At 38.1% G+C, this 144,179-nt stretch overlaps 1 protein-coding gene and 1 long non-coding RNA gene across 3 annotated transcripts in view; both read right to left on the reverse strand.

Annotated features, from left to right (window-relative positions):
• Positions 1–30,186: 30,186 nt before the first annotated feature.
• On the reverse strand, positions 30,187–86,910 carry emc2 (ER membrane protein complex subunit 2). Of its 2 annotated transcripts, none has more exons than XM_003219443.3 (11): positions 86,774–86,904; positions 74,227–74,340; positions 69,370–69,434; positions 66,162–66,247; positions 64,789–64,846; positions 55,458–55,543; positions 55,232–55,291; positions 44,958–45,039; positions 43,637–43,747; positions 40,379–40,483; positions 30,187–33,133 (listed from the first exon to the last, which is right to left on the reverse strand). In XM_003219443.3, the coding sequence occupies exons 1-11, from the start codon at positions 86,811–86,813 to the stop codon at positions 33,047–33,049; spliced, it is 894 nt and encodes a 297-aa protein (XP_003219491.1). In that variant the 5' UTR covers positions 86,814–86,904; the 3' UTR covers positions 30,187–33,046. The 2 variants fall into 2 exon arrangements, with proteins under 2 accessions (XP_003219491.1, XP_062836159.1); XM_062980089.1 differs by having other exon boundaries at positions 33,051–35,115; positions 86,774–86,910.
• Positions 86,911–126,705: 39,795 nt separating this feature from the next.
• Positions 126,706–144,179, reverse strand: part of LOC103278473 (uncharacterized) — a 39,950-nt gene continuing 22,476 nt past the window's right edge. Inside the window, exon 3 of the long non-coding RNA XR_010005895.1 lies at positions 126,706–140,144. This is a non-coding gene — a long non-coding RNA (uncharacterized LOC103278473). The remainder of the gene's footprint in view (positions 140,145–144,179) is intronic.

A 144,179-nucleotide genomic window follows, 5' to 3' on the forward strand; every position in this document is an offset into this window, starting at 1 on the left:
CAGAAATGAAGCGACTGCGTGTTTAATACATTCTGATTTTGTTTTTCTGTTGTGAGATCAGTTTGGATTCACTGAGCTCAGGAATTAGAAACTGTCAGAGAGAAAGTGCAGCCAGCCCAGAAACTGAAATTAGCTGAGCCAATGGCAACAGTGGCACCTTTCCTGGTCTCTTTATTAAAACTTGTTTCTCCTTCACTGAATCCAACAATTCTCTGATTTCTTAAAATAGTGACTTGTCAATACAACACAGAAGAGGGCAGCAACGAGTCATATTTGCATCCTGGGAGAGGGAATTAGTTTTTTCCTTTAACATTTGGTGTAATCTTGCAGAGCCAGAATGGTGTAGTGATTTGAGCACTGGAATCCACATGGTACAATGACACCACATTAATTACTATGACTCAATAGTATGGGATTATTGGAGCTGTAGTTTTACAAGGTCTTTAGCTTTCTCTGCCAAAGAATGCTGGTGCCTCACCAAAGTACTATCCAGTAGGTTGTTGTGCATTTTCTGGGCTGTATGGCTATGTTCCAGAAGCATTCTGGCACCATGTTCCAGATGCATGTTCCAGAAAATGCCAACAACCCAGTGATTCCAGCCATTAAAGCCGTCGACAATGCTATCCAGTATTCCTTCATGCAAGAATCTTCTCTTCAAGCATTGACTACCTGTCAACCACTACATATCACCCACAGCTAATTAGTGGCCATGACAGGATTGAAGACATACAATAAATGTCTGACTGTTCTTCTAGAGGTGGGAGCACAATATACAGTAGACTCTCAGTTTACTCAAACTCAAGAAACTAGCAAAAATAAAAAATAATGCTTTAAATTAAAATTAAATCTGTGTTTTTACAGACATGTTACATTAAGTTAAGATTGTCTTTATGTGTTCAAATTTGCTGTTGTTTCAATATTAATATCTAGTCAGTATGGAGCTTATGGTATGGTGTATAGGGTATAGTATAGGTTAAGCCTTTTAATAGTAATGCTCAAGCACTGCAAGCTACATTTATCTGACATCTAATAATCCCTATGGATGTCATTTAATTGAGAGTCTCCTGTAAAAGGCATCAAATGGCAATAAGATCTGAATAGGTAGGCTCTATACAGCTGTATGAAAGAGACACTTGCTATTCGCTTGTTACCAAGTCCAATACTAAGCATAGGTAAGGGTAAAGGTTTTCCCCTGACATTAAGTCTAGTACAGTCCTACTCTGGGGGGGGGGGGGGTGCTTATCTCCATTTCTAAACCAAAGAGCTGGTGTTGTCTCTAAATGCTTTCAAGGTTATGTGGCCGGCATGACTGTATGGAGCACTGTTACTTTCCCGTCGGAGCGGTACCTATTGATCTACTCACATTTACATGTTTTCAAACTGCTAGGTTAGCAGGAGCTGGGGCTAACAGCAGGAGCTCACCGCACTTCCCGGATTCAAACTGCTAACCTTTTGGTCAGTAAGTTCAACAACTCAGCAGTTTAACCCTCAGCACCACCAGGGGCTCCTACTAAACATAGGTGGCAAATATATTCCTTTCCAGCACCAGAACATCCAGCATCTAGGCTCAGTGTTAAATCCAGGAGGACAGCCAAATTGTAAACTTGAGTCTTCAAGGATAGTATGACTCCAACCCATCCAAAATTAGGGCTTTTCCACTAGCTTGCCTTGCAACTGACCAAGATAACTTATCTCTTATGAGTTTCAGCTTTGTTTCTTCTCCAAATTGATTGCCAGCATTAAATTCATACAACCCATTCATTGAACCCTCCATCACTATTTCAAGATCCTTTTTTAATTCATTGTAAGACATCTATGTGGAGTGAGGTACTAAGTGGGAAATACTTCACCTAGACATGCTGGACATGCAACATGGATAGACAATGAGTAGACATGCAACGTGGGTTGAGTGAACAAACAGAGTGACTTGATATAGACAATGTTCTATATACTGTATGTACTCAAATCTAATGCACCATCAAATCTAAGGCACACATCAATTTTCAAAACCCTGAAACAAAAAAAGTATTTGATGGCAAATGTAATGTGCAGTGGCAAAAAGTGCACTTCAAAAAAAAGGTATATTTTGGAATGTGTCCAAAAAAGGTGTGCATTACAGTTGCTGACAGCTTAGAATTCATTCTTTAAAAACAAAAGTGCACCAAAGCTGTCAGCAATGAAAAAGAAAACCTTGGGATGCATCTATGTTACAGAATGAATCCATTTTAATTGCCTTGGTTTAATGCTATGGAATCTGGGGGCTGTAGTCTGACAAGTGCTTGAGTTTTCTCTGCCAAAAAAAAAAAATGCTGATTGTTCTGCCTCCATGGTTAACTAAATGAATTGGAAGGACCCATAGCACAAAGGACAGATTGGACACTGTGTTATGTAAAACAAAATATTTTATGAATAGACAAAATTGATCTCTTTTCCTCTTGTTGCCACTATGAAGTCTCTTGTGAGGAAAGAAATCTTTGAGTCTATGCAGTTCTGGATAGATATTGCCACAGAGTATAAAGTCTTGTTATGACTGGATTCTTTGTATCTTTGAGATGACTTCAATGCAGTGTTGTTGACATGGCTTTCTCTATTGCTGTAGTCTGTGGCTTTTTAATCTAATTTTAATACAGTTCCAACGTGACGTGAATTTCTGTGATCCCTTTTGCTTCCTATACTTTCTTCCAGAGCCTCACCAACTGACAAATTCTAACTGACAAAGAATAACTGCCATTTCAGGCTGGCAGGAGCCAAGGCTAAGCTCCGCCCCTTTGGAACCTTAAAGAGACAGGGCAGCAGGTAATGTTTTGCCTCCTCGTGGCAGGACACTGATGCTACACCAAACCACAAATCCCAAGATCACATGGTATTGAGCCAAGTCAATTAAATCTGAGGTGACATTCCTCAAATAGGAACTTGAGATTAGACTTGTGTATGGATCAGTTTTAGCCCTTTTACTTCAGCCAAAACGGGAGTTGGGAATATGTGGGACAGGTGGGTGGGATGCACACATGCGTTTAGGGGTTGAAGAGTCACCCTTTTAGCTTCCTTTTCTCCTCCTCTCCTTCAGAAAATACTTCTAAAAAATTAATAATAATAATAATAATAATAATAATAATAATAATCCCAGTAAACAAAAAGAAAAACCTCCTCCTCAGAAAACTCTTATTATTGTACCTAGTTACCTCTCTTCTAGAGTAGAAAGCAGAACCAGCTTTAAGGAAGCATTAAACCCAAAACAGAAAGACGTGAAGGGGAAAAAATCAGGCACCACTCCAGGTACAGCCTGCAGTGCAATCAAGAGAAAAGAGATGGTATTTTAAAGGAAGCCCAGGTCAAGATAGCTCCAGGTCAATGCTCTTCCTTCCCTGGGAAGTGGGAAGCCTCCTTAAAATGCCTTGGAAAGCTGTGTACAGGGAGAGAGTGTGCGTGCCTGCAGCATCTATAGCGCCTGTCTCCTCTAGAGTAGAAACAGCTTTAAGGAATCATTAAACCCAGGTCTCCTCTACAGACCAAAGGGAAAGGATTGCAGAAAGAGTGGTATCTGATGCTTTTTAATCCAGGTCTTAATGAAGAATATAATGTTAAACTGCTGAGCTGCTGAACTTGCTGACCAAAAGGTCAGTGGTTCAAATCCAGGGAGCAGGGTGAGCTCCCACTGATATCCCCAACTTCTGCCAACCTAGCAGTTCAAAAACATGCAAATGTGAGTAGATCAATAGGTACCACTTCGGTGGGAGGGTAACAGCACTCCATACAGTCATACTGTTCACATGACCTTGGAGGCATCTACGGACAACACCGTCTCTTCAGCTTAGAAATGGAGATGAGCACAAAGCCCTAGAGTCGGTCACAACTAGACCTAACATCGGGAAAACGTTTAGCTTTACCTTATAAGGACAAATGATACAATTGCCTGAAATAACGGGAAGAGGAGCTTGGGGAGCTCCCCCCCCCCATTACCACTAATGAGCCAGATCTGGCTGTATTTTTCAGCTGCACACCCGTTTTAAGGAGGCATGCAAAAATGGATATAGGGGGTCTACCAGTATCCAGCCAGCAGAAACGGACTGAGGTTCAGATGAAATGCACAAGCCTACTTGAAATGCTCCTGAAGCAGCTTCCTTTTTTGCTTTGGCTTAGCACTAAGATTGCCATATTATGTGAATCTATTTCACACCCTAATTTTGGTGATGTAATTTAGCCAAAAAAGGTGAGCATTAGATTTGAGTAAATGTGGTACTTCTCTAAGAGAGCCTAGAAAAATTTCTTTTTTCTAACATCCAGAATTCATGCAGCTAAGAGGTTCTGGGAGTTGTAATCCAAAGTAAAAACTTTTATAAGCTTTTCTTCCTAGCAATTTTCGTATTAACTAAAAACATTACCTACATCTCCTGCAATGCTTTCCTGTCCACCACCTCTCAAAGCAGTCTAGACAACAATGATTTGCTCAATGATGGATCTATCTGTTAGGATGGTAATGGCTCCTGGTAAGAACAGGATTGATATCATCCATGTTCTGCAGTGGAGACAACTTGAAGCTGGATGTCAAATTGATCTTTAGTTGGTTTCTCTAAGTAAATCAGTGTTCACAGATCAGAGAAACACAGGAGAGCTGACAAAGTAACTAACAAGAAAAGTGGCTTAGAAATATGTGTGAAAATTATGTTCAGCTATACTCAAGTATGGCAGGTTGTATGCTTCTAGCTGTTATATATTTGAATATTTTAGATGTTAGTGTCTTATTTATACAGCTCTGGTTTTAAGCTGCCAGCCATTATATACTCAAATATTTTGAATGCATTTTGTTTGTAAAATACTGCCAGGTTGTAACAAACTGACTCTATATATCAACCATATTGTATATGGTATCATATTAACTATTTCACAAACCTGATCAGAAGGGCATTCAATGTGTGGAAGGGAGAAAATAATCTTATGGGAAGGAATTCATCAAATGCTGGAGATAGCATTCCAAATGTTACAGAGAGAACTGGACTAATAGTATGAGAAGCCAATAGTAAGATGATTAAAAAATCTTAAATATGCCACTGGAGGAATTACTCATGGTCTTAGATGTAACACACAGCTCATGGTAAATAAACAAGATGAACTTGAACTCTTAGCAGAACTAAACAAATATGATATTACAGGTATAATTGAAACCTGGTAGAATGTAGCAATTAAAAGCTATAACTTATTTCAGAAAAATAAGCTAAATACAAAACAAAGAGGACTAGCATTATATGTCAAGGATGTTTACACCTGCAAGGTGTGTGTGCATGTGTGTGGAGATACTACAGACCCCCAATTCAGAATGAGGATTTGCATGAGGCCTTTCTGGATCAAATGACCAAGTCTTCAGAAAGGAGATATTCAGTAATAATAGGAGATTTGATGAAACTAATAAAAGCTCCAACAAATTTTTCACTTGCTTTGCAGACATTTTTGTTGTCCAGAAGGCAGAAGAAGCAACAATAGGATCAGCTATATTATATTCCACTCTAACCAACAATGATAACTGAGAATATGATGGTTAATAGAAACAATAAGATCAGCTATAGTATATACTAACCAACCGCGATGAGTGGTTAATGGTGTAGAGGTAGGAATATCCTTAGGTGGGAATGACCATGTTATCCTTCAGTTTTTTATACAGCAGAAAGGAGAAGACAAGCATATTTAGACATGCATTATAGACTTTAAGACAGTGTATTTCAGTAAACTTAGGAAAATACTGGGTGAGATATATGACTAGAAATACTAAAAGAGAAGGAGTCCATGAAACGTAGAGGTTTCTTAAAAGTGGGATATTGAAAGGGCAATTTTAAACAATTCCAGCAAAGGTGGAGAAAATGGGAGGCTTCAAGAAGAGACTAATTTTATCCCACTCATACTCTTTTTTAAAAAATGATAAGAATTAGCTTTGAAGATGAAGGGCATACTGTAGAGGAAGCATACTTTGATTTTAGTAAGGCTTTGACAAGGTAAACAAGAAATGTGAGCTGGAGCATTCTGGTGAATTTGTAATTGGTTGACTGACTGAAGCCAAAGGGTGCTCATCAGTGGCTCCTCTTCATCCTGGAGAGAAGTGACTGATTTGTGAGGCCCTTCAGAGTTCTGCTCTGTGCCTAGTGCCATTCAACATCTTTATAAATTATGTGGAATAAGAGGGCAGGCTTATCAAATTTGCAGATGACACCAATTTGCTGGGGGAAGAGGTAGCTAATACTCCAAAGGACAGGGTCAGAATTCAAAATAACCTTAACAGATTAGAGAGCTGTGTTGAAACTTTAAAAAATGGAATTTAAACAGAAATAAATGTATATTTCTATATTTAGACAAAATATTTAGACTATATTTATACAAAAAAATGAAGGTTTTTTATCATGTCAGAAGCGACTTGAGAACATACTGCAAGAATGAAATGGACAAATATAGAATGGGTGACACCTGGTGTAACAACACTACATGTGATGTTGCAGCTAAGAAAAGATGGACATGTTTATCCTGGAGAAGAGAAGATTAAGAGGATAATGGACATGGAGAATTAATGACAATTTACTCACAAAAGAGGAAATTTTTAAAAAGTGTAAAAAAAGATCTTTTTAGAATTTTTAGAATAAAGACAAAAAAATTACAAGATGCTAAACAGAGAAAGAATCGCTCTCTCAAACATGAAACCATACCGAGAAGCAGTTAAAAGAATGGATTCATTTTAATAATCAAAGCCTCAAAGTTCTTGAAGGAGCAGATTTAAAATGTGGCTTGCATGCATACCTAATTTATGGAAAAATGGCAGAAGACCCAAACTTTAATAAACACCCAGTAAGGAAAATTCTGATGAGAACTTGGAATAAGCACAAAATAATGTTTTATACAAAAATACCACAATGGATTCAGGAAGCCTTTATCAAAGTCGAAATCCCAAGGGCAATAGAGGATGGTTAACCTATGGATATTTACTCAAGAAGACACAAGGCAATCTTCAACTAAAAACATGGATGGAAATAAACCAACAAGGCTACAACTTGATTTGAATTTACACAAATCCACCATCAATATCCAAAGGACATACACATAGGATTTGAGGAAGAAAACACTGATTTTGACAAAAAAATTACAAGTATCCAAAATCTATACCCTGTCGCTGAAACTACACACACACATTGAGGCTGAATTTATCAAAGAATATATGCTAAAATGGTCAAAAAATATTGGCTGTGCAATTAGTTTTGATGAATAGGAAAGCCTCTGGAAAGTAAAAATAAAAATATTCAAAACTTAGTCACTGTTAGAAAACCTTTACAAAATGTTCTATCAATATTACATGACCCCTGTAAAATAGCCGAAATCCAGCCACAATTGAAAAAATATCTGTTGGAAATGTGAACAAGCAACAGAATCATCTTTAATATGTGGTGGTCCTGCAAGAAGGTAAAACATTGAATGAAATCCATAAGACTATAGAAAAAGTATTAAAACTAAAAATACCCCTGCATCCAGAGACATTCTTACTAAGCACAACAGATAGATCACCTTTGAAGACATATAACAGACTTTTCATTCTGATGACAACTGCAGCAAGTATTGTGTATGCACGGACATGAAAATGAGAAGAAATAGAAAAATGGATAGTAAAAGTAGCTGACGCAACGGAAATGGACATTTTGACAAGGTATCATCAGATAAAACACGCTTCAATATTCAAGAAAGACTGGGAGCCCTTCAAAGGTTTCCCGGAAGGAAAAAAAAAATCCAAGATGGGGATTTCATGTTTAAAATGTTTATCTATTATTTATTTATTTATTTATTTATTTATTTACAGTATTTATATTCCGCCCTTCTCACCCCGAAGGGGACTCAGGGCGGATCACATTATATACATATAGGGCAAACATTCAATGCTCATATACACATAGAACCGAGACAGAGACAGACACAGAGGCAATTTAACCTTCTCCTGAGGGGATGTTCGATTCTGGCCACAGGGGGGAGCAGCTGCTTCATCATCCACTGTGACGGCACTTCCTCATTCCAACGTCATAAATTAATTAAATTTGCCTCCCCACTTTATAAGTGGTACCTTATTTCCTACTTGATAGATGCAACTATCTTTCAGGTTGCTAGGTCAGCAACGAGCAGGGGCTATTTTTTATTTTTTAATTGATGGGTGCTCACCCTGCCATGGGCTGGCCTCGAACTCATGACCTCATGGTCAGAGTGATTTATTGCAGCAGGCTGCTCACCAGCCTGCGCCACAGCATATAATATATACTTTATATTCTACACAAATAAATACAATTTAAAAAGATAAAAAGTAAACATCAAAAGTGGTTTAGGGAGCTGGATATGTTTAGCCTGGAGAAGAGAAGATTGAGAGGTGACATGATGGCTCTGTTTAAATTTGTGGTCACATTGAAGATAGAACAAATTTGTTTTCTGATATTCCAAAAGCTAGAAACAGAGCAATGGATTCAAACTAGAGAAAAATGCCTAAACATTAGGAAAAACATCTCATGATAGTAAGAGCTGTTTGACAGCAAAATGCATTGCCTGAAAGTGTGATGGAGTGATTTTATTTGGACATCTTTAAACAGAGGCCATCTGTTGGAAATGAATTGATTCTGTATTTCTGTATGACAGAGAACTAGACTGGATGACTCTTCTGGTCTATTCCAACTCTATGGTTGTATGCGTTTATAATTCATATCAACTATAACATTATAGCCAAATGTTAAATATTCTTGCAAGCCAACAGTCTACATGTAATCTATTAAATGCTGAAACCCAATATTACTGGGTGTGAAACAGAGATGCTGGATATTTGACAAATGCTGTCAACATGTGTAAACATTTAGAAAATAGTAAGAGTTGAGAGAAGAAAATTCCTTCCCTCTGCCTTCCAAAAGCAGTTACCAGACACTGTATGCCCAAAGTGGATGACTTCCATGGAAGAGGGACTAAACTGATCTCCTACCAAACCACCAGGAAGCATAACCTGCCACTGCAGCCAAATTCACAGCCATGCTATTGAACTTTGTGATATGCATTTGAAAGACCGCATCTCTGTATACAAACAACACATACACTGCGGTCTTCTGGGGAGGCCTTCCTCTCAGTCCCACCCGTTTCAAGTGCAGCTGGTGGGAACGAAGGAAGTCCTTCTGCATGATCGCTCCCCACCTCTGGAACTCCCTACCTAAAGAATTAAACATGGCCTCCTCTCTCCTCTCTTTCAAAAAGCTATTGAAAACATATCTATGCAATTAAGCTTATGAAGAGGAGGAGGATTAAATGCATCTACATGCACCCTTGCCTAGCTGCTAACACCTGTCAATTCACTGTTCACCATCTCCCTCCTAATCATTTTAGCTGAATCTTAAGGATTTAATATCTTTATAATTATGTGGCTTGTGCTATGTATTGCCTGGCTTATTTAAGTTGTTTTTATAATTTATTGAGGTTTTTTTGGACTTGTTTTATGTACTGCTGTCGGCACTGAATATTTGCCATTGTTAATTTTGTTGTAAGCTGCACTGAGTCCCTTCGGGGAGATAGGGCAGGCTGTAAATAAAGTTTCATTTCATTTCATTTCACTAGCAACCCCCCCCCCCCAAAAAAAAAAAAAAACCCTAATATTTGTAAAACCAAAGTATGCTGAGAAATGCTACTTCCAGCAGGCATCTGAGAATATTATTCTTGCTTTCATAGAAATGCTGCTACACCAATGTTTTTAATGAACATGGTGTGCCGCTGAGTGATCCTTGTTTGGTCTTTCTGATTTACTAAGGGAATACCTTTCTAGCCCAAGTTACCATAGACTTAGACACCATACACTAATGGCACCCAAATGTAGGACTCATTTTGCATTCTTTTGTTGGTAGATGTTACTAAGCAGCTCCCATCACTAGTCAGAATGGCTAATAGTGAGAGATGCTAGGAGTTTGGTGCTATGGCAACCATTGCTAATATATAGGCTTGGGAACACCTGAAAACAGATTTAGATATGAATATGAAGGGCTGGTTGAATAAGAAACTTTTCATTAAGATGCCTTGGGTGATTCATCAGTGACCAGTGCTTAACCCTTCAGGGAAACTCATCTTGACAATCCATCAACCAAACCAACCAAATTACTATGGCATCCTGAATATGGTCACACTGGTTGAAATATCTGTACCACAAGAATTCATTGAAATTTTTTGGAAAACTACTTAGTCTCAATCAATTCCAGGCTGATGCTTCCAAATGACTGGGGATCAAGGAAAACAGCTCCCCTGAAGAATGGGCTATAGCCTATTTTCAAATCTCCTTGCACGCCCACACACACCGATTGATGCATCCAACCAAGTGAAGCTGTTCCAGCATCTTGCTTTTAATCCCTGCAGTGAGGGTACAAAGACAAAATCACATCCATATACAAATATGGACAGGCAGAACATCAGTGTTCCTCCATTTTGGGTCTGCATTTAATACCTTTCCATTTGTTCCAAAGGGCTATCAACATTTTAGATGTTCTTCATTGTGCCAACACCTTATCATATCTCTTCCATTTGATAGCAACCTCTTAAAGAAGAGATTTAATAGAGAGTAATCAGGGTCGAAATCTGTACTGCAAAACAAGATTACTTTGTCAATAATACGTGAGATACCAGGTAACCTGATCAGATATTCTCTGCTCTCATCAGATGACCCAGAATGACTAAAAACTGGATGATGGCCATATGTGTTGGTCATCCAAATGGACATTGATTTTTCAATAAGTTGATCTCAAAGACAACAGCACACCCACAAGAGATTCCCTGAAGGAGAATGCTTTCTCGCTCAGGCCTGGCAATGGTGCTCCAAATTTCTTTTACAAGAACAAAATGGCAGTGAATCACTCTGGAAAATATTTGCTCATTTAGGCTGGAGCTATGCATCCATTTATCCCTGTCAACCATGGATTTCAGCAGTCCCAGATCTGAGTATGGTGACATGCATTTCCCTGGAAATTATCATACTATCTTTTAGATGCACACTGCCAGCTTTCACAGAACAAGTGCTTGTCATTTCAAATACTAGCATAATGTATATGGTTATAACCTATGAAGCCCTATATAGACAAGGTCAGGACTATCTGGCAGATCATATCTCCCTATGTGAGCCTTCCTGGGCCCAAAATTGTCAGGAGAGTCATGGTCGGTGGGGATATGAGAGAGAGCCTTCTTGGTGACTCACCCTAGACTCAGGAACTTTCTTTGGGTGTTCAAAATGACCCTCTCCTTACTTGAACAGGCTAAGGTGATTATGGTCTGTTGGGCTTGTAAAACAGACAATTCTTAACGAATGGGCTCTTACGAGAGGACTATATTTTTTAAATTAAGCATTTTAAATACTGTGAATAGTTTAGTTCTATTTTAATGCTCACTTTTTGTATGTTTTCAATTGCATTGTTATTGTTTTACATTATAAGTTGCCTTGAGTCTCAATTTTGGGTAAAAGATGAGAAATTATCATCATCATCAATCTTCATCCCCAAATGCAGCTCAAACCTAAGCATATTTCATCAGCAGTGTTCCTTACATTTGTAGTGTTCAGTGGAACCAGTTGTGTTCATTGTGTCCCAATAATTGTGTACATAATTGCAGCTTTGCAGGATGATTGATCTGGTCTCTATTATTTTTCCTTCTTCTGCCATATCTAAGAATGCCCAGCCATCCTCACTAACCTCACAGATGTTCCTTGTTCTAATACATAATAAGCCACCTTGGTCCATGAAGGAGAGAAAGGATAAAAATAAAATAAAATTATAAATTAAAATAAGTGCAGTCCTCAGTGCCCCTTCTAACCTCAGAGTCAGAATGATCAACTTCTACTGGAGAGATGTTCTCTTTAGGAATATCTAAGTCTTCCAGTACATGTCTATGATTAACTTCTAGTGGACATTAACTATAGAGTCACATTAGAGGACCTAGAGATTTCTAGAGAGACCATACTACTCAAAACCATGACAGCCAAACCAATGAATGTGGAAGGCTGTGCGTACCTCTCTTTTATTGCCCTTTGTCCCTGGTATTCACATGGCCAAGAAAAAATGGCCTCTACCTGCACCAAAATCTCTCAATGCCATTTTAATGGACAACAGCATCTGAGCCAGAATACAGAACTGTGATTCTAACATCATTACCATTTTCTTTGCCTAACATTATTAGGCAATTTTTGTAACATCTTTGCCTAATGAAGAAGCCAGTAAAGTTTCAAAAGCTCGCATTATGCATTTTCTGTATTTTGGTTGGTCAATAAAGGTATTTTGTGGATTTGGTTATATTTTGCATTAAAGTGATAGCTCTAAAGCAATGCTTTCCAAATTGGAGAGAATTGAGGGATATATTTTAGTTTGCAGGATTGATTAAAACACTTCATACTTATCCTGAAAAAAAGTGGGGGAGACTAGAGTTTGAGAAATTAGTTTTTGGATTATAATTCTCAAAATTCCACTGGCTATGCTAGGAGTTGTGGCCCAAAAGTAATTTTCCCCTAATCATGATGCTAAAAATTCACAACCAACTTTGCGATTCTCTCATTTTCCAGAATTTAGCAAGTTTACCTTATGGATTACAACTTTCAAAATCCCCTGGTCACAGTCCAAAAAATTAACCTCTCCAGGTGCTGCATTTCGTTGGCTTTCTGTGTTATCATTTTTGATTGCATGTGTTAACTCTATTGATTTGTTGTTGTTTAAAATACTATAAATGCACAAAAGAGGGAGGAAAGTATAGGCATCCACATCTAAAAGTTAAAACCTTGGGAGGCGAAATCATTAACTGCGCCAAGACAGCTCAATGTTGATTAGCCATGACCATTAAGCAATCATTTATGGATTTGCTGAGAGTGTTCATAGATACTAATGGATTTTAGAATTCCTCAGGAATCCTCAAAGGTCAAAGGAAGAAAATGAAGTACGAAGTGATAAAAAATGGATTAGGTGACTAATGGACAGGTTGTGTATAGAACCGTTCCAGAGCAAAACATTACATTTCTGCTGTTCAGGTTAGAGCAGAAAAGGAAAGGGTAAAGAAAACGAAACCTTAGAAATCCTGGTCCAGTCCTTTTGCCTTGGGGAAAAACAGCATTAGTATTTGCAAAGGTGCTATTTAGAAATGCAGCTCTATCGTATCACATCTGTACAATCTATATCACACTGAACTTAAGACTTGTTAAAAACATGAACTAACCATGAACCAGAGCTTGACAGTCTCCAGTTGAACTCATGGCAAGTTAGACATGCCCCAGTCACATTAATGTTAAGATAGCATTCATGCTCACAAATCTTTGGGGCCAACTTAACCCTAAGTCCTTACCTAGGACAAGGGATTGAATCCCCAAAACCACATTTTAGCCTAACAACCAAATTATTTCCCAGGGGCCAAATTTCAGTGGAAAGCAGGGCCAAGGGTATATCAATAAAAAAATCCAGCATATTTTAGTTTAAACTATTTGCTGGCAATAACTATGCCTTAAGAAAAACATTTCAGACTTTTCAAATGTGAAAGAGTTTATTCAAAAGTTGGGAAGCCATAAAATTATGATGCTGTAAGAAAGATTGTGTGGGTTGTCTATAAAATGACAGATTGAAACCCCAGCAAGGGTGGATTTGACCCCCAAGAATATAGTTATTCATCTTCTCCTGAGGGATAGCCCAAAACGTTTAGTAAGTGGCAATTATAATTCTCAGAAAATCTTAGTGGCCAAACTATAAATCCCAGGAGTCAATAGGATGTTGCTGTAGCATATAAAGTGAACTCAAATGACTATATAGACATGATTTAGATAACAAATCTTCTGATAGAGAAGCTCAATGTTCACAAAGTTCACACTAGCTCACCTTTCTGTAGCATTTGAAGCTTGCTTACAACTGGCAAGGTAAACAGCAGCTGCCTCTAAAATTCCTTACTAAGCTTGTGTGAATAGCAAACAAACCAACCAACAAAAAAGCAAGGAGAGATCAGCCTTCCTCACCAGCTGCTGTTTTTGGCCCACCTGGACACTAATGTTATTCATCCTTTCTCTGTGCCCATCAGTATAGGAAAGGGGATGGATCATTCCCATATGTTGGCCACTGCTCCTTGACAACCATGAAATGTGGTGCCTCCACAGTCAGCTCTGCCCCTTCTTTGCTGATCATGTGGACACCCCATTACAAATATATGAAAATAGAAAGGAAGAAAGAAACAGAGGATAGGGAGAAATACATTGTTCTCCCACTTTTTAATGTATACCTAAAATTATAAATAAAATAACAATGGTTAGGTACTCACAAGTAGCTCTGTGTCCAACAGGCACAAAGAGACAGGTCAGCAAGAGGACATACTGGACCGCTGAGACACGATTCAGTAGGTATTCAGGGCAGGATACCCCAGATTTACTGGTTATTTCAGTTCAGTTGTGCATATTGGTAGTTTGGAATCCAAAGTCTGAGAAACCATGTTGAATAGCTCTTATTTTTTGTGGTGTAAAAACTATTCCCATTCTTTCCATGTTATTTCTGCCTCTGATACCAAATTTTATGTTATAGGAATAATGCCCAGGAACACATACATTGGTATTCTGGACAGGGCAAGGGGGTGGCTTGTTTTAAAGTGCATTTTAATATTTTTAATGACAGAAAAGGTTTAATTGTTTTTATACTAATGTTTTAATTCATTTGTGGTGTTTTATTAGTATTGCGTCATATTTGTTGTTAGTCACCTTGAGTCCTTACATTGCAGGAAAGGTAGGATTAAAAAGTCAATGCACAAATATATTTCATTAAATGAATTATATCTGTAATTGTATAGTGTGAAAGGACCTATTATCTTAAGCTAGTCTACCCTGTGGATTCATGGAGGGCTGGAGATATGGTCAGGGGAGGGAGAAAGTTGGATCGGAATTTTAATAAGAAAATATGAGATTTACAGCATCAGTGCTGCACAATCCAGACATATTTTTGGTGAAAGGGCAGCATAAATGATGTTGGCATTCTTGCATTTGCGTGACTGTGTGTCTCTGTTGTGTGGTGTTGTTTCGTTTCTAAATCGTCAGATCTGAAACTGGTAAAAGTTGAAAGGATTCTATCTATAATGATAATCTTTAACATGCCTGCCCTGTTTTCGCAGCTTTCCAGATCAAAGCCCTTTCCTGAAATATTGAATTATCGGGTGCATAAATCAGGATCACTCCATTTTTATGAACATTGCTGCTGCCATCAATTTGGGTCTTTTGGTGCTAATGGTTTTACAAGAATGTTAATAGTTCCTCATAAGACCCAAAGAAGAAATGCCAGAGTCTTTTAAAAGGCTGTCAAAGCAATCTTGGACATGTCTTCTCGGAAGTTAGTGGAATGGGTTTTACTCCCAGGTAAGTGTGCCTAAAATTGCTGGTTGTTTACCATTTTATAAACAATTTACTGTTAGTAAGTTTGCACACAGTCAAATTTATTTTCAAAGCACAACTCTTTATATAAAAATGCAACATATAGTACAATCACTATTTATTTGGGAACTATTCACGTGTTTGTAGATGAAAACAACAGAATATTTTGTGCCATCTTATAAACCAACACATTTTTTGCCATAAGCTTTCATGGGTTATAAGTCAAATCATATAAAGCATGGGTGATGATCCACAAAAAATATTTGGCCATATAAAAATATGTTGGTCCTCATTATATTACAAGGCTTTTTGTGGGTTTTATCATAACAAGCTACCCTTAGTTTTGCCTCATATGGTAATCTGTTATAATCTTTTGATCTCTCTCATAATTTGTTGTTGTTACTTGCCATCAAGCTGGATTTGATATACAATGATGCTGTGGAGGAGAGAAATCCAAGATGACTTCTTCTTTGTTCTGGGAAGAAGGTAGGAGCTGTGTTGCAGATGGGAACTGTCACAACACGGGTTGGAGGGGGGAGTCAGGGGACTGCCTCCCCAAGCTTCCCAATTTGCTGAATATTCAAAACTACTGTTTAAGGGTTCTAAGCCCCCCCCCCCCGAAAGGGTTCAACACCCCCCCAGGTTTACTCATGAATTTTAACTGGTTAACCAAATCATAAGTAAACCAGGTTTTTTTTAACCTGACACATTTTAGTTTTTTTTTTTTAAAAAAAAAACACAACTTTTACCCCCCCCCCCCCCCAGCTTCAACCCTGGTAAGCCTGAACAACTTTATTTTGACAACAGTTGAAGTGCCTATATTGTCTGCTGACCTTTATAATTTCCTGTTATGCAATATTATTTCTGTAAGTGCAATATGGAGCTCCTGGTAGCGCCGTGGGTTAAAGCCCTGAGCTTGCTGACTGAAAGGTTGGTGGTTCAAATCCAAGGAGCAGAATGAGCTCTCGCTATTAGCCCCAGCTTCTGCCAACCTACCAGTTCAAAAACATGCAAATGTGAGTAGGTACTGCTTCTGCGGGAAGGTGATGGCGCTCCATATAGTCATGCTGACCACATAACCTTGGAGGTGTCTATGGACAACGTCGGCTCTTCATCTTAGAAATGGAGATGAGCACCAACCCCCAGAGTGGGTCACGACTGGACTTAATGCCAGGGGAGATTTTTACCTTTACCTTTAACTGCAATATGTGGCCAGGAGCAACTACCAGATGTAATGGCTACATACAGTGCCAGATCCTGAGAACTTCCTCTTAAACAACAAACAACTGCTAGGTACATTCCGTGCTGGTCACATAGACCTCAGATAAGGCTTAACATGTATGCATTAGATATTCCTCATGTGCATTTTGTCTTTCTCTATGTTCTATAAAATATTGATGCTTGAAATGTTTATCCGTCTGAACCATGTGTGAGTAGGTTTGACTGAAAGTAATGCTAGGGCTTGGTAGATCCTTTGAACAAAGTTATTGTTTGTTGTTTGTTTGTTTGCCTTCCTGCTCAGTTTCAGAGCTTATTCCAGCTCCACATTTCACTTAGAAAATCCAGTAGTGCTGATATTTCTGTCTTTGCCTCCAACTTGATCTTCAAATATTTTTGCCTGGGATGCCCCTGACTTACTCACCCTCATAAGGGCATCAGTTTATTTTGAGTTACTACTCCACTTGTAATCACTGACTTCTTTGCTCAGCTGCTCTTTGGGAAAGAAAATTGTGTGTGTGTTTCTGCTCTTTCCAATCTAGCATGAAGTGCCAGGTTTCTAAGTTAAAGACTCTAAGCGCCTTATTCAGAAACATTAGGAACTATGATTTCTCTATAACAGAGATTGGCAGCCTTTTCAGCTGCTCTTCTTACTAAGACATACTTTCTGGCAATAAAAAGGTGATAGAAACTAATACAATTAAGCCTGAAAAACAATCTCTAAGTAGAAATTTGTCTCCCAATAGGACAAGAATAAAATTGTTCATTATAGTATTCTCCAGGAATAATAGCAAGGGTTTCCAAAAATGCATTATAAATGCATATTCCCAGAATTAATCATAAACCATACCAGATGTTCCTCAACGGTTGCTTGGAGCATAGGAAACCAATGTACCAAACTGTAGGAACTGTCACTAGAAGCCTTTAAAGTTATATATGAAGTTGCTCTGATTTTCTGGATTTAAACGCCCAGAATACTCCAAGGGGTAATGCAAGCAAGGGGATGGTGGAAATTAGAGTACAAAAAACTAACGTATTAAAACTCTGCTAAGGCCTTAACAATAGGTTGGCGATACCACAAAGTTCCCTAGTAAGATACTATGGCAACTTCCTTCAGAACTTGTTCATTTCAATAGGATTTGCTATTATGTGTCTTTACTAAATAAGTTCAGGAACATATCCACTGTAGAAGATAACACGGGAAGCTGAAAGAAAGAAAGGAGGCGGGGAAAAATCCTTGCTCGCTTCCATTTCTTCAAACCTTGTTGGATCTAGATATTTTCCATGAAGAATTCCTTCCATGATGAGAAGTGCTGTTGTGATTCAACTTCTTATCATTCAAAGCATTGAACAAAAAGTTCAGAGTGATGCTCAGAAGAATGGGCCAGACCATACTGTGCCATTATAGCTCAACATGAGCCAAGATCTGACATATGGAATGATGAAAACCCACAGTGTGACCTTTGAACAGACCTTTGGTGAAGGATCATCAATCTGACTGGAGGTTACACATAAAGAGGAAATCTAAAGTGAGTTCTTACTTTATTAATTTTGCATGTTCCAAGATGTGTGTCAGAACCATTTATGATGCTGAATGGCAGCCCAGAAAGGAATGGCATTTAACTGGTTTCTGTGTCATACAAGGATTCTTCTATATAACATGAGTCAAAAGGAGTAATTGCAGTAAACTAAACACATTGCAGGAATGAAAACTTCTGAATAACTGAGGAAGTACAGTAGGGACTTCCCATCTAAAAATCATCTTTCATGAATGAAAATGGATTTATGACTAGTTCAGAACCCTATTCAGAATGTTTCTACCAGAAAGATACCACCCTGAAATAGACAATTCAGTATGCCTGTGTTTTGAGCTTTGGTCTGTCAAATCCGTGGTAAGGTAATTGTTGACCTATGAGGAGACGCAGGTAAGAGACTGTTATTATTCTTATTCTTATTATATCAAAATACTACATTAATGAGGAACTACAAGTATATTCTATAAAGATTTTTTTTAAAAAAATATGCACCTTTGTATTGTTTTCATTTGTGGTGGTTTAACAGGATTGCTTATTTAATTGGTTGTTAATATACATTGCCCCCGGTGGTGTAGTGGATTAAATCGCTGAGTTGCTGAACTTGCTGACTATAAGGTTGGTAGTTCGAATCTGGTTAGCAGGGTGAGCTCCCACTGTTAGCTCCAGCTTCTGCCAACCTATCAGTTCAAAAACATGCAAATGTGAGCAGATCAATAGGTACTGCTCTGGTGGAAAGGTAACAGTGCTCCATGCAGTCATGCCAGCCACATGGCCTAGGAGGCGTCTACAGACAATGCCGGCTCTTCGGCTTAGAAATTGAGATGAGCACCAACCTCCAGAGTCGGACACAACTAGACTTAATGTCAAGGGGAAACCTTTACCTTTACTAATATACATTGTAAAACACATTGGATACTATGTTATGAAATAAGTAGGATATGCATTAATAAATATAGCAACAACATTTAACAACATTGTTGTTTTTAAAGCAATATATATACATAAGAATAAAAAGCTCCTCCAAATTAGAAATGTTGAGTTCTCAAGAAAAAAACAACTTTTCATTAAAGAAAAAAGGCACAGAAAGAGTCCATGCTGAATCAAGGAGAGCAGATTTTGTCTAGCAGTAGACGTAAACATTCTGGTATGGTACTGGATGTGAATACCGTGTCTCTCCAAATATGGTTGGCATAGATAATGATAAGGAATACTGGAAATGGTAGTCCAACCTTGCCCTGCAAAATAGCATCCAGTACTGGCAAGATTTCTTTGTGCAGAAAATAATATTTCTGTGCCGAATCAGGTGTTTTTCTGTGAAAAGCAACCATGTCTGAAATTTGCACAGAATATTACTCAATTGCGAATACATTTTGTTTTGAAGACTTTCTTGTGGGAAGAAAATTGCTTAGATTACACATTGCTTCCTTAGTGAAGAATTACATCCCTATACCTGACTTGCAATCTCTATCGCTCTCTTTCACACACATACCAGGACTGATGAAAAGTATGCTCCCACTCTATTCAGCTTCTGTATAAGGCACTGATGATGTAGAGGCATTATCTTGTACTTTGTTACAGACAGGCAGCAAAAATTGTCTTGGATCATCCTTGCCTGCTAAAGAGTGTGTTTTGATTTCTCCTACCAACCCCTTTGGGAGCTTTGTCCCCGGCGTGAGTAGTCCCACATAAGAATAGCCCCCTACTGAACTTGAGTGCTGAAAGCAAGAAGCATTTTGGCCTGTATCAGATTGAAATAATAGCAATAACTGAGGTTCAGAAGGTATCGTTTATCACCAGGCCTGAGCCCAAAAGGGAGGTACAATTATGCCAATGTCTTACAGGCTAAAGCAATGTTGGGCCTCTTCCAACCGGTGCATATCGCTGTCAGCCTCTTCGACATTTCGCCTTTTCCCAAGGAGGTTTTCCTCCCCTTATCAGCTTGGCAGATCTAACAACCAAGTGCTCCAATTACTGCACTTAAGTACAAGCCACATTACATATACTTTACACCTCATCTCTATCTCTGCCATATTGGTGAAGTGATATTATGCAAACTTGTCCTGAATCTTTTTTTTTTTAAAGCAGCATTAAAACAGCAGAGTTAGAAACTGACTGCCTATGAGCAATTCAATTTCCAAATAGCTTTGGGTCAGATCATAACCTCACAAGTCCTGACCAGTGCTTACAAACATTACTATGCTAGCTTAGTGGTTCTGGGAATTGTAATTCAAGGAAGTAACTTTTGTAAACTCTCCTTCTGACTCAGCCAGCCCATGTTTACAAACAGTAAAACACATACGCAAATCCAGAAACTGAGTAATACTAGTGTGTCTTATAGAGGCAGAAGTAGCTGACAGGTAGTAGGCACAAATCTCCAATCAGGTAGAAAGTCAGTATCTGCCTTACAAGGTTGTTGTAATAATAGCTTTGAATAATAGACCCTATGGAAACAAACTTAAACTTTTTGGAAAGGGAATGGAACACAGGAATGATAAGGATTGAAGACGTATTTTGATTACATGCATGAAAGGGTAAAAATGGAAGACTCCAGTAATGTAACATCACATGTAAATACAGGAATACTTCAGAAAATAAAGTCTCTGACAGTGAATCTCTTTGTTCTGAAGAGTTTTTATACCCACATGGAATCTTTCCTCTTCATCCTGTGTCTAGCTGGAAGGTTTGTTTTAGCAGCATTTGTACTGGAAGGATGGTAATGGAGGGCTGGAGAAAGACTGAGCTTTGAAATTTTATTGCACAAAGTCAGTATTTCACAGTAGTTATGTGTTCACTGATACCGGATACATACCACCATGAGCACATCTTTCATCATTTGTGCAATTCTGATGATCCATCTACCCATGATTCTGCACTCATACTTCTGTATACTCCTGTAACCCCACTTTTCCATATTTTTGCTACTCCAAAATGAATGGTTGGTTGGTTGGTTGGTTGGTTGGTTGTTGTTGTTGTTCTTGTTATTGTGCAATTTTACAGTTCCAGCAGTGCTTATTTTAAAGGCAAATATTATTGTACAAAATAAAATGAACATCTCAGGAATAGCGAGAGAAAACAAATTCCATCCCTGACATACCTTCAGTGTTGATGTGTTGGCACAGAAGCAGAATGGACCCATTGAATATGTTAGGTGACAGGAACGTTGCAGAATTGGCAGTATTGATAGGTTTTTCCCTTCAATAGTAGAAGATAGGTTAATCGCACGGGAAAGACGTTATGTGTATGGATTCATGTGATAGGTTTTCCTCTACTGGTCCTACTGTCCATGTTGCCTGAGAGACTCTGGGGAATTATATTCCTACAGAGTAACCTTTAGAAGCTCTAGTTTTCTCTGTGTAAGCCATACTGGGACACAACACACAACTAACTCTTGGGCCAGGACACTTTGGTCAAACTGTGCTCATGGCAAGTGCTCTGCTTGCCGCTGAATTCCAGCATGAATATTTTAATCCAGTTTGGAAATGTGAGTGAAATAATTTAATAAACTGGCTAAAATTTCCTAGGAAGTACACACATATTTAAATTGCTACCTAAAAGTGATATTTAAGGTAAATTTGGAAATTCTACTGGGAGCACCATCTGAAGAGTTTCTCTTTCAATTATTTCAATAAGTCTTGAGATGTTTCCCAAGAGGGTTTTTACATCCTTCTCAAGCATGGAATCTCAAAGGTGGTCGTGCGGTTAGACGCCAGGCAGCTTCAATTTGATATCAATCCCTCCCCAAACTGACTGACTGTATCAGGCAATTCCCTTCAGTTCAAATTATTTTCAATCACTCTCATCAACACACAGCTACCCTTTTCATGTGACTTGCATTGAGCGCTTCCTGGCAATCATGGGCTCAATTATATTTTTAAATAGCATTTGATAGCACTGGCTTAACTTGCTGTCCTCCAGCTCCATGCCATCAAACAACAGTTCAATTTTGGAGGAAATTCATAGTGGAGTCTTGCTGGCAAGGTTAGTGAGATCATGACCTTTCCTGGGAAACCTGCCCAAAGGTTACGGTTTGCATCGCAAAAGTCACGAACATGACAGACATCACCGTTGTTCAATGTTCGTTGAGGTGTTTGTAAAGAGCAGCCTGTAGCTGGCAGCATTAATCACTGATTGGAAGTTTACATAAAGATAGAGGCAGTAATCGATATCCTGTTCCAAATTAGAAAAGTGTGATGGGGAAGTAGTTAATATGTAACCCCCCCATTTGCACTATTTATGAGGTAACATTTCAAATAATTAAACTAAATTATGAGGAAAAATGAATGAGGATGGTTATGAGCTGGTTTTCAACCTCTGAGCTTCTGCAACACCATTGTGGCTTCCTGTATCATATATTCAAATGGATTAAATATGAATTTGAAGACAATGAGCCACATCAGGTCAAAGAGACATCTTACACCAACACAGAGCTTTGTAAATGAGTCTTGATAATTTCAAAAAGTCCACATTCCAATGATTTCATTTTGCTGTTGCAGGTCATGTTGTGCCAGAGGTTGCACATCATATTTTTAGATTTAGAGGAGTAGTGGTATCCAAGATCATTTTGGAGTGCATGAGCAGTTGTGCAAAGTACTTGAAATAAATAGTTTCTTAACCTCTTGCACTACTACTTTGCATAGCTGCCTTCACCAAGTTGAAATCTGGTGGGATTGACAAGGTGGATATTTTCATAAATATGAGGAGTGGTTCTCAACCTGGGGTCCCCAGATGTTTTTGGACTACAATTCCCAGAAATCCCAGCCAGTTTACCAGCTGTTAGGATTTCTGGGAGTTGAAGGCCAAAAACATCTGGGGACCCCAGGTTGAGAACCACTGCTCCAGAGGATTGCTGAGAAGTCTGAAACAGCCTTTCAGGAGCTACATTCCCCCATGTCCTTCTTCCGGAGCCAGTGTTCCACTCTTCCACAGTTTTCCCACTTTTGTAGAGGCCCTGTTGATTTCTTAATTAAAGATTATTTAAAAAACAAGAAAAAAGAAATGGAAATTTGTGGGGATAATTTTTTCTCCAACATCCTTCCACAACAGGAGTCTCAAGGTGGAAGTACAAGTTCACAAAGCACCCTTGACGGCACACTAAACAACACCTACAAAGAAGTGGGCATTTCAAGTGGAAACAACACATCCTTCACAAGGGGAGCATGACAGACAGTTAACGTATTTATTTCTATTTAACACACTGCAGGCTTTCTGATTTTACGGCATTACATGTTTTGAACCTTTTAGTGAAGTGGAGGTTTCTCATTTCAGTCTAACTGCTGTTAATTTGTTCCAAATGTTAACATTGCAAATAAGGTCTGGTTACCATCTCGACATCAAGTCGATAATAGGAACAGAACTGATCAGCATCTGGTTTAGTTCAGAATACAACACACGGCCTAATACTGCAAAATTTGGATTGAAAGATCCTGGTCATTTCATGACCGCTAAAGAAAGGAGAGGGGAGAGAGGCAGAAAAAAGAAACCTCTGAATAGCACTTACATAGTCATGTGTCATTATTTATTGCTTGATAGGTTTGCTAAATATGGAATATCACATTACTAATTTTGCCAAATTCCACAATACATAAACAGGCCAAAACCTCTTAACATGAATTACGGCAAAGCTGCCTTAATGATAATTTTAAAAATCCATGGTGTTTGCTTCCCAGAGGTGAAAAACCATTAAACACATACACACACAGAGAGAGAGAATTTTTAGTTTCTAATTCCATCCTTTTTCTACTGTAGACAACTGCCATCACAAATGCATGAAAATTTGCTAGGAATTGCCATAGTGTCAATAAACGTGAAAATGGTTTTAAAGAAGGAATCCAAAAATAATCTGGAAATCAGATTTTTCCTACCACAGAGTGAAATCTACCATAAGCTGTTGAGCCTTATATAATCTTCACTTTTAAAAGGTTTCTTCCTTACTGCCTATTTGTTAATTTTATTTCGATTCTTAAGGTTCCAGTGATTAGACCAAATGAAATGGAGGTGTTAAGCATCCTAAACTGTAAAATAACAAGACACAAAAAGTTTAACCAATTTGGTATCCAGCAATCAAAGTTAAACGATAAGACCTTACATTTGGCTACTTTTCATATCCATTTTAGTCACATGGTACATACTTTAGTTTTAAAATTGACTACTTCAATTTTGAATTAAGGAGCTAATGGAACACTGTCTCAAAATCCTTACAAAGAATTTTTTACAGAGTTCCAATTTTAAGACCAGAGGTGCATTTACACTGGATAATTAAAATGAGAGTTTGATACCATTTTAATTGCCATACCTCAATGCCATGGAAACCTAGAAGTTTGGTGATATGTCACCACTCTTTAGCAGAAAAGGCTAAGGACCTTGTAAAACTATAACTCCCAGGATTACATAATATTGAGCTATGGCAGCTATAGTTGTCTCAAACTATATTATTTCTACAATGTAAACACAATCAATGTGGCAAAACTCTCAAATTCACACCACAGATGAGACTTACAATAAAATGGTATCGTAGATGCTTCCTCTTACAAGGAGAGCTCAAAATTTGGAGATCCAGCCGCCTGGGTCCTCCGTACTTCACCTAAATGCCATTGTTCCATCAACATGGAGTATGCTGATACCTCCGCTCTTGTTTGCTGGGCTTGTTTTAGAACAGGAGTGTAGAAGTGTTGTCCTGATGCTGCAAGAAGTAATTGAATGCTGTCTTTGTAGTCCCAAACTTATCCAGATTTCCCAAACACCCCTTTTGCTGGACAACCACTGAGGGTGAATTGTTTCTCTTGGAATCCTCCTGCCCTGTGTAGCTTTTTAGACTGTTTTTTTTTTTTCAAATCCAGAAATAAACATTTGGCTACTTCTGGGTTTAGAGAGACATTCCAGCAGTATGTGGCCTTTTCTGTCCTGTGGCAGAAAATGGACCATCATAATTGCTAATCTCCATTTCAGAGCTTCCAAATTTCATGTGCCTGTTCCCTGTCCTCCAGTTCTCATGGGAAGGTGAAGAAATATCAATGTGAGAACATAGCCTTGAACTTTGTGTGTGTGTGTGTGTGTGTGTGTGTGTGTTTATCATTTGTTAGATGGTAAGAACTAATTGATATTGGAATATATTGCATTAGAGAAGGAGGGCCTCTGCTTTTAAACAGATGTTGATTGACCAGTTCTAAGGCGTGCTTTATTTGTGTGCTAGGGGTGGACTAGATGGCCCTTATGGCCCCTTGCAGGTCTGTGTGGCTATTCTTTGACAAAAGGGAACATTTCCTGAGTGCTAATGGGAACTCCAATCAGCTTGCATGCATGCTGAAAGAAAAAGAAAAATCAGAAATAGCTCTTGTCAGATCAAATTAAGCAAGCAATCCTGAGTCCTGATTGCTGCAGCTTGCTTTCAGAGTACATTCTGGTGTTAACGTTTTAGTGTCTGTTCCTAACAGAGTTGCATCAGCCTTGCTTCAGCTGTAATGTCCAAGCACTAAAGCTCTTTACTGAAAAATCCAATCTCTTTCGTGGATAATCCTTCGTTCCTTTGGTAAATCTTAGCCTGAATACCAGTGGCAAATCTTCCTTTGTGTATACAGATTGCAGAAAGCTCTCCAAGTGGCTCCGAGATATACGCTGAAGTATTTTTTTTAAAAAATAAAAAAATAAAAAACCAAGGATGTAAGATTTAGCTCTTGTCCAGAAAAAGTGAAGCAATAAGGGTGTCAAACAGTGTGGTGGTTGTCTAGAACTGTTCTTCAGCCACTGTTGTTGTAACATATGCCAATACTATGTTATAAGTATTTGAGCTTTGACTGTGTGTGTTCATGCAGGTACTGTATATATCTTGCACAAAAGTGAAAGCACAGAGTTGCGCTGTGAATGGTATCATGCCAGATGTGGGTTTGGAGTCCTCATCATAACTCTGAAGTCTTCCCTCACAATATGATCTGTTTTATGGCAAACTTTACTATTTGTGTTTGGTGTTCTTGGATGCGGGAAACAAGCAACTGCATTATTGCCAGGGAGTCAAATTTAATTAGCTTTCATGTGCCCCTCCCTTTTAAAGCATCCGAAGACCATGTTTCATTGAAATACACCATGAATGCAATCACAACTCAAAGTCAATGCCACTTGCATTGATGTTTGTGGCAAATGCAAGATAAAATGCTGAAAAATGATTTAGGCGGATGAAAGTATCTGGAAAGAAATTAAGACACTTGGGAAAAGTTAAGTGCATCCCTTTGGGAGAGAATTGTAGTAATAAAAATATATATTTTGCCAAGACTTTTATTCTACTTACAAATGATCCCTGTTATAGGAAGTGGAATATTCTTTGTGCAATTGCAGAAAGAAATTCCAGATTTGCCTTGGCAGACAAGGAAACCCAGAATAAAACCTAAAATGCAGTATGACGTCAAAGCATAGGGTGGTCTGGGGATTCCTGATATTAAATCGTATTATGAGTTCTGTTTTGTATCATTGAAGGAATGGATATTGCTTAGAGATGAAAGATTCTTGGAACTTGAAGGTCATAATTTGAGCTTCGGGTGGCATGGTTATATTTGGTATGATAAAGTAAAGACACGTACTTAATTTTAAAAAATGTACAGTGGGTTCTTGGTATCTGCTGGGATTTGGTTCCAGAACCCTCTGTGGGACAATGAATAAACATTCATAGGATTAGAATAATAAAACTGGAAATATCATCTTTTTTCAAACTGTTGCCATCCAAAAATACACAAGCAAAAGGCTCCTGAGAAACATCATCCAACCTTGTTCAAAAGTCTCCAAAGAAGAACACTCCACTACCATCGGAAACAGATCTTAAAGTCCTGAAGTTAATGTTTAAGTCGTTCATTCAAATCCATTGGTTTGTTTTTTTGAACTTGGAGGAGCAAAAAACAAGCTCACTCAGTTTTCTACAGGTCACTCCTTTATATATTTCAAGATAGCTATCATATCCAGGTTTTTCTTCTTCTTCAGATTAATCACACCCAATTCTCTCTAAGTCAGTGGTTCTCAACCTGTGGGTCCCCAGATGTTTTGGCCTTCAACTCCCAGAAATCCTAACATCTGGTAAACTGACTGGGATTTCTGGGAGTTGTAGGCCTAAACACCCGGGGATCCACAAGTTGAAAACCACTGCCCTAAGTTCTTCCTAGGCATACTTAAAAAAAATACAAATACAAGCTCAACTGGAAAGGAGTTTTGTTATGTTTTGTTTTGACCAGCGAGCTGCGACAGACAACGGGGTTTTCCCCTATTAGCTGTGCAAATTTGTAGTTCGAAGCTTATACACATTTAGATATGAAGTCTGGGTGTTCATCCAACTCCGAGGAGATAACTAAGTCTGGGAAAGTTGCCAAGAATAGGATGTTCCGGCATGATCCAGAAAATTTGAAAAGAGAAGTTACAGGTAGAGACAAGCCATGAAGGGGATTTATGAGGAATGAAGCAAAAATAAAATAACAGAAGCCATGCACAGGTGCTGGACAACTGATAAGTATTTAGACTTCCTGATATACCTAATGTGAACTTCTCGGGGAAACATGACTGTATGGTTTGGGCCAAGGTACAACATTGTGTTTATGCAGTATAAATATACAATCATGGAATTACATGGTAGTTGGACACACTACCTTTCTGCTGAATACCAACAAGTTGTGTATTAGTCAGTGGTCCTATTATACAACAGGAACACAAAGAAGCTGCTTCTGTAATCTCAGTGAATAATATGGTACACTGAAAACACTGATTAACAGTTATGCACTATACAAGAATGTGAACTAGATACTTTTAATTATGGTAGATCCATGGAATCAGTAATTGAGTGATGAGTGAACAATTACTGGTGAATCTATTTGGCACTATTGTGGTCAGGACTAAGAATTTAGACTCATGTGAAAGTGTTACACTTCTTGAACTCCACTTAAGTAACTACAAACTGCTTACATCACAAAGTGGGAGACAGGAGAGTCTGGCTTAAGCATGGATTTAAACAGAGCATATATACAGCCAATCATAATAGCAAAAAGCAAGGACACAAACTAAAAAGTTAAAACAGCAGTGCATTGAATTAACCTGATTGGCCCCAAGGTGATGCAGCAAGTATCACGGCACACTGGAACTAGAACCTCGACCACTTGAATTTAACAAGGTAGCTCCCCACATTACACTGGTTCTTTTCCATATTGACTGCACAGAAAGCAGGCAAGTTAAGATACTGTGAATTCTGAAAGCTCCTGTCCATGCAAAAAGGATCACCTGGTTAAGCAGAAATAGACATGATCACTGGAAGCCTTTACACTTCCATCATCTCCTGTTGTAGGGTCAATCCTTGCCTAGGTTCAGAGGGAAAAATCCTGGGCTGGGGATTGGAGAATGGTGTTTTGATTTGAGCATTGGATGACTATAGGGACCAGGGTTCAATTCTCTGCTCATTGTGTCACCCATTGTGTGACCTCGGGCAACCCACCCTTTCAGCCTCAATTGTGCTAAGAAAACCTTGTAATAGGGTTGCCATAGGTTGGAAATGACATGAAGGCTCACAACAAATAATTTTCTTCTTGAATTTTGTAAATTTCATGGAAACTCAAGACACACATTTTCTCTCTGGGTGAAATGAGATTTTGGGGTGAAAGTTGCTTCCAGTTCAAAATGTCCAGCTTCCTCTTGTGATTTAAAATTTGAAGTTCCTGCTAGTTTGAAAACACTGTGCATCGAGAACAATGTAAGACAATAAACGTCCTGCAAGTTCACTGGGAGGTAAACCACCAGCCTCTCAGTTACATTATTAAAACTATTATCTCAGAGCACACATTTTTGTACAATGAATACCCCTTGCTCTCATTTTATTTATTTAGCTTTGTTTTCACTCTGGATGGCTTAAAATATTTATATATATATATTAAAAAGGCTCTGAAAGGAAGTTAGCATTTCATACTTCCAAAGCAAGTTGAAATATGGCAGGATTTCAGGTGTTAGTTATGAGTAATTATGTATATTTTATTCAGAGGGAGTATGGAGAAGAAAGCCAGTATGATGTAGTACAAAGCTTTCCAAACGTTTCACGTCAGGGACATACTCTTTAGACATGCATCATTTTGCAACATAGTTATGCTGTTTTACTAGTTAAACTGATCCCTTATAAGAGGAATGGGTACATGAATAAATTTTAACAACAAAATGTATGGGAACACAACATATCTCATGAAAGTCTTTCATTTATGTATTTTCAAAATATATGGTTTATCGTTTATTTCACATAGACTCAGAGGTTTCTTGTTACATTTGTGTGACACACCTATACATTGCAACTGTCACAATACACTGCAGTGGACACCGTTTGGAAAGCTCTGGTGTAGTTGAGTATTGGATTGGAAGACCAGGGAAATTCACTGCATGACCTCAGGTAAGGCAGTTTTTCAGCCTCAAAAAGAAGGCAATGGCAAAACATCTTTGAAGAAATCTTGACAAGGAAACCCCATGATTCACCTTAAGAGTCACCAGAAGTCAGAAATGACTTGAAGGCACACAACAACAAAAGAACTCAACTCTGAAGCATTTCTTTTTCCTGATGCTGCTGAGAATGAAATAGTCTTTTTTTGCCCCCTCATGGCTGCAGACACACATGCGTCAATTTATGAAGGGTTCTATCCCAGATTGATCCACACAGACATCCAACTTTTTAAAAAAGGTAACGGCTAAAAACTACAGGTTGAACACCCCCCATCTGGAATTCTGAAATAATCCAAAATCCAAAACCATCCATGTGGGTGATTGTGATATTCTATTATGGTGATGTTTCATGCACAAAATTCCTAAAAAATATTGCATAAAATTACATATAGGCTAAATGTAAGTGAAATTTAAATGGATTTCATATGTAGATTTGAATTCCACTTATGTATCTGCCTATATAGTAATTCCAAAATCTAAAGAAACCCAAAGTACTTGTGATCCAATGTTGGACAAGGGATACTTAACCTGTGTGTGAGATGCTGCACGCCAGCTCAGTAATCTGATACATTTAGAACACCGTTGAAAAATAAATATCCACTAATATCACTTCTTTGAGCTTTTTATTTAGTGATCTTTTAAAATGGTATTTGTTTTACGAAACAGAAACCAGCATCAGGTGAAGAAACAGTACTGGTGCACTTTTCTCCTCTAGATGGCATGCTCTGCCAATATGTTTACAGATACAGGAGCAAATTCTATATTGATTTTCAAAATATAAAAACAGTGCTTAAATACATATGACATTAGCAAAGAGACATAAACAGAAATCTCGTAATTAAACCTGAAAACAGCTTTATATTCCAAAGCGGTATTTAAGATCACCATAATAAGTGTCTGCTTTTAAGACCAGCCTAAAGACATGTTTAAAAAAAGGGGAAAAAACTCCAATCATAAAGGTGGGAGGAAGGTTCCAGTTTGACCCAAGGGCATCTACACTGTAGAATGGATGCAGTTTGACACCACTTTAGCTGCCATAGCTGAATGCTATGGAATCCTGGGATTTGTAGTTTGGTAATATCAGGTGTGCAAAAGGCATTTGAGGCAGGAATATAGAAGTGACTTGAACACTTTTAGCAGTTTATTGTTGTTCTTATTGAAACGAGACCTTACATACACACCTATACACTCATTTGAGGATATTTAGAGCAGCCTTGGGCACATAAAATTGTCATCTCACCTTTAACCCTTAATTCTTATGTGGTAATGTTGGAAGATTACATTAGTAACATGTATGGACATTCTGTAACTTCAAGGACTCTTAAAACACAATTGTTTTGTTTCCCCCTATATTAAAGTGGGTAAAGATTTAAAACAAATCTTCATGGCAAGTCCACTTGTCGTAAGTCTATGCATGGATTCTATCAATAAGTGGAATCATAGGTCAGAGGATGATACATACACATTGTATAGGTCAATATATTTGTGTTCTTTCAAGTAATGAACAGTTCCAGACAGTGTTTCTGCGTAATCTTCAAAATTGTTGCATATCTCATGTGTTGAGTTTTTAAATGTTTGACAGGAGTTAAAAATTTGATTTTTGAAAAAAGAATTTACTACTGTAATATTTATGTCTGACACATTTTTTTTTACTATCTCTTCTCAGGCCATAAAAGCAATGAACTCATTTTTTTGCAATCGTCCTGTATGTCTTGAGTACTTCAAGCTCAGTAGCTAAAGTACTGTCTAAACAATGAAGCAGAATCGTGATATTCATTTGTTTATGTGCCTTACTCCTTCCAAGTTTCATCTAAGACTGTAGCTGTCTCATTAAAGCACACACACAGCCTCCATCCCATCTCCTCCACCTTTCTGTCTCCTGGGGAAAACATTAACCCCCTTGCCCATACCACAGAGGAAAAATGTGATGAATTTCTGCTCATTTATGCCACAGCTCTGATGAAAACAACAAGCTGTGCTGTCTTGCTGGCATGAGCCTGGGATTTTGTATACAAAGGTTGTGTTCATACTGAATTCCAACAGTTTGCTCTGGTGCTGTATTTAGACCTGGAAATGCTCCTGGTCCTGGAGAACTTGTATGAATCCTGTTCTAAATGAACATCTAATACTAGAAGATAAAGCTTTACTTATTCACCGTGATGGGCTTCTATGCTAGAAACCCAGTAAACAAGATCATAACTAGAGTGTGTGTGTGTGTCTCTCTCTCTTCACGTTGCTTGTTGGCTCATGGCAACCCCATGAATTTCATAGGGTTTTCTTAGGCAAGAAATATGCTGAGATGTACTATACTAATACAGCAGGAAAGAATAACAAATGCATAACTAGTCTAGAAATTGATTTTCCCAGATGCTTTGAGATGCTTTTATTCAAATTAAAATAATAAAATCTAGAACACATTACTTCAGAGCAGAATGAAACCAGATTCAGAACAAAAACCAAATCTGGATTGCTTACAACAAAGCTACTACAGATGTAGAATTAGTACAGCCCCATATTAAAGGAACTCATATTAAAATATGTTTTTGTTCTAACTTATGGTGACCTAAGAATAATCTATCATGGGGGTTTTCTGCCATTGCCTTCCTCTGAGGCTGAGAGGGTGTGACTTGCTCAAAGTCACCCAATGGGTTTCAATTACCAAGGGAAGATTCAAATCCTGCTTTAGTTCAATACACCATCCTAGCTCACCATCATGTCAAAACAAACTGGGGACATTTGGGTGTATTCGTTTTGGAAATCATCCTCAAATTAATCAGCCACTGCAGGAAAGAGCATTGATAATGTGAAAAGGAACAACAGAAGTAGAATTATTTAATATGTGACTTTAATAACAGCATTGAAGTAACCATAGCAGCAGTTCCTTCCACATTTCGGGGGCATCACTTAAAGTTAGTACTTATGTCCTGTTCGATCAAACTTATAGACACACTTATTTTCATACTGCACAGGAGAAGAACAGAACTTAGCACTGACAATTCACATGTTTTGCAATAAAGAATGAACAGAAATGGTAATAAGTTAATGGCTCAATTTAGTACTGCTGCATCAACTTTACTGTTCAAAAAATGTTGTCCACCCATATGGTATTCATTTTCATACACAGGTTTCCAGCACACCTACTTATGTGCAATAAATCATCCTGTTTTATCATCACTTAAGTTTATTTCCATATCAGGTTATAGGCTTAAGCATTCACTGCACATAGAAGATCTGAAGAGACCGATGTTCAATAAAATCTGCTTCTTTTATTTATTTCAGTGGCTTTTCATCACAGCAGCAATAAATAGGAATCATATCTTTATAAAACATATTATTTAAGATAGTCACTTTCACAAACCACTATTAACACAGTTAGCAATTTAAAATTAACATAAGTTTTAGATGACTGGAGGTAAGATGCAGAGTTAGAAAAAGGAATCTGCTTCCTGGACAGGTTTATTATGGCTTAAGACTGGGTGATTTGCAGGGCTTCCAACATGTCTTCTACAGCTTTCAAAGAGTACTTGTTTTCTTTCTTACTGCGACCAGCATACTATGAAGAAAAGAAGATATACTCTTTTTTATTTGTTAAAAATGCAATGAAACTTATGACTCTACCACCTCAATAGCCATGAAACAAACAGAGGTTTTCATATTTAAAGAACATTGGTTTACCATTTTGTGAGCCCATTTTTGTAATACCTGAAATCCCTGCTGGAAATAACCACATGACTACAAGCAGGAACATCTGAGAACTTTGGGAGGGGCCACAAAACTTGCCCTTATATAAGGATGCAGGAGCTATTCTGGATTAGCTCCATTATATAGTAAAAATTAAGTCTACCCACTTTCCACCATTTTAGGACTAAAGAAAAATAATATTCTTCCCAACTATTACAAACAGGCACATTTGGTTTTTAAAAACCAGCTAATGGAAAACTGTACCTGAACATGATGAGTCCAAACACTTACAGAAACCACCTCAAGGCTAAACATTGTACCTATCTTAATCTAGTCCAGTGGTTCTCAACATTCCTAATGCCATGACTCCTTAATACAGTTCCTCATGTTGTGGTGACCCCCCAACCATGACATTATTTTCGTTGCAACTTCATAACTGTAATTTTGCTATTCTTACGAATCATACTGTAAATATCTGAAATGTAGGATGTATTTTCATTCACTGGACCAAATTTGGCACAAATACCCGATATGCCCAAATTTGAATACTGATGGGGTTGGGAGGGGGATTGATTTTGTCATCTGGGAGTTGTAGTTACTGGGATTTATAGTTCACCTATAATCAAAGAACATTCTGAACTGCACCAAAGATGGAACTGAACCAAGCTTGGCACATAGAACTCCCATGACCAACAGAAAATACTGGAAGGATTTGGTGGGCAGTGACCTTGAGTTTTGGAGTTGTAGTTCGCCTACATCAAGAGAGCACTGTGGATTCCAAACAATGATGGATCTGGACCAAACTTGGAACGAGTACTTCATATGCCCAAATGTGTTGTGGAATTTGGGGAAAACAGTTTTTGACATTTGAGAGTTGTAGTTGCTAGGATTTAAGAGTTTGCCTACAATCAAAGAGCCCCTTGAACCCCATCAACAATCAAATTGGGCTTTTGGTGGGAGGATTTGTCATCTGTTTTCTATAAGAAAGAGAAGGACGGGCAAAGAGATCTTCAGCCTTCTCTGCCAAAGGAGTTCCTAAAACCATCGGAAATATGTTTTTTCTGATGGTCTTTGGCAACCCCTCTGACACCCCCTTGCACCCCCCAGGGATCCTAACCCCCAGACTGAGAAACACAGATCTAGTCTGATCCTATACAGGGTGGCTGTCATAACATCATTGCCAAAGAGAATTGACCATTCAAAAAGCAGGCACTGTACTGGGCCCAGTTACACACAATATCTATTTTATAGAAAGGGAGACTGGGATGGCAAAAAACAAGTCACTCGTCCCAAAATCTGCCTACAAAGCAATATATAAATCACACCTTCAAACCCATACTGTTCATATTGTTTTCTCACTATACTCAAGACCAGGTATGGGCAAACTTTGGCTCTACCAGCTGTTAGGAACTGTGGGAGTTGAAGTCTAAAACACCTCTTCCTTCAAAATCACCTCTCTCCACAAAAGGCTCCCTGCCTGCCATAACCGCTTCAACACACACATATGCAGCCTTGTCCATTCAGAGATACTATATATCCCATTAATCCATTATATAATATACACAATATATAGAACTTATACATCCATTCCCAAAGTCACTTGCCTCTATCCTTCCTTGCTGCTTTTCTAATCAGTATCCTACAGCTTCTAACCCTTGGCTTGCTATGGTCCATTTATTTTCTTTCCATTTTCAGTTGCAGCCACCCCCTCCCCTCTAAACAAATCTTGCCAAGAAAACTCCACAGGTTTACCTTAATGTTGCTGTAAATCAAAAACAACAAAACTGGCTGTGATGCAGAGAGAAGCATCTTTATTCCCTTAAGAAATAAGGAAGTCTCTCTGCTCACACAGACCTAAGGACAATATGAGAAAACAAAGATGGTGGTGGAAGTTTGCATTTTTTTGTAGTCTGGAGTAGGATACATCCAAACTTATGGATACAGTTTGGACCCAGCCTATAAGTATTTATTCAGGATCAAGCCTCAGTGAAATTCAGAATTTATTTCTGTATGTACCTCTATAGAATGAAATTGTGAGTTAGTTGAACCTAAGTCTCAATAATTGATAGGAACTAATCAAGGCTTCATTAATTTATCCTATTGATCTGGAAACAATCTGGAGTGAATTTTTTTTGTGTGAAATTATTTAAAATAGGGGTGGAAATTGTTCCTGTGGGGAAATTTGAGAACTGCAATTCAAACATTCCCCACTTCAACTTAAAACATCTTAAAAACTGTCAACAACATCTCCATCATAATGTTCTTTAGCACCATGTCAACTGCTACTCTAGATGAAGGAAAGAACCAAAGAACTACATCTGAATACATAATGTAGGTTGAAAACTTTAAAGTATAAATGAATGCTAAAAGCAAAGCAAACCCATTAAGTTTTAAGACAATGATACTATGCTAACTGTCAAAGGGAAACATTTTCAATATTTGAAATAACAACATTGAACAACTGAATACAACCACATAATAAAATTTCTCAAGATGTAATATCTAATATTACATAATTCAACAGCATACTCAAGAAGCATGACATGAATTTTCATGGAATATTACCCATTTCATCAGATACATGAAAAAATGTTATCCAGTTTCAAGTAAATAGTCAACTCATCTTACCTACATCCATAATATCTATAATAAAAGTGAAAACCCATATATATGTATGTATGTATGTATGTATGTATGCGGCACAGGTGTCTGTTCACAGAGACAGCCTCCGGCCTCCACAAACAGGCTACAGCTCCCAGTGCTGAAGAGCCAGCAAGTCACTCTTTTCCACAGACATTGTGGTTACAGCGAGCTCCATAAACCCCTGCCAATGTCCTCTCCAAACGCTACGGCCCACCACCCGAGGAATGCTTTCATTTGGGGACCATTTCATCCTAGATTTTGCATTTTCCTCCACCACAGATAGGCATCCCAGGGTTCTCCATTGGTGTGAAATTTGCATGACCCCGCCCACTGCCCTTCCCTTTCAAATCTGTCTGCAGAACAAACACAGCACAACTACACTTCTTGGAGGAGTTTGGGGGATTGCCTCCACATGGTGGAAGTTGTAGTTCACCCTGCATCAAATCAGAGCACTGTGATTCCTACTGGGGAATGTAGAGGAGTTGTAGTTCACCTACACCCAGAATGCTATGAACCCAAACAATGATGGCTCTGGGCCAAACTTGCCATGCATACCTGATATGCCCAGATTTGAATACTGGTGGGTTTTGAGGGGAATTGGCCTGGACATTTGGGAGTAGTATGTACTGGGATTTATAATTCACCTGCAATGAATGAGCACTCCAAACCCCTCTGATGATGGACCAGGACCAAACTTGGCACACAGAGCCCCCATAACCAAAAGAGCATATTGGACAAGTTTGGGGAAAAGGAAGTTATAGTTCACCTGCATCCAGAGAAACAGTGACCCGGCAATGGACCAGCACCAAACTTTGCACAGAGAAATCTCATGACCAACTAAACATACTGCAGGGGTTTTTGGGAATGGGCCTTGATTTTAAGAGCTGTAGTTCACCTGTATCCAAAGAGCATGGAACCCAGCCAACAACGGATCTGGATCAAACTTGGCACACATACCCTGTTTCCCTGAAAATAAGACATCCCCGAAAAATAAGACCTAGTAGAAGTTTTGCTGAATTGCTAAATATAAGGCCTCCCCCGAAAGTAAGACCTAGCAAAGTTTTTGTTTAGAAGCATGCCCTGCGTCTGCCAGACAGAACACCAGAGCATACAGGATTGGTAAATGTACGTACCAGTTGTACATGGAAATAATGGTAGTAACAAGAAATTCTTGATAGGATTCACAGTTTGTCTGGTTATGCTGGTTTGTGATGACAACTACTGTACAGTATATAATAAATGTTCATTTTTTTGTTCAACAATAAATGTGAATTCTTCTTCATGGAAAAATAAGACATCCCCTGAAAATAAAACCTAGCACATCTTTGGGAGCAAAAATTAATATAAGACACTGTCTTATTTTCGGGGAAACACGGTACTCAACATAGCCTGCTGTGGATACTGACAGATGTTTTGGGACAATTGCCCCTGGAATCTGGGAGTTGTTGCAGTTCACCCCCATCCAGAGAGCACTGCAGCCAGGCGATGACCAGCCAACGACAGATCTGGACCACACTTGGTACACAGACCCAAAACGGCCAACTTTGAATACTGTCAGGATTTGGGGAGGATTGGTCCACGATTCTGGGAATTGTAGTTCACCCACTCCAAACTGAGAATACCTAACAAACAAAGACAAATAATGCCTTTATCAAATAACCTGGGCATCGCTGGGTTCCCAAGCTAGTAATAAATGTAATAGTATTTGAAGTACCAACAAATTTGCCATTTTTCAAATGCAAGGTCCACCAGTTGCTGGCCAACAATGCCATTTCATGTAGCCCGCAAGGCTTTCAGTGCCAGAACAACCTAGCAATGGCCCTTTGAAGGTAACTATAAGGTTGGTATGGCCCTCGGTGAAAATGAGTTGACATTCCTGGACTAACATTTCTTCCAAAAAGCATGTATTAAATAAATTCAGCAACTTTAAAACTAATCATTAATTAAATATAAGCTTCCTTGCTATCACATTATTATATTGCACAAAAATTTCTACCAGATTCCCCTAAACAATTTTCCAACTTTAGCAATAGAATCCTACATTTTGTGTCCATACTAAGGATAATAAAAGGGTTGTCAATTTTTATATTATTTATAACAAGTTCATTTAAAAAGAAAATAACCTGCATATACTTCTAAAGGATCTGAACACTTTCACTTTGTCTCCCTTATCTTTCATGGATATTTACGTACACTGCCATTCAAGGACAAGCAGAGATTTTGGAAGGGAGGCATCATGTAATGGCATATTTAGATCTTATCTAGAAGTATCATATTGCTATGAAGATAATTCAAGAAACTAAAATTGACATATCAAACCCAAAATAAGTCTGAGGAGGACAGGCCATTATAAGCAATAACCCTATTCGCAATAACATGCTATGCTAGTTTTGTATCTGGAGCAGAATGAAGAAGGCGGGGCCGGGAAGACATCTTTCCACCATGTCTCCTGTATCAATTTAATGATATAATGATATATAATAATATTATACTATACTAATATTATAATACATTGTATATACATGTAATATTAATAATAATATTATGATGTAATACAATGTAATAATTATTATAATTCACTATTATAATTGTATATTTATATTACATGCAATATTACTAATAATATTGTGATATAGTTGTATAATATAATATATTGTATTTATATATACTTGTAAACCGCCCTGAGTCCCCTTCGGAGTGAGAAGGGCGGTATATAAATGTCACAAATAAATAAATAAATAAATAATAAGCAGAAATGTCTTCATAAACACACAAGGAAATCTGCTGGGTCAGACCAAAGGCCTATCCAGTACACCATTGTGTTTCCATCAATGGCTGCTTATCTAGAAGGTTATGTGCCACTGTCATTCTTGCAAGCAGCATGCTGTTGTGTATCAGGTGCTGAAGGGTGTGAAGGGTAGTGTCTACTTGCACTCATATTCTGTAGACTCCCCAGAAACAACTGACTGGTTACTTTGTGAACAGAATCTTGGACGAGGTACATCAACAGTGACTTTTCTTGTTTAGCTTCAGGAGCTTTTGTTCCATGTCATAAGCTTTCTCTTAAAAGAAAGGATCATTTGTCACATCAACACTTCACAGTTTTTCTCACAAGATGGCAACCTTTAGCAACACAGAATATTCATGTTTAACATGTTCACTTGTCAGTTTCCAAGTTCTCAACCTAGACTTTAGTTTCTCCAATGATTTTAAATGTGGATACATAAATTCAATTGAAGCCATTCAAGTATACATAGGTCAAGAAAGGTTTCATCTTTAGCCAGGAAAGATTCTTATGGAGCTTTTTGCTATAATAAGGTGTAAACATGAGATTCTGGCCAGCTTCTAATTTTTCTAATGTAATTTTATACTCCATAGTTAAATTCCCCTTGCAGTTTTGAGCTAGATATGGTATTTGTCACTTTTCCGCTAAAATACAGCTGAAGTATGCAATGCATAACAAACATATGAAGTCACAAAGACATTCTGACATTTGTTTCAAATATATTTTAGTTGCGTCAAAATGTGAACTGTTCTGGTAAGTATCAACTCAGAGACGGGCCAATTTACAATTGTTTTGATCCAATTCCAACATAACTTTACAATAGCTATGGAACCTGATCATAAACTTACAAAAATACAAATGGAATTTTCTAATTCATTCCGCTTCTTTAAGAGATTAAGCATATATGACTTTCTGAGTGCTTGAATTCATACACAATTGAGATTTTACGGCTGTAAGTACAGAAATTAGTATCAGTCATTCTTTTAAAATTTTATGCATCTGAAAGATGCATGCATTTTATACACAATCTTCCTTAGGCCAAATTATTACACTGATTATTAAATTGCTTTATACAAATTTTTCATCAAAATGAAAAGATCTTTTTTAAATTTTAAGTCCTACATTTTAGACAAAATGTAGCAGTGACTTTCGACAAAAGAGACCAAGGAATTCAATATTCAAAGTCATTTTTATGATGGTAGGTGTATGATGCAGCTCTTGGTTTCCTCTTTAAGTCTCTAGCTATTGATCAGCTAATTTGTTCTGCAGGGGCGTTTTCATAAGCTGAAGAGATGGTTTAAAACTGTAAAGCATGAACAGATTAAAGATCAAACCAATTATAACATAAGTAATGGTTTCATTTATTTAAAAAGCATATAACCTTTCAGGTCAAACTGTCAAGATGGAACATGGTAACAAGAATAGCAAATGATGATATTCATAGTTGAAAAAGCACCACATATATTAATGCACACAGATTGATAGTTATTCAATAGTCAAAAGAGGAAATTTTCAAAATTAAATACTGCTCCCCAGCCTTCTGTAATAATCCATGCATTACTCAATTTGTGTAGGCAGTGTGTCTTTCTGACCTTGCTCAAACACATTTCTGCAACTCATATACACATTTAAAAGAGAAAGACACACAAGTTAAGAGTAATGCACTGCAGAATTTAGTTCCATACTCACCTGGTAAGCTCTATTGATTTGGTTTGCAGCCCAACTAGCATACTTCATATTGTCCTTTTTCATTTTTGCACTTGCCTTGGAATTTGAAGCAATGTGGCTGGCAGACTAGAATAGGGAGAAAAATATAGTAACTGAATCCTGAACAAAAAAAATGTTGCATTAAAAACATAACTGAGTAAAAGGATTTTCAAAAGGCATCACTTTTCTCCACTGAAATTAAATAAGAATTCACCAACATTTAAAAAATAGAAATAAAGGATTTTATTCTGATACATAACAGCACTTAGTACATATGTGGTGAACCAGGATCCACTGGACATCAGCAACTAAGTTCTGCACCTCTCTGTATTTATGCTTCACAGCTAAGATTTTCTAACGCCACATGGCAAACCATTTGTAAAACTCTAGGGAATTCCTAAGTCACTTTGCAATAAAGGAGAGGGATCTGCTGTAAACCTCAAGGAATATCACAAACCACTACTTTGGATAGCAGCCATTGCTACAGTAACAATTCAGGAACCCTGGAGGCAATATATTTAAAAATGAAGGCCTGGCTGTGCATAAAAATCACGTTATTTCACTTACAAATCCACAAATATAGGATGTTAGGACAACTTCAAAGTAAGAATTGCTGTTAACATACCCAGAGCAAGAATGATCACATTTCTAGAACATGTTAACATTTAGACAGTACATTCTGACTGCTGATTCTATGGGAATTTTTATTTGATTTGGCAGCATGAAAGAATCTCAAGCCTTGTCAACAGATAGTAAAGCATGGATCACAAACAACCTTGAGAGGAAAAAGGTTTGTCTGTAATTTCATAAAACTACAGGTCAGTATTTGATCCTCTTCCATGCCATTCAATAAAAAATAGACTGTGCTTTAATCACACACATTTTTATAAATTCCAGAACACTGGTGTTTAAGAAGTGTTAGCAAAAATTTGTAGCACTATTTTAAAAAGCTGCAAATCAGGAATCAAAATCCCCCAAAACATCTTATTTAAAAGCTTTCTAAAATATGTAAGTTTTAAAGACAATTGTTAAACTCAACTAAAATTGACTGAATTAATGCATCTCACAAAATAGCTGAACCAATGTGTACATTCTACTTAGGAATAACAACTGGATTCATCTTAAAGTGTTTTAATGTGATCTTTGCAATTTACCAGCTGTATGAATGTGTTTTAGCAGTGGAGAACAAGTGCAACACTGAGAAAACAAGATAGCTACACCAGATCTACCTCTGCAGTAGTAATAAACTAAAGAACTTCTTTAAAAGCTCAATCTAGAAAATACTGTGTGTCCCAAAATTCCCTTGGTGTTTCTCCAATAACCGCAAAAATGTACACTTTTATCTTCAAAATACACAAACCGGGACCTAGCTGAATACATCCACAGGGAACCTGCATGTTCAAAGAGATATGGGATGAGTATTCTTAATCCCAAATGCTTCTGGACAGGGTTACACTCCCCCTGAAAGACTGTGTTCCCAGCAAGGGAGTGCTCCTGGATCCATCTCCTCAAATGTCAGCCCAGATAGATGTGATCGTCAAGAGCAGGGATCCCCAAACTTTTTAAACAGGGGACCAGTTCACAATTCCTTGGACTGTTGGGAGGTCCGGACTATAGTTTTTAAAAAAACTATGAACAAATTCCTATGCACACTGCACATACCTTAGTTTGAAGTAAAAAAAACAAAAGGGAACAAATACAGCCTCAATGTTAATAATAATCATAATCATAATAAAAATAATAAAGAAGGTTGGAAGAGACCCCTTGGGCCATTTAGTCCAACTTCTTTCTGCCTTTGTGCATCAAAAGCACAAGCAAAGCACCCCTGACAGATGGCCACCTGGCCTCAATGTTGTTAATAATAATAATAATAATAATAATAATAATAATAATAATAATAATAATAATACATCACACAGTCCTGAACACTTGGGAAGTGTTTGACTTGTGATTTTGTGATACGAAATTCAGCATATATATCTCATTTGCTATGTTATACTGTGTCTTTGTGTCAATAATAATAATAATAATAATAATAATAATAATAATAAAGAAGTTTGGAAGAGTCCCCTTGGGCCATTTGGTCCAACCCCCTTCTGCCTTTGTGCACCAAAAGCACTAGCAAAGCACCCCTTAATAATTAATTATTAATTAAATAATAATTAAAATATCATTATAAACAAGCAAAGCTTTGGAAGGTGCTCACCAGGTGAGGGAGAAGTGGAAAGGTGTGTGCCTTTCACTCCTCCCCCCTTGCACCGCACGTGCCTTAACGGAAGAGGGAGCCGCTGCCGCAGGGGCCAAATAAATGGCTTCGATGGGCCGCATGTGGCCCCCAGGCCTTAGTTTGGGGACCCCTGGTCAAGAGTGTTTGCTACCAGGTTTGGCTGATACACCAGCTATGCCCCTTGCTATAATCCGAGGACCTATAGACAGCAGTGCACACGCTGGTAGCCTCAAGATCAGACTTCTGCAATACGCTTTACATTGGGCTACCTCTGTACCAAATTTGGAAACTCCACAATTAGTTCAAAACACTGCAGCCAGATTGGTCACAAGAACATTAAGGAATGAGCAAATCACACGCATAGTAACGTCACTAATAAAAATTATATATTTCTACTTTTAGTAACACTCTTCTAAATCAGAAAACTAATAGTAGAATTTTATCTGTCTTTGCAGTAAAAAGGTAATGATTTTCTATAAAAATTCAGTGTAAGAATACTGTATTTAAACCATAAAAACACATCTATTTTGCTCTATTGAAACAAGGATGGTGCACACATATTACAACATTTTTTTCTCTACAACAGCCACCATATAAGTAAAGATAGTTGTTTCTTTACTATGTTGGCAAATACTGGAAATCAGAAGAAGTCAGTTTTTTTCTAATATATCATTTTTAGATATAATCACACTGAAAATCTGCAAAATATCTACAGTTCATTAATAGGTATCAATCAATCAATCACATATATGCCAATCAAGACTAAAAAGTTGTCAGCAAGACATAATTAATTATAAAAACAGAGACAGGAAATAGGAATTTATTAGCATTAAATAAATCTAGCACAAAGCTAGGGAGAACTGGCCCAAACTAGATTCATGAAATAGATTTATTCATCTTCCCCATGAGCTTAGCACAATTCTCCTTTTCAAAACACCCTCTATTTTTTTGCCCAAAGTTTAGCATGAAATTGAATTATTTTAGGATAAAAATTAAAACACCTTCATACTCACCATGTAAAGTCCAAACAACGCTCTCATATTTCGGTTGTTCAGCTTCAATGCTTGTGAAAAGTATTTTCTTGACAATTCAAGGTTTTCAAGACCTCCTTGTGTATATTTAACCTGTTGTAAATGTATGATTGGCAAGCAAGTTTTACTTTTAACATACTTTTTATCATAACATTTTGAAAAGTTCTGAGACATTCATCATAAATCTCAAAAATGGAAACAAGTTGAGTATTTTCCCTCCCTCAATAAAAATGGTACCAGTCTAATACAGCTTGAATTGTTCCTTTAAAATATGTGAGATATTTGATATGCAATTCAAGCATTCCTTCCAGCCCCAAAAGAACCCCCTTGAGATACACATATTGAAAGACAAGTTCTGACTGGGAAAAGAAAACTCAGCCAGATGTAATAGGAGGAAGAAGGCTGATTCAAGTGTGGCAAAGGAACATGAGTGGCAGCTGTAGGACCATCCTTAAGAAGCCAGCAATCGTATCTTGAGAAGCTAGACTTGGCCATGGTGGTCCGTTCCTTGGTTACATCTCACCTATACTACTGTAATGGCCTCTACGTGGGGCTGCCCCTGAAGAGTACCTGGAAACTACAACTAGTCCAAAGATCTGCAGCCAGGTTTCTCACAGGTGCTGGACCCAGGGAGCGTGCATACATACCACCCCCCTGCTACAGCACCTACACTGGCTGCCAATATGTTTCCAGTCCCGATTCAAGGCAATGGTTTTGACCTTTAAAACCCTGAAGGGTTCAGGTTCAACTTACCTATATGACCGCATATCTTCATATTAAGATCTTTCGGAGGCCCTTCTCTCACTACTGCCATCATCGCAAATGTAGTTGGTGGCGGCAAGAGAGGGCTTTCAGTGGCTACCCTGACTCTCTGGAACTCCCTCCCCAAGGAAATTAAAACAGCCCTTCCCTGACATCTTTTAAAAAACAGCTGAAGACCTTCCTGTTCAAGCAAACATTTAATAAAGAAATCTAGTCTGAAATTATAGAAAGGCTAATTTGCAGTGAGTTATGTGAAGTGTGTGTTATTTTAATTGACAAGTCCCTGCAATAACACTAATTGTTAAACGATTTTAAAATGTTTATTTATGCTATTCGTATAGATGGTTTTGTTATATGTGTTTGTTATTTGTACTGTTTTTAAAATGTTGTGAGCCACTTTGAGTCCCATTCAGGGATATAAATAAAGATTTATCATCATCATCATCATCATCATCCTGTGGGCAGATGGTGTGAACATAGTTTGCCAACTTGTAAGTCATGCAGGCCAACGTAGCTGCCCAAAATGTTCTGAAGCACTCACCTCTGCAAACTGCTGGCAATATAAGTGGTTATGAGGGTTAGTCATCATGAGCTCCTCCAAGCAAAAGGCTGCTTTTGCATAGCTGAAGAAGGAATCAAGAAAGCAGAACTTAAAATAAAGGAAAAGAGCAAGAGCATCAGTTCTCTCTGATCTGATTAAATGATGTTATTTTTTTTGAGCCTACAAGTAAGTTCTGAATTATGGTGAGCCTAAGCTGAAGCTATCATGAATTGCTTCAGAGGCAAGCTGCCTTCGTATTTCTCAGAGGCTGAGAAAGTGTGACTTGTTCAAGGTCGTCCAGTGGATTTCCATGGCTGAATGGGAATTCAAAGGCCTATCCAGTCCACCATTGAGTTTCCACAAGATGGATGATCGATTCAAACCCTGGAATCCAGTCAATAGTTCAAACTACTAAACCACAGAGATCTGGTTATTTTTAAAAAAAATTCTAACATTTAAGAATTTCTACACTAAAAAAATGTGGGCATGTATGAATGCACAGGTGGACATTTTAGAGAAAGTGAAAAGGCAAAGTTACAAGTAGCCCAGCTGTTGTGTTTCACCTTTTGAGTTTTATTACGTAAAGAGGGACTTGTAAATGCAACCACAAGCAAAATACAAGATTCTGGAAGCCACCTGGGGTTCACAATCTCATGAAGATAAGATTCTCAAGTCCCATTCTGCACATTATAGGAGAAGGGGGAAAAGGACTAATGAAATTTAAACCTGTTCTAACCCTTCTCCCACACACACAGTTAAAACACCCCGTGGAGAAAAATAACAAAACTTTAAGGTATCTTCTGGTACTTTTAAAGACTTAACAGGTTTATTTTAGCATTTAGCATGAGCTCTGGAGGATTACAATCCATGGAACTTTATGCCAAAAGAATCTGTTATTTTTATAAAGGTGTCATCTCTCTCACCTCCCCTCTCTCTGTTACACTGAAAATAGACTAACACGTCTATTCCTTTAGAAATGTGGAGAGTCAGTATGAACTAGTCTAAGCAAAGACAGCGAACACTTATTCCTGTAAATATAGCAGTTGAAAAAGGGATATATTGACTGAAAGACTGCTGACAGACATGTCCATCTGCAGATAATTTCATAATATTTCTCAGTATGATCTCACATCCCTGACTTTCATGGTTTAGTTTACATGGTATGCAAAAAAAGCAACTGACACCTTAAGTGTAATCGTGTGTGTATTTCATGCACATGCACGCGCACACGGACCTACATATATATTTTAACCCATAAAAGTTCATCCAGACACAGGCATCAGTAGATGTGTGACAAATGTAACTCAAAAATTCTTTTTTTTTACAACTTCTTTTTTAATTGTTATTATTATTTGAGAAAAAGTTACAATTATATAAACATATTCTATACATTTCCCCCTCTTTTATTTACATTCACCCCTGTGCTCCCCTTCCCCAGAGCCATCTCTTCTTCTGTAGTCCCACCAAAAGTTCAATTCTTCATTTGGAGGTAAATTCCCATCTTCTTTGTCCAATAATTTTTCTAGAAATTTTCTCCAAATACTTTCAAAATCATTTTTCCCATAATCCCTTCTTTACTTTTAAATTTGATGTTAGCTTGTCATTCGGTGCCATTCGCCAAACTTCTTTATACCATTCATTAATCTGTATTTTCATTTCTCCTTTCCAATATTTTGCAATTAGTAATCTAGCTGCTGTTAATAGCATGTCTATTAAAATTTTTCCCCTCTTATCTTTCTCATCCTCTTTTAAAATCAAAAGTAATATTTCCACTGGATTCCTTCTAATTTTTATATTCATAATATTTTCTATTTCCCTTATGAACAATTCCCAATTCCCTTTTACATGTTTACAATCCCACCACATATGCATGTAGGTTCCAATTTCCTGGCACCCTCGCCAGCATTTTTCATTATTATTCTTATTCATAATATTTAACCTTCTTGGTGTTAAAAACCACTTCCAGATTAGTTTATAATAATTTTCTTTTATTCTAATTGACATGTTTTTTAATTGTCTTGTTTTCCATATCTCCTCCCATTCTTTTTCCGTTATCTTTGTTCCTAATTCCTCCTCCCATGATTCACTTAATGTTAATCTTTTCTTTTTTTCTATGTCTTTAATTAGTATTTTATATATTTTACTTGTTCCTTTTAATGGCTCACTATTTTCTCTTTTTAATGCTTTTATTATTAATTCCTCAAATTGCGTTATTTGTTTTCCAGTTTTATTTCGGGCCCACCAGTTTTCATTCCATTTTTCTAACTGAATCCAATGAATCCAAGAAATATTTATTCCGCTCAATTCTTCTCATTTTTACCTTTTCCATTTTTGTTCTATCCAATTTCCTACCCTTTTTAGTTCCCTTTTTTCTAATTCTTTATCTAGTGTTCCTTTTAGTTCCTTTGGGAAATCTTTTTCCATTATTATTGGTATTAAAACTGAATTCTTATTAATTGTCCTTTATATTTACTCCACATTTCCATTATATTTCTTAATGATATATTTCCAATTTGTTTTATCTCTTTGAGATTTCCTTAAATAATATGTTATCCTTTCTCCACTCAACTGCCTTATTCCCTGATTCCATCCATTCCAAACCTTCTCCATCCATCATCTTCTCTACTACATATCTTAATTGGTTTGCCTCATAATATTTTTTTATATTCGGAAGGCCCAATCCTCCTTCTTTTTGGAGGTTGTACCAAATCTGTTTGTTTAATCTGTTCTTTTTACCATTATTGCAATATTTGTTTATCATTTGTTGCCATTTATTTATTTCCTTTTCTGAAATCATTAATGGTATCATTTTGAACAAGAAGTTTATTTTGGGTAAGACTTTCATTTTTACTAGGGCTATTCTGCCGAACCACGATAATCGCAGATTATTATAATCCTTTAACTTCCCCTCCACGTGTTTTCTTAATTCTTCTAGGTTTTTCCTTTCTATGGATTTTAGATCTTTGGTTATGGTTATTCCATGGTATTTTATATTTTCTTTTATGCATATTCTCATGTCTTTTATATCCATCTGCTTTTTAAACTCCTCTTCCTCCTGCTTGGTATAATTAAATAACATTGCTTCTGATTTATTCCAATTTATCTTCAATCCAGTCGCCCATTCAAATTCTGTTAAATGTTTCTTAATTATTTCCATTTTCTTCATTATCTCCTTAATTGTTATCAATGTGTCGTCTGCAAATAAGCTAATTTTTCCTAACTTTGTTCCTATGCCTTCTAATTCCTTGTCTTTTCTTATTACATTAGCCAGTAATTCCATTACCATTGCAAATAGTATAGGTGACATAGGACATCCTTGCCTTGTACTTCGTGTTACTTTTATCTCTCCTGTGATTCCGTCATTTAGTATTATCTTTGTATAATTATCTGAATACAATTGGCTCATTATATTTTTGAACCGATTTCCTAATCCAAATTTGTTCATTATTGTTTGAATTGTTGGCCATTCCACACTATCAAAGGCTTTAAATATATCCAGTGCTAGAATCCCTGCTTTGTTTTCCCCCCTTCTGTTGTTTATATTTTATTACTCTTCCTATCAGGTTGGAACATTTGTCTCCCTTTAACAAACCCACATTGATCTTGTTTTATATATTTATACATAAAGTTGCTCATTCTGTTGGTAATAATCGCTGTTAAAATTTTGGCATCTTGATTAATTAATGATATTGGTCTGTAAGAACCAGAGTCTGTCAAGTCTTTTTTTGGTTTGGGTAATAGTATTGTTAATGATTGTTTCCATGATCCTGGTATTTGTTCTCCATCCATTATTGCATTAAACAATTCTAATAATTTTGGAGTGATCATTGCCTCAAATGTTTATAATATTCTGAGCCCAGCCCATCAGGTCCAGGTGCTTTCCCAATTTTTAATTTCCTAATTACTTGTTCTATTTCTTATTTCTTAATGGGTGCTTCTAATAACTATCTGTTTCTTCTATTTTTACTGTCCAATTTGCTTCCACATATTTATGAATTTTATTCTTTGAGCATTTCCCAGCATGATAGAGTTCTTTATAAAATTCTTCAAATATCTTTGTCTTTCATTGACCTACAAATGTTTCCAGATTTATCTCTCACTGCGTTTATCTCATTTTTCTTTTTTTTTTCTTTTGTGCAGCTCTGGCTAACATTTTTGAATTTTTATTGCTATATTCTAAGAATTCCCTTTTCAAATATATCAAGTTCTTTTGAACCTCATCTATTTCTATCTTATCTAGTTCTTCTTTCTTTGCTCTCAATTCATTATATATTTGTGTTGTTCTTTCTATTATATATTGTTTTTCTAATTTGTCTATGTCCTTTTCCAATTTGTTTTCCTTTCTTTTTGTCTCTTTTTGAGATTATAGGTTTCTTTTATGCATAATCCTCTTGCCACTGCCTTCATAGTGTCCCATAATATATTTCTTGATACATTATTGTCATTTATATCCCATATTTCTTGCCAATTTAATCCTATTCTTCTAATAATTTCCTCATAATTTAATATATTAGAATTTAATCTCCATCTTCTTGTTTGTTCATAATCTTGTTTATAATTTCTAAATTTACTATTGCATGGTCTGATATTCTTATTATTCCTATTTCAGAACTGAATAATTTATCTACCATATGTACTGCTGAATAGTATGTATATTTTCTTTCATCTCCCTTTAATAGTCTCCATGAATCTTTTAGTTCCCATTTATTCATAATTCTATTTAATTCAGTTATGTTATTATTTTTATCCTTTACTGTTGGGTTTGATTTATCCTTCATCCTATCCATAGCCATATTAAAGTCCCCTCCCACAATCACAAAATGTTGCCCCTCATCTCCCCCTCATTATCCTTTTTTACACTCTTAATTTCAAAATTACATTTGTTTGTTATGATTACTGCTACCCCCCCCCCCCCCTTGACTTGGAACTTCCATATGCTTTTTCATAATCTTTAATCCAATTTGCATTTATTTCATTCAACCCCCCCCCCTTTTTTTCTGGTGAGTTTCTTGTAAAAAAAATAATATGTGCTTGGTCATTTTTCAATAAATGTCCAATTCTTTTAGTTTTACATATTGTTCCCAGACCTCTAACATTCAGTGTCACTATTTTTAGTTTACTAGACATTATATTCAATATTAATTTCTGTTATTGGCTCTCTTATGTGCATTCCACCCTCAAAGTCCCCATCCCATTTCTCCCCTTGTCCCCTTACCCTCCCCCTTTCTTCTTTCTTCCTCTCAACTTCTGAGACACTACACCCCATCCCTGGCCCCATAAGCCAACTTGTTGAGAGTGGTGGAGTGGTAATCCCAGGCCTGCTGTTCTCCCTCCCCCCGAGTGCTCATATAACAAAATGTCAAAATCTTCTTTAAACTTGATCTATAGATTCTTCTATCTGTCTTCTACTTTTCTTCTTCTTCTTTCCCGTCCCTTACCTCATCCTATTCAAATAGTTCTTTCTTTTACTTTCCCTGTACCACTTCTAATTTTTTTTCCTCCTTAAGATGTTTCATTGCTCAGTCTTTTCTATCCTCATGGATCCCTAGTTCCCTTAGTAGTTGAAGGCCATGTTGAACCGAGTCGATCTTGTATCTTCTTCCAGCCCACTGAAATCTCAGACAGACTGGGTATCCCCAGGAATACCTAATTCCTTTCTTCAGAAGAATAGTGCATACTTTCATTGTTTGTCTCCATACCTTTGTTTGTGTGCATAGGTCATTAAATATTTGCAGTTTGACGCCTCTATATTCCAGTTTGTTTGGGTTTTTCCTCAAAAAGTACATCAGTTGCTCCTTCTTGTCATATTGTGTTATCTATATTATTGTATCCCTGGGTATGATTTTCTCTCCTCCATCTGATAATCTGCAAACTCTTTCTAGGTTTTCTTTTATCCATTGTTGTGCTGAAGCAATGTCCTGTAGCCATTTCAGCATTTCTTCCTTTAAATTAACTCCTTGTTCTTTTCTTTCTTTCTCTGGAAAATACTTCACTAATATATTATTGCGTCTTTGTGAGTCCTCTAAATATATCATTTTTTTTTTCAATCTCTGTGAATTTAGCTTTTTGATTTTTGTGTTTTTCTTCCTGTTCCTCTTTATAAGTCCCATGTTCTAGATGTATAGCTTGCACCTCCTTCTGTATTTCCAAGATCTTCCCATTCACCTCCTCCATTTTCTCACTATTGGCTTTATATTTTGCCTCTATCTTCTCTTCCATCTTCTCGGTGATTTTTTTAATTTTTCCTTCCATTTTCTGAATTGCCTCCTCCAACTTATCTTCCATAACCTTGTCAAGACTTTGGGAATGTTTTCCCAATTCATCCCTCCTGATTTGTGTCCATCTCGTCAGAATTTCTTCCATATCTAGGTGTGTTGCCTTTCCCTCCCCCACAGGAGGCTTTAATGGCCACTCGATTCTGCTTCTATTGAAGCTGCTTTGTCCTTCATGTTTTTCCCTCCTTTCTTTGGTGGGGTGGGGGATTCTTTATACTGTACAGAGAGGGATTTCTTGGGTGGGGGGGGGACTTCTCATCATTTTTATCTCCTCCTCCTCCTCTTCATCTATTTGTTTTGAAAATCACAGAATCATAGAATAGTAGAGTTGGAAGAGACCTCATGGGCCATCCAGTCCAACCCCCTGCCAAGAAGCAGGAAATCGAATTCAAATCTTTGAAGCCGGTATGTTTTATCTGAAGGTTTTTCTTTCCTTCTCACCCAAACTTTTTCATTCATTTAACCAGGGAGCTCAACTCAGAGGCTTGCTTTAAGGATCTCAATAGCTCTCTCCCAGCTCTCCGTCCCTTCGGTTTCAAATCAAAATAAGTATTCACTTACAATCTGGCTCCAGTTTTTAAATCTTCTCTATCTTAGTCCTGCTCCAAACTTACTTGATTCATTAGCCGGTGAGAGTTGTCTCACTGATATGTACAGCGTTTAATGTCTGCCTCTTCTCCTTCTCCAGAAGCATTCACGCTGACTTAGCTTGCATTTTGTGGCTTTACTGGCGCTTTAAATCCTTCACACCTCTGGGAGGAATTTTCCTTATCTTTTCTTGGATTGATTGATATTCTTTAGGGGGAGTGCATGGACCTCCAAACTCATTATTTATCCATAAATCTTGCTAAATGCACTCGGCTGGTTGGAACTGCAGCTTACCCGGCCATGGTAGACCACGCCCCTCCGTAACTCAAAAATTCTAACAGAAAAGGCTCAGTCCTGCAAAACACTTATTTTAAGCTTTCATATCGGTACCATTTACTGCATCGTTCATAAAAGATCAAAAGAAAGCCCTATTCATTCACAATACATCTGAACATTACAATATTACAATATATAGATATAGTACAATATGGTAATTTATTGCCAGTATTGTGCTATGCTAATATAATATTGTATGTAAATTTAATTTGTAAGCCGCTCTGAGTCCCCTTCGGGGTGAGAAGGGCGGAATATAAATGTATCAAATAAATAAATAAATAGGTAATCTTTCAAAAAATAAATTATATTTGTGGAAGCTCTCTCAATTACTCTCCATATTGTTCCAGAGGAGGCTCCATTTTTTTAGAGGAGATTTTAATGTCTTGGGGATATAAGTCCTAGCTATGTTGCATCAAGTTTATTTTACTTGATTGTTGTACCATTATTTTTAGTTATTGATATGTGTTTTAAATTGTTATACTTTGTTTCTGTGTTGGGCTCAGCCCCATGTTAGCCGCCTCAAGTCCCTTCGGGGAGATAGTGGCGGGATAGAAAAATAAAGTATTATTATTATTATTATTATTATTATTATTATTAGTGTTTGTATAGAAGAAGCATCTGCAAAGGAAAAATCAATAAATTAGAAAGAGTGAAATCACTTTTCTGCAAGTCACAATGATAGCAACTTGCTTTCATATTATGGTTTTGGGAATTAGATTAGAGTACCCATGTAGTTCTCTTCTGTTGAATCAGCTTTGAGTCTCACTGCAGAGAATGAATCCTTGAATGTGTTTAAAATTATTATATATGTTGTGTATTTAGATGTCATTATTCCCCACCTCAATCCACGAGGTAGGTAAAAAAATACGTTATCGTCATCATCATCATCATCTCATCATCATGATCATCTCAAACAGAAGCTATTTTAAATCTGATATCTCACTGATACGTTACAGCAGAATTAGTCAGTAGGGCCAGCTATATAAGCTGATGGTCACTGCAGTACAAAATATAAAGAGATCACCAGTTCAGGGATGCAAAAATTAGTGGTTCTAATATTAACATTCTTTTTTCAAAATGATAACGGACAACAGAACTATACTAGTTTAATTTACATTTTTAATCATTAATACTGTATTACTGACTGAATCTCTCACATTACAAATCTAACATGGTTCATTCAACTAATCAGTCATCAAAATCTCAGTACAGAATGTATATAGAAACATGGATATTATTCCAAAGCAGTCCAGTATAACTACACAAAAAGTGATTATTCACTATAAAAATAGGATTGGAATTTATCTATGTCTATTATAAAATGCATTTTCTTTTTAAAATATTTTTTAAAGGGTGATTCAGTTAGAATTCAATACATCGAAAAGCTTAGCTACATGTTTCCAGTTGATTATATTCAGCCTTATGTTCAATTATATTTTTGTCTATTTTCTACAAAACTAAAGGAGTGGTTTTTAAAAATGGTTAAACTGTATGTAATCAATGCTAAAGAGTATAGATTTGTAGAAAGAGCTTGTTTGTTTGAACTTTGATAAATGTTTTTTTCATAATCATAAAAGTAATTTTCACCATTAGAAAAAATCCATACAGAAAATATTACTTAAGCACACAAAGTATTTCTGGAAGGTTGGAAAGATTTTCAATGTTCTTAGTATTGAATGAAGATACTATAGTATCTTCCTAGTAAGCGAAGTAAATGCCTCTTCTTTAACTTAGAACAGGACATAAAATTCAGAGAGAGACACAGACTGAGCTAAACCCTATTATAACCCCAACTACAGCAGACATGCCTAAACCAATAGCACTATCCAAAGGATGCTTAACAAATCTTACAACTCTCAGTGGGTCTAATACTAATTTGGACTAAGACTACATTCAGTTCTTGTGGCCTAGAAATAAATGTATAGACACACTTCCACCTCTTTCACTTAATGGTCTTTTGGCAAGATAAACTGATTTTGCCATGATGGAAACCATAGAATTTTAAACCCCTTAACCAAAATCCAAGGCAGGTCTATTTCACTCAAGACAAACATTTTGCACTTAATTCGGTATAACAACTAATGAACATGCTTTGCGGCTAAATAGATCATTTATACTATTAAAATAAAATTCAAAATCTTTTCTCTGAAAATCTGGAAGGTGAAATTATATTTTAAAAATAACTGGTCAATGCAATATTTGATTATTCATTCTCTGTGAAACTTCCCCCTCCTTTCCCACCCCTTTTTTGTGGTACTTAATGGAAATGGGTGCCTTCTCCTAAGAATCTCATTATTTTCTTGTTCTCTGAAAGGACAGGAAGGAAGGATGGGAGAAACCTAATACAATTTAGGCCTGGCTCAAAAAATAAAGGTGGTGGCAGGCTGGGAAAGGAAGCCTACAAAAATTTGCCTTGAAATAAAGATTACAATACCATGATATTAGAAAACTTGAACCAAAGCTTTTGAGCTAATCCACTCACACTGGGATTTCCTCTTGTCACTAAAGCAATAAAAAGCTAACAAAAACATTAAATATACAATAAGAGAATTCTTACAACACCCGTCATTCTTGACTGAATGCAGTCTTTTGCCCTGGAGACCATACAGCCTCATTGCAAAGGCTTTTATTTTTTTTTTCTTTACTATTTTCTTAATTGTGTCTTTAGTATGCCTTCTCACAGAAGAAAACTCCTAAACTTCAAATGCAGTTCACAGATGCCGTTTTTTAAATCTGGACTATTTGTACTTGCAATATAGCAAAATAAACTAGACAATGTTTGTTCAAAATATTTGTTCAAAATATGTCTGGTTAAAGAAACTTTGAAAAACAAAGTGAAATGTGTTCCTACAAGCAATTTAGAAATAAAAGTTGACTCTCTTAGATATATATATATATGTGTGTGTGTGTGTGTGTGTGTGAATGGATTGGCAACTACAACAAAATTGTTATATGCAAATTACTTATCTCGCTAAAATAAAATGGGCTTTCTCCAACAAATACTTTAAGAAAACAGTCCCAAGGGTCGGTTGTAAAAACCAAACAAATCCCCACCATTCTTTGTAAATAACTTACTCATGTTCATTGATGTAAAGTTCTGCAAGTTCATGCCAGGCTTCTTGGTCGCCAACAAATCTTTCCAAAGAAAAAGAGAGGATAAGCCTTTGTTTAATTTTAAAAGAAAGATTCTGTAAAATGAACAGCATGGGGGGAAAGAAATATATACAATGTAAATTCCATTTTAATTAAAAAGATTTATTAAAAGTACAAAACACAATATGTATTCTTATAAAACACTCACTGTTCCAGATACTCGTTCAGCTCTCGGATGGCTTCAGCATTTTTCCCTTGGGCTTTTCGAATGGCAATTTTGCGCTTTCTTGCCGCCTGAGGGTTGAAATTAACAGAGGATTATGTGCACATAATTCCCTGGCTATTTGTGAAAAAGGCATTTTGACTGTGTAAATTATTATCTCAGTGCCAGAACAATTCTACTGCAGAGTAACTACTCAGCTGGAGTTTATAAATATACCCTCTGATATCCTGCTGAGTGATTTTAAAACTCTTCCAAGCTATCACATTACTTTTTACTTTTTATGTGCAAACTGTATGCATCATTTCATCCAAATAAATAGCTGTCCAGATTCTGATAATTACAAAGCAATGGGGATCCCAATCTTCATCTAGTCCAGCATCTACCAGTGTGGCATTCATATGTACTCCCCTCTTTCTCTCTCGCAGTCTACCAGTCACTGGAGTTTAGGAACGTCAGATATATCCCATGTTTTTTGCTTTAAGAAAACTTTTAAAAGCAGTATTACATAACTCTCAAATTAGAAATCTGTTTTTTCAAAGCAGACTTTTCAGAGTGTCGCACCGCCCATACAAAAAAGATGGGCATACGCTGCACAAATGACTCTTGGCAGTTTAACGAGCTTTAGGAAAAATTCAGTTTAAACAGTAAGTTGTCTGGCATCAGGTTCCACTGAATTAACAATGCCATAATAAGAAAATAAATTTAAAGATATACCCTAGGAACTTAAATTTGAGAGTACAAGTACTAACCAAATTTACCAAGCCAAATGATCCTGTTTAAAAAAACGCATACAAACAAACACATTTTATTTTTCTGCCACAGAACAGATCATCACCATGACAGAGACTCTTTCTTTCCACCTCTGAATGCCATTCCTTCAGAAACACACAAGGGGGGCCTCCTCAAATGGTTTGGAATTAGAATTTCCAGCGGCTGCTGCTCTATTTGTAAACCACCGTATTCCCACACAACAGACCCTATTCAGAGCCCTAAGCCTCCAACTAAGGGAAACATTATATCCTTTTCTAGAGCACATGTATCAACTGATTGTTATCTGGCGCTAACCCCTACCCGACATTCGATCGGAAGACTACAAAGCTGGTGGAGAGCGAGCAATACCTAATTCTAAGGTCACCTGTATCAAGCAGTGCGTGGAATTCCTTGTTCTACAAACAACTTTCTTGAATTCTAGAAATCTGAAATGTCCATTAGCTATTCAAAAACATTTTACATATATATTTTTTAATTATGGACCTGAGAAATTTGTGAAAGGATACTACTGCTATCTATAAAAAATGAACACAACTTCGAAGTTTCATGAGATGTATTTTAACTCGCACTATCAGTTCACAAGTATAATACTAAAAGAAAAACCAACAACCAAATTCAATATACATATAACATTCATAATTTGGTAAAACAGTATTGATATAATCAAGAAACCTCACTGGAGTTTCTTAACTGGCTACCATGTTACTCTGTATCCAGCCCAACTCCCCACCCTGTTTCCATCATTAAGATTTTAAAAAGCTAGATTTAGTTACCTACTAAACTTAGGAAAAGCACAAGAATTTGTATCAGAGAACTGAATATATACTGCTCAATGATCACATACCATCTTTCCTCCCAGCACTGAATGGAAATATTCATGCCCCTTACTGGAAGCCAAAGCTGTCTATGAACAACATTGTGCTTCCTTCTCACCTCTCGTTTTTCTTTTATAGTTCTGTTCAGGACAAACTGTTTGCATTTTTTTAAAAACAGTCACCACCAACGACCAATTTGAAGCAATTCATACTGTGATTCTGTTCTGGTCCAATTTGGTTTTGAAATTGGCAGAGACAGCTGCACGATACTTTAAAATACTGATTGACAGATTTAGATAGTCAAAGCCACACGATACTCTGATTTTCTATGGGAAAAGCAAATCATGTTGGAAAAACTCTAAGTGGTATAAACACACAAATTCCACTGAAAGTACATGGTTAAGTAACAGTTGTACTATCCCCATAGTTGCAAGGAAATACATACTACTGTTACTATACTATACTATACACACACTGAGGTTAAACTATCTGAGTGGGAAATAATTTCAGACTCAATCTTCAGCTAGCACTCCAAACTACAAGCTTACTACTCAAACTACAATGTTTTATAGACCATGGCTGCAATCAAATGATGAGTTTCAAAAGAAACTAAAATAGAAAGATTGTAATGTGATACAACACATAAAACAATCTTGCTCCAGCCTCCCATAAGGTACACCCTTTTCAAGCTAAGCTGAAAAACAGAAACCCAAGATTCTCATTCATTTTGCAAATTATGTAAATATTTTGGGACCAAATCTGTCATGAAATCATATCAAGATAAAGTTTTGATTCTTGGATGTAAGAAGTCTGTGGGTGTTTGTGTAGTTAAAATCAGTCATAAACAATTTTCAAGATGAAAGTTTACCTGTTCATAGTATAACTGATTTATGGAACAACAGGTGAGTAGTCTTCTCTTGAATACACAAGAAATATACTAGATACACAGGGTAGTAATAGTGTCTAAGTGTTTGGAATTCTTTTTAAACAAGAGATTCTTGAGAACTAGCTTGACATACAAGAAGGATTTTCCCCTTTTCATTGAAAAAGTATTTTAGGTCCTGGTCAAAATATGTCTGCAATCAGATCCGTTTTGCTTGACCATGCAGAACTGGTGACATGGAATTTTCCCCCTATCAATTTCCCAGCATTCAGAACAAAACTCTATAGAGATTACTAGCTGGCTCTGTAAAGCCATCATTCTTAATGGAAAGATATAGGTCATCTTAAAGAAACACTTATGTTATAATCAGTATCAAATGAGCCAAAGTACTTTAGCATGGACCAATTTCTTTATTAAACAATGAACTGTTCCAAGCTATACCTTTTAAAAATGGGCTAGTAATCCTCAATTTGGCTCAAAAACTAATCCTCCATTTGTCATGATTTTTTTTAAAAAAAATTAGCACTAAGTAGACTCAAAGTGGATTTGAGCATGTGTAAACTTCTGAATTTCATTAGCAAGAGAGACTGATACATTGCTTGGAGGGGAAGAAATTTTTAGTAAGAGACAAATTTTCTGAAGTTAATGGAGCTTGTCAGTAAAAAAAATCCTCCAATATTTTAGAACCAGTTTTCATAAGGTTAAGAAGTTCTCTTATGGTAGATTAAAAGCAAAAACTAATAAAATGATGGTTTCTGGTAAAGATCATCGGTCCCCTATATCATTATGCCATGATTCAATAGACACAGTAGGTAATGAAATCAAGACCAAGGATTCCAGTTTACTAAAGCATCAGTACACATCAGGCTTTATTGCATTGCTGGTTGTAGTATTCCTGCCTGTCTATCATAATATTTTACAAGAAAAATGGGATTTGGAGACTGCCTGCAAAAAAGATCCTCACAACTCTCTCCTGTTTTGCCGAATTTTAATCCAATTAATTCAGTTTTTGACACTGTAATTGAAACTGAACTACAGGATATGCCTGATAATCGTAAAATGATCTATATCAAATGGCTCAAGGAGTGCATAAAAATGTACGTTACTGGAGTAAAGTACTGTACTAAAATTTTGACATTTTGTTTTAGTTACACACATATATGACCACTTCTTCATTAAGAAATAGACTGCCCTTTATTCTACAAAACTACAGATTTGACATCAGGTGATAAATGAAATTTCAAAAAGCCATCACAAAGCTTATACGCAATTCATACACACATTTTTCTTTTATTAAAAATCAGCACTCATTAAGCCCCAGGGTCCAGAGATGATGACAGCAAGATGATTATTTCTTTTCAAAGCAACTTCAGGCTGTCTGAAGAGGTAAAATGGTTGTGGTTCCCGATTCTGATTTGTCCATAAGGACAAATGCAAGCCTCATTTCCTCTCATGCACTCTGTTTCCTATGATATGATTCACTTTCATAACCGATTTTCATCTGCTTTCTTCCATAACTCAGAATTATTTTCTGGAGAAGGCTTTAAACACAAGTGAAGATTCAAAGTACAAATCTATAAGGCACACATCAAGAGCTTGGAGAAAGAGATGAATTCTTATCCAAGGATTCAACTGCTGAGGCTAATGGACTATAACAGAATCTGGCCACACATTAAACATATTGCTCAGAATTGCATTTCATTTCACATCAAGGCTACATTACATAGTATATGGACTATGATTTTTACATGCCCCATTTTTAATTTAGGGTTTCAAGTATTCCTTTTCATATGACTTTTTAAAAAAACGAATATACTTTAACATTTCTTTTGCCCATTAAAAACGTTTGCTCCCATCCACATTTCACAGCTTCAGTGTGTAACAATGACTGGCACTAAGATGCACTTTTCTATTACATAAGCAAAAATTTACAACTCTCGGTACCCTAATGGAAAAAGCCGTTGGATATTAAACTTGTTTTTAATCCTTATGCAGCCCCTATCTTTCCTGTTTGAAACTGTCAGCTCCTGCAATGCGTGATTTTTACATGACTTACGTGAACAAAAGTCTATGTCTCACTTGCCAAACAAGAGAAAATGTTTAATATATCTAAGCAACTCCATGTGTCAGCACACCAGAAGAGACTGCTTTAAGCTCAAGTTAGTGCCAAGACAAACTCAGCAATAGTTTCAGTTTTAAACCATGAAGCATTTATTTTCCTACAGCAGCCATATGTGCACATGGAAATAATTAACAGGTAGATGACATATAAACAACTCCAATACCTGACAATTTATCAAAACTTTCTATTTAAACTTCATTCTTTAACTAAAAAAAAAACCAAAATAGCCACACTTGTTTCAGAAAAGGCATTTGCTTAACTTGCACAGATTTGTTCCGGTATTTCATCACATAGTGGCACTCTTTTGGGTATTACTGTCCGGCAAATTTGGGGTGTTTGTTCACAATGCTATGAATTGCTAATATGAGGAACTGGGCTAATTTGTAAGAAAAAGAATGCAAAAATACAAAGGTCAGGAGTATTTTTCATATTATTTAAATGTGTTTAATATGCATACATCCTTATTATCACTTTGACATTGCACTCTGTTACATTTTGTATTGCAGTCTGAGAAAAATCAAATGTGAGGGGGCAATCCAATCTAATAACTACACATAATGAAGAATTTCCATAGCAAGGATTTTAAGGACCCAATGCACAAAGGCTCCTAGAAAGTTTCTATCAGTGCTTTTAATATCGTGTGCAAATTCCTGCATGCTGTCAAGGACTACAGCAAGATGGCACTCCTGAGAAAATATAAAATGTGGGCGTGAGATGCTAGGGGTTCAATTCTCTCTCAGGGCCACAAAGGACCAGTGAAATAACAGAAACTTGCCTCTTGAAGATATTAAGACAAAGATCTTTCTCCAGAAGGTCTCTTTTTAAAAAAAGAATAATGTAGGAATGACCTTGGACTGTGGCACAAGGCTTAACCATTCCAAATATACAATACAATAAAAAACAATACAATGATTGTGGCCCTTTCCAACCACATCTTCCTTAAAATCCTGCATAGCAAAGAAAAAAAGAAAGAAAGCCCTATTTCAGCCCCAGGGGGGCAAGTGAATATTAGACCATCAGTTTTCACCACTTCTTTCAGAAAGCATGAAACCTGCACATATTTTTGTTTACAGTAGAAGAAAAGTTCTGGGTAAAGCGCATACTGGTACTGGTTGTATTCTCACAGAAGTTATATGTGAGGCTATGTCATTAAAAATAGACAACATTACAAAGAAGACCTATAGCAGCAGAGAGAAGGAGATGCTCACAATTTTCCTGCATGGCTGGGGGTTGGATTGGATGCCTATTCTGGTTTATTCCAACTGTGTGATTCTATGTATTACTGATCCATCCTGTTACTGAGTTGGGAGGAAGCCAGTGTGTTTTCCCTAGAGGTAGAACATGTCCTACCACATCATGAGAAGACAGGAAACCTTGGAAAAAATCATGATGCAGGGGAAAATGGAAGGAAAAAGAAAGAGAGGCTGACCAAGGGCGAGATGGATGGATGGTATCCTTGAAGTGACTGGCTTGACCTTGAAGGAGTTGGGGGTGGTGACGGCCAACAGGGAACTCTGGCGTGGACTGGTCCACGAGGTCACAAAGAGTTGGAAACGACTGAGTGAATGAAGAAGAACATGGCCAAGGGATTTTGAACATAAAGGCTTGTTGACTTGGGTGGATGAAGATGACATGGAGCTATGTCTCTTTCTTGAATTTTGCCATATAATAACATAGTCTCCTTCACATACCAATTATTCTGTGCCAGATAGGGGCAACAATGTGTTCCCCAACCCCTGTATCTGACATCTGTTGCAGCTTGCATTCTTTACCTTCTCTTGAAATTACTTGCCTCTCATTAACTAAGATATAGGAATTGACTATGAGCTGTACCTGAGGGCAGTGTTGGGATGTGATTTTTAATGTTGAAGTAATAACGGCGCTCCATGCAGTCATGCCGGTTACATGACCTTGGAGGTATCTACGGACAACGCCGGCTCTTCGGCTTAGAAATGGAGATGAGCACCAACCCCCAGAGTCAGACATGACTGGACTTAACGTCAGGGGAAACCTTTACCTTTACCTAGAAACTAGACTAGGCACATAGTTGTACAAGGGTAACTGACACTAGGCCCTGTTTATTAAAAAGCCATAATCCATCAGCCATTCAACATCCACTGATGTCTTGGAAAATGGATCAGATCTGAAGAGTATCCAGTAAACTGTGAATATGCATATTTACAGGGACAGGTCACTCATTTCACAGTGATCTTTGTAAAAATTCTTGAAAATGATGTCATGCCAATGATTAACCACTTCTAGTAACCTGTTAACACCCTGCTTCAGCTTTAAAATTACGCTGAAAGATCTCAGACAAGATTTCCTGTGCCATGAGAGATGCTATGAAAGCGGCTTGAATACCAAGAAAATATTACTTATGAACCTTTCAAAACTGGTGCTTGTAGTTCCAAATCCCCTAGCCTAATTAGAAAGGAAGAGGACCATGGAACTTAACCCAGGTTTACTATGATCAGAAGAAGAGGAGGAGAGAAGAGTAGGTTTACAGCGATTGCTCTTCCAGAGTCAAGAGCAAATCCACTCATATGATATCCAGCCTGTCTGAGTTAAAGGAGCAACCTCCAGAAAATGCTGTTGTATGATTATTGAGTTTCAGATTGTTTATTTCCAAAATAGCCTCCAGACATTTATTTAAAGTTTTTATTCTCCCCTGGTATTAAATGGACATGTGAAAGTGAAGAGGGGGTGAATAGAAGAGTGGTAATATTTACACACTAATGACACTGTGACACCAATTGTAAAGTGATTCCTCCAAGATGTCCAGAAGGTCTACAGCAAAGAATTTAAGATGAAATATAGAACACCACATGTATCTGCAGGGAAAACCTTTCAGACTTATGGTAACATGAAAGCAGGGATAATAGTGAGCAACAGTCAATGAACAAATTCTACCAGAGTTACCATAGAGTTGAATTGGAGGATCTAGAAATTCCCTATAGAATTTGCTAGGTCTGCCATCACAACTCTAAGGCAACATCTGGTAGAAGCAGAAAATTTTTAGTGATGAAAATTTTTGCCTAATGCAAGTAGGTGAAACCATAGGCAATGGTACCATAACGCACTGTACTGTATTTTACTCAACCCCACTGGACTGTCTAGGAATAGAAAGATTCAATGGTTCTGATGAATATTTTGGGGAATTTGACATTCTTGAAACTGGTGATGGGCAGATCTGTAGAACTAGATTTTGTTAAATTTTCCCGAAGATACATTCACTCCATCCTCCTTCGACTGATATTTACTTTTAGTCCACATCTACATAAACCTTTTTTTAACAACCTTTTCAAAAGACGCTTTTTCATAAATATTCTTAAAATGAATTTTACAGGAATTTGGTAAAACACACATATGAAAGTCCTACAAGCAATTACGTAAAGAATGAAATGTTTGTATGCTTTCGGAAAAAACACAAAAGTTTTGAAAGTATTTGTTTTCTGAACTTAGTATCACTTTGTGTTTATATCAGTGTATTTAGTTGAGTTGGTAATGAAATGAAAAGCAAATACAATTTTCTCATATCTTATTGGAGTTATAACTGGGCTGCATAATACCAGTTGCAGCATATTGCTGAGAAAGTCACTGAGTTACTTGACTCTCATATACAATATAAGTTTGAAACCAGACTATTGAAAAGTTCATTAAAATATATTGTTATTTTGATTTGCCTTTTGGAAATAAGAACATTTATTATATTAATAATATGTGCTCAATAAGAAACAATTTAAGTATTACAGCACAGACTAAAAAAACAAAGATGAAGTCTTAGAATCATAGAATCATAGAATTGGAAAACATCTCACGAGCCATCCACTCCAACTCCCTGCCAAAAAGCAGGAAAATCACATTCAAAGCACCCCTGACAGATGGCTATCCAGCCTCTACTTAAAAGCTTCCAAAGAAGGGGCCTTCATCACATTCCGGGGCAGAGGATTCCAGTTTTGAACAGCTCTCACAGTGAGGAAGTTCTCCCTAATGTTCTGGTGGAATCTCCTTTCCTGTAGTTTGAAGCCATTGTTCCGCGTCCTAGTCTCCAGGGCAGCAGAAAACAAGCTTGCTCCCTCCCCCCTATGACTTCCCCTCACATATTTATACATGGCTCTCATGTCTCCTCACAGCCTTTTCTTCTGTAGGCTGAGCATGCCCAGCTGCTCCTCATAGGCCTTGTTCTCCAGACCCTTGATCATTTTAGTCTTCCTCCTCTGGACACATTCCAGCTTGCCAACATCTTCCTTCAACTGCAGTGCCCAAAATTGGACACAGTATTCCAGGTGTGGTCTGACCAAGGCGAAATAGAGGGGTAGCATGATTTCCCTGGATCAAGAAACTATATTCCTATTTATGCAAGCCAAAATCCCATTGGCCTTTTTTAGCTGCCGCATCACATTGTTGGCTCATGTTTAACTTGTTGTCCACGAGGACTCCAAGATCTTTTATACACGTACAGCTATCGAGCCAGTCATCCCCCATTCTGAATCTTCACATTTCTTTTTTTCTGCCTAAGTGGAGTATCTTTCATTTGTCCCTATTGAACTTCATTTTGTTAGTTTCGGACCATCTTAAGCAACATAAAGTGTGTGAGAGAGAGGCAGGCAGATGGGCACACAGAGCAATGCCTGGGCAAACTGATTCAATTCATTATATTTGATGCTTTTGAATTTTAAACCACGGATCTTGACAACTCTAAAATTACTTTTCCATTCAACTTACAGTATTAGTTGAATCTTCTTGTAAAATCCGATCATACAGCTGGATTGCATCATCATACCTGGTGTAACATGAATAATAACAGGTGAATTCAGCACAGTTCTGGAAAATCCATATACTTTCCTCACAACCCAGCAAGATATATAGATACACGGTTGCTAAAGGAACATTCTAATTTTGACATAAATCTGCATCTGGTTCATTAAACTACTTGGGTATGTATTCTGATTCATTTGGAGCTGCTTTTGTATGTGTAAATTTAAATCAACGATCTTGGTTGTTTTAAAAATAAGGCAACAAAAGAAGACAACAACAAAAGATTTTAGTTTTAGTTTAAACCCTGTCAGCATTTTAAGTTGGACAATGCATATCAAGTTTGGTCAATTTCCATCAATTTGTGTAGGAGCCTTTGAAATATAAATATACATACATATTTTCACTTTTATACATAGATATGTGCATGACATTTTCTTCTATTACTTCAAACTCTCATAAGTTTTCTTATTGATGATTCAGTCAGGCAAAATCTATTTAATTGATAAATAAATTAGATTGCATACTACCATTTCAAAAATTTTCATGTAACTATTCTAGCTATAACTGAAACCCAATAAACAGCAAGAACAGGGGAAAGGGGCACTCAGTTTACCATAAAACAAGCAACCAAAATATACATGATCAGTTGATATTCTCTTCCACTCCATCCACATATACCTTTATATCTGCTCCCTATACATACAACATTTTTGATGGAAATGTTTTTAAAGACCTTTACACTGGTAAATATTTCTCTCATATACTTCCTCATCCCTATTTATGTTTCTATGCTGCAATCCCAGATTAGGCAACTGTTTTAATATATGAATGGCATCTTTATGAACACTGTAGTGACAGAGATTGCAATTTCATTTCTGAGATATGGGAGAAGTTTTGAAATGATTTGTTAAATTATATCTCTTAAAACAGGAGCTTAATGTCTCCTTTATAAAGAAACATAAACACCCAAGATGCTAAATTCCACATCAGATTTGCAACCCTTGCTAGGACAGTAGATATTCAATGAATAATGCTATGTGCATCACAAAAATACCTCTGAAAAAGTTTATCTGTGCTACTGACACCCAAGAGGTGGTTGTCAACTTTTAGTAACTGTACACATACTTCTATATCTATCTCTTATATCTATATCTTAAGATAACATTTCTGCTTGCTATACTTATGCAGGCTAAATTCTGGTTTTTTTCTATGGGTGATAATCATATACTATCAAGTAAACAAAAATTGCTTCCTTCCTGGAAATTTTGATTGTGGGTTACAGATACACAGCAAGATATATAAATCTAGGCTTGGAAAATATTTTTCAAACATTTAGTTACCTTTCCATGGCTTCAAATCTCATGCCAGTTAACCGCTTAACTCGGTGGCTCCCAGGGAATTGCCGTCTTAGTTCTTGAAGACAAAACTGTATTGTGAAGAATATCATATAAAAAAGTAGAAAGTAAGGAATCCTTTTCTCGCCAGTCAGAAACTAACATTCAAGTGTTGTTTATTTGAATATGGTAACGGAAAGGATCAACTGGCAGTGTCCTCTTTTAATACAAGCCAACACAGCATATCAACACCTTCCCAGCAATATTTGAGATACCAAGACACAGACAAAGCCCAGACCTCAAGGTACAATTAAAAAAAATTGAAAACTAAATGTAACAATCCAAACTAATTTACAATGTATAGATAAAACTATTCTGGATGTTTCAATTGTATACTACAGTTTGCTAGAAAGAACAAAAACAAACTAAATAAATGATAGTGTCACCTAAAGGACATATACATAAAACATGTGACTAGCATATCCTATTCATATCAACAGATTTACAATAAGTGGGACTAAATCGGGATTTGATCCAAAGGCCTTAATACATTAGGGGTTTTGTTTTATATGCATTTATGTGAGATTAAATCTAAATGGAAGTAATAGGGCTTCAGAGAAAACACGTGCAGTATAAAACTATAACTCTACCATCTAGAGTGTGAGTTTTGATTACGTTAAAACAACCACTTATGGGATAATTCAGTAACAGATATTAAAGTCAACTGCCGGCATTTTCTAAACTGAAAAAATAACCCTTTGCTGAGCTTCTACTAGAAATTTGAGCCCAGATATAATTAGGGGGAAAAAATTAAATGAAGGAATCTGAAAAACAGAAATCAAGACAGAAAATGATCTGAGCAAGAAGTTCTATATGTAAGTTAAAATATAAAAGAAGAGAAATGGAAAAGGAGAACAGGAAAGAAGACAATTATAGCTAGAAGTTCTATATTTCAAAGAAATCATGGAAGAAGAAAAACTGGATTAGAACAGGATATCCGAGTTACTATAAACACTTGAATAGTCAAGACCTCAAAACAAGAGCCTAAAGGATGACTAACAAGAATAGGCAGTGTAATCCCATCTAGTGACTACTTTAATTTCTTTTTTGTTTCCATACTTGTATAGTTCTACAGACTTTATACACAATTAATTTAATTAAGGATTTTTATATGGGATAGCGTAACTCCTTCCCGACCCTCTATTTCTTGCCTTCTATTTTTTTCATTTTAAGGTAAGTGGAGGAAATTGACAGTTTTTAAATATAGAAACTGTTTTAAAAAGTGCTGCTTTAAATGAGCCAGCCTCCAAATTTAGACATGCAGATACTACAGGTGGCCAGCCAAAACCAAGTGATCTCACTAAAATTATGCACCATTTGTATTTACGTAGGTACATGAAAGCGTTGGGGTTAGAGAATAAAAATAAAGTCACATTAACAGATGTTACATGGCAGAAAAACAGCCTGAAGGGGCCAAAGGTTCAGCTGAACAGGAAAATCAAGGTCTAACACAACTCATTTGGAATGGAGGGCACAACTGCTTTACAACACAGGGCATTCATTCACTGGGTTTCTAAAGCCAGGATGATAGATCACCAACACCATTTTGGAATCTGGTATCTGCAGCTGTGGCAAAAAGCCAGTTAGAATTATGATTGTGTTGAATGTCCTTTCAATTAAGTATGTGGATCAATAAAAATCTAAAGTTTTCATTAAGATTTTAAACAGTTTTCCATATGGAGACCAGTTACACCACTTGTATCATGCTGAGTTTCTTATAGGACACTTTGGGGGCAGAAGTTCAAGCTTAAAACTGTTGTGGCAATTATTGATGTTTTAAAAAGGGCTTACAAGTATAAATTTGATGATGTAGGGCTCTTCCATATATTGCCATCAATATACAAGCACTATAACATTGTTGCTCAGGCATAGTAAAATCAAAATAATTTTACTGCTTCTGCTGCATTATAAAATTACAATATTATCAGCAGAAGCAACGGAATATTGATGTGCATTGTAAATTCTCAATCTCTAAACATTCTTATGGGCCCTACAATGTAAAAGAAAACAAGGGAGCTCTTTTGTGGGTTGCTCCTTTTGATTAAAAAGAAAAAGAATGTCCATAATATAAGCAAGATTTCTGTAGCAGCTATGCACTAAAATCCACATGCATGATAGTAACTAGATCCTCCATAAAAAAGCACCAGATTGACAAAAATATTTCCAACTATTTTGCAAGTTTTATATCACAATTTCTTTACAATATGGAGGTAACACATTATTTTGGCATTCAGCTTGCATATAAGAATCTGCAAGTATTTTTACAACTGCTGAAAGACCTGCAGGGCTTACAAGCAAAGGCATGGCATATGCACTCTTTGACTTTTAAGAACATGTGAGGCCCATAAGCTTATTCAATCCATTTTTAAAACACAGTTATTTTTCCATGCCAGTTACATGCATGCTAATTCCTCTGAAGGACCAAAACTGATCCTCCATCTACATATAATAGGACACATTTGTTGCAGTGGAGGCAACAAGATAGACGTAATTGTAAATCTTTTAAATAAGAAGGAAAAGTGTACATTCCAGAGTTACCAAGGAAGAAAGCAGAGTTTTCAGAGAGGTACATTTTAGAAACACTATATTTCTGAAATAGTGGACCATCACTGTGAAAAGTAATAGGATATATGACTATTTTATTTTCAAAAGGCTAGCTGATGAACTGACAAATTTGCATATAACAGTGAGGGGACACATCTATCCTTTAAGAAAAAATATTTTGAAAGTTCAATAAATAATATGGGGGAAAGATATAAGAATCCAAGTACTTCTTCCTTTGTTATGTCAAAATAAGTACTTTTGACACCTTACTTTGGGGGGGGGGGGATGCTTGGAAGGGTTATGGTTGCTTGGGGCAATAAAATGCTGAAGTTGTGATTCTGGGTGGAAAAAAACAAAAACATTTCCATCCCTGCTATCTACTTATTATCCAGCCTATCCTACTAATGCGAGGGTAGTTTCTTCAATTTTTATCAATTCCCCCTCTGAATGCTGTCCAAGGCACTACATGCATTCCATGCTATTCCAGAGAGATTGTCTATCATAAGACATTGTTTTTTTTCGGACAAGAGATATAATAATAAGAAGATTATTAGAATGCAAACAGTTCCAAAACATTTGGATTTCACAACAAGTCAAAAGGAACACTCACCACCGCCAAGTCATCCCGGCTGCAGTCCAATGCAGCAATCATCACCTGTTCATATATTATCCAAACTAAACAACACAAAAACATCAGTCATTTAAAAAGCTGATTTTTTTTCAAAACAATTGCTAACATATTCCTATCAAATACAATCAATTGCATTTTCTTCTGCACTTCTGTCATAAGCCATCTCTTGTGAAATTTTGAACCCATCACATCCTGCTTCACTTTAATATATTACACAATATATTTTAAAATATTATGATGTACATGTAGTTCCATAAATAAATAAAATGTTAAAACAAGTAAAATATGGCAACAATTCAGAATAACCATAATACAAAAAGGAGGCTGGTTGTTGAAATTTTAAAAAATGCTCTTGGCATGCTTTTCTTCACTCATTTTAAACAACAATTTCACTAATGGTTCACTAATTCACTATTCAAAGTGAATTTCAAAGTTTTCTTAGATTGATGTTCATAGCACGTCAGAAAATCACAAAACAACAGAGTTCTTTTCTGGATTGTCATCTACCTCATTATGAATCTCAGTCTCCCGGATTGATATAAACTCTTGCCAATACTGTTTTCTCGCTTCATCACATATACCCTATTTACACAAATCTAATGCTCACCTTTTTTTTGGCAAAATTACATTTCCAAAATTAGGGTGTGCACTGAATTTGTGCAATACGGTAATCTTAGTGCTGAGCCAAAGCCACTGGGAAAGCTGCTTTTGGAGCACCTGGAGATCCTATTTGAGGGATGCTATCTCTACTTTAGTTGCCATGGCTCAATGCTATCCTGGGACTTGTAGTTTGGTGAAGCATCCTTTGGCAGAGAAGGCTCAAGGCCTTGTAAAACTACAGCCCCCATGATTCCATAGCACTGAACCAAGGCATTAAAAGTGGATTGGTTTTATAAAAGGATGGACTAGAATAGGCATGAGCAAACTAAGTTCCATGGGCCAGACTCTTTGACAACTCTTTGGGCACTTATGTCATGCCTTATTTTACTCTGTCCTCTGGACATAAGGAGAAAGGACAGGAGAGGAAGGCATGCAGCGGATGGGAGCCATCCGGAGCCCTTTCCATTGCTGCGTGCCTTCCATGGGCCTTCCTCCCAGCATACGAACAGCCGAGGAAGGGAGGCATCAACAGGAGTGGCAGCAAAGCCACTTCTGTTGCTCCCTTTCATCCTTTCCCATCTCCTGGGACAAGGCTCTGTCCTTTGGCCAAGTGAATGGCCCGAGGAAGAGAGGGAGCAGCAGAAGCGGTGTCAAAGGTGCTTCTGTTGCTTCCTCTCTTCCCTTCCCTTCTCTTGGCCAGAGCATGGGTAAGGCTCTGTTCTTTGGCCAAGAGAATGGCCTGAGGAAGGGAGGGAGCAACAGAAGTGGTGGCAAAGCGGTGTGTTTCTTCTTCTTCTCTGAGCCTCAGGAAGGCAGCTCACTTTTCCCAAACTCAGAGAAAAACCGGGGGGAAGATACACAACACTGGTGAGAGTGCTCTCACCAGCAGCGTGTTTCTCCTTCTCCTCGTGAGTTTTGGGAAGGCAGCTCACTTTCCCCAGACTCAGAGAAGGCCCAGGGGAGAAACATGGCACTGGCAAGTGTATCTCCTCCTCCCACCCCTTCCCCTTCCGCTACGCACCCAACCCCACCATCTCCCACCCCCAGCCCATCTGGCAGTGCCCCTTCCGGCTCCGGGCCTGCCCCACTCGCACTCCCTCCTGGCCCAGCCCTTGTGGCCATGCCCACAAGATGAACCCAGGGCAAAATTTGCCCATACCTGGACTAGAAGGTCCATGTGGTCTCTTCATGGCAGGAGATTGGACTAGATGGCCCATGTGGTCTTTTCCAACTCTGATTCTACTATTCTATATGGCATAGATATGCCCCAAGGTTTTGTTTTCCATTGCTAGAAGCTTTGGTGCTATTACATTTTTTAAAAAATAAAGAAGGAATTCTAAACATGCAACAATGATAATAGCCAAATGAAAAAGAGTGCACCTTTTGTTGCTGCATTTTGCATTCAGCAGCAAATCCTTTTCCCCCCAGGGTTTTGAAAATTGAGGTGCACATTAAATTCGATAGCACATTAGACTCAAGTAAATACGGATATTGTGACTCAGCTGGAGTCTCAGAGTGACTCTGATGGGGATTGTGGGATTCAGGTTTCAGATGTTCTAGATGATGGGATTCAGGTTTAAGATGACTCTGATGGGAATTATGGGATTCAGGTTCAGAGTGTCCCTGCTGTGAGAGATGAAGAGCAGGGAGGCATTCCCACGGCACGGGATGGTGTTGATGATATGGGAGTTGATACTGAAGCTAGTCAGGTGCAAAGGGAGGACAGCTTCCCAGTAGATAGCAAGCTGCTGCTAACGAGCTATCTGGCCTTGACGGAACGGCATCTCTGGATTGAGCTGGCCATTTGGAATTTCGGGTTCGAGTGTCAGAATAGCATACAAAAAAAGAGAAAGAGGCCAGAGGGCAAAGAAATGCATTTATGCTGTGCAGAGAATGTTAAAGGGTGTGCTGAGAGAGAAACCTTTGTCAAAAGCAACGTCTTGTTTGAGTTAGAAGGAGCTCTTGCTTTCTTGGATTATCCTGTAATCAAGTTCATGGGACTATGCCATGTATTTATGGAACCTTATTTTATGCCTAAGATTTTCTTGAATTATTCTGTATAGCCTTTGTTTTGCAACAATCTTTTGGATCTTTACTTTTGCTTTTTAAGAACTATTTATTTCCTATTTCCTAATAAACTACAAAAGATTTCAACCTGTGTACAGCTTAGTGTGTTCAGCAAGGTGAAGCTATCCTGAGGTGCGACAGGTATTATTTCACTGACCAAATCTTCTCCATCTACTTTCAGTATTTCTTGTTACATTGATTGTGTTGAACAATCGAGGGGAAATGAACGAGGGAAAGCATGAATGTGTACTTATACCTGTTCTGTGTAATGTTGCAAGGATCTTGGAGTTTCCCAGATTATTCTACAATAGAGACTGAATTTTCCATGTTATACAACATCCTTCCATTCTTTACTTACTGTAAATATATGGATTGATAATCTCTGTTAATTTATTGACTAAACTCCAGTTGACCTCTATGATTAGTCAAACACTGCAGTCTTTAAGAATAAATATGGATGTGTCAGCACAAAATGTGAAAAAAAATTATGCCAACTTCTAGAGTATTAACAGACATCTCAAGTGCACACCATTGGGGAGGATATCAACTGTGTTTATCAACAAGGACTAAAGTTGTAAAGATAATGTCATATTTAGAATCAGGACATTGTTACAAATCTATGTTATAGTTTAAAAAGTGAGGCTACAGTGGTAAACTCCACATTTAACATTGAGATCGTCCTTTTCATTGCCCGCTGCTTACATTAGATTTAAGAGAAAGGAAGTACAGTAGAGTCTCACTTATCCAAGCCTCGCTTATCCAAGTTTTTGGATTATCCAAGCCATTTTTGTAGTCAATGTTTTCAATATATCGTGATATTTTGGTGCTAAATTCATAAATACAGTAATTACAACATAACATTACTGCGTATTGAACTGCTTTTTCTGTCAAATTTATTGTAAAACATGATGTTTTGGTGCTTAATTTGTAAAATCATAACCTAATTTGATGTTTAATAGGCTTTTCCTTAATCCCTCCTTATTAATCCAAGATATTCACTTATCCAAGCTTCTGCCGGCCCGTTTAGCTTGGATAAGTGAGACTCTACTATACATGTAACTAAGTTTTGTTCAGTAGGGTTCTTCCAATGTTCACCTCCAAACTATGAAATAATAAGGAACTAGGAGGTGATTGTGATGTGTGTTTTATCCAAGTTATCTGGGGAGAGGGACATTCTAATGTCCATTATCAGATATATTAGTGTCAACTTCTGGCAACATGCCAGAACGTATGCCTTCTGGCTCAAGTTAAAACAAATGAACCCATTTCAGAAATATTGCCCTTTTCTTTTTGATTCACTTAAGTGTTTAGTGAGACCAAAACTTCCTAAAATTAAATAAAGAAGGGTACACCCGTCCTGATCTTGGAGGCCTTTGCCAGAAATAAACTCCTCATACTGTCTGAATTAAGTTAACTGAATTATAGAAAGGAAAAAAGGGAAAGTAGAATGAGCTCATTAAAAACAAATCACTGATACTTATTCCCTTCCTGCCTAAATAAGAACCCTACTCAACTTTATAAAGTTTTCTTGCCATAAAACATTCAGCTCCGTTATCCTGTGCACATATATAAAGAGGTATTGCATTATTGTGACTTTCTTTTAAACAATCCCCTTCTGGTATACGATACCATGTGCCAAGTTTCTGTCTAGGGAGAATTAGGACTGTGCACTTACAATCTTCCTGAATCATTCAGTCAGACTGTATGTAATGAAAATCCAGAAACGCCCTAGACTCTCATGCCCAAAAATATAATAAAAGCAACCCTTATAGAGATTCCATGTAGCTAAAGTTATGTTTAATTTCAGGACTAACCTTCCTTCTCCATTTCAAACTCTAGCCATTGCTCCACAGAGTGAAGATAACCAATGGCTGAAATCTGTCCAAGGGTGTTTGGCCAAAGACTCTCAACAGAATTATCCTGAGTAGTGGCCAGGCAATATACATCCTATTAAGCATATATCCTTCTGGTCACACCCTTCAGCTGGAAAGCAGATCAGGACTGGAAAGTACTAGCAGATCCTGAGGTTACAAAAGTTATGGGCACACAATATATCAAAATGCACCAGAACAGTGAAGTAAAAAATATACAGTGTAACAGAAGAATAAAAAAATAATAAAACCAAACGGACAGAATAAAGAATACAATAGACATAAAGATTTGACCTACTGTCATCACCAAGCTTAGCTGCGTATTCGTTAATTAACTCTTCTCCAACTTCCACTATTTGCTCACTGTTCCGATAGTTCTCTTCCCTCCACTTTCTCATTTTATCTCGCATTTCTGAAAGACAAAGCAAATAAACAACACCCATGTTAAAGAAACAGAATAAACTGAGGTTTTCCTCCCTGATAAAATGCTGTATAACATTTTTGTAATTCCAAGCCCGAAGCTTTAAAAATATGTTTGGTGCAATTTGTAGAAGTGAAACTAAATTTACTGAATTTGTGCATTTGCTGGCATTGGTCAAAAATGTATTACAGTAGAGTCTCACTTATCCAACACTCGCTTATCCAACATTCTGGATTATCCAACGCATTTTTGTAGTCAATGTTTTCAATACATGGTGATATTTTGGTGCTAAATTCGTAAATACAGTAATTACTACATAGCATTACTGCGTATTGAACTACTTTTTCTGTCAATTTTGTTGTATAACATGATGTTTTGGTGCTTAATTTGTAAAATCATAACCTAATGTAATGTTTAATAAGCTTTTCCTTAATCTCTCCTTATTATCCAACATATTCGCTTATCCAATGTTCTGCCAGCCCGTTTACGTTGGATAAGCAAGACTCTACTGTACTTATATAATGTATCCTGTACCTTTGCATGTCTACTCAACTTTCTTGATACAAAATATTTCAGTTAGCACTGAAAATGTAAGATGTAGAAGGGAAAAAAACTTTCCAATCCTGCCCAAGATAACTTCTATTCGGTTTTGTTGCTTTCCCTGCACGGCTAGAGTGTCTGATTCATAGTACTCCCAATTCTGAATAATAGGAAGTGCCAAACATATTCTTCAGTATAAAGGCTTGGGTTTAATGTTGTACTAACAGAAATGAATGTCTAGTTTTAGCACAACCCAGCAATTTTTTCCCAGTGCAACCAACTGCATATTAAAGATTGTATGTGTATACTGCTTCAATAGCAAACTCCTGTGCGACTCTGCTAATGGAGTATTTCATTCTGCTAGCACAGTATATATCTATGTCAAAATCCTGAAACTGAAGCTTTATTGTATAAACAAGCGGAACCTCTAAATTTCTAAGGTCTTTAATTACATTTATCATAATATTCAAGTGTGACTATTTGTTTCTTAAACTCTCTATTAAAAGAGTTGGTTGCATTTTACTGTCACTCTGGAAAATCTTTCCTAATGAAACATGGACTGAATTGAATTTGGAACAGTTTCATCTTAAAATGACTATATGCTTAACTTCTTCACTGCATCAGCTATAACAAGAAACAGAATATCTTCCATTTACCACTAGTTTCAACTGGATATTCTCAAGAATTTTTCCAATATGCCTATAAACTACACATTATTACATTGTCATTGGATTCCTTTTTTTAGTTACAACTATTAAGATAGTAATAGCAATGTAAGCAGATGTCATTCTCTCTATTATTTCCTCAACAAATCTTAAATTCATATACTGGGGGAGAAAACAGAAATTTAGTATTTCACTGAAATCAATATGAGAGCATTTATGTCCCATTTTATGAAATTGTAAAGAATAATCATTTCACCAAGAACAGCATTCTAAAGTACATATTAACATCAAATCTATAAAAATGTCAAAACATTAAAAATCTAAAATACAACAAAAATAGCTTCCCAGGATGTGTGTATGTCAACATGAATACAGAAAATTAAACTGCAAGTTTGCTTGTTTTTAAATATACTACTAGTATATCTCATTAATAAGCAAGATTTTTTAAAGATAAGCCCTTTTAATTAAGGACAAAATTTTAAAAGCTATCCAGAAGGTTTTTAAAATTCACCTTGTACTTTAACCCTTCATAAATGCAGAGACTTTTTTCCAGACTAGAGTTATAGGACCAAAGAGATAAATGACAATAATCTGGGGTGGGGGGGGGGGGAGGCTCAACATTTACTATGTTTGCTCTAAAGCTTCTGTATTCTATTTACTGCATACTGTTACATACAAAGATTTAAATTATTATTTTAAAATGATATATCTACATTAAAAACATACATCTCTAAATGTGTTGGTCTTTTGACATTTCAAAATGCCCAGCTGTCAGTTTTAAATTTAATTTTTTTTCTAACATTTCCACCCCACATATGCTTCTTTCCACAAATAATGATCTCAGATCTCTTTGGGGAGAAAGAAACCACCCTGTTACTGTGCTATATTTTATTCTGAAAGTCAACCAAAACCACCACAGGGTTACATTTCACGTGCCTGAGTAAAACTAAATGGCTCTTGACTTAAGACGACCTCTGGAAATTAAAAATTAGACAGAAAAAATGGGAATGAATATCAAACATATTACAGTGAGGCTGACAGCCCAAAGTCTAGACTGTAAGCATTCACAAATAATGAGAGTTTTCTACACTAATTTACTTTGGCTACTACGAGAGCCTCAATGCCAGTGTAACTTTCAAATGTAATAACAATTCTGTATGGAAGTATAAGGTTTCTAATAATGGAAAACTGGGAGGAGGCAGAACATATTTTGTCACTTGATCGCTAAATATAAGAAAAGGAACACAATAAACCATTATAAATTTAATCCAGGGTATTTCTAAAGAAATAAGTCACCTAAAGTTCAATAGGGATTACTATTACTTCAAACCAATAAATATAATTATTAATGTCAGGTTACAGGATCAAAGCAGCCCGGATCTGAAGACGACAATAATACAAATACCATAGTTCAGTAAATTTCTCTTTATCAGTTTAAAGCTAGTGAATTGAACAATGGATTTTGCATAAGGTAATCACTCCACTCTGCACCAAAATTCACACCTTTTCCTGTATTTACACAGAATATCTACAGTTCTCCCACCATGGTCATGCAGACAGCATTTTTCATTTCCAGTACTGAATTTGTAGAGATGTCCCATTTCAAGTGGTCAGGAGCCTATTATTCCCTGGCTCACAAGAAGAGAATGTAGACTACATGACAGTATCTTGCAAAAAAAAAAATTGCACATTTTTAAAGATATTTTTTTAAAGCTTCATTCTGACTTGAATGCAACAGTTGATACAGGTTCAACAGATCTAACTCTGTTGTCGAAGGCTTTCATGGCCGGGATCACAGGGTTGTTGTATGTCTTTCGGGCTGTGTGGCCATGTTCCATGGAACATGGCCACACAGCCCGAAAGACATACAACAACCCCAGATCTAACTCTGTTCCCACTTGTTAGGTAATGGGTTATTTTCTATTTGTACATCTAAATGATAAAAGACATATTATTCCCTCACCCCCTTGGTTTGTCAAAAGGACCAGAGGAAGGCTGCTAAATCCAAGGGTGGTGATTACTATGTTAAAAATATATGCAGACTATTTAAAATGTAATCCTAGGTTCTCATTTGCAAGCCATACGTATGTCCCAGTAACTCAAGAGGGCTTAAATACTTGAATAACCATGATTCAGATTGTGATAAGTTATCATTTTGTAACATCAATGATTTAACTGCAAACACAATTACCTGAAAGTAAAGCCCCATTTCATCTAATTAGAGCATACATGCACTTAACAAATGCGCGGGTGTAAAGTCTTAAAAGAAAGTAAAACATCTAGCCTAAAATTAAAGATGAACAAGTTAGAAGTTCCACAGTATTAATTAGGGCATCTTCCAAATCTTGTGAAGAGAAAGGGGGTTAATGTCCAAAAATATGTTTGCAACCTTTTTTTTTCTCTTTCTGGACTCTCTAAGTTATCAACATGCTCTTCATGGGTGCTTTCCCTCATTATATAATCCCTCTGAGGAAGGTCACTGTAGAAATATTGACCAGAATGGAAAAGTAACACCCAGATAATTTTTCTTCTTAGACTAAGATCTATTAATATGGCTATCCATTCCACCATTTCTTTCTCTTCTGACTCCTAATAACACTTCCAATAGTATAAGGTCACGTTTTCCTAATACAATGTCAAGCTTTACTTGCCAACGGGCTTCTAGATTCATCTATATTCATCACTGAGAATTTAATATGGAATATGTTGTTCTATATCTCAAGACTGTGCACACTACTGTCCAAGTCTAAATGCATTGACAGGGAAATTTTCTTCCTTCTAAAAGAGTCCTTCATCCTATAAAATACTTACAGGCATCACATTTGTGGATGGGAAAATTGCTAGCAGCATACCCGAATGTCATTTTTAAAAAATGTAGCTAAATTTTCATTTTGTTTCAAGCCACCTTGGGTGTCTATTGGGAGACAGGTAGTATATAACTGAAACAAATAAATTAGATTTATAGGTAGTTTATGGGAATATCTGTTCTAAGAAGTCAGTAAGATCATATTTATTGTGATTATTTATTTTTGCTTTCCCTGCTGATGACATCTTTTTAAATGGCAATCTGGTGTAACTATCAATCAAGAGCTCCATTTCCATATAGCCCTTCACAAATTTCTTTTTAGAGATTAGCCTGTATGATCTATTATCTTGCAGGGATATTATGTTGACAAAGTAGAGAAGAATACACATGTATAAAACTCTGAGCACAATGGAGGCAGATTGATATAATAAATTATAAAGTAATGATCCTATACTTATATTCCCTTTCCAAGTGTTACTAAGGGAGAGGAAGAGGAGAACACTTTATTTATTTATATATATACGTCATTTCTATCTTGTCTTTCTCACCTGGAGGGACTCAAGGCAGCCTAAGATGTGGCAAAAATTCAATGCCGATAAAAACAACAATACAATAAAAACATAAAACAGTTAAGAACAATTTTCATTAAGCATTAATGTAATGCACTTCACCCTTCCCAGCTTTACCACAATCACAGTGTCATGAAAGTTTAAGGAAAGCTTAGGTTTTAAATTGTATTTTATTTCGTTTTACTCCAAGTCTCTCTGAGTCTCTTTTGCAGAGAGAGAAAGTGGGATATAAATAAACATTAATAATAACAAAGCCGTGCCTTTATTCCAATGTCATATTCCTCCAAAAATGCTGCTGCCCCATTTTGCCCTTTCACTGTTCATTTTACAATAGGGTAAGGAATGATATCTAAATCTATTCCCTTAACTTCTCAGAAGAAGAAATACCACTTCTTCTTCCTTCCTCTACATGCAACTTATTGGTCTCAGTTAGAATATCTAACTTCTCCTCTCCTTTGCAGTCACAGCACTATCTGAGACCCATCCAGTCCTCTCACTCCCCATGTATTTGGAGAAACTTATGTCATGATCCTTGGCCAGACAAAATACTATAAATCTTTATAAAGACATTAATTTTGGCTTTACAGATTATTAAATGTTCAGAGCATTTCAACTATTATCTTGATAAGTTGAACAACCCTGTAACATAAGCCCTCTATTAATAACTTCATTAATGCAGATAATAGAGAATATTAGCTACTGAGTACAGGCAGTCCCAAAGTTACTAATAACTTATTTCACCCTGTTTGAAGGAATACCCTATTTGTTCACTAACAGTTTTGTTCCACATGAACATTATACTGGCAGAAAATAACTTTAGGGATGCTTACAGCTTTTAGCATACCATATTCAAAAGATGTGCTTCCAGTAGCTGTTTTGAACAAGGCAAACTGGTTTTACAGCTATGAAGGCCTCATTCTAAAGAAATATTGTAGTTCCCTAGGGCCTGGAAAAACTGATGCAGGAAAGAGGACCTCACTTGCTCAGTCCACTATACTGCTTCCTCTAAAGATGAAAAACAGCCATGTGGAAACAATTTCCACTCTGCTCAGGTATCATAGTAATTGGTACACTGTTTACATAGAGGGAGCTGGCAGCTGTCTTATGCAAAGAGCTAACTGTCAGCCTTCTGAACTTCCTATGTGGTGGTATGGTTTTGTATTATAACTATAGGCAGTAGACATAGAGCATGAAGGTTTTGTGATACTAATTCCACAACATGAAGAAACTATAAATCACAGTTAAAATATTGTCAGACCAATGTTAATATATGGCAATAAATACTTTGCTTCATTGCTTTGAGATAGTACAGGATATGTTGATTTATAAGGTATACAACTTGGCCTTTCTCTATATACAGACTGATTGTATCTACACATACTAATAACACATATCAGGTCACTCAGACATATAAAAAGGAAAATCAAGGTGATGCACTTTGCATATAAATTCAAAAATTAATTAGATTACAAAAACTAAAATCATACTCATCCACATATGTTAGTAGGCCTTTAGCACAGAACCAGCCTGTCAAAGCTTCAATTCATAAAGACAAAAGCAACCCACTATCTCGGGCCCTTTTCACACTGTCCCTGTATCCCAGAATCCGATCCCAGATTATCTGGCAATGGAGACTCATATAATCCAGTTTAAAGAAGATAATCTGGGATCAGATCCTGGGATATAGGGCAGTTTAGAAGGGACCTAAGTAAAAGCTTTTCCTGCAATCCCAGGCCTGGCCAAAGAGAGATAAAGAATATCCTCTTGCAAAGTTACCTTTATCCATTACCTATAGAAGATTCTTATCCATTACAAAATAATTAGACACACTGTTATTTTGATACAGATTTTAAGAAACACTGGTGATACAGTCTGGTTAGAATTCTGCATTTATGGAGTGCAAACCATTCTATTTTTTTTAAAAAAAACCCGGGAAACAGTTTATTTTAAATCACAGATGCAAGAAGTGTTTGGTCTTACTTCCAATTTAATATGCAAAAGCCTTAATATTCAGCATAATTTCATTCTTATTCCATGCAAACACATTCCTCTACATTAGAGGTTTTGATTTTTGGGAGATTTTGTTATGCATGTGTTTGATTTAAAATATCTAGGTCCCCCAATGTGATTCTATAGTCAACTTTCTCCAGTCATGCTAGATTTTTAAAGGAAACATCTCTCTGGGAAACCCTACATCCTCCAATGAGATTCTATGTTCAGCTTTGTGGAAGTTGACCATAAAGTTGTGGTGGAACACAAAGAAATCCCTACAGAACTGCTCTCTCAGGTTAAAAAAACTGTATTTATTTGTAGGTTTTCATCTTCATGGGGACCCTGTGTCTCCAAACTGAACAAATGAGTCCCCTCCAGGGTTGAAAAAGGAAGGGTAGAAATACTATAAATAAATAAATGTGAAGGGTTGACTGTAGGTATTCAATTAACAACCAATTTATCAGTTTTCATATTCACTCAGATTTGAAAATTACAAGTATTCTTCAAAAGGATGGTTATTTAGGCAAAACAGACAAGATACAGTATCCTGTGGATTAATTATGGTAGTTCTTGCTTGGAATTGGATGGTTGCTAATAGCAGAGCTATGGATCTAAGTTTCAGGGAAGTAGTTCTCAACCTGTGGGTCCCCAGATATTTTGGCCTTCAACTCCCAGAAATCCTAAGAGCTGGTAAACTTGCTGGGATTTCTGGGAGTTGTAGGCCAGAGCATCTGGGGACCCACAGGTTGAGAACCATTGTCTCAGGGTATTCTGCTCATGGAGTCTATGCATCAGAAGTTCAAGTTACAAAGCACATTCCCGTCAAAAAAAAGAAAAGAAAAAAAGAAAACATCCCAGTGGAATGATACCTTCAAGATGATCTAGTCCAATTTTTGTCACAGGAGAAGTATTTTAAAATTAATAAAATAATGAAAAAGGTAAAAATTGAATTTAGGCAAACACCTGCAGTGCACAACACTCCAAATGGATATTATGCAATGTGGCACACCACATTTATAGCAGCATTGTTGTAATAATTTTATGTCTCAATGTGAGCTCTGTAATATAAAAGCCATGAAACATGTGCAATGTCATACTGGTATTTCCTCATAAATTAGTTAATGAAACACTTTATGGATTATGTTTTTTGATTAGGGGATGTACCTATCTTACAAGATTCTTAGCCTCACAAGATTGGGTTTTTTCTCCAGAGTATAGTAATAATAATATAGGAGCCCCAGTGGCGAAGTGTGTTAAAGCACTGAGCTGCTGAACTTGCAGACCGAAGGTCCCAGGTTCAAATCCTGGGAGTGGAGTGAGCGCCCGCTGTTGCTCCAGCTTCTGCCAACATAGCAGTTCGAAAACATGCCAATGTGAGTAGATCAACAGGTACTGCTCCGGCAGGAAGGTAACGGCGCTCCATGCAGTCATGCCGGCCACATGACCTTGGAGGTGTCTACGGACAACGCTGGCTCTTCGGCTTAGAAATGGAGATGAGCATCAACCCCCAGAGTCAGACATGACTGGTCTTAACATCAGGAGAAACCTTTACCTTTACCTATAGTAATAAGAATTGCTAACTTATACAAAATAAGAGTAATAGTTCAGAAATCCTTATATATGTTACCTAATTAACTGCCAATATATATTAAATGGCTAGTGATACCAACTATCACTGCACTTTTGTTACGGAGAACTAGTACTTATTGTCCCAATGTTTTGCAACTGGCTTACATTTGACCAAGTTACATATAAAATAGCTTACAATAAACAAAAATTTCAATAGCCTGCAAAATCAAAAGTTAGAAGATTTTCTATGACATTAACTTATCACTTTTTCTTACAGCATTATGAGGAAATATTCTACATGGCTTTTTGCATGCAGATTACAAAACAATCAACATTCTGAAAGAGAAATATAGGAGATTAGTAAAGAAAAGTGCATCACCTGTGGCTACACTGAATTGTGTGGGGCATTAGACTGGACCACTTTTTCTCTCAACAGAAAACAGCATTGTCCAATATGCTGTGATTTCACGAAATGCTGGCTGGCATCCTGTTGGTTAGCATCTATTAAAGTACACCAATTTAATAAACTGCTGGATGATGAATTAACATATAGGGAAATCCTACCAATTAAATGGGTCCACTCTAGTCAGTACTAACAACAGGATTTAGGCAACTATTCATCTGTTTCCCTCTAACTCACATAAAGCTAACAATACTCATTGGGCTGTTCAACCATGCCATCCAATAGAATTCTTACTCAGAAGAAAAGGATGCAGATCTAAAAGTCAAATAAATCTAGCTTTTTCTCTCTTTCTCTAGCTATAGATGTGTAAGACATGCAGTCTATCTACACAGAGCACTTTTTGTGAGGCTGGTATTACTTCAGAGCAGCTCAGAGGTCTGCTGCACTAACTGCCTCTATCCTTCTGGAGCAGTAGGATGGAGTGGGGCCAAAACTCGTTCAGCACCGCTGGACAGCCAACCTTACCTGAGAGTCATTGTTTCATTGCCTTAGCTGCAGCCACAAAGATCCACAAAGCCCTTGGCCATTCCCAGGCACCTTCGGCAATGTGAGTAAAGGTGCCTTTGCTCAGCGAGAGAGGAAAGGAGGAAGAACCCCCTCCCCCTTTCTGAGTTTGCTTACATGAGCAAAGGTGCCAGGGACGGCTGGGAATTCCGTGGAGCTCCGTGACAGCAGCTAAATTTTAGGAGTTTATCAACATCTATAGGCTGTTCTACAGAGACACCATAATCGTATTTGGAAATTGATTAAAACCAACCAGTTTCACTGTGCGGAACCTAAGCAACCACCCCAGAAACCAGTTCCAGACTAGGATGTTGACCATAGTAGCTGATAATTATGGGTTGCAACCGGACCCAGGAACCACAGTATCCACAGTAGACAACTGCTGGAAAATATGGGGTTTTCTTCTTCTTAACCAGTTCAATGAGATGTACTGATATGCTGCAGCTGATCAGATTATATCCAGGTTTCAAGCCCTACATGGGGTATACTCTGAATAGCTGCAGCACATATCGGGCTTGTTCCAGAAAACTCAAAAAATATGTATAAGCTCAATATCCATTATCTAAAATGTTTTGAATATTGGATCTCTTTTAATTTTATTTATTTATTTATTTAATAATTGCATATATATCATGAGACAGCTTGGAGGTGGGCTGCAAGGCTAAACAGGAAATTCATTTCTATCTCACACACCTTAGACATATAGTTTGAAGGTACTTTTATTCACAGTATTTTGAATAATTTGGTGTATGAATGAAACTAAGTGTGTGTACACACTGAACTATGAGAAAGCAAAGGTACTACTCCAACCATGCTCTGCAAAAAAAAAATGGATTTTGGAGTGTTTTGGATTTCTGGACCAGGAATACTCAGCCTGTGTTGGTTGTTAATTCTTTTAGTGTGGTTAACATTTGAATTCTGCGGAATTAATCTTTGGGAACATAGACTGAGCCTCCCTTATCTGGAATTCCAAAACCTATAAAATGACCTTCGGACTATGTGTATAAGGCAAAAAACTAATTTCGTGATAAGACTTGGGTTTCATCTTTAAGGTATTTTATTATGTACATATATACGAATACAGGTATTCCATAATCTGTAAAAATCCAAAAGACAATCCTTTCAGATAAGGAATATTCCTCCTCCTCCTCTTTTTCCTCCTCTATTATCATTACCATTGTGCTTTCAAATAGCTGAGGTACAGACTTCGTTTCATACACAAATTATTTTAAATATTGTATAAAATTACCTTCACATTATAAGGTGCATAAGAAACCTTACGAGTTTAGATTTGCATTCTATCTCCAAGCTATCACAAAACACTTATGCAATGCAAGAATTCAAAAAGAAGATCAACATGTAATCCAAAAAACTTCTGGTGCTAAGTATTTCCAATAAGGAATACACAATCTGTTTTTCTTCTTTATTATTATTGTTAATATTACTATTATTACTACTTTGGTTGAGCATTTCTTATTCCAATATTTTTACCTTATTTTGCTTTGTTTCTATTCCGGCTGTTTCTTCCCAATGTAATCTGCAGAATCGTATATTTGTTATGTTATTATTTTATTTTTGTTAATCTGTTGTTATTTTTGATGTAGATGTGGTTTGTTATGGGTTAGGATTGCATGTGTTATTTTGTCTTGGCCTAGTTTTTATGGCATTGAATGTTTGCCAATATTTGTTGTTAACTGTCATGAGTCCCCTCGGGGAAATAGGGCAGAATATAAATAAATAAATAAATAAATAAATAAATTATTACTATTATTATTATTATCCTGAATACCAAACTCTGAAATACTCCAATACTGTCCACACAGGTGGCTGCGAGAGAAACACTGCTGCTTTCTGATGGCTCAATGTATAAATAAATAAATAAATAAATAAATAAAACTTTATTTATACCCCACCACATCTCCCCGCGGGGACTCGGGGCGGCTTACGTGGGGCAGAGGCCGCCCTGAGTCCCCCAGGGGAGAAGGGCGGGGTAGAAATACCGGAAATAAATAAACAACATAGGACAAAATATAGGCAACATAATACAAATCACACTATAAAAGGATAAAACAGTAACACAATATATCAATTAAAACAAAAATACAGGATAGAGAATTGCATTTAAAACACATAAATGGTAAAATCATAATAAATACAGGATAGATTATTAAAAACCCTCTGGGGCTGATTAATTAATGACTGTATCTTCAAAGGCATGCCGAAACATATCATTATTTATATCCCGCCTTTCTCTCTATGGAGAGTCAAGGCGCTAACATTTATCCACACTAAACATTTTAAAAGGAGAAACACAAAAGTTAAAAATTAATTAAATAATTAAATTAATTAAATAACAACAGTGTGGTAAAAACAGAATTAAAATACAACAAATACATTAAAATAGCCTTCAAAACTCATATTCTCCCCCAATCTCACCCATCCTCATGAACAATTTTTTTCATGCTCACAATTATTAAAATTACTGTGTAAGATGTACATTACATCGGTCTTGTTGACATTACTGGCCACATAATTAATTTTAAGTATTGCAAAGGATCTTTTGTGTGGTTTTATAAATTGCTGTTAATTTAACTGTTAGGTCAGGTTCTTAATTTTAGATTGTGTGTTTATAACTTGGTTTTAAATGTTAGTCTAATGTGGGATTTGGTTGGTTTATTATATGTGTATCTATTATTTTTCAAGGAATTGAATGTTTGCCTTTTTGTCTGCTGGAATCCGCCCTGAGACCACTTGGCGAGATAAGGCGGAATACAAATAAAGTTTTATTATTTTTTTTATTATTACATGAAACATAAATTAATTTGGAGTTTAGACTGGGGTCCCATCTCCAAAGTATCTCAAACGACACGAAATCCATGCATTTCAGATAAGAAATGCTCCACCTGTAAAGGCTTTGAGGCTTTCTATGAGGGAGGGTTTTATAAATGCGAACTTGGCGTGACTGAGGTCTGAGAATACCATTTAGGAAGCGCATGTGTCGTAATTCGACACTAAATGGGAGGTAAAGACGTTAGCGTAGATGACCGTCTGCGAATACCACTTAGAAAGCGAACATGGCGCAATTCTACTCTAAGTGGGATATGAGTACGGACTTTGCGCAGCTGACTTCTGAGAATACCACTTAGGAAAGGCACCTTGCACAATTAGGCGCTCAAAGGAAACAGCCGAGGCACCGACGAGAGCAATGGCTCCCACAGACTAAGCGGTTGCCTGCCCTTATAGAAAAGCTCATAATGGCGCCGCCTCCCCATTTCCATGCCGCCTCCCCCGCCCCTCCCCGGGACCAGCGATTTACCTTCCCATGTCACATCGTACATCTCCGAGACCTTCGCCATTTTGACCGGCTCCCCTTCCGCCGCTTTGCGGCCAGGTCACGTGACTCCCAGAGACCCACCCCCCTCTCCACGTCCATCATGTTTCGGTGACTTGACAGACAAACTGGAATCGAACGTGATTGGTTGAGAAGGCTAAGGGCGGGGAAAGAGGAGGGACTTCTCGCTGTAGTGATTGGTCCCTATGAAGCTATTCTTATGGGCTTTCGCTGCCATGGCAACGTCATATGGCATGCTTGTGGAAGGCCTGTTAGCTTTCTCAGTGAGAAAGTCTATTGGCTGTTAGGAATTGTGGGAGTTGAAGTCCAAAACACCTGGAGGGCCAAAGTTTGCCCATACCTGCCAAAGAGCTTGTCTCATAATATGCCTCTGTATCCACGGATCCAACTATCCACAGCTTGAGACGCCCTTCATAATATGTATAATGCCCTAAGAGCTTAACATTCTGGAACTTTTGGGGAGTATTTTTCCCCCAAAAATGATTGCATCTTTTGCTGGATTAAAAAAAAATCCAACAGCAAAGAAGTGTCTCAAAGTTACAAGAGAAACTTCAAGTGAGGTCCATTTCTGCTCACAATAGTGGCCATTTGAACACCTTGCATAACATTGTATTTTAAGGTGGAATTATGGTTATAACGTTTATCTATCTGTTTTATTTCATCACATAATAAAATGGATTCCCTCAGGCAAGAAGCAGCCAGGCTTTGAATCTGCCAGGCTATTCAGTGCTAATGATGCTGGCCAATTGCAATATTCACACTTGCTTAAAACAGACAAGAGTTCTTTCTCCCAACCTGGACTTTCCACGGATATATAAATCCCAGTTTCCTAGTTTACAGCAGACCTCACGGCCTCTGAGGATGCCTGTCATAGATGTGGGCGAAACGCCAGGAGATAATGTTTCTGGAACATGGCCATACAGCCTGGAAAACTCACAGCAACCTAGAAACAGCTTTTGTTCACACTCCAGGGCACTGAGTTCCAGTGACGAACAGCTCTCACAGTGAGGAAGTTCTTCCTAATGTTCAGGTGGAATCTCCTTTCCTGTAGTTTGAAGCTGTTGTTCCGCATCCTAGTCTCCAGGGCAGCAGAAAACAAGCTTGCTCCCTCCTCCCTATGACTTCCCCTCACAAATGTATACATGGCTATCATGTCTCCTCTCAGCCTTCTCTTCTGCAGGCTAAACATGCTCAGCTCTTTAAGCCACTCCTCATAGGGCTTGTTTTCCAGACCCTTGATCATTTTAGTTGCCCTCCTCTGGACACTTTCCAGCTTGTCAACATCTCCCTTCAACTGCGATGCCCAGAACTGGACACAGTATTCCAGGTGTGGTCTGACCAAGGCAGAATAGAGGGGGAGCATGACTTCCCTGGATCTAGACACTATACCCCTATTGATGCAGGCCAAAATCCCATTGGCTTTTTTCGCGGCCGCATCACATTGCTGGCTCATGTTTAACTTGTTGTCCACAAAGACTCCAAGAACTTTTTCACACATACTGCTGTTGAGCCAGACATCCCCCATTCTGTATCTTTGCATTTCATTTTTTCCTGCCTAAGTGAAACATCTTGCATTTGTCCCTGTATTAGTTTTGGCCCATCTCTGTTAAAATAGTTTTGAATTCTGCTCCTGTCTTCTGGAGTTTTAGCTACCCCTCCCAATTTGGTGTCATCTGCAAACTTGATGATCGTGCCTTCTAGCCCTTCATCTAAGTCAGTGGTTTTCAACCTGTGGGGGTCCAGGTGTTTTATCCTTCAACTCCCAGAACACCTGGGAACCCACAGCTTGAGAACACTTCTGGTGTGAGAGAATTGGCTGTCTACAGAGATGTTGTCCAAGAGATGCTCGGGTGTGTTACCATCCTGCTGGGAGGCTTCTCGCATATCCCCGCATGGGAAACTAGGGCTGACAGACAGGGACTCACCCCATCCTGCGGATTCGAACCTTCAACCTTCAGATCAACAATTCAGCCAGCACAAGGGTTAAACCCATTGTACCACCGCGGCCCCTGCCAGGAAACCCTATGAAATATACATGGTTGCCCTAAGTAGACAGATGACTTGAAGGTGAGGATACACATAGAGACAAATATTGAACCATTTTTCTGTTGCATGGTGTAAAATCAATCCCCATTCATACTGTGTTATTTCTGCCTCAAATGCCAAATATTATGTTAATGAATGAATGCCCTGGAACACAGCTGCTTCATTAATTCAGGTATATCTGTAGATACTTTGAAAATCTCTGTGTGAATAAACTCTTAGATGAGAGTTACAGGATGCCCATGAGGTGAGCAGATTCAATGTAGTGATCCCTTGATAAAAGCAGGATACAAATATAATAATAATAATAGGGTTGTTGTATGTCTTTCAGGCTGTATGGCCATGTTCCAGAAGTATTTTCTCCTGACGTTTTGCCCACATCTATGGCAGGCATCCTCTGAGGACGCCTGCCATAGATGTGGGCGAAACGTCAGGAGAGAATACTTCTGGAACATGGCCACACAGCCCGAAAGACATACAACAACCCTGTGATCCCAGCCATGAAAGCCTTCGACAACTAATAATAATAATAATAATAATAATAATAATAATAATAATAATGTTACTAGAAAATGTTTAGGGCAGTGATTGCCTACCTATGACACGCGTGTCAGCACTGACACGCCTAGCCATTTTTGCTGACACGCTGCCGCATGCAGATTGATTGGATGACTAATGTCTTTTGTGGCCAAATTTGGTATGATTTCGTCAAGTGGTTTTGTTGTTTACTCCATAGGAATTATGCACATTACATTTATATAATGTAATCATTCTATTATTATTCTATTATTGTAGTATATTATCATAATATTACTATTATATTATTATTATATTATTCATTATTCGTGACTACATTGAAACTAGAATAGAGAAAAATCAGCATGGAAACTGCAAGAGGTACCATAGATGCACATGGAAATAATGGTAGTAAATGGTTTTTGATTTATTAAATACAGTTATATATTACAATTATATATTTTTGTTATTTAAACTATACATATTGCAAAATTATGGTTTTTTTCTCGAAGTGACACACCACCCAAGTCATGCTAGGTTTTTTGGTGAATTTTGACACACCAAGCACAAAAGGTTGCCCATCATTGGTTTAGGGTTTCTCCATACTTACTACACAATTGTTTCCCGCAGCAAAAATGGGCACGATTTAGCAGTATCGCCACAAAATTCTGCAGTATTATTATTATGTTAATTTATATCCCACTTTTTCTCTCCATAAGGAGACTCATTATGCACTATGGCATTGTATAGTCATGTCTCGGCTTATAGTGCTGGAATGCCATGATGCAATTCCTTTCTATTCTCATATGGCACCCTAAAACATAAAGCAGTTCTTTAAAATTGGCACATTCTTCTAAGACTTGGGATTTATGAAAAAGATGTCTGGCAATTCTGTCATACCTCAACAATAGATGGTATTTTACTTCTATACTAGCCTACAGTGCACCAGCTTGGAAGTTGGAGCTCTTCCATTATTAGAGGATGTATTTGGCTTGAGTGTTACTCCTGGCATTGCACTCTTCCATGATAGAAAAAGGAACCAGCTTGTGACTTCATTAATTAATCATTTCCATATGACAGCTCTTTTCCCAGAGAACCAGGAAATTCATGACTTTAAAAGTTATAACTGCCAAGAGAGAGTGGAACTCAGTGGGTGGAAGGGCAATACCATATTTCTGCATCATCCATCTTTTCCCAATGAATTATATCTGGCATAGAGAGGAGGAAAGTAGAAAGATGCTGAAACAAGTAAAGAAAGTTAGTCTGACTCACAGATTTGTGTAATATTTAATGTAATGTCTGCACAAGCTGGCTTGGGGGAATATGCATGATTAACTGCTTAATCTGGAGAATACAAACAAAGACATTTTTTCTAAGATATTCTTGTAGTATCGTGATCTTTAAGTCACCTGTGGGACATTCTAAGCAGTCTCCAAGTGAATTTACTCTACTGAATTAATACAATTTGACACCACTTTAACTGCCATGACTCGATGTTCTGGAATCATGGGTGTTGTAGGTTTACATGGTTGTCAGCCTTTTCCATCAAATAGTGATAGTATCTTATTGCTATCATGTTGTAGAATTAAGGGCCTGAATCTGGAATCCTGGGGGATATAGTTTGATTCGGCAGTAGCAGTCTTTGGCAGAGAAGACTTTGTAAAACTACAACTCCCATGATTCCATATAATTTATCCATGGTTGTCAAGGTGTTGTCGAACACAGCACCCCCACCTTGATGATTTATACTCCACCAAGGACACCAAATTCAATTATACCATTTTCTTTCCCTCTCTTTCCATGAGGTCTCTGCAACCCCGTGGCCTATCCCAATTTTTATGAGCTAGATATGCGCTGATTTGTACCAGTGCATATATGAACTGAGCCTGCAGCAGCGGACCACTTGCAAAGCAAAACCCCGATCTTCCTCTTGATAAAATGTATATTTCCTCTCTATCAATGTGTCTATTTTATATCCATCTCTGCAGCCCCCTTCCCATGCTATTCCCAAGCCCTTCCCTATATGTCTATGCCTACATGTGGAAGTACCAGTTATGATTTTTTTCCAGACACAGTGCTAGGGTCACCACCTCCCACTGACCCCACAAAGGAATTTCCGAGACATTTCAGACTAATCCTTAGACAAAGATAACCATCAGAGATCCATCTATCATGATCTGCTGATTATACCTGTGCACGTGCTCATGACTCGATCAGTCCCTGCACTTGGCCAATCACAAACGCGGGCGGGAAAGTTAAACAAAAACAATGTTAGCAAATGAGGTTTTACTGTATAAAAATGCTTGCATGCAACAATATGGCTATGCTTGTAAATTTATAGCATTCATGCTGTACATTGCATCCTTTCTGCAGATCGTAATAAAGAGCCTCTGTCACTTGTCTTCACGATGGTGAGTCATATTTGTCCGGGAATGTTGGCAGTTAGCTGGGATTACCAGGCACAGATCCTCATTATTCACGGTCCGTAGCATTTAAATGTATACTTCAAAGGTAGGGTCAAACTACGTTAATTCTACAGTGTTCATTCTGCAGCACCCTCCATTTGTCCTGGCATTTTCATACTATAATTGCCCTGAATCTGGAATCCTGGTAGATATAATTTGATTATATAGGAGCACTCTTTGGCAAAGACTAAAGCATTCCATAGTATTGTATCATGGCATTTAAACTGGTGTCAAACTGCATTAATTCTTCAATGTAGATACACCCGTAACATCTATGCCTATTTATGCCACAGTTCAAACTGCATTATAACGGTCAGTGTAGGCCCCATCTAAACTGACATATAGTTTCTGAATCCAGATTATCTGCTTTGAACTGGATTATATGGTAGTATAGATGCATATAATCCAGTTCAAATCAGATAATCTGCATTCAAGAACTGGATTATATGGCCATGTAGATCCAGCTATAGATGCATATACTGTAATGCACTGCCATATAATCCAGTTCAATGCAGTTAATATGCATCCTCAAACTGCATTATATGGCAGTGTAAATGAGGCCTTAATCCATTGAATTCACTGAACCATGTGTCCACGGAGTATGGAGACCAACTATGAGCCATTCTATTTTACTCTTGCCACTATTTTGGTTAGTAGGGGCATTTCAAGGAAATGTGTTTTATCGTTTGCTTTTAGATATAAAGAAAAATGTGTTTCAATATGAGGCTTTCAAGTTTAAATATGTACTGTATTGCTGCTTTAAATGTGTGGACTCTGTTTTGTCATATTGTTTGCATTTTGTACTTACATTAACTTTTGCAAGCCATACGGCTGGATATTTGGCCAAAAGGAAACAAGAGCAGCTGTAGAGATCTTGGGTCCTGTGCCACATGAAAGGTGTGATAAAAATAAAAGAAAGAAGGCATGAGGCACTTCATCTTATTCAACCTGTATAGATCTCTTAATTAGCAGCAGTTTACACCATTCCCAACAAAATAAAAACATGATACTGAATTTGGGTCTCATGGATGCAAAAATTGCACTCTGCCAGTATTTATCATATCAGAAGCGAAACCGAGGGTACAGTTGTTATGTACTGAATTTAGAAACACAAAGTTAAAAACTTGACATTATACGAAATGTCCTTTGACCAGAATCTGGCCACTTCGAGTGCCTCTGGTGTCGCTGTGAGAAGGTTCTCCATTGTGCATGTGTCAAGGTTCAGACCACATTGTAGTACATGGTCTGTGGTTTGCTCTTCCCCACACTTGCATGTTGCAGACTCCACTTTGTAGCCCCATTTCTGAAGATTGGCTCTGCACCTCATGGTGCCAGAGCACAGTCTGTTCAGTGCCTTCCATGTCACCCAGTCTTCTGTGTGTCCAGGAGGGAGTCTCTCATCTGGTCTCAGCCATGGATTGAGGTTCCGGGTTTTAGCCTGACATTTTTGGACTCTTGCTTGCTGAGGTGTTCCTGCAAGTATCTCTGTAGATCTTAGAGAGCTATTTTTTGATTTATGGCATTGGTGTGCTGGCTGATATCTGTACAGGGGATGGGCTGGAGATGTCACTGCCTTAGTCCTTTCATTGTTGGCTGCTACTTCCTAGCGGATGTCAGATGGTGCAATACTGTCTAAACAGTATAATTTCTCCAGTGATGTGGGGCGTGGACACCCTGTGATAATGAGCCACATCCACTGTTTTAGCGTGATGAAATGTGTTCCACACTGGGCATGTATACTCAGCAGCAGAGTAGCAAAGCACAAGGGCAAATGTCTTCACTGTATCTGGTTGTGATCCCCAGGTTGTGCCAGTCTCTCTGCCAGTAAATATAGTCAAATGTTTAAGGACCACTAGAAGAAAAAAGACCAACTCTTATTCAGGGTCAATCTGGAATCTGAATTCTGCTGTTGACCATTTAACCTAAGCAGCAAGTGATGGAAAATCAATTCCACGTGCTGAACTGGGGGGAAAAATCTGGACTGGGGGAAGATTTTGTAATAGCACATACCTGAAGCAGACATGCAAGCAAACTTGGTTCTATTTAAATACCTGGCAACCATCTCCCTGTAAAATTCAAGGGCATGCATTCCAAACATATACTAAAGAACACCTGCTCGCTCTATTTTGGGACAATGAGTTTAATGTGTCAGGATCACTATATTTGGAGCCAAAACTTTGAATTCATTATTTGTGCAAACCGTTCTGTCAAACTGAAGGACATCAGCAAGAAAGGCAGTGATGTTTTAGTGAGTGATAGCTAACAACCAGGCTGAAAAATAAGCTGCTCATATAATTGGAATCTTGCTTGCCTTCTTTCATTTTAATCAGCTCTTCCTACAGGTCCAAAGGTCCTGCAGATGGCCGTCTGTATTGTAAAATGATGTCATGTGTCAGCCCTTTTCCACTAATAAAACTGATGTATTAAATTTAGAAATAGGCTGTCATGAAAGGCCAAATACGAACAGATGCAAGGCTCCAACATCTGAAATCTCCAAGCAAGTGTTTCCAACAGCTACGCTTCAGAAACCTAAGGTGCATCTACACTGCAAAATTAATGCAGTTTGACACCATTTTCATTGTCATGGTCCAATGTGATCAAATCATGGGAGCTGTGGTTTTACAAGGTCTTTAGTCTTTGCCAGAGAGTTCTGGTGTCTCATTAAAGTACAGCTCCTAGAATTTCTATAGCATTGAGCCATGGCCGTTAAAGTGGTGTCAAACTGCATTTATTCTAAGCTTCATTACTAACCTGGTGGACTTTGTTTGATGACTCCGCTGGCCAATACACAGCCAGCAAGCTTTATGATGACTCAGTTGCTGCCTCCACAATCTGAGTAACCTCAGGGAAACCCATGAAACAACCATAGCATCCTCTCTTCCTTTCTAATCTCATTTAGCTAAGGGTATATCCACACAATATAATGACAACCTTTTTATACTACTTCAGCTACAATGATTTCAGTGTATGGAGTAGGATCCATGATTTAGGATTTCATGAAGTACTTAGAAATTTCTGCCAGCAAAGTTTAATGCTATGGTACAGAATTACAGTATGTGACCCTCTTTCACATACCTTTCAAAATTACACAGATGAAAACCAGGATATGTGTTGCCAATATGGGGAAGGACCAGATAGGTGATGCTGCATGAGTTTGCTTTTGCTTGAACCTACTGGGAACTGGAAAGTGGGATGGCAGAGGAGTAATTGCTATAGTTAGAAGGTATTGATTCAAGATCCCAGAATTCCATAGGATGGAACATAGCAATTGAACTGGTATTGAAATACTATAAGTACATAGTATAGATACAACCTAGATCCTTATCCTATATCCTGATTTGCTTCAACAGAACCAGACCCTCAGCTGTTTCAGGTTGGGCCTGGTGTAAGAACAACACAGTGCCAGTTTTTATTCTGCCTCTCTGCCCCAGCCTTTAAAAACGTGGCTATTTGTTGATAGCAGGGCTATATATTGTATAAAATAATTTGTATAACTTCATAAATTGTATACAGTAATCAAAGTGCACCAAGTAATCAAATATGTATAAATGTTATTTAAAATATCCTCTTTTCTAAAAAGGGAAGTGTCTGCCAATCAGGCTTAAGCAAGACTTTAACAACAGAAGCCATCACTTTCCAAAAGGACTCTTCCTCTTTTGGCATCTGAAATGAAACCACAGATGGAAATTTTAACTGGGGTATTTTGTTTTATATGTGCAAAACAAAAACACTTTAGAAAAAAGAGTCAGCTGGTGAATGTCATCTAGAATTAGCCAGAAGTAAAATCTAACAAACAGATCTAACACATAGGCCTGGAGCCAATTACAAGCCCCAACCAGAGTAAACCCATTAAAAAAACTAGAGTTTGATAAACATTGATTTACCTTTCTGCAGTTGAGTTGATGATGCTAGTCAGGATTAGCAACTGGGTTTAGGCAATTTATTTAACAGTGCCTTTCAAACTAAAGTGTATTATTAATGTGTGTGTATACACATACATCTACCAGCACAGAAAGATAGATTATCTTTAGTGCGATAAAATAAAATACTAAGATAGTACCAATACTTGGCACTGTCATATAACTTTAAGGAAACCCCAGAGGTCATATAGGTCAAGCAACTTTTTCTCTTACCTTCCTGAAAATTCTTATTAATGAATCACTCTTTGAAATGAACTGTGAAACCTGCCCACAAATATGGATAACCTCCAAGAATAAATGCAATTTTATGTAGGGGCCGGGCTGTGGCGCAGGCTGGTGAGCCGCCTGCTGCAATAAATCACTCTGACCACGAGGTCATGAGTTCGAGGCCAGCCTGTGGCGGGGTGAGCACCCATCAATTAAAAGTAAAAAATAGCCCGTGCTCGTTGCTGACCTAGCAACCCGAAAGATAGTTGCATCTATCAAGTAAGAAATAAGGTACCACTTATAAAGTGGGGAGGCAAATATAACTAATTTACGACGTTGGAATGAGGAAGTGCCGTCACAGTGGATGATGAAGCAGCTGCTCCCCCCTGTGGCCAGAATCGAACATCCCCTCAGAAGAAGGTTAAATTGCCTCTGCATCTGTCTGTCTCTGTCTTGGTTCTATGTGTATATGGGCATTGAATGTTTGCCCTACATGTGTATAATGTGATCCGCCCTGAGTCCCCTTCGGGGTGGGAAGGGCGGAATATAAATACTATAAATAAATAAATAAATAAATAAATAGAAACCCTTATGCTTTAGAGTAAAATGTCCACTCCCTGGTAGTCTGGTTTTCCAAATGTGTGTTGCATTTGATAACTTGGCATCACTACTGGAAGAAGAGCAGCTGACCAGGAGGAGATGTGTATGAATATTATGTACATTTGAAGAAAACCAAATGAGCCACACCTTTTGACTGAGTTCATGAGAGTATAGCACCATGAACTTGCAACGGATCTATCTTACAGAAAGACTATGTTGTAAAGTAACAGCTTGAGCTTACCCACCAACTGTGATGCCTCATGGGCCTTGTAGTCCTGTTCCTGGTACTATCGTGGCAGATGAAGACGAAAACATGGGGTTTTCGCTGGTTCAACAAGAGCCGGAGTATCTTCACCTGCCGGATGTTGATGTTTGCCCTCAAGAATTCAGTAAAACAGGCCTTGGGCAGAACTCCCCTCCGTTTCCCAGGAAGGAATTTTATTCTAGAGACAGAGGAGTTAGAGAGGCCCAATGGAGGAGTTCACGGATCGCTGCCAAACAACAAGCTGATTAGGACTGCTTCCCTTGGGAAATTCTAAGGAGTCTTGCATCTGGACAGAGTTGGGTTTCGCTTCTTGTTCTCTAGGGAAAGAGATTTGTTGGCGGGAAAACGAGACCCAATATAGGTGTTTGGCGCGAGAGATTCTTGGCGGAGTCAATTGATCAGCTTCAGGAGTGAGATCGTGTGTGGACTTCGTAACCCCAGTTCCTTGCTTCCCGGATCAAGCTTTCAAGCTTTTGCCTTGCCTTGCCGTGTAACCACGGACCCTGCTCCACGTTTCATGTTTTGCCTTGTTTCCAGTCACGGACCTAGTCAAGAATCAAGTTTATTTCCAGCCTTGCTGTCAAGCTTCAATGGACTTCTAAGACTCTGACATTTCCCCACACTATTGCTTGGCAAGAGTGTGTGTTTCGGTCAAGTGGATTAAAACTTTGAACTCTAATATCATCTATTGGACAATACATTTTTGGACTATATTTGACCTCATTTGAAAGGTCTGCTTCTGAACTATATTCTTCACTTGTTTTTATTGCTTTTATATATTCCCTTAATAAAGATATTAGATAGAGACTGGCCTCTGTGTAAGGTTATTGGTGCCCAGCAGCCAGGGTTCTGACACCAACTGTCTCAATTTGTCAGAAGCAATTTTTGTTAATCCTTTGCCATCCCATTTTTACCCTGTTTTTAAAATATCCCAGGGCACAGCTACATTGATCTGTTACCCCAAAAGCAGCGGGTGAATCAACTCCATGGTGACTGCACAACACATGGAGCCAATTTGCATTAATGCAGCTTTGAATCACGATAACAGAAGTAATATATTGCTCCAAATTCTTCCCAAGAATTGGCACCAACTGCGACTTTGGGCTCATGTAAGTAGCTGGGCTAGTTCCAAGATGGAACCAGCCACACTGTTTACATGATCATCCTATATTCCCCAGGCTTGGGTAGCCCAGGGACACGTGGTGGCACCCTTACCGACCCTTACCATTTCCCTCCTGTTTCCATTGTCATGGCAGCCAATGGTTGCAACGTGGCTAATGGCTATTGCTCATCAACTGGAGTGATACTAGTTGATATGGCAAGATGATCAGAGAAGAAAGGGGAGAAAGGAGGGGGCATTTCCACTTCCAAGTCATTGGTTTCCCGGCCTATGTAACCCCAGCTGTTTACCATGAAGGCAAGAACAGAACAGAGACAGCCAGGACTCCCTTCAGCCTCCAGAGCAGCTGGGGACAGATGGTCAAAATCATCCCAGAACCGATGTGGTATTCACCACTCCAGATTGGCCCTAAATTGGGGCACTCCAGATGTGCCCCAAGATTTTTTCTGCTCCTTGTGTACCCCACTTTCTCTACATTTTCTCCCCAACTGATACAAACTGAGTTAAAGCGCAAAACTAGTTTGTACTCAATTAATTTGGGGAGAGAGAATGGAGAAAGTGGTATCTCACCCTTTTCAGTAGACAAAAAGCAAATTGCTGTAGCCTCTCCTCACTTGCATTCTTCTTCATTAATACCTTTATATCTTGATGACACTCTAATGTTTCTTGGCTACGCATGTCTAATTTTTAGAATGTGAAATGTTGGGAGGTAGATAATAGTTTTATGATTGTTTCCCCTCCTGCTCTGAAGCTGTTGTTACCAAAGAACTCTCTGCTCAAAGACATATATATGGGGAGAAAAACAGAATAGGTGTAATCAATTTTTAAAATAACAGTTTGTTTGTTTGTTTGTTTGTTTTGGGGGGGGGGAATCACAGTTCTAATATATTTGCATTGTAAAATACTAAAAATAATAAAGGCACATTTTGTGCACCACATTTTTTAAATTCAAACCATGTTAGGAGTTGTCCAAAATCTGCAAATATTATGAGGTTTTTATCGTACACTCCACCCAACCCCACAATCCCAGATATTTACCATTTTAGACTCTTCTGTGTAAAGAAAGATGTGGGTTTCTGAAAGAATTGCTGTAAAACCAATCAATGCACTGTCCTAACAGCATCCCTCATTTTTTAAGACTGATTGATACTTGAAGTTAAGCTGTTTTGCTGTTTTACTGTTTTACGACAAACTATAAAAATGAGCTCAAGGTATAACTTGCATTAGCTGGGATATTGAAAAGTTCAACAGAGACATGCAGGCAAGGTTTGGCTCACTTCACTGTTTCTGGATTGGATTCTGGTGTTAATAGAGCTCAGATTTTGATTTCTGTTGGCATGTTTAATTGCAAGCAGAATACGATTTTATTTTGGCTGCAAATTAAAAGCAGAATAGAAGTTGTCAAAAAAGCAGCCCCAGTGTACTTGTACAGCATTTCTGTTCTATCTCAAGAAATACATTGCAGTCCTATTTTGAAGCAGACATGAATGATTTTCTCAAATAATTTATCAAAGAATGTTCAAGGTTTGAAGACAATAAACTCTATCTTCCCAAATGAAAGAGACACTTGATTGTTAACAGACAACTAACATAGTATCATATGGTGTAGCCCACAACAAAGTCGTATCCTCACATTGTATATATCTACATTGTTGTTGCTGTTAATTGCTATCAAATTGGCTTTAACCTATGATGACAGTATGAATGAGAGACCTCCAAATCCCCCATCAACAACATACCTGCTCAGGTTTTGCAAACTCTGTTAACTTGTAATGTTTTTCTTCTTTTTCTACTGCATTATACCTTACCAAAGATTGTCTTTCCTAATGGGCTGTGTCGTCTCATTTCTTGTGATATGTCCACAATATGACAATCTCAGTTTAATCATCTTGGCTTATACGGAGGGTTCAATTTGAGTCATTTATTTCTTTTTAAAGCACTCCTGGGTATCCACAGAATATTTCCCAGCACCAGTTTTCAAATTACAACCAGTCCACAAGTTACAATCAAGATAGGTTCTGTAGGTTTGTTCTTAAATTAAATTTGTATGCAAGTTGAAACAGGTACATTTTGTACCTCCAGCAAAAAATATAATTTTAAAACTTTTGATAGCATAGGAAAAGGTTAAAACCCCTGCTGTGTTTGTTTATCTGACTGTGCCTTTGTTAAGAAAATTTCATTTCACTTTCTGTCCCTGTGATAATTGGATTTTGAAAAATTTGGCATACTGTATTGTGGAAACAAGGACTGGTGAAAAAGTTTCAGTAGAAACACCATTTCCCCATGATAATTCCTTCAGGAGTGAATTTTCATTTTGAGGGGTAGATTTCTCTCACTTCCTGTTATCTAACCCCATTCTTAACTATGAGTCATTGGTAACTCAGGGACTGTCTGCAGTTGATTCTATTCCTGTGAACTTTCTAAATGATAATACATAAAGATCGAAAATAGGATGACATACACGATTCTGATTTTGATATTTAATGATATATCTTTACACTTCAGGATCTTGACTAGCTCCTTGAGAATTGCCTTTTCAAGTCCTAGTTTTTTTCTGATTTCTTGAATGCAGTCTCCATTTTGATTAATGACTGAGCCAAGGTATGGGAAGCCTTGAACTATTTCAGTATTTTCATCACCTACTTTAAAGTTATGAAAATCATCTGTGGTCTGTTTTTGTATTTCTGCTGTGACATTGACATTGTACCTTCCTCCTGGCTTTCTTCTATATTTGATTGTGCATTTCCTGCATGACAGGGCTTTGTACTAGATGGCTCATGTGGTCTCTTCTATTATTCTATGAATCTATGTCTTTGCTATACTAGTATTATAGAGTGAGCATGATTTAGTGGTTTAAGCATTGTACTACAGCTCGAGATCAGAGTTCAAAATCCTGCTCAGCCACGAAAACTGGGTGATTTTGGGAAAGTCACAAATTCTCAAACTCCAAATGTAAAACCAACCCCCTTCTGAACAAATCTTGACAAGTGATAGGTTTGCCTTAGGTTTGCCCTAATTCAAATACAACACACAACAACAACAATGTATCAACTGCATACTGGCATGAAAATCTCCCCCCTACAAATACTATAAATAACAGTCCTTCCACACAGATTTCTCCAGAAATGGGACTCTGCACATTTGTTGGAGAGTAATTTCCGGACTGTGGCGCAGGCTGTTGAGCAACCAGCTGCAACAAATCACTCTGACCAAGAGGTCATGAGTTTGAGGCCAGCTCGGAGCCCCGTGTTTGTCTTGTCTTTGTTCTATGTTAAGGCATTGAATGTTTGCCTTATATGTGTAATGTGATCCGCCCTGAGTCCCCTTCGGGGTGAGAAGGGCGGAATATAAATACTGTAAATAATAAATAATAAATAAATAATTTCCACCATCCTGAACTCACAGAAAAAACAATAAATAATTTATTCCCCATCTTGGATATAACCCAGAGGTGAGAGATGCTCTCTGTACACATCATTTGAATGAAGCCAGAAGGAAGCCTTTTTCTCCATAAATATAATGGAAAGCACAATTCTGACTTCTTGGCTTAATTACTATAAAATTATATCAGTCAACCCAAGAGATAAAACTCATATAGAATTCTTACTAAACTGTCTCCTCTCATCCCCTCTCCTTTTATGATACATCCTGACTCTCAGGGCACAGTGATCCGACCATGGAACCTCTAAAATAGAGGCTTGGGTCACTTGAATTCCTGCGCTGAAGATCAAGTCTAGCGTATGTCCTGCTTGATGCGTGGGCCCAGTACTGCAGAGCAAGAGTCCTAGTGTCTCCATGGTAGACACTAGGTCCATAGCCGCTGCTGAGCAAGAGTCCGTATCAGCGTGGACATTGAAGTCCCCCAGGACAACAAGTCTGGGGAACCTCAAGGACCACTCCGACACAGTCTCGAGCAGCTGGGATAGGCTGTCTGCTGGTGCACTAGGCGCACGGTACACCAGCAGAAAGGCCATGCTCTCAGGGGAATCCCACACCAGACCAACACATTCAGTGCCAGAGATGTCCACAACAGGAACTGCCCTAAGAGAAAAGCTTTCTCGGGAGAGCATAGCCACCCCACCCCCCCCCCGCCTCCCACTCCGCATCTGGTGGGTGATTACATAACCTGGAGATGTTATTTCCTGGAGTAGGATCTCGTCCCCCTCTTGGATCCAGGTTTCAGTGATACACACTAGGTCAGCTCCCTGGTCAGTAAGAAAATCTCTGATAGTAGCAGTTTTATTCCTTATGGACCTAGCATTCACCAACACCAGGGTAGGAGGGGAGGAAACTGGTCGCCTGTCATAGGTGCACTTGGGGATAGGCCGCAGGTCAGAGGGGGGCTGAGTCTTCCGTCGACTCAGCCTCCCTCTAATATTCGGCCTGAGCCTACCGTCATATCTCCCCCTCCCAGAGATCGTAGGAATTCCCATACACAGACCTACTTCTCTTGGGGGCTCTACAGCAGAAACTAGGTGCCCAATGTTCGACTGGCCCCCTGAAAAGGAGGTGGGGCATGGCCAATTACCAAGTGGTCATAAATAGAGCCCTCAAAGTAATGAGGGGCAGGTGTAAAGGCCAGAACACCCGGCCAGCATTGTGGGTGGGGGGGTGATCTAGGGGACGTCAAGTTAAAGAATGCATCACATAAGGGAGAATAGTGTTTAAAGTGGTTACACGGAAATATTTAATTATACATGTTTAGACTATCAAAGAAACTGAAAAAAATCTGACAACCGTATAAGTCTATTTGAAAATCATAAAATGACATTCCAGAATGTGCCACTGTTGATTTTGAGATGGATTATGTCACTTGGCTTTCAGGCTTGCATCACATCCAAAGGAAGAATTCTCTTATAAGGCGACATGTTTTGTAAGGTTTTCCTCCATAAATTACATTGTAAATTTGCCAAAATAAAGTATTTATTTTTTTCAAAAAAAAAAAAAAAAGGGAGGGGGGACCGACACTTGTAGAAAGGAACTGGCAAAGGCTTGCCTAAGAAAATTCATGAGGTTACCTTATGGTCAACAGGCAACTTGAAGGCACACACGCATACACATATGTACATAGTTTATACAACCATGCTTCCAAACTCAAGCAGTCACAGTTATTTAAATAGTGGATTATTTTATTCAACAGAACAGAAGCTGTGGTACAGTAGAGTCTCACTTATCCAACCCTCGCTTATCCAAGTTTCTGGATTATCCAAGCCATTTTTGTAGTCAATGTTTTCAATATATCGTGATATTTTGGTGCTAAATTTGTAAATACAGTAATTACAACTTAACATTCTGCGTAGTGGGCTGCTTTTTCTGTCAAATTAGTTGTAAAACATGATGTTTTGGTGTTCAATTTGTAAAATCATAACCTAATTTGATGTTTAATAGGCTTTTCCTTAATCCCTCCTTATTGTCCAAGATATTCGCTTATCCAAGCTTCTGCTGGCCCGTTTAGCTTGGATAAGTGAGACTCTACTGTATTACTAAATCTTACCTTCCAAACCACATATGCATCAGATTGATGACTGCAGACTCACTTGTCCAAATCCAAATGTAACTGCCAGGGAAGGGGCATAAATTAGGCATCTCCACTTATGAATTCTACCCCTTCAAAGGAAATGTTTCCCCAGTCCCCAGATATGTAGTATTAATTTAAAACTTTATGTGAACTTTCAGATATACAGTTTAGGCATCCAAAGAAGAGGAGCAGTCAAAATAACACATCAAATATAAGTATTGTGTTGGAGCCCAGCCTGCACATGAGCTGTCAGGTGAGCCTGAGTTAGGGCCTGTTCAGCCTGTGATTGTCCCTGCTCCTGATTCTGTGATTGTTCCTGCACCTGACTTGTCAAAGGACTCTGGGTTTGGGCCTGAGATTCCTATGCAGCCAGAGTTGGATGAAACGGCTGTTCCAGGCCAGCCAGAGTTTGGCTCGGAGGATCCTGGGAACAGTCACACAATGGTTTCAAGCCGTCAGCTTGAACTGCATTCCTTGAGAGAGTCAAGGTCGAACCTTCCTTTGCCAGATGGGCATTCTAGTTGTGATTGGGCTAATGAGCTTGACAGAAAGAAAGTGATATGTCAGCAGGGATGTGGAAGGGAAGTTTCCAGATGCATCAAAAGGTTATTATTGAGAAAGGGTTTTGAACAAACTTCCCACGGAAAGAGGCCTTGAGTTTAGCCTTAAAAAGAGCTGTTTCTGTAAGAGATTTTCAGAGGTAGTAACTTTGCTCATCAAGTGAGAGATCCCTGTTTCGTGCTTCATAGAATCCTGTTAAACTTCTTTACAACTATGCAAAGAAAACTGTGGTGGTACTGAATATTGTGTGGATGCAGGACTGGATGTAAGTAAATAGATTTGGGTTTAATCCAGATGAAAGTACTGCTATGGTCCCATCCTGTTCTGGATGAGATTTCTTTCACTTCTTCTGAAAGATCAAGACCATAGCTTCGGTGTGCTTTTGGATCCAGCTTTGGTTGGTGTGCTAGCTGGGATCTTTTTGGATAAAAGCAGATTTTGCCAAAGTGGATCATGCCTTGGATACATCTTGATTAGACAACTATAGTGCATGCTGCATGGGGCTGCCCTTGAAGAGTGTTTGAAAATTGCAGCTAGTGCAAAATGCAGCAGCTGAACTGGCGTCAAGTGTGCATTTTAGAGACAATATCTCACACTCCTTTAAAAACTACATTTGCTACCAATTTGTTTCAGAGCTCTGTACAGGGTTCTGGTGTTTACCTACAAAGTCCTAAATGACTAGGGATCTCATGGACTGCCTAACCTACCAGAAATGTGAGGTCTTCAGAGGAAGGTCTGCAGCATATCCCAACATGTTATGAGTTAGGTGAGTACACCTAACAGGGCTTTCTCTGTAGCCTCACCTAAACTTTGGTACTCCCTACTTGTCAGGACCCAGGCTGCAGAGCACCGATAACCATACGCAGAGGCCAGATTCTATCTAATATCTTTATTAAAGAAATATATAAAGTCAATAAAAATAAGTGTAGAATATAGTTCAGAAGTAGACCTTTCAGGAAAGGTCAAATATAGTCCAGAAAAACAATGTCCAATATATGATATTAAAGTCCAAAGTTATAATCCACTTCACCGAAACACACACTATTTTGCAAGCAATAGTGTGGGGAACTGTCCATAGTCTTTGAGGCTTAAGGTAAATCCGGATCAAGGGAAACAAGGCTGGAATCCGGGAAACAGGGTCCGTGGGTTTAAAATGCAAGGCAAGACAAAACTTGAGGCTTGGCAAGGTCCAACTAGAAACAAGGCAATCGTGGAACAAGAACTGAGTCCATAGAGATCCATGGAACAAGGCAGGGCTGGGAACTTGATTCAGGAGCTGGGAACTTGAGTACGTAGTCTACACGCGATCTCACTCCACGAGCTGACGAATTGACTCCGCAAGGAATTCTTTGTGGCCAACATCTATATAGGATCTTGTTTTCCCGCCAAAGTACACTTTCTCTGGGGAACAAGAACCGACACCTATACTGTCCAGATGCAAGACTCCTTAAACTTTCCCAAGGGAAATAGACTTAATCATCTAATTGTCTGGCAGCTATCCGAGCGCTTCGGCGAGTCGCCTCCCGCGCGTGTCTATCTTGATTATAATAAAGACAGCGAGAAAATGGGGGAGATTTCTCCTCAAGGCTTGTTTGTCTGACTTCTTGTGGGCAAACATCCTGCAGCTGCAAGGGCTCTAAATCTGGCAGAAACGGTGGGAAACCCAAGTTTTCCTCTTCATCTGTCACAACAGTATTAGGAACGGGACTACATGGCCCATAAGTCATCACACTACTCAAGAAAGTTAGATTGAGACCGTCTTTGTTAAGTTTCTGGCAGAAAGACAAAATAGCACCATTCTGCAAGACATTTGGTGTTTGAAATTACTATTTTGAATCTGGATTATTCTAGGATTATTTTTAGACTGCTTTTATGACTTTTAAGGGGTGTTTTTGTGCGTTTTTATAAGTTTTTAGATTTTTGTATTTTTTTAAATGATTTTTAATTTGTTCATTGTTCGGAGATGATGCAGAAATATTTTAAATAAATAAATAATGTTGAGAAAACTTGGAAAGATTAGTTATGATTTCAAGAAGCTAACTGGGAGTGGGGAAGAAGAAAGAGTTGTGTGGCACCAAATACACATAGTGGAGCAAGCTTTAGTCCTCTTCATCAAACATTTATAAAGAGGCAAGTTACAGGCATACATAACATATGGCTGAGTGGGAAAGGTTTGGTTTTTACTTTTAATTGAAAACTAAAAGGGCTGATGAACATTTGTTTGAGAAAGTAAGAGTCTTTTAATGCTTGTGTTGAGCAGCACACTGACAGCAAGTGAGACATCAGTAATAATGCTGACAACATAGTATCCTTATTAATCTGAAATAGGTGTGAGTGAGGGTAGTGTATTTACAGAAGTATAAAATCACAATTATAGAGACACACAGGATAAGCTCAGATGCACGAATCTTTTCAATTACAATAGAGCTCTGTATGATATTGAGTATAATTATACCATGCTGAGGCAATAGAGTTGTAATTATCTGTCCAGTAAAATACATAGGTATAATAATAGCTTCGTGTTCTGAAGCAAAACAAAACCACCACAATTAAACCACAGTCTTTCTGGAAGCCATATAATATTGGGGCGTCCAAAAAGCCTAGGACCACCCAACCTTCAACTGACTCTGGCTTCTCCAAGTTAAACTTCACCAGTTTCCAGCAGTATTAAGCACTGGATATTTTAAAGCTCTCATGAACATGGTGTAATATATTTTATGTCTAAAATAAAATCTCACTTGAAGCATAAGAACATAACATTTAAATGTTGATTTTATATGTGTTCCTCAGTGTAATGGATTAATTAAGCATTTTGTAACAAAAAGGAACTAGGTAAAAACTATTTCTAAATTACAAATCGCAATATGTAAAAACCCAATTTTAAATAATGTATTTAACAATTTATTTCTTCTTTATTAGTAGCATAAGTCTTCTGTTTCCTTTCCCTACTGTTTCCTATCAGAGGTCTATTAGCTAATGATTAGCAGAATCCTAAAAAGTAATTTGAATTGCTCAGAGTGAATGTGTGAATAATGTTGTTGATCTATAGAAAACAATCTGTAAATGTTTTCTTTATAGATTGAACATCCCTTATCCAAAATGTTGAAATATAAAACATTTCAAGATCCAAAATCATCCATATGGGTGACTGAGATAGTGACACCTTTGCTTTCTGATGGTTCAGTGTACACAAACTTTGTTTAATATGCAAAGTTCTTTAAAATATAAAGATTGAGACTATAAGTATAAAGTGCATATGAAGCATAGGTCAATTACAGGTACAGATATTCCAAATTCAAAAAAAAAAAAAAAAAGAGGTCCAATATCCAAAATACCTGTTTCCAGATATTTTGGATAAGGGATATTCAACCTGTATTAGATTCTCCTTCCGAACTTCATCAAACGGATTTCTGGCTCCATTTCTACCCATGTCAAAGACGGACTCCTATGGATCACATCAAATGATGCAGAACTGCTTTTGGTGGTTGATCATGGGACTCCACAGCATGTAGAAATGAGAGGAGTAGAAGCTAATCAGGAATCGACTCAGTGATCTGCCTGCCCATAGAAACACCTAGTTTTTTTCCCCCTTGGATAGGAAGTGGTGGGTTTCTCCTTTTGCACTCTGTTTTATGAAGTGCGTGATCTTCCTGTCACCGTTAGTGGTCTAAAGAGAGTGAGTTTTTAAAAGTGTGCTGGTTTCCTCAGCACACTGGGGGGGGGGGGGATCCCATTGAAATGAGTGTTTCAAATGTGTGCTGGTCTACTTGAGAGGAGAGATTCAAAGAGAAGACATTCCAATTAAAATGAGTGTTTTAAAATTGTGACATGGGAGGAGACATCGCCAGCCTTGTGATGGGAAATTCAGCAGATGGTTGAGTTATAAATGGAAGGAGGCGATCCTGTGTGATGGGGGTGAGTAAATTATGTTTTCTTTAAAGATGGAATACCACAGAATGCCACATAAGGGACCACTTCACAGAGGGGTTTTCAAGGCCCCTTTTGCCACTTTGGGACGGGGCCTACCGAGAACCATCAAATGACACTGGCTTGGCTTCACCTCTATTCCTCCCAAAGTGGAGGGGGAGTGTTGCAAGATGCTTCCTCCTCCACCACCTTATTCTCCAGAAGCTACTTAAATTGTTTTGCCCTTTCCCCCATATAATGGGAGAAAGGGCAATGCGGCAATGCATTTTGCTGCCCTTTCACCCATATGATGAGGACAGAGACAGAGCACCAACGACCATATGATGGGGACAGGGACAGGAGAAAGGGTGCACAGGGTGCCACAAGGCGCCCCATACACTTGTCATTTCCCCGGTGACTGCTGTAGAAATGGCACGGCCCCAGGGGTCATGTGAAGTGGTCGAAAGAAGACAATTCCACGTACTCCCCTATTCTTGTGGAATGAGGTCCTAGGTCAATTAATGCTTGAAACAGAGTTTCTTAGCATCAGTTCTGCAATTCTGTCCCCAAGAGGTTATGCTATACTCTGTTCAAACTCTGTTTTGTTTTTAAAAGTAAATTGTTACTGTTATAGTTTTGAGATTTGTTGCTCCATTATATACACAGTCTTTTAAAGGGAATTCACTGTTTTCCCATTTCTCAAAAGGAAAAGGTTATTACTTTTTGATGGGGAAGGAGAGAGAAAAGTTGCTAAAAAGTGGGACAACAGAGGATCAATCGGATCTATTCCTGGCAAATCAAGGCAATTGTCATATCAGCACCTATAACTGAAGAGAAAGCTGTAGCATGTGATGTTTTTTCTTCTCCCATTTAGTGAAGCCATTCATAAAATAAAATCAGAGCACTATAATTGTGTAGATTAAAAGGGCCCCAGGAATGGGGAAGATACAATCTATGGACTTTCTTCATGTCTTTCCGGAATCCTTTCTGGCTGACCCCAGTTTCTTATTTTTATTTTTGAAATGACATCACAGTTTGCTTCTGATATAGAAATATATTGTGTCCTTTCTGTGTCATCCTCCCATTTTTTTAAACAACATATTTTTGGTGATCAGAACAATGGCCTAAAACTATAGAAATATCATCCAGAGAACAACTGTTTATGACCTCTCATTGTTTTTACATCCACATTTATATTGGCGTATTGCACTAAAGGCAATATGAAAAGAGTATGATTCCTACTGCTTCTCTTCATGCGTGTAAATGTTTTATTCCACTGCAACATTCATCCACATAATTTCCTGCATAGGAGTTACTCCAGATCACACGCACCAATTGTGTTGGAAGGAGCCTTGAATACGTTTTTGTCTTCCTGCTTTGCTGCTTTCCAGCTGCCATTAACAGAGGTGAAAGAACAGGACAATGTGTACAAGAGAGAGAGAGAGAAAGGGAGAGAGAGGTTTCTTTTCTCTATATGTTTTCTTTCTTTGCTTCCATAAGACGCATTTCAAATATTAAATTGGCAGGTATTATGTGTGAGTGGAAGGCTAACGGGATTGTAATGTTATAGACACTAAGTCAGTGAAATCTGATCAACTGTGATATATATCACCATATATATCTTTCGAGACCTACTTCTATCTGCATCACTGAAATATATATGACCTTTTTCATTGTTTTTCTTTACTTTCTCCAGCTCCATAGTGCGCAAATAAACTTTTGACTTCAGGTGATAACTTTAGCTACATTTCCCAAAGAGATAGCCCCATTGGTATAGATTCTTTGAAACCTTGGTAAAGGATATGCCCAGGCAGTCCTTTAGGCCCTGATGGACTCTGTCTACAGTGTCCTTTTGCAAATCCCTTCCAACAGTCCCCAAAGATAAATGGAATTTTCCACTGTTTCAACTTAAAGTATCAACATTGCCAGATGTAGAATATACTGGGTTCCTCACTCCAGAACTGCTGTCAGATGTATATGCCAAGCTCCTAGCCACTATAGGATTCAGACAGCAATACTAAAGATACCTATCAGGCTGGTAAACCAGCCACATTCTTGCTTTGACTGCAAGTCTGCAGAAATGAGCTGGATTCCATGCTGTCTGTTCTATTAGGCGTAGCCCTTTTAAAGAACTGACCAACACTGCTTCTAAAATTCTGAGATAAATTCAAGTATAGCCTGACCCCCGTATCTGCAGGAGATGTGTTCCTGAACACTGCATAGAAACAGAAAACTATACATAATAATGAACCCTACTGAAATGAATAATAGGGTTCATTTCAGAGGTATCCCCCTTGTTCACAGCTCTACTGGCTGCCAATTTGTCTCCGGACACAATTCAAAGTGCTGTTTATTGCTATAAGGTCCTATACAACTCAGTTTCAATCTATTTGGCAAAATGTATCCCCCGGTATAAGCTGGCCTATGCTCTGAAATCATCAGGAGAGGCCCCTCTCTCAATCTCACCACCATCATAAACGTGAGAGTGGGCCTTCTTAGTGGCTTCTCTTAGACTCAGGAACTCTCTTCCCAGGGAAGCTACAATGGCCCCTTTCTTATCCTTCTATCATAAAACTAAAACCCTTTTTTGCCGTGGGCAGCCCTGATAGCAAGGGTGAGGAGGTGCTGTTTGATGAGCTAGCATTTGAGCTGGCGCCCAGCAGTGCCCAGCAGCTTTCTCAGCCAAGCTTGGAGGATGAGCCTATGGAGAAAACTATCACTTCTCAGTCTATAGAACAAGTACAAGCAAGTTCATCTGAGTAGGAGAGGAAGGGTTAAGTGTTCCAGCTCTTTTAGACCTACGAAGAGCGAAGGCTCAACTTTGTAGGTTCTCCAGGTTAGAGAGAAACAAGCTATCAATAGGCAAGTTAGCATAAAAGTTGTTGCTGGCAACAACTTCAGTGTTTGGAGTGACCTCAGGCTGTTGGTGATTTCTGAACTGTGGGCTATTTCTTGGTCTCTGACATTGAGATTTGTGAATTAGCCATTGGCTCTAGAATCTGTTGGAATCGGCTTTGGGACTTGGAATGGACGATCAGCTTCTCTGCTGCTGTTTCCTCTCGGCTGGGTTCTGTGGCTTGAACTTGGACTGCTTGCTAACCTGTTTGGAAATGGGGTCTGACAGGCTTTTAAGACAGAAAGAGTTTAAAGAACAAACTAGGGATTGATGTATACTTTACAGAACTGATGTGCCAGCTTCAGCAAGTGACTTCTTCAGCTTCAGCAATGTTGACTTCTGATGATAACGTTGCCTGAAATCTTGGTTTCGCCTGCCATGCCTGACCTCCATTTGATCCTATGAAGACATGCAAGGATGAAGGCAAGAACAGGAATAATTTATTTGCTGATAACTAAAGTGGATGCCAGGGGACACAGTACAAGTCCAGTTCTGGCATGCCTCACAGTCACAAGCATGAACATTTTATCGACATTTTATACAGACATTTGGAAAAGTGAAAAATAGTGATGATAGATGTGGTTTTAAAATCCATGGCCCCATTGTTTTAAAGGGCTGTCTGCCTCTGGCCACCAATTGGATGGACGTTTTTAAAGTGCGTGAATCTCAACTGCCCAATCTCAATCTCACCTGGTGGAGAGGTCTGGCAGTAATTTTAATAAATTGTCACTGGGTAAACTTTAAACTATCTGCTATCTTGTGTGTTCATCCACTCTGGAAGTGGTAGTGTTTGGGATTAAAATGCAGGTTGAGTCTTGAGACAATGGGTGTTTGATGGGCTTACTCCTGGGGATGTCAGTCCCAAGGTGTTCCCTGATTAGGGGCAATGGGTGCCAAATGTCTTGATGGGTCCAGAGATTGAGACAAAGAGGAAGAAAGTGGATTGATAAGCATATGCGTGCTGCTATTCATGGATCTTTATGAGACAGAGATCAGGTGATGGCTGATCCCTGTTTATTGTAAAAAGTGCAAGTCAGGGGAATGTGTGGTGGTTGTGCATACTTCATGAATGAATGAGGCATGACTGGGAATAATGGTCCTGCAGCCAGGGGACCTCTCCAGGTCATCCATCCAGGCCCCAATTGGGATCCATTTGTGGGTTTTTTTTTCAATGACAGCAGTTATCAGAGTTGGCTGTACCATTGGTCAGAATTTACTTACTTACTTACTGGCCTTTGTCCCAATCTGACACCCAAGGTGGACTCCAATAAGTATGTTAATATATTATATAAATAAAACAAGGCACCATACAGAATTAAAAACAATTAACATTATGTCAAAAGCATTCATTTGCAATAGTTTTAAAAAGCTGTTAATAGTGACATTTTAAAAAGGCAGCACATTCCCAGTTAAAAGGCTTTTTTCAATGACTACTGAACAATCAAATGGCTGCCTTTGCTTAATGATGAAAAGTAGGCAGAGAGGGAACAATCTGCCACAAACAAAGGTCCTTTCGATGGAAGTAAATGAAAGAGAAGTCCTTCTCTTGCCAGCGGTTCTTCAATCTCAGGCAGTTTGATATTGAATTTGAATCAGTACATTCTTAAGGCATCTACCTCAGACAAATTTTGGGTGTCATGAAGGTGCAATGCATTGATACTTTTTAAAACTTCTTGTTTGGCTGCCAAAGATGAGGAGAGATGCTTGTGGGATTTTGTGCTTCATGTACCAAAATAACTTGGCTGACTGAGAGTAGCAGGCACTCTGTTCTGTTGCATCTAAAACAGCAAAGTGTATGGGACTCAGCACATAATGGAGCTCAGCACACACATGAGTGAATTATAGCCAGCTCTTAGAAACAGGTCAAGATGTAAGGCTTTCTTGACTGAACAAGAATGAGAAAGGAGAGTAAGAGCCATATAGTTATGACAGTGGCAACCATGTTTCATGTTCCCCTCTCTGTTCCATACATTATCAGAAGGTCAAGGCAAGCGCATAGAGGTGAAACTTTTCCTCACCTGATCACATCAGAATCCATTTCTGTAGTTCTTTTTCTCCGCAAGTTAACTACAATACCAACAGTGAACTAAGTTACCCAAAGAAAATGGATTACATGGAAAAGGGAGGGGAATCCAGCCTTCCCACAACCTACATGTTCATCTTTGAACATGATTAGATTTAGGAACAAGGTTGGTCTAAGAGATCTTGTAGTCTGAGACAAAAGAGGAAGATGGCACCTATCCTGCTCCCCCTAAAACATTAGCTGGACTAGCAGATGAACCTTGCTACAATACTAGCAATCAAAGAGTGGGTTAGAGTGTATCTGAGCAGCAAACCAGGTCTGTCTGTATGATAGTTGAAGCGGTATTGAACTTCTACAATTGGGTAGTGTACTCACCTCATACAGTATATGGAGGCAACAAAAGGCTACATAGCATCCCAATGCTATCTGCTGGCAAAGAGGAATGGTTTAGGGACCCAGGAAACACAGGAGTTAATGCTATGCTCTCCAACTTCTGGAGCTATTTCTTTATTAATAGGGTGGCTGGCCCTTCTCAAGGACTCAAAGTACTTGTCAACACAGGCAAAGAAATTCTGCTTCAACATGTATTTTCTTGGTTCAAAGTGACCGTGTTAATGCCACATACATCAAAGTGAGAGCAGCATTAACAACCACACATTTTTTTCTATGTGAGCTCACTTTGGTGTTAAAGTGTGGTCCTGCAAAGGACATGTGTGCTATAATTGCTATTATTTCTGGCCACATCGGCATAGATGCTCAATTTTCCCTGTTGTACATGCAAATATATATAAGTTTGTATTATTCCTCGATAGGGCTCTGGCCATTCTATAAGGGAATGCAGCTGGTATTTAAATGCTGATAAATGGAGGTATGCTAATACCAATATGTCATTATTCCCACAAACATAACTTTTAAAAATAAAAGCAATTGCACACTTGTGGAATGGGAAATAGAAGGCTCAGAGGACCTCCCAGCTATTTCTGCTACCCTCTCTTCAAAACCCCCTATCCACAGCTCAACACCAAAGCCAACTTGGACCATGAAAACACATAAAATAACTTGGGTTTTCCAGAAAATTGTGTAAAAAGTTGATATTTTAAACTAAGATGTAAGCCCTTAATTAAATCTGACTCCTTGGGAATGTTGTGTGTGATGCCATTTTTTTTGTATGTGTAGTCAATTCCTAAGAAACCCTAAGACTTCTCACTTCAACACAGTTAATCGCGTAAAGAGTTTTAGGCCCAAATTTCTCTTCTTAAGGAACAGGGCTATCTTGGCGTACTTAAAGTTGCTTTTCGGCTCTGCACAAGGGCACATCTATGCCACTATAAATGAGTCACATAGAAACATATTGTACTGTGTCCTCCCCTCTCCAGCTTCCCAATATTGGCAAAGAAGGAGAAGAAAAACCATGCCTAGCTGTTCCAAGCAAGTGGTTTTCTCCTGAATATTTGTCTGTTTGCCAGCTGCCATGACACCAAGGGCAAACAGTATTAAAAATAAAACTCAGGTAAATTGTAGAGTTTAAGATTTTCATTGCACTCAGACATTGCCAGGTCAGTAACCAAATCCAAAGAGCTTATGTAAAATTTGTGATGTTGAGGAAGAGGAGCACAGCCAAGTTTTATATTGCAACATTCTAGATTTCATAAAATGACTTTAGAGAGAGAGAGAGAGAGAGAGAGAGAGAGAGAGAGAGAGAGAGAGAGAGAGACGATTGGGAATCATTTTGTCCACATATTTTTTATAATGGTGTTCATTTTAAAGAAATACATTCAGCAGTATCAGAAAAACAAAACAAAGGCTATCTTTTGAAGTTAATAGTTGAGAGGGGAGAAGATTTCAAAGGTAGGGCTAGAGCATCAAAACATTACAGCTCCATTTTAAAAAAAGAGAAATTAAAGCAAAATAAGTTGAATTCAAACATTCTAACTCAAATAAAACTCCTACAAAAACAATTATCTATATTACTGGTTAGTGAATTAGAAACTAAAATGAAGAGAGCCGTCTACCTTTGCAACTGCTTTCCCCCCTATGAGCCTGCACGATCTCTTAGATCTTCAGGGGAGGCCCTCCTCTCGTTCAAAAGTTGCCACAAATGATTGAAGCACAAAAGCAAACAATCCAAAGGGCCTATAACACTGAAATAAATATTTGAGGCTATAAAAAATATAAAAACTGAGAAAGCACAAGGCACAGATGGATTACCAGCATCATATTATGAACATTTTGTAGATGAACTTCAGTCACCGCTTCAACAAACAATGAATCCCATTCTTAAAACAGGTTATATACCTGAAACATTGCAAGAAGCTAATGTTGCTCGAATACCTAAGGAAGAACATGATTTAACTTTACCATATAATTATTGACCAATATATTTATTGAATATTGATTATAAATTGTTTACAGCCATCCAGGTTGAAAGACTGAAATGTATACTTCAGCAGTTTATTTATCAGGATCAATCTGGTTTTTTGCCTAAAAGACAACTATGAGACAATGTAAGGAATGTATTGGATATTTTGGAGTATTTGGAAAAACATAATGAAAAACAAGTGGCCTTGATCTTTTTAAATGCAGAAAAACCCATTTGTTAAACTGAATTGGACATTTATGTTTAAAGTATTGGAGCATATGGATTTTGGAGATAATTTCATAAAATTGATAAAATCAGTTTATACTAGGCAGACAGCACAAGTGGTTGTAAATGAAAATGTAATCAGGCAATGTAAAATTCAGAAAAGGACTAGACAAGGATGCCCACTCTAACCACTTCTATTTATACTAGTCTTGAAACATTTTTCAGGGACATACAATGAGAGGAAAAGATTTCTGGAATAAAGATTAAAAAGGGAAATTATACATTACAAGCATTTGCAGATGATTTGGTGATTACTTTAGAAAATTGATTGAATGGAATAGAAGTCTTGGTGAGAAAGTTGAAAGATTTTGGAACTTTAAAATCAATAACTAGAAAATAAAAGTTTTAACTAAAAATATGGGTATGAAAGATCAGGAAAAATTGTCAGATATAACAAGTTTTAAAAGGTGAAGTACAATCACTTGGACAAATCAAAATTGCCTACTGTTCCAAAATAACTACTAAATCTTATGTATAGATATTTAAAAGACTTATGACGGTGGGATAAGTTACCATTGTCATTATTGGGCAGACTCTCTGTGATAAAAATAAATATACAAAGAACTGTTTCTTTTTCAGACAATACTTGTGATAGTGACAGGTAAACCATTTAAACAATGGCAAAGGGATACATTAAAAGGAAAGAAGCCAAGAATCAAATTTAATTCTTGACACAAAAGAATGGGATGGACTAGGTGCACCGGATCTGAAACTTTACTTTGCCACTTGCTGTTTAATTTGCATAAAATAGTAGGTTTTGTTGAATAATTCTAGGATGTTGGCGTTGGAGGGAAATGATTAGAGATATGATTGACATGATTACATGTGTTATGACAAAGTGAAAGTGAATGTGGATTTTAAAAATCATTATGCTAGACAGGCTCTATTATGAATATGGGAAAGTTGCCAATGTGAGTATCTGCACAAGAATTTTATAGAATAGAGACACAAGGCAAGAAGAAATAGTTAACTTATCAGGATCTCCTAGAAAATATATAAGGAAAATATAGAATTAAAACAAGAGAACAATTGATTGCAGAGGGTTTTGGTTTTAGTGGTTTTTTTATTTACAATTAATAGAGAGATTTGGGCAAGACAAGAAATTATTTGGTTTTGAACGGAGTAAATCAGAATTTAAGTTGCAGTTATGTGCTAATGGAGCCCCAGTGGCGAAGTGTGTTAAAGCACTGAGCTGCTGAACTTGCAGACAGAAAGGTCCCAGGTTCAAATCCCTGGAGCAGAATGAGCGCCCGCTGTTAGCTCCAGCTTCTGCCAACTTAGCAGTTTGAAAACATGCCAATGTGAGTAGATCAATAGGTACCGCTCCGGCAGGAAGGTAACAGTGCTCCATGCAGTCATGCCGGCCACATGACCTTGGAGGTGTCTACGGACAATGCCAGCTCTTCAGCTTAGAAATGGAGATGAGCATCAACCCCCAGAGTCAAACATGACTGGACTTAACATCAGAGGAAACCTTTACCTTTTACCTATGTGCTAATGATGACCTTTTAATTGCTAAAATGGATAAGATGTTACTGGAATGGGAAATTGCAAAAAAAGCAAGTTAAAGAATGTGTAACAAACTGGGTACACAATGCTGGGCATAATATAATGTTGGACCAGAGGGAGAAAATATGGAACAAGGGGTTAAAGTTTACATTGTATTATGATTTGAAAAATAATTTTATAAAATAATGTATCAGTGGTATATGACTCATGAAAATTTTTATAAGATATACAAAGTGGTTTTCGAAAAAACACTTGCTGAAATTTAAGCAGCAAGTGGGATATTTCTACCATATATGGTGAACATGTAAACATGCCAATAAATACTGGATTCAAAACACAGGGGGATCCAGAAAGTTCTGTGGGAAAATATCCAGTTAAAACCTGAAGCTTTTCTACTTGGTCTGACTGATAAATTGACCATCATAGACGATTGCAATATATGATCACAGCAGCCAGATTGCTCTACACGCAGAAATGGAAGAACTAACGGCACTCCATGCAGACATACTGGCCACATGACCTTGGAGGTGTCTATGGACAATGCCGGCTCTTCAGCTTAGAAATTGAGATGAGCATCAACCCCCGGAGTTGGACAGGACTAGACTTAATGTCAGTGGAAAGCCTTTACCTTTACTCTTCAAGAAAGGAGTCAACATTGAGAGGCCTAGAGGATGAAGTTTGTATTGTTTTCTTTTGGCCAGGATAGAGCAGAGGTCATCTACATTTTCTTTTTCTTTTCTTCTTTTTTCTTGGATTTTTTTGTGTTTATACTCAATATTTCTTTTCTTGATTCACTTTTTTGACGTTTAATGTATCTCTGGTTAATCCTTTTAAAAATTACAGCTCCAAATAGTCATGGCCCAAAAAAGAAACTGTTCCAAAATGAGCAGAATACATGCCTCGCAAGAAGGGCAAAAAGGCTCAGTCAGCAGCACCAGCAATACTGAAATGGATTGGTAAAGTAGTTGAGTTACCCCAAACTGTCAAACATACACAGGTGTTAAAATATAATTCAATGGGATAATTTTTGAAGGAGTGGAAAACATTTATGGACTATGTAAGCAATAAGAAATCTGATCCGCATGTCATTTTATGTGGCCCATGAGGCTTTCAGTGCCAGGGCAACATAATGACATTTATACAGTTTTACAATTACAAACAGCCTTGAAGACAATCATAAGACTGGTGTGGTCTTCAGTGAAAATGAGTTTGACACCCCTGGTGTAGATGCCACCCTTGAAGTGCTTTCCTACCTTTAAGGGAGTTCTTACAATAAAGCTTTAGATTGATTTTTTTTTGTCTTTTGCCATTAATGTCTTTGCTACTTAATTAGAATTGCTATCCACTGCATGCACACATACTTCCCCACCAAAGTAACTGGTATACTGGTGTATAATGGCAAATGGCTCCCATGACGTATATTAAGAGGAAAAGTGTGGGGGTTATTCAGTCACACTGACCCCTGCTTCTGGGTTATGTCTGAAGCGTGCCGGCTTGCTGAGCTCAACATCTTTGCCCTTCCTTCTGCTGTTGCTAATTTGCACAACTTTCGTTTAACTTTGCTAAGGCTGTTATGAGTTTTGAAGGCACTTTGCAGACTTCAAAGAGGAGGGCTATCCATCTCTGAAAGAAAGGAAATTGTTACCTTTCTAAATGATCTGATGCTGATTTGACATCCCCTCTCAGCCACCAAGGTGACTCAATCATCCACCCTCGGGCTTCTGACAAAATTCACCATAGCGATTGTGTTCTGGATGTGATTTGGAGATAAAGGAAGTGGGGATCATTAAAGATGCCCCCTGACCATATGATGTGGTAGCTTGTGGTGTACTATTATATAAACATGATTTGAGACAGATGGCTGTTAAAGTCATACGAATTTTTCCATTTCATCGCAGCCAGCTCCAACCCTCCCCCCCCCCCAACCTGAAATCAACGGCTGAAACTTGTCAAATGTTGCCATTTAATACATGAGTCACCCCAAGAGTTCTATTTGTTGCTACGGCATGCTCCACTTCTAAAGAAGCAGATGTTTCAAGTTAGCAGCAAGAGACTTAAACAAGTGCATGCAAACGGCAGAGCACAAATAATGTGTTTCATTACCATTATTTATAGCTGTCTGCAACTATCAGCCTTTTTTATTTGAAAATTATTAAAGCAATTAATAATAGGATACAGCTAGGAATGATACATGGTTCACAGCATGGGCATGGAAGAAGTCATGGCTGTTCCTAACCCATTTTCGAATGTTTTCTATGATAATGTTGCCAACTGTTCTTAAAAGTTGTATGGCAACAAGGAGAAGCAATTTACCAAGTTGAGTCACTGTGCAAGTTCTGGTCATTTCTGAGAGGATGTGGGTGGGCAAAATGCTCCCTCTGTGTATCTGAAATCAAGACTTCTGGAAGCAAATGAATTCCAACAGAAGGGAGGATGGTGTTTCATTAACTCTGTGGAGACTAAGAATAAGGTGAGGAGGGAAATCCAACAAACATAATTAATACAACTCATAAACATCAATAACATTAATGTAAAACTTAAACAATTAAAACATGTACAGCCAATGTTTGGAGTACTCTGGGACTGGTAATCCAAATGCAGACTCTCAGTTAATTGGCACCCATGAGGACTGGTAGATGCTAAATAAATGTGGTTTCTGGTTATTTGATATCTACTATTAAAAACAGGCCTAACTAATACTATACCCCATACTATAGTAAGGTAAAGGTTTTCTCTTGAAATTAAGTCTAGTCGTATCTGACTCCGAGGGTTGGTGCTCATCTCCATTTCTAAGCTGAAGAGCCAGCGTTGTCTGTAGATGCCTCCAAGGTCATGTGGCTGGCATGACTGCATGGAGTGCTGTTACTTTTCCACCAAAGCGGTACCTATTGATCTACTCACATTTACGTGTTTTCAAACTGTTAGGTTGGCAGAAGCGGGGGCTAACAGTGTGAGCTCACACAGCTCCCAGGATTTGAATTGCTGACTTTTTGGTCAGCAAGTTCAGCAGCTCAGAGGTTTAACCTGCTGCTCTGTCCGGGGTTCCTTACCCCGTAATATACCATACCATAAACACTGTATTCAATAGATGATAATATTCAAATGCAGTTATTAAAAGCAAATTAAAACAAATTTTTATTTGTATTTTTATTTAAAGTATTTTTATTTAAAGTACTATGTCTAAGATATTTTTACTGGTTGCTTGAGAGCTCTGGTTGCCTAAGTTCTGGTTAATGAGAATCTACTGTAATAACATTTCCAAACTTCACAAATTTCATCTAGTTGTAGCCAAGGACGCTATAGTGCAACCTTTTCTCAGAAAGATGACCTGTTTAACAAAGCAATATCTTTCTACATTAGACAAACAATGTTTATATGCAAGAGGATAAAGAGACGCAGGTCAGGCATTACCTACAATTCAAGTTCAGAGCATTTCAACCTTCCTGGTATCTAATCTCTGCCTTACAAGTGGTAGTTCTCAAACAAGGGAAAGCTTATTATGTGACATCCAACAGCACAATTAAATCGCAATGGGAATAAGAATGAAGTAGTAGAATCATAGAATCATAGAGTTGGAAAGGACCCTAAGGGCCATCCAATCCAAGCTGTGCAAGAACACACAAAGCATGCCCAACAGATAGCCATCCATACTCTGCTTTAAAAGCTCCAGAGAAGGAGACCTCACCACACTTTCACTGCCAAGCAACCCATACCATCAGGAAGTTCTTCCTAAGGTTTAGGGACATTATCTCACTCATGCACACACACACCGTTTCTAAAGACTTGGAAAACAGTTGAAAAATGAAGTTCAATAGAGCCCATCACACGACACAGGGAGACTTTCCCCTTGCATCCATCATGCTTTGTTAGCGAGGTACTTAGAAAGTGTTAAGAAATTGCGGGGAGGGGGTGGGCAGAAATAATATCCTGAACTCATAAATCCCTATAAAATTGGAGACAATGGCAAAAGACATGTGGATTCACTTTCAGATTCACCTGCATTGATTCAGTTAAGTGACATGGAGGAATGGGCATTCCTATGATCAGTGTCCTATGAAGCAATGATGCCCCAGTTGTCTCCCAAAATCTAGCTGCCTGATTCTTACCTTGCACATTTTTAAATTCATGTATTTATTAGAAATTTCACAACTTCAGGAGATACCAATTTTGCTTTCACTTGATTCCAACTCTTTGAAATTGCACTTTTCCTGCCTTTTCTTTTGCAATTTGAAAGTTTACAAAGTTATTTTTTAATTTAAAAAAACGGAATTGGCAGGAACTGCACTTGCTCATGTGATGAATCTGAAAATTGATAATTTTGGAATACAGAGCCAGAAACAACATGTGATGAAAATGAGAAATGATATGATTTGCTTTCTAACACAATTGGACATAATGCAACAATGATGTGATGCGCCCCTCCCCCCCCCCACCACCAATGGGATGAAGTCCTAGGTGTAGTAGATCTTAGTAGATGCAGCATTTACTATCCTTCCCTGTAAGAAGAAGTAAAACAGCACATTACAAAGAAAATTTAAGCAGATTTCTTTCTGCCACAGTAGTTTTCCACTTGCATAATAATCATTACATTTCATCACATTTGTAGAGTCCATCCTATTATCTCAAGGTTTCCAATTCATTCAGTCAAATATGTAGTTCAAACAGGACAAACCCTTGTCATGAAGATAAAAGCTGGAAATGACTTCATGAAAAACCAGCAAGATAAGACTTTGGATAAGAAAACCCATGAGCTGTAACAAAGGCTAGCTCCCCAATGGTCTAGCTAACTATAAAGTGACCAGAGAAGTGACCAATCTCCTTGTCTCTTTTGACTTTATTGCACCAGCCTGTTTTCTCACAGCAATTGCGTTGCTGATGCAATTGACACATACTGGTACTGAAATAATCATTACCACACTTTTCTACAATCACATTGCGATGCTGCTTTAGCAATGCACTCCTTAACACCTTTTACTAATCCCATCTTCTTGATCGTATATCCTCTACTCAATATGTGCAACTCTGCAATTGCAATATGTGCAAGTTGCAATGTGCAACTTGTGCAATTATGATAGAAAAATTAAAAAATAGAAAATTAAAAATAAAACAAAAAACAAAAGGAAAACTGAGTAAAAGAAATGGCACACCAAGTGACTGCCAGGATATTGCAACTGCAGCTCAAGGGACACATCACACCAGAGGCATTAGTGAAACAGCAGTGGTACTGGAAGTTATTGACAGGTTTTCCGTTTTTCCCATCAATGTAAAGATGTGCTTCACTAACAATTTAAATGCAAAGCAGAAACAGGAAAGACATGACACTGACTGATAAATACTAGCCACTCTTTTATCCTGCTATAATAATTACAATTTACCATCCTTGTGTGATAAAATAACATTTTACATTATTGTGAAAAAATAAGCATATGGATCTTTACACTCTATCATATTTAAGTTGTCCTTTGAGAAAAATTGCAATTGCTAGAGTATTTATATAAAATTCATATACATATACAAATGCCAGTTTTGAATACATAAGGTAAAGGTTTCCCCTGACGTTAAGTCCAGTCATATCTGACTCTGGGATGTGGTGCTCATCTCCATTTCTAAGCCAAAGAGCCGGCGTTGTCCGTAGACACCTCCAAGGTCATGTGGCTGGCATGACTGCATGGAGCACCGTTACCTTCCCGCTGGAGCGGTACCTATTGATCTACTCACATTGGCATGTTTTCGAACTGCTAGGTTGGCAGAAGCTGGAGCTAACAGCGGCTGCTCACGCCGCTCCTGGGGTTTGAACCTGGGACCTTTTGGTCTGCAAGTTCAGCAGCTCAGTGCTTTAACACACTTCGCCACCAGGGCTCCTTTTTCAATACATACTATAATTTAAATTGGAACACTATACATTTATTGATAGTTACCACTATCAAGTGATCACTTTGAATAATGGGGGCATAATGAAACTACATTTCTAAAGAAATGTAACATATAGCAACAAAATTGCTTTAGTAGTGTTACAAGTATAATTTTCTAGTACAGTACTTTTATATGATTTTCAGTAGTGTTTGAAAAAGAATTTAGATAGGAACATTTCAAGTTTAATTCTTTTTTAACAACTTAATGGTTTTTTTCCAAAAGAAAGAAAGGGTCAAAGAAATGTATTATGAAATTAATGAGTACTGTAATAATTTACTATTTTAATGACTTTGAATGGTAAGAAGAATGAGTTATTGCTTAAAAAGGTGTAGGAACTGTGTGGGTCTCTAGAAGGAGCCTGCAATAAACAACCCTAACCAACAGAACTAAAGCTGAGAGATGCTGGAAGCTGTATCCAAACAACTTGTGTGTGTGTGTGTGGATGTCTGCATGCATGTAATTCTCTGTAGGCTTTAACTCTATAGGAATATATTGGTTAAAATAATATTTTCTGATCTGATTTCATCATAGGGATGAGAACTGTGACATGTTTTCACAGGAGTCCCCTACCAAGAGCAGTCTTTCTCTCACAGAAGAAGTCCTCTAACAGGAGTAAAGTTGAGTCTTTTGGAGCCAAGTGGTTACCACAGATCCTCCAGAACAGCCTGGACTTTTGGTACTTTAGGATACTACACCTGCTGAGAAGGAATTCCCAGCTCTGATTCAAATGAGGATACTGAGTCTCACTTGGACCATGAAAAAAAGGAGAATGCAGATTTGGGCTAGTAGTCATCATCAGGAGGATGCCTAGCTCCAGAGCTTTCCTCATCTGTGGATGGTTCTTCGGGACCAAGTGGAGAGCTTACCCATAGATATGGGCAGCCGACTGTATAATAGCAACTGAGAGTGTTAAAAATGCCCTTTCCCCAACCTTAACAAAAATAGATTACATTTTTGAACTCAGTAGCAAATAATATGTTCAAACTTTTCTATTAACATTTGAAACTCTATTGTAAAGTAGGACACATGGCAATCTTAGCACTACTGTATTCCTAGGAGAAATCCGTTGACAGATGACAAAAATATTACTTTGTAGGCAAAGTGGTTCCAGAAATCATAGTTCATTAAAACTATTCCCCTTCTACGCAAGTTGGTGGCTTTGAACACAGATGCAAGTTTTCCAAGTCACCTACGTCCAAATATGGAAGTAATTATATTGGATAGATAGGAATTCTGGATTAAACACTGAAGAATCAGGCATACCATCAGAATCTGGATATTATTCTCAGGGAATTAGATCTTCAACAGAAATCTTGCAGTGTGGGAAATATTTGCTCATATCCCCACCAGCAGAAGAATCAACTCAAGAGAGTGGGCTCATTCCAGGGTCTTTTATATCTCTCCAAACATTTTTCTCTAAATTAGAAAGGTTGGACAGACCTGGCATCTTCAGCTAAGAATTTATGACCTGGTCCAAAAGTTAATACTACGGGGATTCACATTTCTGTAATCTTACATTTCTGTAAAATGGATTCTGCTTTCATCCAGCCCTTCATCTTCCCCTCCTTGGTCTTAAAATCAATACAGTCTAAATTTCTACAGTTTGATTAAAAACATGGGGTTAAACCTTTATAGTGTTTTATAATTATGCATGAGGACTAATTATTCCACACTTGAGTAACTGAGCTAGCAAAGCTGACCTCTTCCCCTCCCATGATTGTCTTATGTGGGGAACACCCATTCATTTCTATGGGCTTTGGCTCAAATTCTAGTTATTTCCTGAGGTCTCTCTACTCCTTCCAGTTACTCTGGTTATGTGGCTAATTCTCACTTCTATTTATTCTGGGAGATTCCTTTTTTCCGGTTTGGACTAGAGTGAATAACCCTAAATTCCACTGTGGGTGCCAAATGCTGTTTTCCATTACTGGAAAAATAAAGGTCTGGTTTTTATTTGGGACTTGATAGGTCTTTCGGTTTCCATTCCTGCGTGAAGGTCTGAGCACAGTCTAAATTGCATGCTTTGCTCTTTTAGGCAGGCTTTCTACTTTGGCAGGTGGGATCTTAGAGCTGCATTGCCCTTAATGTGACCAGCCTGAGTATGGTGTACACATTGGTTATTATGTTACCCTTTCATGAATCCATCTTATAGCAGGCCTTGCAGTCTTTATGTCTGCTACAACTCATTGTATCTTCTCACCTGCTGTCCATCCTGCTTCAGCAAATACAATAACTCAATAAAGCATATTTCCATAAATCAGCCAGAGGAAGACAGGTTTGCTCACTGACATGAAAATTGGGGCATATATGGCCAAGCAACATCAGAGTGTTCAAAATGACAACGTTATTGATAAGGAAGACTACAAAAAGCTAAGTGAGGCTTCAGTAGTTTGCCTTTGCCCAGGTCTAGTGGGAAGGGCGAGATTCTCCCTTTAATTTGGATGTTTTCATTTAACAGCTATAACAAGGGTAGGTTGTAAGCCTGCCAGGTCTCTTTGTCCAAATTATACACTTTCTTTGTGCCACTTAGCCTAAAGAAGAATTCTAGAGAACTCTAAAATTTCCACATTCCTATGGAATTTTCATTGCTCACCTGTTGATTTTATATTGTGTTCTCTGCTCAAGGACCAAGGCAGTGCAAGCCTGCCAGAGCCAATTGTGTTGGTTCCAAAACTATTTTAGAAACAAAATATAACCCACATTAAGTGCTTGTATTACAAATTGCTTTCAAAAAGTAAAAATGAGTCCTCTGTTCTGCTAGATATGAGTTGGAGGCAACCACTAAGCAGAAGCTGGGACTCATAAACTGGAGAGAGATATTGCCTACAAAACACTCTAGCTTTAAGAAATAACCTATAAAGTTATTTCTGCTCACCAGAAATCAATGGCTAGCAAGTTGAGCAAAACCTAGGAACCCCTTGTGTGTGTATTTGCCTCCAGGTCATGTGTTGACTAATGCAATCCCATGAATTTAATAGGGTTTTCTTAGGCAAGGAATACTCAAAGTGGTTTGTAGTTCTTTCCTCTTAAATATAGTTTACAGCATCTGGTATTCTCTGATGGGCTTCCATTCCAAGTATTAACCAGGGCTGACCCTGCTTAGCTTCCAAGGTCAGATAGAATCTGGTGCCTTAGAATATGAGTCTATTCCTGCCTCTAAAACACTCCAGGTATAGAAAGATCAGCTTTGGTTTTAGCCTGGAATAACTATTAATCCACCCCATGAATAACTTCAAGACTCTCTCTTCATAGCTATAGACAAAGAGTCAAAGTAAGTTGAAGTTATATAAAATTTTGGATTTTTGTTAATATTGTAAACTCAACAACTGTGCCTCTGACTGTTTATCCCTTGTGTTGGTAGGCTCCATGCCTGCATTATTATTGCTTATTTTGGCATATTCAATGTATGTGGTGCTTCAGAAAGTTCCTTGGCTGATTGTAGAGGTGCTTCCATGAGCTCAGTCCCCAAAGTCCTATTTAACATTTCTTCATCTCACATATTGTAGATCATAGATTTCAGAGAAATATGAGCATATAGGTTCTGTAGCTTACCTATATTAGCATACAAATAATAAACTGGGTGCAATTATAAGCCAAAGAAAGCCTCTTAAAATAATCTAAGTTATTGATACATCTTTTACATATTTTACATTTTGATGTGGAATATTAATATATTCAGGCAAGAGCTATGAATATCAACTTTTGCAGATGTTTTCCAAAATTTTGGGTACTATCGAGAAGACACAGCTTGTACCCAATTGTCATTTCCTGTCAAGGACAGAACGCCACCAGATAAAGTTCAACACAGTTTATTAAAGTTACAGAACTAAAAAGCGCCCGTATGAAACAAAGGACTAGGCAAACACTTGCCTTCAGTGTAAAAATACACAAAAAGACTCCGCTGATACTAAAAGCGGTACAAAAGATAAACCGGATTAAACAGGAGTTTAATCCGGGTTAAACAGAAAATGCTTACTTCAGCCTGGCAATTAGAACAAACAAAAGCTGATAAACAAAGATTCAAAGAAACATAAAAAGCTGGCAGCAGATTCCTCTCTGCTACTTCGAAAGCTGCAAATGAGTAACTAAGGTTGTTACTCCTCCGTGCAACAAACAGAATCCGGATCCAAGCGCTTCAATCAGGGTAGCAACGGTCAGCAGGGTCCCAGTCCGGTCCGAGGTCGAAAGCCAGGTACAGATGTCTTTGGTTCACCAATTCCACCGAAAGCCACAGAAGGGGTAGTCCGAGGTCGTAGTCAGTCAGTCCAGCGTCAATCCAGAATAGGCAATTAATGTCCGTCAAGAAGACGACGGAGGTCCAAGCTAATAAGATTAAACACAGGTTGCACAACAAAAGCCCACACAGTTCCTCCCGCCGTCTATGCCCAGTGTCCTTGGTAACTTACGTATTCAGAAAACGAAACACACCCGTCTTCAGGAAATTCCCAACAAGAGCCCAAGCGTTCGTCCAGATTACCTTGCCCAACGCAATTAGCCCTGAATTCAAGACCCCATTTTATGCCAGTTTACAACTCCTCATCGCTATCAGCTGTTACCCTAATTCCAGGTGCCTCATCATCATCATCCTCATCAGAGCTAAAACATCTTTGACTACGCCCCACAGCATCCCCAGCTGTGGATCCCGTTCCATCCCTCCAACTCGTCCACGGGTCCGATCCTGCAACCTGCCAGTCGCTTCCCATGCTATCATTACCAGGAACACCCAAATCCTCCCTCACACGAGTCCATTCCATGTCATCCTCCTCTGAGCTAACCACCTCTTCCTCCATTCCCTCGGTAAAACCCTCAAAGGAGTCTTCGTCAGTTGGTTCTGCAAATAAGTCCCGCAGCCGTTTCCTCTCTCGCTCCTCAAGAGAGTCTGACTCTCGAGGAGTCTTACGACCACGTCTCCCAGTATTGGAGCCATAAGGCTCAACCATAACATTTCCATCCAGAGTAAACTCATTGAGTCATTGTCACTATAGTGTTGATTTACCATGGTTTTATTGATTTAGGGCAGAGGTCCCCAAATTAAGGTATGCAGTCTGGATGCGGTTCTCCAAGGGCATTTACCTGTCCCTCGCACTAAACTTTAGGCTGAGAGTTGCCATAAGTCTGAAAAGAATGAAGACAACAACAACAATAATCCTAATTAACTTCACTACCTGATCAGCCAAAAACAGGCCCACATGGTGCATTGAAATACTGGTAAGTTTATGTTGATTAAAAAAAATTCTTCATTTTAAATATTGTATTTTTCTTTCATGTTTTTCACACTATAGTCTGAGGGACTGTGAACTGGCCCTTTGATTCAACAGTTAAAAGACTCCTGATTTAGTGGGACCTATAATAGCCAACATGTGCAGTGGTTTGAGCACTGAACTACAACTCCCATGTTGGAATCTCTGCCTAGCCATGAAAACGCACTGGTGATTTTGGACAAGTCACACTCTCTCAACCTCAGAGAAAAGCAAGATCCCTCTGAACAAATATTGCCAAGAAAAACCCTGGTATGTTTGCCTTAAGACTGTAATAAGCAGGAAGTGACTTGAAGGTACTCAACAACTCTATTTGGAAGTAACAAATGGATTAAGACCCAGATGATCTTCTATATCATTTCAACTTTCACAAATTTTATAATTAATAGCTATCTAATTTCAAACTCAGCATGTCTTTTAGGATGCAGCTCTGGTGAGTTAAACACAAAATCTGCATGATTTGTATATTTAAATGGCAGAGATACAGTATACTAGTTTGCTTTCTCATATTCCCCATTGAAATGCATGGGCATGCCCTTAGAAATGTTTAACTATCTAGCCAATTTTTAGAGAACATTGTTGGAAGCATCAACATTTGTATCAAGTGATTTGTGAAACTGTTGAGTCCTGATAATGCTTTCCCTTTATTTCACTTTTCTGTATTGTGTGTACCTCAAGTTGCTTATTTGTGGTGGCCACATCAACTTCATAGGAGGTTCTTAGGCAAGGAATACTCAAAGATGGTTTGCTATTACCTTACTCTGTAACATAGCACCTGGTATTCCCTGATGGTCTCTCATTCTAAATGCTAACCAGGGCTGACCCCTGCTTAGCTTCCAAGATTCAATGGAATCCAGTTCTGTTACCCTATTTAATACCCTTTGTTTCATTTTGCTTCGTTCTTCACTGCAGATATCATTTCCCCTTTCTTCAAGAAGGAACACAGCATCAATGGCTCTCCAACTAAAATAGTGGTTGCTACCTTACAGACTTATAGAAGAACCAACTTTATAAAACCTTTTTATTCAAGTAGGCATTTAAAGATGAAGATGTTTAAGATCTAGTTAGGGGATGCTATGGTTTTTAACTTTGAATATGTTTTGATGGATTTAAACTGAATTTTTAAATGCTGTTTGCATTTAATTCTGTTTTAATGTTTGTATATTAGTATATTTTAAATTGGATACCAATGCTTTTATGTCAAGCCACTTTGAGTCCCCTTTGGGGAGATAAAGTGGGGTATAAATAAATATAATAAACTTGAAACCAAGTTTAGGCAAACTACTTTAGTCTATCTCCTTTCTTGTCCTAAGATCAGAGATAATAAATGTATGTTTCTTTCTCCTTTTTGGTCCTTATACAAGCATCCCTTTCTCCCTCCATTCGTGCCTCTTCAAATTCTATAGCACTGCTGGTCACAGCTGACCTCCAGCTAGAGCGCTCAAGGGCCAGGGCTTCCCAGTTATTGGTGTCTATGCCACAGTTTTTAAGGTTAGCTTTAAGACCATCTTGAAATCTCTTTTCCTATCCACCAATATTCTGTTTGCCATTCTTGAGTTGGGAGCTAAGTAACTGCTTTGGGAGACTGTGGTTGAGCATTCAGACAATGTGGTCAGTCCAGCGAAGTTGACTGCGTAGCAGCATCGCTTCAGTGCTAGTGGTTTTTGCTTCTTCCAGAACATTGACATTGACATTCATAAGAGATTTGCAGGATTTTTCAGAGTCAACGCTGATGGAATCATTCCAGGAGTTGAGTGTGATGTCTGTAAACAGTCCACGTTCCATATGCATATAACAGGGTTGGGAGGACAATAGTTTTACAAACAAGCACCTTGGCATCCCTACGGATGTCCTGATCCTCAAACCCTCTCTGCTTCATTTGGAAAAATGCTGCACTCGCAGAGCCCAGGGCGGTGTTCTATTTCAGTGAAAATATTGACTTTTGTGGAAAGATGGCTGCCAAGGTAGCGGAAATGGTCAACTTTTTCTAACATTACACCATTAAGTGTATTTCAGGCATTGCAGAGGGATTGGCTGGTGACTGCTGGAAGAGCAGTCATACACTTTAGATTCTATCGAATGAAAATGAAAAGCCCTTTCCCTCGTTCCCAGTTCTGAAAGACTCTTATAATTTCCACATTTGCAGCTAAGGCTTGCAGAAGTTCTGTTTTAGACTTGATCAAATGTCACTTCAAACTAAAGCAAATAATAATGTTTTTAGTATATTATTAACTAGAAAACCCAAGTTACACATAGGTGAAATAAGAAATGTTTAGAATCCCATCATGATTTATGTACATGTGGCACACAGATGTTATGCTGAGCTCTCTTTCTTTTTTCCCCCTTCAATTTTATATATTTGGATTTTATATTATTTTTTGCTTTCATTTTGTATATTTGGATCACATCTTCTCTCCCTTTGACCCGTTCCTGTCCCAATGTGGTGCTTGCTGCTTTATTAAAACTCCCTCTAGAGTGAAATGGAAGATTAATAATTATTGATGACAGAAATTTGGTTTCTGCAAGCCTCAGAGTGAAAGATAAATATGAAAGGAATATTTTAACCTATGTATATACTACCTCAGACAGGAAAGTTTCTATAAGACTGTCTGTGTTAAGGTTACCAATGATTTATGGAGATGTCATGTTTGACCCCAGTTCTAGAAAGCCTCTTACAATTCCTTTTATTGTAATCACCCCTCAGCTTCAATATGTACCTGGAATAACATTTCTATCAAAAATATTAAAGACACTGGGAAAATTGTTGCAGCAGGGAAATTCTCACAGAAAGCTATGACTACAGTTAGAACATCTCTTGGTCAGAAGTAATTTGGCCAAAGTTATCCATGTTCTGGTAACATCTTAACTATATTTCAGCAATGTGTATCCCATTTCCCTGAAAATAAGACAAAATCTTACATTAATTTTTGCTCCAAAAGATGCATTCGGGCTTATTTTGAGGGCTTTTAATAAACTGTGTTTATTTTTGAAGTAAGGTTCAAAAATGCTGAAAAATCATGCTAAAGCTTATTTTCGGGGTAGGTTTTATTTTCAGGAAAACTGGGTAGAGTTTTCCTTGAAGACATCTAAGAACCTAAGTTTCATACAAAATATTGGAGGTGTCTATGTCTGGTTTTCTTTGCATGGATATGATTGCCAGGTCAGGAGCATCCCAGATCCCTCACAATGCTGTCACAAGGGCCAAAAAGGACGACACATAAAAATCAGCTTTTGTTTCTCAGCATGTGTTATTTAACCATGCCATCACAAAGGGCTAAAATTGGCAACATGCACCAATTTTCACCCAGATCATCCACAGATCTGGCTGGCTCCCATCACAGCCGTGCTAGGTCTGTGAGTGAAGGAGGGCAGAGCTCAGCAGGGCAACATGAGAGAGCTCCTGTGTTGCCATACAATCTATGGGGGGAAGTCGTATGTCCTCAGTTGGGCCTGGGAGATGTGGGGCATGAGATGCCAGATTGCCCATGCCCCTATACAAACCGGGGCACCTCCACCACCAGTTCGTCTGATGAGGCCGTCTGGTGAGGACGTAAATAATTAACACCAAGTCTAATTAAAAAAATGTTATCTGAGTAAAAATTAAATTTAGCACACCCTGCATTGAATGGAGAACACATTTTTCCTGAATTTACATTGAACACCTTTGCAACCACTGATTTTAAGAACACATGGGAGCTGTATTCAATAACACGTGCATAGAAATCCTAGCAAATCCTTCATATGCCCCTTACAGCATTAGGTGATCTCTGCTAGTATCTCTATGCTAGTATCTCTTCCATCTCTATGATTCTACTTCTTAAAGTGCTTGAGGAGGCTGCTGGTGCCATGTTGCTCTGGCAATTTACCCCTGCTCACTTCCTATGTGTAGTGAAGCCTTATAGCAATCCTTGGATCTGCTCCCACATCAAAATGGTACCAAATAGTGGTTTTGCAGGGAGGTCTTCTCTGCTTGCCTTTGGTCTCAAGGGCTGCCTCTGTCTTGATTGTGATGCTGTTACTCCTTCTTGTCTACCTATGATCTTCAGACTCAGATAGAGCCCTGTTGGCATTAGGAGCACATTGCCACTGGTCTGAGCCTTTATAAGTCTTACTTGGGGCAAATCAGGCTCCTGCCCTGACCTTGTAGAGCCAAGAAGGTTTTCTATTAAATATCTCAGTTGGCATGGAAGAGTTACTTATTTGTTGAAAGACACCTATAGAGTAATGCTCTTCTGTACATTGTGCTTCCCCCACCCATCTCTATTAATGTTTTCTAGTGAGTAGTTGCCACCAACATACACATATTATGAGATTTTGGACCATTTGCCCACATATAAAATTGACATTTAAGAGAAGAAAATAACCATGTCCCATCAACAGCACTGAGGGGTTAATTTACATTATTAGCATAAAAACAAACAAAGAGAAAGCAATGTGTTGTCAAAGGCTTTCATGGCCGGAATCACTGGGTTGTTGTGAATCTTTTGGGCTGTATGCCCATGTTCCAAAAGCTTTCAGGAGAGAAAGCTTATGGAACATGGCCATACAGCCTGAAAGACTCACGGCAACCCAAAGAGAAAGCAGTATTTAATTAAACCGCTATTATAGCTAATGAAGCATTCCAACTGATTTGGACATTTTGTTTTAAGCCTTCAGCCCACAAACAGTTAACAAATGGTTTATGGCTTTCTTAATAATAAATTGTACAACTTTAACAGATAAGAATTATTTAAGCACTGAAAAGAAAACATTTGCAAAATCTCTCTCTCATTCTTTCCTATGGCAATATTTCCTGAATATCTTACGTGCAGTAATTATAAACAATATCTGAACTACAGGCTTATTTTACAATCTTCTACATTTTTTCTCATACAGTATTTCATTACAAAAATAAATAAATGAACCCACACTCCTTGGAAGACTGCCAACATTCTGAGTCTTGGCACTAATAGCTAATATGATGTTTACTAGTGTCACTTAGTACTTTCACTTTATGATTGACAGACTCAACCTTGCTCCACTATTTTTCTATTAATACAGCTGTCCCATTTAGTTGGCAGGAGGTCAAATGTACATCAGAACCCTTGACAAGTGAGGGATGAAGTTTCAGCTGCTGTGCTGCCTCTTTCACATATCAACTAAAAGCACAAAAGTCCTTCCAAATGTATGAAATAGGGTACCGTGTTTCCTATTTATTGTTATTGTGTGCCTTCAAATTAACTCCTTCTTTCTTGGTAACATTTTTAAGGGGGGATTTGTCCTTTGCCTTCCTATTTAGGCTGAGAGAAGGTGATTTATTGAAAAAGCTTCCATGGCTGAATGGCAATTTGGACTCTGATCTCCCAGGATTCTTAGTCCAGTGTTCAAAGCTCTACACCATACTGGCGCATTCCACATACAGAAACATACAACATAGGGTACCATGAATGCAACATGGAGTACCATTAATGCAATATTTCAATTGCCATACTGAAACACTTGTAGTTTTTCATGAAATTCTTCAAGTGTTTACATCAGGGAAGAGTTTTGAATTTCAGTTAAGGAGGTATGAATGAAGGCAGTGGTTGTCAGAACCTGGTCCTCCAGATGTTTGGAACATCAGCGCCCAGAATTCCTGAGTAGTGTCCCTCCTGGCTGGAGCTTCTAGAAACTGAAATCCAAAACATCTGGAGAACCAGAGTCTGAGAACCATTAAAATAAAGGATGTGCAAAACTTTTCTAGGAAACAGCATCCATATTATCAACTCTTGGCACCCCTTACACTTCATTAAATAATAAGTGCACCCTACATTTGTTTCAAATTTCACTTTAACTGAAATGTAGTGACAATTCTGGCCATCAATAAGACATGAGCACATTATTAGAAATGTTTCCCTGGTGTTATGCAGACTGTCATTATTGTTGGAATTAAAAAAAGATTTGTGATAATGTCAATGTCATAATTCACACAGAGAGCTGAGACATCATGGTTGACTAGCAAACCCGAGGTCAAGTGTCAGGGTGTCAATCAGAAGCTGAAAAACAAAACTGACAGGGGAGCATGCAGAAGGCTAGCCTGTATTCACAAGCATTCCCTCCACCCCAATTTTTAAACACTTCTAAAACAGTTCTTTGATGAAACATCTCTTTTAGAAGTACAGTAGAGTCTCACTAATCCAAGCTAAACGGGCCGGCAGAAGCTTGGATAAGCGAATATCTTGGATTATAAGGACTGATCAAGGAAAAGCCTATTAAATATCAAATTAGGTGATGATTTTACAAATTAAGCACCAAAACTTCATGTTATACAACAAATTTGACAGAAAAAGTAGTTCAATACACAGTAAGGTTATGTTGTAATTACTGTATTTATGAATTTAGCACCAAAATATCACGATATATTGGAAACATTGACTACAAAAATGGCTTGGATTATCCAGAGGCTTGGATAAGCGAGGCTTGGATTAGTGAGACTCTACTGTATTTAGAAACGCTTGTGTGGAGAGGTGGGTGGGTGGGTAGGATAGGATCTGTCCAATTTGCCCATGCTGAATTGTTTCATTAATGTGGAGTAATGGGTGTTCCTATGGGCAGTCTCCTACCAAGCATTGACATTTGACTCCCAAAATCCTGTTTCATAAATATGGCATGGTACTTTCATTTAAATAAATTAAACATTAGAAATACTGCAATTTCAAGATATCACCACTTTGTTTTCCTCTCATTCCTCCTTCATAGTCATTCTGAAATTGTGCTTTTTAACTTTGTTTTCCTTACCACCACCACCACCCTACAGTAAGTTCTAGTGCTTAGTAGGTATCTGACTACTGCGATTAAGATTAAGGCGATTGGAAGGGAAAGGAGAGGAGCCCAGAGAAGGGGGTCTGCCTTAAGAATGATGCCATCTTTCTCCTCTAGTTGAACTAGAGGCAGGAGGAGGCAATCCTGTGTGATGGGGTAAATACATTTTCCATCTTTTTAAAAGACAGAATCCCACACAAAGAAGACAATTCTAAACTAGATTTCCTTCGCTTCCCCCCGTTTTCCACAGCTCCATCTGATGAAGTCCTAAGTCAACTACTTTTGCACTTTAAACTCAGTTTACAGCAAGCTGAGAATAAAGGGGTGGAGATGATGAAGACGGAATAGAAAAACCAAAGCATTTTAAACATTGCAGAGAAAGTGAAGCAACAGAGGATAAATTGAGCAGACATCAGACCTTCAGTACAAAGTACTGAAGGTTCAAGCCCCAACTTTATCTTGATCAGCATTGTGTTTATTACAATGCACCATGTGGGAGGTAGAATGAGACTCAAATTTAGCTTCACAGAAGGTGGGGGGAAGAGCCATAGTCAGACATGCCTCCTTGCTTCTGAGTTTCTGTTTCTTTGCTCCCACAGCATTCCAGTTTGCTTTTACTCACTCCAGAAGATAGCTCCAGATGAGAGGAAAATGGGAGGCCCACCTGCTATCTATCCCAAAGGACTTTCCAACAAAAACAAATTGTGAACCACTACCTTAATATACAACATATGTACTGTAGGGCTGAGCTACGGGGCCCATGAGAGTCATAATTTAAAAAAAAAAAACATATTCTGACTTTCTGTATATTTTAGATCTCTACTATAGCATTACAATAACACTAGGTGCTGGAGAGTGAGGTTGGATTTAATTTCTTTCTCTCTTTTTGTCTCTTCTAGGGGGAAAAAAGTGTGTTGGAGCAACATGTTCAAAAGGAGAATACATGAGGTAGACTGAAATAAACATTGGCAGATAATTTATTTAATGATTTCACCATTACTCATTCAAATAAATGAAGTGAGTGTTTCTGTTTGACTATCCTTACAACCTCAAAAGCTCAAGGGCTGTAGCCTCTCTCCTTCCTCACCCCACTCCATAACTGTGCTAAGTCCACGAAAGGGAACATATTATTGTTGTGTTCCTTCAAGTTGTTTAAAACTTATGTCAACTTATGACAAGCTATTACAGGGATTTCTTGGCAAGATTTGTTCAGAAGGGGGTTGCTTTTGTCTTCCTCTGAGGCTGGGAGAGTGTGTGACAAATAAAAAAAGATGTTTTTCAGCCATGGAAACCAATAGGAGTTCTCAATAGGGGTGTGCATAATTCTGTTGGTCGATTCAGATTTTGGATAATTTCAAAGATCTAGCAACCGAGCTGCCAGAAACAGACCAGGAAGGACCCATTTAGAGTCTTCCCAGAATGAAAAACAGGCTGCCTAATCTTTCGGCTATTTTTTTTTAATCCTTGAATCAGACTTATTTTTCATCATTAGTATTCTGACCGTTTGTTTGTTTTGCAAACACTAGCTGAAGTCTCTCCATGGTGGGGATGATGAGGCTGAGCAACAAGCCACACTTGCTGTATCATGTTTCTCAGCTAATCAGAGGGCTGGTTCAGTCCATTTTCCACCCCTCCTGTGGCACACACTGTTTTGGACTTCAAATCCCAAAAATAGCTAGCTTTTTAAAAATGTTATTGGTAAATACTTTTTTAAATTCCCAAAAATCAGTGGGTTAGTAAAATGTTCTGAAACTTGGGGAGGGGGGGGGCTTATGGTTGTTAATATGTCCTACAAGTGTAAAGGTAATGGTAAAGGTTTCCCCTGATGTTAAGTCCAGTCATGTCTGACTCTGGGGGTTGGTGCTCATCTCCATTTCTAAGCTGAAGAGCCGGCGTTGTCCGTAGACACCTCCAAGGTCATGTGGCTAGCATGACTGCATGGAGCACCGTTACCTTCCCACTGGAGCAGTACCTATTGATCTACTCACATTGGCATATTTTCGAACTGCTAGGTTGTCAGGAGCTGGAGTTAACAGCGGGCGCTCACTCCGCTCCTGGGATTTGAACCTGGGACCTTTCGGTCTGCAAGTTTAGCAGCTCAGTGCTTTAACACGCTTTGCCACCGAAGCATGTTTCAAACTGATAGCCCTGAAAATGGCAGAGAAACGAGCCCCCTGAATGTTCTGGAATGCAGCCAGCTGCATCATATTTCTCAGTTAACCAAAGAGCTGGTTCTGTCCATTCTCCTCCCCTCTTGTGGCTCATGCTGCTTTGGACTTTAAATCCCAGAAATCCTTGTTGTAGTTTTTTAAAAATGTTATTGTTAAAAAAATTAAAATTTCCAAAAAAACAGTGGATGAGCTAAACATCATGAAACATGGCAGACTTATAGCTATCAAATGACGGAGAAATGAGCCACTAAAGTTTCCCCATTGGTGACAAAGGAACGAATCCTACCAAAATGAAAACAGAACTCAGGCTTTTGAATTAACAATCCGAACATCCCCCCAAAATCTCCTGGAATCTTCCTAAAAACAGAATAGTGGGGGCACCCAAAATCAAAACAAAAACAGAACAGATTTCTTCCGTTTCACACACCCCGTCATACAACCCCCATATCCATGGGGGATACATTCCTAGACATACACATGTGGATATTTGAGATCATGGGTAATTTTATGTATTGCTTGACAGCTATATGTATCCTACTGCTGCTGGGACCTTGCAAAACTGGTACTTGAACAAATTACTGATTTGCCAACAACGTTGTTTAGGAAAACTTAACAAGAAATGAAAGCAACCAAATGAAGTCTGGAGACCAGATTTCAAAGTGGGTGGCAGGCAAATCAACTGGACATTTGGCAGGTTTCACCTGCTTGCTCATGATCATGCCAGACAGGCCAAGGACAAACCAACACTTAATTAGACACTGCATATATCAACACATACCCCAGGTGCTCATGTCCAATGGGGCACATTGCTACTGTTGTAGTTTGGGTTGCATCAGAGTTTCCAGTTGCTATGTGCCAACAGAGCAGGCAAGCATAAGAACAGACTGAATAACAAGAGCAATCTCAGAAGGAATCTCAGTACAGATGACCACACATTGAAAATGGAAAGCTGTAGCAGTAATGGGAGATTTCAACCTCCCTGACACTTGTTGGAAGTGAAATTCTGGCAAGAAGATTATGTCCAACAAATTCCTCATTTGCCTTGCAGGGAAGAGGCAAAAAAAAAAAAAAAGGAATAATCTCTTTGAAATCTGATAGTAACCAAAAGCGATTATCTGGTTAACGGGGTGGTAGTGGCAGGATTCTTAGGTGGGAGTGCTCATGTTATTCTGGAAAGCTAATGCCAAGCATAGTCAGACATACATTATAGATTTACAAAAGCTGATTTTAGTAAACTTTGAGAAATATCTGGTGTGATCCTGTGGTCAAGAATACTAAAACAGAAGAACATTCATGGTGGATGGTAGTTTATCTAAAAAGAGACATTAATGGCAAACTACAGGAAAACAGATTCCACTTAAACATTAGAATGAACTTTCTGATGATAAGAGCTGTTCAACAGTGGAATATGCTGTCTTGGTGTGTTGGATTCTCCTTAAACAGAAGCACTCTCAGGAGTGCTTTAACTGGATCTCCTATATGGCAGAGTGCTGGACTGGATGGACCTTGTGGTCTCCTTCAACTCTATGATTCTGTATTTCCAGGAAAAGAGCATTGGATCTGAGATACTCAGGACTGTGCTCACCTCAAATTCAGCACTGACTGTCTTCACAACACACATGGATTTCTGATGAGTATCCCCGGGTTTTCTACCCTTACCCAAATATGTTCTGCTTTAGGCAAAGTTGAGGGATACACTGCAAAAAACAAAAACAAAAAAAACCTCCAGCATATTCTGGAACTTCACCGCTGTCTGGACAGCAAGATTTGATCTGTTTTGGCCCAATCCATTATCTAGATAAACACTACCACCATTCATCTGATTTTCCTGGTATTGATTTGCATTTTGAAGCAAAACAGTATGAAAAGATAGCAGAAATTGTACTTAGTATTTGGTACACAATCAGTCATACAAGCTGTTTTATTTTTGTAGCAATCCAAACTGAAGATTAGGAAGAAATCGAGTACTTGGTTGTACTTTGTTTTTTAAACAAGAAAGGACAAACAAGAAGGGGTCACTCTTCATGCTCCTTGATGCCACCATCTGCATCCCATTTTGACCTCAGCAGTCAAGGTAGGCAACTGCCAGGTTTCAAAGGGAGCACTGTGGCCAACCAGAGTGGCAACACAGGAAGAAAGGGACAGGCCAATCTGAAGATAGATTAAACCATCTAGACCAGGGGTCCTCAAACCTTTTAAGTAGAGGGACGGTCCAAGATCCCTCAGAGTGTTGGGGGGCCAGACTATAGTTTGAAAAAAAAATATGAACAAATTCCTATGCACACTGCACATGTCTTATTTGTAGTGCAAAACAAACAAACAAAAACAAAGCAATGAAAGAACAATACAATATTTAAAAATAAGAACAATTTTAACCAACATAAACCTACCAGGATTTCAATGGGGAGTGTGGGCCTGCTTCTTGCTGATGAGATAGTCAAGTTAATTAGGATTGCTGTTGTTGATGTATACCTTCAAGTCGTTTCAGACTTTGGGCAAGCCTAAGTCTAAAACTGAGGGCGGGGCCAGATAAATGACCTTGGAGGGCCGCATCCGGCCCCCGGGCCTTAGTTTGGGGGCCCCTGATCTAGACATTGGCCTCAAGATTCAGCAACTACATTATGTATCCAGGGCAAAAATATCCCAAAATATCCTGTCCAGAGCAGAAGTGACCCAGGCTTCTGGTGCATTCTAGAAGGTTCCCAAATCCTTGTTTTCTTGTTTGCACCTGCATTTCAGTCTCTGTCCATTTCCCCCCTCAACCTAGCCAGCACTGCATTCTTGGGTTCTTTTCTTCAGTTAGACTCAGCCCTGAGCCCATTGGAAAGTTGGCAGTAAGCCTGAATTTACTTTCAGCTTTCTGTAGACACTTTATGGCTTTTGAGACAAGGTGCATTTGTATCTCCAAGATAGGAGTCATGTTGTACAGAAGGACCACACACCGACACACTGGACATCACATAGATACTGGAGTGAACTCCATGCTGACTTAAATCCGACAATTCAGATGCACATTGGCCGCCCTAGTGAAAAAGAAATATGTTTTTTGGCAGGAAATAAAATTAAACTGTGTTAAAACAACATTCCAAGGAAGAGAAATAATCACAGTAAATGTCTATAATTGTTGCTTCACCCTACCAAAATGACTTTGGTTAGTTTGTCCGGAGCAAAACATTTCCCTCACCTCATTAAAAGAAATTATAATAAGCAATTAGAATAGAAATAACCTGAAGCACAATTATTATCCTGCAATTCTCAGAAACACTAAGCAAATTGCACCTAATTATTTTAGTACCAAAATGTTGAGCATGAGCTCGCAGCTCAGAAAATAGCCCCATAACAGAGTTCATTTCTACCAGAAAAAGAAGGACTCAAATTCAGTCTGTGACATCTCTACACCAGTTAAATCAATGTAATCTCTAAGGGATGTCATATCCTGCTCTGATTTATATGTTTAGAGAGGGCATACTGCACCAATGGCACTTACATAAGGTTGCCAGCTTAATAGTGGAAAGGGCTCCTGTATCTTCTCCAGTGGTTGTGTAGAAAAGTGTGTTTCTTGTTTACCTGGTTGCATAACATGCAATACCACCTCAACCATTAAAAGTCCAATTTTTATCCTGGCAATTATAGGTTAGGACCTCATCACACTGGGATCGAGAAGCCAGGGGACAATGGGGAAAACCATGGGGCAGTGTAAAGCTTTGTGCCCTTACCATTGGTGGTTGTGAGATCCCCTCCCATGTCATTTCCCAACTGTCGCTGACTTCCTCCCACTTCCTCCCTGGCTTCTTCTATGAGGAGTCAGGTGTATATCCAACCCCTCTGGGCTACAGTTCTCAGTGGAAACACACTGCAACCAATGGAGCCCCACTGGAAGTAGCCCTGCAACATCCAATGGGCCCAGGGGGACTCCGTGTTGACAGCACCGAGAAGCCCTGAGAAGATGCTTCTGGACTTCAATGTGATGAGGTCCTTAGTGACTGGCCAAAAGCATGTCAGGCAAGAATGTAAAAGATTTACTACATGCTAACTGGAAGAATTTGGGAGAAGGAGTACAAAAGGGAACTTTTCATAGCTCTCTGTGTGTGTGTTGGTTAGAGCCAATACAAATTTTTACAGTATTCTCAGATCCAGTCCTCATTGACAGCTCAGCTTTAAAGCCACTCACTTTAGAACAAATCTCAGAGTGTTGAATGGAAGAACTATTAAACTCTCAATCTCAGTATTTACTAGACAAATCTAAAATAAAATAAAAAAGCTTGGATGTTTAAGGTTGTCCACTCTCTACCATGCTGGGAACACACATGAAACTCAAATGTTTTAAGATACAAAATTAAAGCAGCTGCTGCTGATTAACACTTCAATTGATGTCTAAAACAAGGCTTCCCAAAATGCATTCAATTTGATTTTTATATGGGTTTTGTTATTAATAATTCTGTAGAAAAATAATCTTTGCTTCCTGTGTTTTCTGAGCTTGTTCAATAGTCCGGCTGGACAGGATGTGCCCGTTTTCTCTTCTATTAGCAAAAATATTATTGCTAGGAGTACTCTTATTACTTGCCAGAAGAACACCTACAGTGAAGCTTTAACAAAGATTCCTCTCCCAAGCTCAAGCCCTGGATAACTAAGTACACTTTCTTTGCTGCATATGTTTTAATTTTTATGTTTAATTTTGCCAAGAAAAGGAAAAGAGGTGGGAATCTATTGGCTGATTATAATTGGACTGTGAACACTCTACAAAGAATATGTGAGAAGAAAGTACAAGTCTGTAATATTTTTTTAAGATACAGAATTATACTTGTGTTTTTTTTTCCACTTATCATAGGCCATTCACCAAGACTAACAAGTTCCAGACATGGAAACCAGGGGCAGCTAACGACTCTGAACAAAGGATGCCCCCAGGCAGGAAGAGGCTAGGAGATGAAGCTATTCAATGCTAATTAAGGTAATTAACTACAACATTCACACTGGCCTTCAACTGACAAAGAGTTCTTCTCTCACCCTGGACTTTCCACAGATATATATAAACCTTCCTTACTTAGTTTCTCCATACCTCACAACCTCTTATGATACCTGCCATAGATGTGGGCGAAATGTCAGAAGAAAATACTTCTAGAACATGGCCATACAGCCCGGAAAACATATAAAAACCCTGTGATCCTGGCCATGAAAGCCTTCGACAACACAACAAACAAGGCAGTTTTCATCCTAAATTTAGATTAGTAACAGGCTAGAATGGAGTTAAACACCACTTGCACTATTATCTTTCTCAGAAATGCATTTTTATATCGCCATTTGTTCAGATTTTTTTTCTTTTTTATATAAATATGGACATTTTAGCTTTGTTTTTGGTTTTTGGTTTTCTCTCTCTCTCTTTTTGATCCTTTTTAAATCTCAGTTTTCCCACTTTCTATACAATCAAATGTTCTCACTCTTTCAATGTTAATTTACTCTATCTTATAAGGTAAAACTTCAATAAAAATATATATTAAAAAAAAAAGAAATGATTAGTTTGGTGTTTAGTAATGTTGTGTGTGGTATTTGTACCATTTGTTTAATTTGTGTTTTTGATTTGTACCATCCATTCGGATGGCACAAAACGGAAAGAACCCTCCACTGGAACAAAAATCAATTTGATACAAAAGGCAAGTGGGAGCTGATATTGTTGACATTGTGGAATAGGCAAGGGATGGTATGCCCATGTGGTGGGAATGTCCAAGGATAAAAACATTTTGGGGAAAAATAACGGGGAAAATAGAGTAATTATTCAGAATATCACTCCAAGTAAACATGGAATTAATGTTGATGGGGATATTAGGGAACAATAAGATTAATGTAAAATATCAAGATCTATTCAAAGCTATGATTCTTGCAGGGAAGGCAGTAATAGCTTGGGGCTGGAGAGACGAAAAAAAGTGGGTTGCCTGTTTTTCACCTTATTCTCTTGGGAGTTAAGATAGCCTTAATGAATGCATCTATAGCATAACTATGGAATTACCATTCACATGGCCATATGTCGGAGGTGCTTTGAATGCAATTTCCTGCTTCTTAGCAGGGGGTTGGACTAGATGGCCCATGAAGTCTCTTCCAACTCTACTATTCTATGATTCTATGAAATAGAGTACAGGTATTTAAGACTTAATAACTGTGAACAAAACTATAGGACACTGCAGTGACCTTTGTAAAAGAATTTAAAATGATTGTGCTCAAGCAATGTCTTATGTCAATATTAGCACATTGAAAAACCTTTTCTTATTCATAATATATATTTTTAAGAAATGTATTCAGTTTGCTCTCTGTTCCATGGTGTTTTCAGGCAACATTATTAACACTGTTGCCAGTTTTATCGCTATTCGTGTTGATAGTTTTGGCTGCTAATTCATATAATTTCAAGTGGGTTTTTTCCATTAACTGCAAGGTATAATTGTAATTGAAGTGGGAACATATAATAGTATTATTAGGCGAAAGGTTTGGCTTCACTGAGCAATTTCCTGGAATGTGAGGCCAAAAGCACCGTGAACCCTTTGCCAATGAAATATGCCTCGATGCAGTAATCTTGAAAACTGAAACAAAATTTCACAAGCTGTTCTGACAGGTCGTATGGCCACTTTTAACAGGGCTACTGGCACAATGGAAAGGGAATGCTATGGCAAGATTGTGCGGTGGAATATCCATGATATATGAGCACACCCACATTTTTGTTCTTCCTTGAGTTATACATATGAGCTGATCTATAATGTCTGAAATGTTTAGTCATTAACAATATGCTATAAATTCTTGTTCTGTGCTCTAGAGAGAAGAGATATTTATGTTCACATCTGTGCAATGTTGCTTTTATTGTGCAATCAAAATCAATTTTATTGTGTAATCATACTGCCTCATTCAAGGAATTTTTCAGGTGGTCCAGATAGCAATGTCATCTTCAGTATTTTGCAGCTTCTTCTGCCTTATTTCTTTCCACAGAAATTATGTTAAGAGAAGACAGTATAGTGAACCATGTCTTTTGACTGGTAGTGTGAAGTATCCTTCAGTATTTGGCAGCTTCTTCTGCCTTA

This window comes from Anolis carolinensis, chromosome 4 (genome assembly GCF_035594765.1).
Source record: "Anolis carolinensis isolate JA03-04 chromosome 4, rAnoCar3.1.pri, whole genome shotgun sequence".
Lineage (NCBI taxonomy): Eukaryota > Metazoa > Chordata > Lepidosauria > Squamata > Dactyloidae > Anolis > Anolis carolinensis.

Bases quoted from the DNA above. Each gene is read 5' to 3' on its own strand.
- emc2 (XM_062980089.1), bottom strand. From the start codon at position 86,813: ATGGCGAAGGTCTCGGAGATGTACGATGTGACATGGGAAG. The intron at 69,435-74,226 runs GTAGGTCAAATC...TGTGTTGTTTAG, and splicing joins AGCTAAGCTTGGTGATGACA to TTTGGATAATATATGAACAG. The intron at 43,748-44,957 runs GTGAGTGCTTCA...CATTTACAACAG, and splicing joins ATTGCCAGCAGTTTGCAGAG to GTTAAATATACACAAGGAGG.